At 40.4% G+C, this 121896-nt stretch overlaps 1 protein-coding gene and 1 pseudogene across 2 annotated transcripts; one reads left to right on the top strand and one right to left on the bottom strand.

Annotated features, from left to right (window-relative positions):
• Nucleotides 1–2696: 2696 nt before the first annotated feature.
• RRP15 (ribosomal RNA processing 15 homolog) lies at nt 2697–55890 on the bottom strand. Of its 2 annotated transcripts, XM_070767954.1 has the most exons (6): nt 55528–55890; nt 42879–43153; nt 40329–40426; nt 37790–37991; nt 9237–9493; nt 3065–3192 (listed from the first exon to the last, which is right to left on the bottom strand). In XM_070767954.1, the coding sequence occupies exons 1-5, from the start codon at nt 55730–55732 to the stop codon at nt 9251–9253; spliced, it is 1023 nt and encodes a 340-aa protein (XP_070624055.1). In that variant the 5' UTR covers nt 55733–55890; the 3' UTR covers nt 3065–3192; nt 9237–9250. The 2 variants fall into 2 exon arrangements, with proteins under 2 accessions (XP_019832212.2, XP_070624055.1); XM_019976653.2 differs by lacking the exon at nt 9237–9493 and having other exon boundaries at nt 2697–3192; nt 55528–55854.
• Nucleotides 55891–82466: 26576 nt separating this feature from the next.
• Nucleotides 82467–90323, top strand: LOC109570120 (heat shock cognate 71 kDa protein pseudogene; annotated as a pseudogene).
• Nucleotides 90324–121896: the final 31573 nt, after the last annotated feature.

Raw genomic sequence — 121896 nt, 5'->3', positions numbered from 1 at the left:
TTCACCCCTCAGCAACACCGTTTGTCTTCAGTTTGTCCATGCTCCTGCTCACACGTCAACCTCAGGACTTCTCTGCTGTTGTATGTTTGACAGGGGCATCTTTGGGTGTCTATAAACTGTAATTAGATGGCCTCATGGTTCAGTTCTTCATGGCCCTCAAGACCAGCATGGGCGGCTACAGACTAGGTTAGTTGGTAGCCGCTGAATAGTAAGTATGTTCACATGTGCAAAAACACAGTGACTGAAAAGTCCTAAGCGGTTTTCCACAATTTAAACATTCCCTCCACCCACTTATTATAGAAGGACTGGACTTTCCCGTCAACCAATATTCTGCAACTTCCTGCAGAGCCATTTCAGGTTATAAGTACTGACAGTGAGCCTTCAGACTAGTCCATCCAACGTATTTCCCAGATATATTTTTGTAATGAGTAGAATAATACCTGATCTAGTCGAAGTCTAAGTAACTTAAAAAATTCAGTATTTTAAAGTACTAAACTACTGTAATGATTCTAAGTTACTGTCAGTCTATAACTTCATGAGATTGCAAAGCCTAAAAACAAAAAAACAAGTAATTCTAAACTATGCTAATACTGAGAATATTCTCCCTAGCTATCTGAACATCCAGATAAGGGAATATGATAATACCTAGTAATTGCTTTCTTGCTTACTATTTTCCATTGTGCTTTCTAAACAAAAATAAAATCTATTTATTACTATTACCCTAAACAGTTAACCAAAACATATGCCCAAATATTGTTATATTTTAGGTGTCAGAAGAATTTAAATGTGGTAGGGTAAAATATTTAGGGTAGAGATGAGAGATTACTTAAAACATTCACCTAAAGATACACACTTAGTTTCTAAAATAATATGCTAATCCTTAGATTCATGTATGGTGGTATTTTGCTCAATTATTTGATAGTCAATATGCAGAAATACTAATACACAAAAAACATTCCATCTTTTATAATAAAAATTATTTCACATAATTTAAATATGCTTTATAGCCTTTTAGCATAAGTGATACATTTTTTTCCTTATAACAGCACTTCAATTTTATTTTGGAGTAAAACAGCTTCTGAGAGAAGAAAATCTACAAATATTCTCTTACTATCAGTTTGAAGTTAAACCAAGGACTATACAAAAACAACTTTTTTTTTTTTAACTAAATGAGAAGTTATTTACCCATTTCTATCACCTGATGTTAGTACAGGAGAATTTTTGCAAAGCTTTAATGATTCAGAAACAAATAGCAAAAAAAAAAAATTAAAATCTTTGATTCTGAAAAGGTAAATTTTTAGGTGCTGCAAATTTCTCAAAATTATCTACGTATTAGGTTGCACTGAAATATTTATGTGTGTTAAGTTATATTGAGATATTTAGATGCTCGTGTTACTACTGAGGAATATCTGTTCACATTTATTTATATTACATTGACAAAATAGCAGTCCTATAATTCAAGAAAACACTAAATTTCAAAAGTTTGGATAAATATAAAAATGCATTTTGAGCTCTGCTGGTTTAAGCATTTGATATCTGAGATGTATACCTTCCTTTTAGGATAACAAATACCAGGCCATGGACTAATTTGACTCTGGTTACATAATACTTGTAACACTCAAATGGGTTTGCAAATATAAACATCTCTGCTCTAGCATAGTTCTGAGGGGAGGATTATCCTTCCATATATAACACACGCAAACAAGTGCAACTGGGTAGTAGGAGGCAACTATTTTTATTATGGAAAGATGGCGAAAGAGATGAACTCTTTTATAAAAAAGAACAGATGACTTTTATTAAATAATTCCCCTACAAACTTTGCAGCTTAGGCCCAGTGTCACAGAAATTTTAGAATGGTATTTAAATAGTCCTGCTTTCTTATCTCTTTCTGTTTAACATCTAGACTTTAAAAGTCACCCAATTTAGTAATCTTTAAGGCAACTATAAGGAATCAAGTGTCAACTCAGATGCAGCTTTCTGATGCAGACTATCTGTTGTCTGGGCTTCCCTGCTAGCTCAGTGGTAAAGAACCTGCCTGCAAGTCAGGAGCTGCAGAAGATGCTGGTTCGATCCCTGGGTGGGAAAGATCCCCTGGAGGAGGGCATGGCAACCCACTCCAGTATTCTTGCCTGGAGAATGCCATGCACAGAGGAACATGGTGGGCTACAGTCCATAGGGTCGCAAAGAGTCAGACACGGCTGAAGTGACTAAGCACACACCTACGCATCTATTGTCTACCATTTCACTGGTCAGTCCGTCCATAAAAGAGTATTTAAGCTAACTCAAATATAGGAGGAAAAACTCAAAAATAGGGAAAATAAGAGAAACTAGAACATGTCAAATATGCTTCCTAAGAAATTATGCCTCACTGTGTAAGTTAAATATGAGAATTTCCACCTCAGTAAATCTCTCATACAAAAATAAACAACATTTAAAATAAATCTAAGTCATTATTTATATACATTACTTAGCATATAAAAGGCAACATATAAGTAGAAATTTTATACTTCTTAAATCATTATTTGCCAGAGTATCTATAAATAAAATCATTACCCCAAATCAGAAATGCTATGATTTAAAAATTTTGTTATTAATACATAGGTTTTCTCAATACCTCACAAAAACCACCACCCACCCTTTCCCACAAAAAATATACATATTCAGGCCTGTAAGTTAGAGGCTTAAAAACACTAACATCAAGGAGTTCATTTTAATTATAAATTGATGTTGCATTTCCACAAACACCGGTGATAGCTGAAATACCAATATCCAAGAGCAATATGTAAACCTATAGTGAACCTAGCAAAATGCACCTCTCAAGTAGAAATATTTCTTTTTACAAATGTTCTAAGGAACAATGCTTAAAATCATATAAGGTTTGAAATGTAATTTTAACAAAGTTTACATGAAAAAAGGAAACACCAAAGTTGGTAATAATGAAAGTCTTTTGGCTTTCTTACAAATGCAACCTTTATAATTTCCCAACCTTCAGAGTATGAACTATTTTTCCAGGAAAAACAAAATGTAAACTGTGTTTCTTATACAGCGTTATGTGTCAGAGTCACTTCCACACCCCAGTCTGCTGCCATCTGGTCCATCGCTTTCTTTGTCCCAGTCTTTCATGGACGCTCCCATCATGAAATCATCACGCAAGATCGTCCATCCTGGGCCCTCTTCTGATTTCGCTTCAGTCTAAGGGAAAGTACATGATCAAAATATTCAAAAGTCAATTTCACCATAAGGAAATTTTAAAATTCTAGGCTACAAAACAAACCTGTCAACACTTTGTTTTATAATAGGAGTAAAACCAAGACAAACGATAGATTAACTGTATGCATTATGATCATATACACACAAATATGTAGTACTGTGTTAAAAAATGTGAGCCTCATACAAGATGTTCAAGCTGGTTTTAGAAAAAGCAGAGGAACCAGAAATCAAATTGCCAACAGCCGCTGGATCATCGAAAAAGCAAGAGAGTTCCAGAAAAACATCTTTCTTGACTATGCCAAAGCCTTTGACTGTGTGGATCACAAGAAACTGTGGAAAATTCTGAAAGAGATGGGAATACCAGACCACCTGATCTGCCTCTTGAGAAATTTGTATGCAGGTCAGGAAGCAACAGTTAGAACTGGACATGGAACAACAGACTGGTTCCAAATAGGAAAAGGAGTACGTCAAGGCTGTATATTGTCACCCTGCTTATTTAACTTATATGCAGAGTACATCATGAGAAACGCTGGACTGGAAGATACACAAGCTGGAATCAAGACTGCCGGGAGAAATATCGATAACCTCAGATATGCAGATGACACCACCCTTATGGCAGAAAGTGAAGAGGAACTCAAAAGCCTCTCGATGAAGGTGAAAGTGGAGAGTGAAAAAGTTGGCTTAAAGCTCAACATTCAGAAAACGAAGATCATGGCATCCGGTCCTATCACTTCATAGGAAATAGATGGGGAAAGAGTGGAAACAGTGTCAGACTTTATTTTTCTGGGCTCCAAAATCACTACAGATGGTGACTGCAGCCATGAAATTAAAAGACGCTTACTCCTTGGAAGGAAAGTTATGACCAACCTAGATAGCATATTCAAAAGCAGAGACATTACTTTGCCAACAAAGGTCCGTCTAGTCAAGGCTATGGTTTTTCCTGTGGTCATGTATGGATGCAAGAGTTGGACTGTGAAGAAAGCTGAGTGCCGAAGAATTGATGCTTTTGAACTGTGGTGTTGGAGAAGACTCTTGAGAGTCCCTTGGACTGCAAGGAGATCCAACCAGTCCATTCTAAGGGAGATCAGCCCTGGGATTTCTTTGGAAGGAACGATGCTAAAGCTGAAACTCCAGTACTTTGGCCACCTCATGTGAAGAGTTGACTCATTGGAAAAGACTCTGATGCTGGGAGGGACTGGGGGCAAAAGGAGAAGGGGACGACAGAGGATGAGATGGCTGGATGGCATTACTGACTCGATGGACGTGAGTCTGAATGAACTCCGGGAGTTGGTGATGGACAGGGAGGCCTGGCGTGCTGCGATTCATGGGGTCGCAAAGAGTTGGACACGACTGAGCGACTGATCTGATCTGATCATACAAGAACCATGGAGGCAGAATTATATTTTTTATCTGCAGTGTTGGGGGGGGGTGGGGGGGGCGCATTGTTTGTGGTGATATAGTATAATCTAGGTTTGGGATCACTTTTTTAAGTCTTCTAACAATCAAAACAGACTTACAAAATATTTCACATTCAGTGATAACCTATTAGAAAACATTTGGCAAATTATTTTAACACACAGAAATTTTTAACATGGTATTTTAACCCAAAATTAATTGAAAGAGTGAAAAATGAAACTAACCTGATACTGTGCTAGGTGTTTATAGATGCTCTCACATTTAAAATTTGATAAAAATCTGGACCAAATGTTATATAAGTTATGATCTCACTGCCTCCCCAAATCATGGACTCAAAAGACTAGTCACACGCTAAAACCGTAAATAACCGAACCAGGCAATAAACATAATGGTAGTCAATTCATTTTGTTTATTCATAGGATTTATATAAAACCATGCAAGAGAGTCTGAGAATTACAGCCTTTTATTTCATGGTACAACAGTACCACCTTGTGGCATTAATTAAGTAGTGCAGGAGGCTGAACTAGTTTCTTCATTCCACAAATATTCACTGAGAACTGCCTATCAAACACTGTCCCGAGTGTGAGAGAGATGAACAAAACAAAGTCCCTGTCTTCATGGAGCTAACAGTCTGTGCTTTTCTACTTACTCCATGCACAGAAATACACAATGTGGGGGAAATATCTAAATATATAAGAACCCATTTGGTTAGAGAAAACCGTTACTTTATGGGAGCCTATTAACCTATAAAAAGCAATTATTAGGAGAAAAGATGTTAAAAACACTTACAGGGTTAAGAGATTACTTATCTAATTCTGAAGCCATTTTTTTTTAATTTAAAAAAATATAGCCCTGAAACAATAATACCATTTTTTTTTTTAAAAAGGATGCTATCACAAACAGGAAAAAATGTCCTTCTGGCTTATTCGTCAAAGCTTTTTCCTAAATAGACCCGGAAGACTGGAGAGCATATAAATGTGAAAAAGTTTTCAGAACTGACTTAGTGAATCAAACAGTACACTTTGTACTATAATTTAACCAGCATGAAGAAACGAGAGACATCTGTGTTGGTTAAACCCATCAGTTCCAATGCTTTCTGTGCCGCCACTGACAGAGGGCGACGAAGCAGAAAGGCAGTGCATAACGCTGCTCCTGGAGGACGCCCACAGGCCTCCATTCCTCATCTCTACAGGACCACACCCGCGTTCCTAAACTTCTGCTTCTGTGAGATTCAGTTACCTAACTGAATAAAAGGCCATTTTCCCTGAGTCAGCTCAAGTTTTCTCTGCCAATCTCACCTTACTTAAATAAGCCAGAGCTGTTCCCAATGAACAGAGATCCACTTTGAACCATTAACTGTAACACCTCTGCCAAGTTAATTACTCAAGTTTAGTCACTAGCAAAGTGAAAGTCACGCAGTCATATCTGACCCTTTGGGACTCCATGGACTATATATAGTCCATGGAATTCTCCGGCCCGTTGGACACTCTGCGATCCCATGGAGTGTAACCCGCCAGGCTCCTCTGTCCATGGGATTTCCCAGAGGCAAGAGTACTGGAGTGGGTTGCCATTTCCTTCTCCAGGGGATCTTCCTGACCCAGGGATCAAACCTGCGTCTCCTGCATTAGCAGGTGGATTTTGTACCACTGTGCCACCTGGGAAGCTCAATCCATGAGGACAAGATCCAAAGAGAAAACAGCAACACGATTTTAGAAGGTAGAAGCAGATGGATCATGTCTTGGCAAAGCCAAGGAAGGTGAATCCTGCAACTCCAACTGTCAGTCTGACAACTAATCCAACTCACCCTGCAGACTTTTCAGGGGAAAAAAAACAAAACCTAGGAATGGGCAGTTCTGGTACTTTTGCAAGTAAGGATAGAACGGAGGAATCAAGATAAAGAGAACTGGGTGAAAGTTAGATTGAGAAACAAGGAATCAAGATAAAGAGAACTGGGTGAAAGTTAGATTGAGAAACAATCAGATTGTTTCCCCTGGATTCCCCTCCCCACTCTCCTGGCGGAAGACTAGAGGTTTAACCTCTGGAGGGGTAATGGGCTAGCCCAGATGAAAGCATGGGGCGGTACCAAAACCAGGGGATTCAGTTCCACACAAGCACATACACGTCACCTCCAATAAGGAGTCCCGCCAGTCCCATGGTGGACTCCCAAAATGCTGGCAGCCAGACCTTTTTCCTCCAGGGAGGAGATCAGGAACACTCTATAGAAAATCTAACCAGTGACTACTAAATAACACACTAAGAGAAGGCTACATTAAAGCTCACGTCATGTGGACAAACTCCACATATTCAGAGCATCCAATCAACTTTTCTAGGAGTATTTGTTCTAATCATGAACAAATAAGATTTATCAAAAAGAAGAGGAAGAATAATATAAACAAACATTTAAAAAGCAACTTCTAAGAAAAAGAAAGTATTCAAATAAAAAAAACAACTTAAGGGAAAATACCATTAATATCCCTGAAGAGTTAGGAGATTATATTGTATCTACAAAATAAGAACAGTTGCTATTTTAAAAAAGAAACATTAAGAGACTAACAAAAAGCTTAGAAATAGAAGCATGATGGCTGAAAAAAAAAAGTGTAAAGGTGAGAAGACAAAGCTAAGGAAATCATGCAGAAAATAGAGCAGAAAGAAAAAAGTAATGGAAAATATTACAAAAAGATAACTGGACAAACAGTCTGGGAGACTCCAGCACAGTGCCTACAGTCAGGCAGCGAGGAAAGCCTGGAACAGTGACCTCAAGGAAGCCAAAACCCCCGGGGGTGCTGCTGTTGTTCAGTCACTAAGTCGTGTCCAACTCTTTGTGACCCCATGGCCTGAAGCCCACCCCATCCCCTGCTCATGGAGTTTCGTATGCTTTACCAAAATAGTGGGAGTATCAATTTACATTCCCACCAGCTATGCAAGAAGGTTCCCTTTTCTCCACACCCTCTCCAGCATTTGACTTTTACCAGCAACACAAGAGGGTTCCCTTTTCCCCGCACCCTCTCCAGAATTTATTGTTTGTAGACTTTTTTTGATGGTGGTCATTCTGACTGATGTGTGGTGGTATCTCATTGTAGTTTTAATTTGCATTTCTCTCATGAGTGATGTTGAGCATCTTTTCATGTGTTTGTTAGCCACTTGTATGTCTTCTTTGGAGAAATGTCTGTTCAGGTCTTTTTTCCCACTTTTTGATGGGGCAGTTTGTTTTTCCAGTATTGAGTTGTATGAGCTGCTTGTATATTTTGTAAATTACTTCTCTGTCAGTTGGTTCCCTTGCTATTACTTCCTCCCATTCTGAGGGTTTCCTTTTCACCTTGTTTGTAATTTCTTTTGCTGTGCAAAAGCCTTCAAGTTTAATTATATCCCACTTGTTTATTTTTGTTTTTATTTCCATTATTCTAGGAGAAGGGTCACAGAAGATCTTGCTTTGATTTATGTCATCGAGGATGCTGCCTATGTTTTCCTCTGTTTTATAGTTTCCGGTCTTACACTTAGGTCTTTAATCCATTTTGAGTTTATCTTTGTGTATGGCATTAGGAAGTGTTTTAATTTCATTCTTTTCAACCGAGCTGTCCAGTTTTTCCAGCACCACTTACACGGGGCACTATGGAAGATGATGAAAGTTGCTCAGTCATGTCCAACTCTTTGTGACCCCATGTACTATACAGTCCATGGAATTCTCCAGGCCAGAATACTGGAGTGGGTAGCTGTTTCCTTCACCAGGGGATCTTCGCAATGCAGGGATCAAACCCAGGTCTCCAGCATTGCAGGTGGATTCTCAACCAGCTGAGCAGCACATGGGTGCCATCTCAAAAACAACAGAATGATTTCTGTTCATTTCCAAGGCAAACCATTCAGTATCACAGTAATCCAAGTCTATGCCCCAACCACTAATGCTGAAGAAGCTGAAGTTGAACATATACCCCAACCACTAATGCCAAAGAAGCTGAAGTTGAACAGTTCTATGATGACTTACAAGACCTTCTAGAACTAACATCAAAAAAAGATGTCCTTTTCATCATAGGGGACTGGAATGCAAAAGTAGGACATCAAGAAATACCTGGAGTAACAGGCAAATTTGGCTTTGGAATACAGAATGAAGCAGGGCAAAGGTTAATAGAATTTTGCCAAGAGAGCACACCGGTCATAGCAAACACCCTCTTCCAAAAACACAGTGTCTACACATGGACATTACCAGGTGGTCAATACCAAAATCAGATTGATTACATTCCTTGCAACTGAAGATGGAGAAGCTCTATACAGTCAGCAAATATAAGACGAAGAGCTGATTGTGGCTCAGATCATGAATTCCTTACTGCAAAATTCAGACTTCAATTGAAAAGTAGGGAAAACCACTCGACCATTCAGGTATGACCTAAATCAAATCCCTTACGATTATACAGTGGAAGTGACAAAAAGATTCAAGGGATTAGATCTGACAGAGTGCCTGAAGAACTATGGGAGGTTCGTGACACTGTACAGGAGGCAGTGATCAACACCACAGCCAAGAAAAAGAAATGCAAAAAGGCAAAACGGTTGTCTGAGGAGGTCTTACAAATAGCTGTGAAAAGAAGAGAAGCTAAAGACAAAGGAGAAAAGGAACCAACCATCTCATACTCTGTCATCCCCTTCTCCTCCTGCCTTCAGTCTTTCCCAGCATCAGGGTCTTTTCAAATGAGTCAGCTCTTCGCATCAGGTGGCCAAAGTACTGGAGTTTCAGCTTCAACATCAGTCCTTCCAATGAACATTCAGGACTGATTTCCTTTAGGATGGACTGGTTGGATCTCCTTGCATAAGGGACTCTCAAGAGTCTTCTCCAACACCACACATGAACACAATATACTACTAAATCATCTGTTATAACCTAAAAATTACACAGTAGAATGAGTACTAAAATACACTGAGAACTGAAGCACACTTTAAGTTAATTTCTATCAAAGTCAGAAGTTGGGCAAATTATCTCACACAACAGATACACATAATTGCAACTTACTGAATCTTTTCCATAAAGATGGCTTTCCATTAAGTATAAAACTTCCTTTAAAAAATGGAGCACCCACAAAGAAAAGATGGATCAGAGATTAAGAGAAAGAGAAAAAGTGTGAGGCAAATTCCAAATGTGTCATTCATTGGTAAAATTTGCCTAAGGTGATCGCTAGATACTGTTGTTGTTCAATCACTGAGTCGTGTCTGACTCTGTGTGACCCCCATGGACTATAGCTCATCAGGCTCCTCTGTCCATGGGATTTCCCAGAGACAAGAGTACTGGAGTGGGTTGCCATTTCCTTCTCCAAAGGATCTTCCTGATCCAGGGATCGAACTTTCATCTCCTGCATCAGCAGGCAGATTCTTTACCACTGAGCCACCAGGGAAGTCCAATCCCTAGAGAGATTTCATTAACTTTTGAGACATCATGAGAATTAAAAGTTTTTGTTTTGTTTCTAAAACAGAAGCAATGGCAAACTGATGTATTACAATTACAATAGGAATAAAAAACCCAGAGAGTTCTGGATTTGAATTACTAGTTTACTGCTGACTACAACAACACTACAAATGAGAAAGTTTAGATAGAGGTCTAGGATTGGAAAGAAACTAAATATACTTCCCATTCTTCACCTTGATATAAATATAATGTTAAGAGACAAGGCTCCAAACTGTATACATGAGACTCAGATATTTACCTCTGTCAGATGAAGTTGTGTTGACTGATCAAAATTTACCAGCTTATGAAGTCTGTCAGATTTACTGCAAGGCAACAATGACTCAATGACCTAAAGCAACCTACAGGACAACTCTCTGTGCCTACATCAACTGAAAAATAAAACTGACTTAAATGCAAAAACTTAATGAAAACCATATGACACATGGAAACAAAATAGGCCCCACCCTCACTGGCCTGGCTCTGTGCAAACATTTAATCAAGATCACACAGAAACAGTCAGTGTTGATTTTGAAGATGAAGACAACCCTTCAAAATGTTAATCAGCTTCCATTTCAAGGATCAAACACAGACACTGGCAGCTACTGAAAAGGAAAACGGAAAACAGAACTTTGGAATGATTCTTTAATCTAATACCAAATAATTAAGAACCTGAACTCATTTCAGTTTTGAAGGGGGAAAAATTAAGTCAAATCCTAAAAAAATAAACATGATAATCATATCTATATTTAAAAGCAACAGCTGATTTCATTGCTTCCCCTAAGAAGACCGTTATGTTTTCATTTTAATTTATTTTCACCTAAACTAAAACAGGTTCACACCACTGGCTAAATTCATCTTAATACCTTTGCTGCTGTAATTTTTTTTATGCAATTTACAACTGTAGTTAGTAAATCTCCCCTACATGTGTGAAAGACAATCAAAATGGAATCAGTAGTGTGCTAAGAGAGCCCTCTAAAACGGAGCCAAGAAGCCATTAGAGAAGTATGACTCATGTATACCTCTGCCTGGATGGAATCTGACCTTCTGATCAGAAGAAGCCATTCAGGACACTTGCCAGAAACTCATGACAGCAGAGTCTTATCTACTTGTTGGACCTCCTACCCTGAAACAACTCATGATTCCTTAAGGACAAATCCCTGACTTGAGTCAGTCGATCACAATTCTCGGCGGGTGACTTTTGTTAAGTCCCTGTCTCTTTCTCTTCCAGGATTATCCAAATCTGCCTCCCTCAAATTGTAGTTCTTAAGATCCAACAAATAAACTCTTATTTGCAGCCTCCTGCACTGAGATGTGGTAGTGGTGATGACAGATCCTATCTTAAAGTTCTGCCTATGAAATTAAGAGCATACGAAAAACCCCTTCATATTAAAAAAATGTATTCTGGTAGAAATCAACAGAAGTAAAATATAGCCCCAAATCTTTAGAATTTGAGTAAGAACATCAATGATTTTCTAACTGTGTAAGACACTGTGACATCCCACCAAAGAACTGAAAGTTGAATCATAAGAATTGAATATTTTCAATCTTGAATATAAGAGAATTTCAATGAAGAACCTACTGATTCAAGATTATATGGAAGATCCCATGTCTAAGCAAACTTTTCTTTAACTCTCAAAGAATTCTTAATAAGCAATTCCCAAGTGAAGAGCAACTAAAGAGCCTCCTGATGAAAGTGAAAGAGAGAGTGAAAAAGCTGGCTTAAAACTAACATTCAAAAACCAATAAAATGGCATCTGGTCCCATCACTTCATGGTAAATAGACAGGGAAAAAGTATAAACAGTGGCAGATTTTATTTTCTTGGGCTCCAAAATCACTGCAGATGGTGACTGCAGCCATGAAATTAAAAGAAGCTTGCTCCCTGGAAGAAAAGCTATGACAAACCTAGACAGTGCATTAAAAAGCAGAGACATCACTTTGCCAACAAAATAACATCTAGTGAAAGCTATGTTTTTCCAGTAGTCATGTACGGATGTGAGAGCTGGACCATAAACAAGGCTGAGCACCACAGAATTGATGTTTTCAAACTGTGGCGCTGGAAGACTCTTCAGAGTCCCTTGGACAGCAAGAACAAACCAGTGAATCCTAAAGGAAATCAATCCTGAATATTCATTGGAAGCACTGATGCTGAAGCTGAAGCTCCAAGCCTTTGGCCACCTGATGTGAAGAACCAACTCACTGGAAAAGACCCTGATGCTGGGAAAGATTGAGGGCAGGAGAAGGGGACAACAGAGGATGAGATGGTTGTATGGCATCACCGACTCAATAGACATGAGTTTGAGCAAATTCCGAGAGATAGGGAAGGACAGGGAAGCCTGGTGTGCTGTAGTCCACAGGTTCACAGTTGGACACAACTAATCAACTGAACAACTGTCTTGATCAATTTCTGCCTTCTCCTTCCTTTACAGGTCTTTTTTTTTTTTTTTTTTAGTTCTTTTAACTGTCTTACTATGATGGTATTCTGGGAACAAGCCCACTTGAGCTTCATTTTTGTTAACTTTTTGTTTAATTTCCTGATTCTCTGCTGCTGCTACTGCTAAGTCACTTCAGTCGTGTCCGACTCTGTGTGACCCCATAGACGGCAGCCCACCAGGCTCTGCCATCCCTGGGATTCTCCAGGCAAGAACACTGGAGTGGGTTGCCATTTCCTTCTCCAAAGCATGAAAGTGAAAAGTGAAAGTGAAGTCACTCAGTCGTGCCCGACTCTTAGCGACCCCACAGACTGCAGCCTACCAGGCTCCTCTGTCCATGGGATTTTCCAGGCTAGAGTACTGGAGTGGGGTGCCATTGCCTTCTCCATCCAGATTCTCATATAGATTACAAATTCAGATGGATAATTTCTAAGATCCTAGTAAACTAGAAAAAAGCATTTAGTAGTATATCCTAGGTGAAAAAAGATCAAGATGCTGAAACCACATCACCTTTAATTATAGCCTAAGCATATATTAAATGTACAGAGCTCTCTAAGAAAAACAAATTCTGCCTGGCTTTCCAAGAATTCAGGCCTCATACTCCTGGAAAACACGCTTCTTCGATGCATTTTTTCATCCACATACTGTCTTTTGTTTATTTTTTAATTCCATTTGCTGCCCTTGACTTAACTATGGACTTAATTAACACTTGCTGCTAAGTCACTTCAGTCGTGTCCGACTCAGTCTGACCCCATAGACGGCAGCCCACCAGGCTCCCCCATCCCTGGGATTCTTCAGGCAAGAACACTGGAGTGGGTTGCCATTTCCTTCTCCAGTGCATGAAAGTGAAAAGTGTAAGTGAAGTCGTTCAGTAGTGTCTGACTCTTAGCGACCTCATGGACTGAAGCCCACCAGGCTCCTCCGTCCATGGGATTTTCCAGGCAAGAGTACTGGAGTGGGGTGCCATTGCCTTATGTCCTTGCTCAATGAAGACTCTGGTTTCTTCTATTCTAACTTGTATCCATTCAGCTCCACAGAATTAAATTTTAGGAAACATTCCTGAAACTCCAATTTTCTTCATTGTTTATAATCTCTGAAGGACTGCTAATAAGTAGACAAAACTGCCTAAAAGGACAAAAGTAACATCTCAAGGAGTCTTTGACACAAGTCCTCTATTCATTTTCATACTTAATTAGGAATGTGAGATATTCAGAATGCACTCCACCAGTCTCTTAAAGTACATCATTATTTTTTATCTGCTACATTACACAGTACACATCAATGAGAATTCAGATTTGTAACAAATGAGCAGAGCTGTGAATTTATCTAGAAAATAGATACCAATGTTTTAGTATCACAAACTGTTAAAACCTTCAATGACACAAACATACATAAGCCTCTCACATGCAAGCCTCTCTTCTGTGTGAGAACAGAGCAAGAAGGCACCTCTAATGATAAAGGAACCATGTCCTCTCCAGACACCAAATCTCCCAGTGCCGATCTTGGACTCCCAGCCCCCAGCACAGTGAGAAATGAATGTCTGTTGTTTTTAAGCCACCCAGTCTGTGATAACCTGGTGTAGCAGTCTGAATGGGCTAAAACAGTACGTGACCTGACAGTTCTCTCTTCTGAAATGTGAAGGATGATAATAAATACCCCCTCTCTCACATATTACATGCACAGCCAGCCATATGGGTCACTGATTATAAAAACATGGCTGCTTTTACCACCAAACAGACTCCTTGTCAGTCTTTTAAATGTAATACATGATGATTCTCCCTCCATTCTTCTCTTTAACTTGTTGAAGAAGAGCAACCATCAAGGCCCTTGCAGCAACCGAATGCAGAGAATTCTTGCTAGTCCAGCACTGCAGTTAATGAGACAAGGTATCAACAAACAAAAAATTTAAAAAAAATTTTTTTAAGTTCTTTGTAAGACCATGAAAAGCTATACAAATGAAATGAAGTTTTATCTGGTAGATAATATGCGTAATATCAATCTACTGAAGTCAAGAAAAGACTTAAAAATAAATGTATTGTCTCACTAGAGTTCCCTGTACAAATAGGTGATTCCAAATCTGGGATACAGGAAGTTCAAGGTTCAGTCTGGGACATCTTGCTGTCCCAGAAAGCAAGAAAGCACTCAAAGAAAAATGAGGTCATGTCATAAGGCCATGAGGGTTAGTATGCACTGGTTCCCATTACCTCATTTGTGAATTTAAGTGTCAAAAAGCACAATGATTGTAAAGGACTGAACAATAATAACTCCTGTGTCCATGATATTAAAAAAAAAAAAAAAAAAAACCCAAAAGGGGAGGGAAAGAAGGTTCACTCGCCACAACTGGAGATGACTGTTAAACCAACTTCTCACTCCAAAAAGCAATAATTAAAGGGAAAGGAATCTTAGCCCCCACCTTCAGGAACTTAAATTCAGTCGTAGAAAAACAAACAAAAACTAAAGGAGAAAGTCATCATTCTATAAATGACACTAACTGTTTTAGGCAAGAATAATCAACTGACGCTAAAAGGCAAAGATATACAGGCAAAGGTAAACTAGATACTAGCTCCTTTCAAAGTACACACCCCAGAAATGACTTTATAACTGTAGGGGGGACATGCACCCTTAATAAGGGACTATTCATTACCACTGTAACCAAATGAAAAACCACCATCACTAATATGAGATGTGATGCAACATGAAGTACAGAGCATTTAAGTCTCACACCTATGAAACAGGCCGAGCTGCTGCTGCTACTGCTAAGTCACTTCAGTCGTGTCTGACTCTATGCGACCCCATAGACTGCAACCCACCAGGCTCCCCCATCCCTGGGATTCTCCAGGCAAGAACAGCGGAGTGGGTTGCCACTTCCTTCTCCCAATGCATGAAAGTGAAAAGTGAAAGTGAAGTCACTCAGTCGTGTCTGACTCTAAGCAACCCCACAGACTGCAGCCTACCAGGCTCCTCTGCCCATGGGATTTTCCAGGCAAGAGTACTGGCGTTGGGTGCCATTGCCTTCTCCAGAAATAGGCCAAGAGTCCACCCTAAACCCTAACCTTTAGCCCTAACTTCAGGGTTACATAAAAAGGACACAGAGGAACAAGTTAGTAGAAGACATTATGACAAAATCATCAGACAAATTCAGAATCTGGATTCATCTTCAAGACAACTGGTTTCTCTCTGTATAGGGTCTCCTTAAAGGGGGAGGGGGCACGCGTGGGATGAGGAGGACTGGTCAGGAAGAAGAGGGAGGAAACAAGATTAACACAACCAAACGTAAGGCATGAACCCTGACTAGATTTTGGGTCTCAAAGTTTCAAAAGCATTCTTTGAATTTTGCAGTATGTGATTCATATCTCAATAAAGCTCTTTCTTAAAAAAAGAGTCTCTGAGACAGTATAGACAGTACCTTCAAGTAGTCACCCCAAACAAACAAAAACCAGATGGAGAGAGAATAGGCAGACAGCTATATAAAATAAACACATGGACAACTGCTAACAATTTTAGCAACTAGGTGAGAGAAATAGTGGTCCTTCATACTTTTTTCCATTTAAAAATCTTCTATAAAATAACTGAGGGAAAAAAAAAGGATTCTAAAATTTCTATTAGGCAAACAATTAAATGATATCCAATAACTTTACAAAATTCCCTGATAAATGAATGGAAGTCAATTCCAACAGTAAACTCATAAAGAATTTTCTCTTCTTTGGCCACAGTGCATGGCTAGCTAGATCTCAGTTTCCTGACCAGGAAGTGAACCCAGGCCCACTGCAGTAAAAGCGCAGCGTCTTAAGCCCTGGATGATGAGGGAATTCCCTAAAGAATTTGCCAAATGAGTTTAATGGATTTCATTATTCTGAAGTGTTTCACTATGATAATATTTTATCTTGCTTCCTTCTTAGCAGTTTTGAGGAATAAGATTTTAAAATGAGTTATTTCCAAGTGCTACCATGCAACCAGCGAAGGGGAGCTGAGACTCGGGAGAACTGAGCAGGCTGCTTGGCTCACCGCCTGGCCCAGTCTGGGCAGGTGACACTGTGGCTCGCCAGTCTGGGCAGGTGACACTGTGGCTCGCCAGGCAGCCCCCTTCTTTCCAGCTTATCTAGGTGAGAGGACGGAGACAGTCTTCTGCTCTGCTTCTAAAAAAGTACCTCACTACTCTAAGCACACAGGCACTGACGGCTAAAAGATGGTTCTGAAGCAACATAGCCTGGGTTTTGATCCAGAGTCTGTCCATTATTATCAGTGGGACCTGGGGCAGGTCATTTAACCTCATTTTGGGTTTCTCTAAAATGGAAGTTCTGGTATTTCTTAAAGTGATAATTACAGAGAAACACCTTCCATAGTACCTGGCGCAAACAATAAGACGACCCCTCCCAGCCCCGCTACCACAATTCCTACCTAGAAATGCCTTGAGTCGTCATGTACACACACAACTCCCAAATCAGGACATCTGTGATATTCTGATGATGCTCTGTGCTTTGCTCACAATGATGAGAATGCTCAAATAGTAGGAAAGCACACACTTAGAAATCAAAGTCTCCCTGGTAAAAAAAATCTTTTAAGTAACACATTTCAACCACAGCTTGAAGTGAGGAGTAAGAAAAAGTGGACACATTTCTAGGTCCTCAAATCTAGCTTTATTATTTTGTTAAGAATTACGCGTTAGTAAACCAGATACACCTAAAACGAGAGGTGTCGTTGCTTTGTTGTTTAAGTCGTGTCTGACTCTTTGCAACCCCAAGGACTGCAGCCCACCAGGCTCCTCTGTCCATGGGATCTCTCAGTCAGTACTGGAGTGGGTTGCCATTGCCTTCTCCAGGTGATCTTCCCGACCCAGGGAACGAACCCGTGTCCCCTGCACTGCCAGGTGGGTTCTTTACCACTGAGCCTCCAGGGAAGTGCAAAATGAGAGACAATTTTGCAAACACAATTTTTATTCAATTATTGGATAATTTTTGGACTACCTTGTAATTCAGCAGAAGTAACAACAGTTTCCCTTCAAAATAGCTTTCAACTTTAGATTCATCTTTGACTATTCGTTAGGAAAAAAATAAGAACTGAATATAAGAAACTCATTCTAATAATGACATGCAGTTGCAAACGTTTATATAGCGCTAACCAGATACTAAGCATTGTTCTAATTCTAAGCACTTTACAAATACTAATTCACTTGACCCTCACAGTTATCTCTGTGAGGTGATGATAACCCCTAGAATGACTGTCTCAAACAGAGGAAAAAACGCGAGGTTTGGTGAGGCTAAGCAACCTCTCTTCACTAAGTGGTAGACCAAGTATTTGGAAGCCGTTGGTCTGGCTCTGGAGTCTGGCGTCTCTGCCACTATGTATAATACACCATCCGTCTCCATACACATACTCAACTGCCGACAACACAGAAACGATGAGTTTTAGCGAGATACAATAAAATATTCTTTTGATTTTTAAAAATGCACCATAAGTGCAAACACATGCTACAAGACATACCTTATGCAGGACATTTAAATTAAAAAAAAAAGCCTCAATCTCCTTGATGAAAATTTTATGTAGGCAGCCACTTCAGCAACTTCAAACAGAACATTTTTTCAAAGAGGGCCAGAATATGTATGGCACCATTATTAATTTTTATTTTAACAGTAACTAAAGATTTCCACAGCAGCTCCATAATTATATTCTTCACTTATACCCGTATTTTCCCCACGTCAATGCTCCACGTTACCACACTGCCAAACCTAAGTTCACTGTGATTACAACTGCTGTTCACATTAGAAACCGGCCTACATCAAATTTTCTTTTTCCTACATCAAAATTAAACAGCATATTTTAAAAGTGAGTACAAAGAGAAACTGGCTTTCAAGTGTTCCCATCAACAGCAGTGTGCACAATCACGTGCATTCTCATTTCAAACTCCAAGTCCCTCTTTTGTCTAAGCTCCAATCTATTTAGGCATTTTCAGTAAACAAACATTAAGCTGAATTATTTACAAAGTTAGCATTCCACACATTCCTGTTAGAGCAGCTTTTATGTGAGAGTAAAATACTGTTGCCTTGCAATGTAGGGGCAACTTAAGGACAGCATCTTTCTCTACTTCCCCACCCCCAACTCCTTTTCAAACCTGAGGCCTGAAAACTGCTGGGGGACCACTGGGGAACGTGTGTGAGGAGTCCTTCCGTTCCACTCCCAAGGCGTTCTCCTTTGGGAGTAGGCATTCAAGAGGTCTAGGAACCAGCATGAATGCACGATTAAAAGTACACAGCAATTAAGAGTCTAGGTCTAAGTTACCAAGACACCAAAGAAGCAGGTATTGCAAAAGTACTCCCACCACTAAATATCTAGCTGTGAAGAAGTTACATGGCTGCCATTTACGAGAAACAGAGTTCCCTAACTTATCTCTGTGTTTGACACATATCTGTGTTTGTGCTCCTATCACAAAATCAGAAAAAAAGTAAATACCTTATCTCTTCTAGTAACTTCTGCCCTTGATTTTGATGGAAATTTGCTGCCCTGCAATCACTAGGGAAGCTACTTTCTAACAGAAACTAGCTGGCACTTACTACAAGATTATCATTGTAGTTTCATTATCACAAAAGCCAAAATGGACATACTGGCAATTTCAAATAGATGAAAACCTTGCAGAAAGTCTGTAACTCAAGAGTGCTAAGTAACAGTTAGTCAATGATCTCCTAACAGCAGCCAATATATTCTCCTTAAGAGACTTACAGATTTAAATTGCATCACGCTTGCTTCAATGCCACCTTTAAGGAAACAGGCACTTAAATGCCAAGAAATCTGACTGAATTTCAGTCAACTTTTCAAGAAAGGAGCAAAAGGAAAAATCACAACTTTAAAGGTATGGAAAAACATGAGCAACTCTAATTACCAAAATCTTGGGTTATTCAACATACTGGGAAAACAGATCACTCTAGACGGGTACATGTTCTGAAATGAGGATAAGAAGGTACTATTTCCTTAAGGCGTAAAACAAATCTTTCTTACACAAAATGTAAGTTTTTGTTGCTTCCTTAAACAGAGTGTCCTAAATACAATTTAATCTTTGTTTAAAAAAAAATTCACTCAAAGTTAACATCAAGGAAGCAGCTAGTGTGCCCTGCCATATGTTGGTATGTGGCTGGTACAGGGCTTCATTTATTTGGTCCAATAGAGGGATTTATAGATTCTAGATTAAAGAATTCCCTCCAAATAGGTGACAATTACTTATTTGAACCTAAAAATGTTAACATTTCTAAAATATACTACTGACATTCCCCGACTGTGTAAACTGGCTAATTGTTCTCCGGGTGCTTGGGACCCTACAGAGACAGAAAAATTGGCCCACACACACACATGCACACATATCACACACACACACACACACACACACACACACACACACATGGCTATCCAGGCTGCCTGCTTCTTTGTGTCATGTTTCCTGCACTAACCCAGGGCCTCTCCCCACAGTTGATGTTTTTAACCTGATCATTGCTTCTTGTCATCCATGTCATTTCCAATTACAACCTGGAGCAGGCACTGCCTCCATAAGTCTTGACCTCTCAGACACATTCCACTTTTTACAGTCTCCATTTGGTGAAAGCTCTCACCATCTGAATCTCCCAAGCTGTCACCCTCACAGTCCCTCCCCCTCCTTCATCCTTCTAAATCCTGTCAGTCCCAGACTCACTCAACCTCCAAACTGCCTTTCAAGCCTGCTTCCTCTTTTCTATTCACCCCCCGACCCACCCCATCTTATACAACCTTAGTTCTCCCCTCTTCTCTGATTACTGCAAGAGCCTCCCACTTATTGGTCTTCTAATACAGGTTTTACATCCTTCAGCCTTCCTTTCCTTAAAAATAATCAACTCTGATCACATCACTTACTTGATGAAAAATTACAACTGGCACCCAAATGCCAAAAGGATAAAGTCCAGATTCCTTAACTAAAGGCACAAGACTAAAAAATCTGGTCCCAACTTCCCCAGAATCCCCTTTTCCAGCTCCCCATTGCAAAGAATCGGACACAACTGAGCGACTTGCACTTTCAACTATCAGTAAACACCCTATATCCCAACCTCTATGGAGGAAGAAAAGAGGAAAAAAAAAATTATAAAGAATGTGAAAAACTGGAAAACTGTTAGGCTTTTCCGCCTTCGAGTAGTACAGTGATTGGCAATTCATTTTTCCCTAACCAATGAAGTAAAAACTAGATGCACTAGCTCCTTTTCCTTGAATTAATAGTAGGGAAAACGTCTACTGATTATGGCATCATTCTCTGATGCTTACTTCTAAGTGTTTTCAAAGACTGTCTCAATATAGGCTGGTTTCAGCAACACTGAAAACTTGGTCTTTGTGACCGTAACTTTTCCAACATTTAAGACTCTAATTTCATAAGCAAGTATCTGTACTACCTAGAACACATACTACATCAACTTTCCAAATGGTTTCTCTTCTTGTTTCTATATGAACTATTTGGTGGACTGATTCATTCAAAGAAGCAAACCTCCATCTACTGAATTTGATATTCAATACTTTATCCAAAATTTCTATTTTTTCAGGTAAGAATCACTCCTTTCTTAGGCTTTCTCACTTTCACTAATGATGCTCCTTTTCATAGCCCTATCTCACAAAAAATTAATAAAGAATAAAAATAAAGTAAGTCTGCCGTATTTAATAAGATTTGCTGTATCACAATGTGATAGGGAATAGAGAAAACAAGGGGCATTACTGAGAAGTGAATACTGTGTAGCAAACTCACCAGTAAGTGATATATTTCTGCACATAAGCTTTACAATATTAGGAACTTTTAATACATCCTCTGTACAAAGGACCTGGCTTAACATGATGAAAGAGATACAAAATTATTAAGAAAACAAAAATAAGCCATACATATTTAACTGAAGAAACAGCTCATTTTTAAGAGATGAAAAATACTCAGAATAATAACTGCCCCAAGCACAAATGAAGGCTTTTTTGATTTATAAACATTAACTGTTATCTCTTCTGAAATGAGCCCATCAAGTACCTTTTTGCTTTACTTCGCAGTACCCCAGCTTACCTCCAAGGAGTATAGTAATTAATTACTCACATGTAATTTAATATATCTGTGTGACATGTTTTAAAATACTTAAAAACCATTTCAAAATCTCTTTCCCTAAAAATGATCTTGGAAGAGCAGTTATACCTCTTCTGCCCTAAGGAAGGCTTTCTAACACGAGTTCCCAAGTACTCTTCTGCAGAATAATGACTACACGTGAAATAATTGGGGCGGGGGCAGGGGTGACTCTAAGAGCAATAATATTATCCAACTCAGCAGGATCAGAGGATGAAAAATGTCCTGATGAACAGCTAATGATATCAATGGCAGTCTTTAGAACGTATCAAAAAGTACTCCAATCTATGTACCAAAAGCCTTAAAGAAGATCATGGTTTTAAATGAAATAAGCAGAGTTTAAATAGCTAGGCTGTAGCTCACAAAAACAGTAAATATGAAAACATGAGATAAGTCAACTGTAGATGTACATAGTGCATAAACAGACTTATAAATCAGATATGTGACTTATAAAGAAATGAATTCATAATTCTATTTTTCAGACTAGATAACAAAAATGATCGGACTAGTCAAAATTTTTAAAACACATACACTCTTTCCTTCTTTATTTTCTAAGAAATAATGCTAAACACACATGTGCCAGAGCATGAATCTAAATATCTAAAGATTTTCAAAAGAACAGAGATAATCACAAAGATTGTTTCCAAAGAAGAAAAAAACCCAGAGAAAGGAGGTATATACACCTGCTTTCTGTGGGCATCCCTTCTTTATATGGCTAAAATTTTAGGAAGTATTTTTTTTTAATTAATTCACTTCACTTAAAATGTCCATTATCAAAATTTCAAGGCTTACTATTTGTGAAATACCTTATAATCAACTTAAGACTACCAACAATTCTATTAATATGATAAGATCAACCTTTTTGCTGTCAAGATAAAAAGGAAGTCTTTCAATTAAACATCAGCCATGCATTTTATCTCCAATTTTTATGGAGAACTTTAATTAAAATAAAGGTATAAAGTTATAAACATACAAGGAAACAACACAGAAGAGAAAATAAGAGTAAACACAATAAGCCAATTAATTTGGAGGGGGAATGAAAACTAGATAGAGTAGCAGCAACCAATTAACAGAAAAATAAATTGACATTTAAGTGAAAACCAGTGGATCCATGCTCAGAAACTGGAAGAAACGGGCAGAGGTGGGGAGCAAAGCATGTGATAAAAACAGAAGACTGGCTGACAGTCCGTGTAAGAAGCAGCTATTAAACCTCTAGGTCCCCTCTCCAGCCTATGGAGGCAGTGACTGACTCTAACATAGACAGTAGTTTACTCCCTGAAGATAGTTAAATCAGAGAGGTCTTGGACTCCAGAACATTGGTTAACACAAACAGCTTATACTGAATAAAGTCTTCATACTGAATGCTGGAGCCCCAAAGACTATTCTTATATCCTGTTCCAAGAATACTGGCAGTAGTAAGTTCTTAACCCATACATAGGCAGCAGATTGCTAAGAGTCTTCTCTAGAAAAGATAAGTTCCCAGAAGAAAGTCCTACAGAAAACTGATATTTGGACATTCCCCAATGAAAGAACCAACGCTCTTAACTCTTCCACAGCTGAGCTCACCAACCAGTAAACTCTGGGCTCATCCGGGAATGTGCAATCCATCCTCTTTACTCTTAAATACGAATGGACAGTGAGGATCACCATGTACTAAGGAAGGCCTCCAACTGCTGAGTGAGGCCAAGACAAACAGCATGAATGAACTCAAAAGAGATTAAAACAAGGCAGAAAAAAGAAAAATTTAAGATGGCTATAATTAATTCCCCACAGAGAACAGACAGTGCATTTGTGAAATAACAGGGTCCCAAGAACAAAAACAAAACAACAAAAAAAGAGTTCTTCAAAAATAAAAAATATGAAGTCATGTATTTTTAAAATTCAACGTAAGGGCTAGAAATCAAAGAACTTCCCCAGAAGGTGTCAGAGAGAGAATTAGAGGGGAAAACGTGAGACTAAGAGGATCAATCCAGAAGATCTAACAACCAATTAGCAGAAGCTCCAGAAAGGGAACACAGAAAAAAAGGGACAAAAATAATCAAAGATATTAATTCAAACAAACCAAACAATGTGTAGAGAAGGGAGGAACGTGAATTTCTCACTGGGTAGACAAAGTCGCCACGGTGCAGCACAAGGAGTGAGCAAGCTGCACAGGGCACTTCACTGCCAAGCTGTGGACCAGCAGAGATAAAGAGACGACCTGAAAGGTTTCAAGGAGTACAGAACCAGAAACCAGAGAAGCACCAGACCGCTAACCAGCAAAAAAAAAAACAACAAGAAAATGAAACAGTAACTTCAAAGTTCTGAGGGAAAATTTTTTCTAACACACACATCTATATGGTATTAGTTTCCCATGGCTGCTATATGATTACCACCAACTGGGTGGCTTCAAACAACAGCAATATATCCTCCCACAGTTCAGAATCTGGCGAGGCCTCCCTTCCTGGGGACTGTGGGCACCCTTTGGCTCATGGCTATCATTCCAGCCTCCGCCTTGGCTGTCACCTTACCAGCCTCCTGAGAAACCTGTATGCAAGTCAAGAAGCAACAGTTAGAACCAAACATGGAACAACAGACTGGTTCAAAACTGGGAAAGGAGTACGGCAAGGCTGTATATAGGCGCCCTGTTTATTTAACTTATATGCAGAGTATATCACGTGAAATGCTGGGCTGAATGAATCACAAGCTGGAATCAAGATTGCTGGGAGAAATATCAACAACCTCAGATATGCAGATGATACCACTTTAATGACAGAAAATAAAGAGGAACTAAACAGCCTCTGGATGAAGGTGAAAGAAGAGAGTGAAAAAGATGGCTTAAAACTCAACATTCAAAAAACAAAGATCGGAGGAGAACAAGATGGTGGAGGAATAGGTGGTCGTGGAGTACATCTCTCTTCACAGAACATCAGAAATACACCTTCAAACACAGAACTACATGCAGAACACCAGCTGAGAGTAGACAGGAGTACCTGACCAGCGGAAAAGAGTGTATAGAACCACCCAAAACTCGGTAGGATGAAGGAACTAGGGGGCAAAACAGGAGTGTTAGGAGGACTGGACCTGCCCTCAGTTGGGGGAAGAACTGAAGCAGGGGTCCAATCCCCACATCAGGGCAACTGTCTGAGTCAGAGGAGGAACATTTAAGGCTGAGAGTGAAACAGCTGACCTGTGGCAGCCTAAATGGAATGAGAATCAGACAGTCCTTGCCGCAGCCATACGTTACCCAGACAGGGACGCAGGTCCGCTGGAAGGTGCAGTGGCTGGGAGCTGGAGTTTAGGGATTGTGGAGCAACCCCAGGCGAGGGCTGCTGTTGACTGTGGAGAGACTGGATCTGGGGGATGTGAGGGAGGAGATTGTGGTGGGAAAGGCCTGTGGAGAAAGCCAGACAGGCAGCCATGGAAGCCAGGCAATACTGCTGAGTCACGCAAGGGGGTGGAGCCATCACCATAGCCTCTCACCCCACACACAACAGCATCAGCAGCTGAACAACAGAGGCCGGCCCATCAAATGCCTGAGGCACCGAACTACAAAGCAGGACCGCACCCAGGGCGCTCCTTTATGTGACTGACATGCAGATCTACAGAGCAGGACCCTGACCTGCCGAACAACAGGGAAGGACCACTAAGTGCCTGAACGGGTGGAGCTACGGAGAAAGACTGGCCAAAGGGGCCTTCTGATCATTAGCCACAAGAAGCTTGAAAAAAGACCCTGACAGGGCCATAACTCCTGCACCGGAAGCAGTCCATGTGCCTGCACACTTGGCGCCGCCAGGGTCCTCACAAGCCAAGAAACCATGCCACCTTCACACTCAACTCTCACTGGGAGAGAGCTGCTACAGGTGCAAAGTCTTCGTCTATGCGTGCAGTGTCATTTTGGTCATGAACAACTCTTTGCGACCCTGTAGACCCTGGGCTGCCAGGCTTCTCTGTCAGGGAGGGGGTTCTCCAGGCAAGAATACTGGAACTTACTGGCCAATACTGGTCGCCATACCCTTCTAAAGCACTATACTTCCTGCTGCCCTAGCTGCCAACTCCCCTGAGCACCTGGTGCTGCCAGAACCCCTGGGACCCAAGCAGCTGCACCACCTCCACACCTGGCCCTCACAGGGGCAAACCCAAGTCCTCCAGGGCAGCCTCAGGAGCAAACCCCAGTGAACAACCCACATGCAGAGGTGGAAATAAAACCACAGTTGAAACCCAGGGGCAGTGTGACTAAGGAAGAAGACCCAAAACCTTCCCACCAGCTCTACAAGCTGCAGATTAAATCCACGCTATCAATTAGGCAGACTCTGTGTCTATGGAATATTCAAAATGACACTGAGAGCTCCCACAAAAGAAAACGCACTGGTTCTGATAGTTGTGGACACTGGAGGAAAGAACACACAGTAGGACCAGATGAGGATCTGAGATGCCCCCACAGCAGGTCCAGAGACCAGCACAGTGTTGGAGGGCATCCCAGGGAGGTAAGGTGGACTGCGACGCCCAGCAAGGGAAAGGACTCTGACAGCAGTGACTCAAGATAAACATTTGTTTTTCTTATGTTTTGACTTATTCTGTATACTCTTTTGGATTTTATCTTTTTTTCCCTCCCTTTCCCCACCCTGCTCTGTTGTAGTTATTGATTTTATTGGCACTATGAAATCTAATTAAGATTTTGAGCTTTTTTTTTTTTCTCAGTCACATTTTTTATTGTTGTTATATACCTCTGCCTCTACATTGGGCTCTGGCAGTTCTGCGGAGTTTTTCTTCTTTTTTCTTCCTTTGTTTTTTTCATTTTTTAATTTTAACTTAAACCTATTATTTCTTCTACATCTGTTTCTTTGCTTTTCCTACTGCTCTTTTCCCCTTGCAATTAATCTTTAATGTATACAAATCTTTTTTATCTACCTCTATTTAACTTTGCATATCTTTCTTTTCTTTCTTTCCTTTCCTCTCAACAGATTTGTTAGTTTTATTTTCCTTGCTTTATTTCCCAGTTGGCACCATGCTTTAGTTTTGTTTTCCAGTCTGTGCGTTAGTTTTGCTCTTAACTAGTAGATATAATTTTTGGTTTCCTTTGTTCATCAGATCAATCTTTTACAGTTTATTTTTTGTTCTTTTTTTTTCTTCTTTCTCTTAAACCTATTACTTTTTTCTGCATTTATTCCTTTGTTTGCTTTTCCTACTGTTCTTTTCCCCCAGCAGTTAATCTTTAATGGATATAAAACTTCTTCATCTACCTCTATTTAACTTTGAATATCTATTCTTTCTTTTCTTTCCTTTCCTCTCAACATATTTGTTAGTTTTGTTTTCATTGCTTTATTCCCTACTTGGCACCTTGCTTTAGGTTTTCCAGTTGTGCTTTAATTAGTTTTATTCTTAACTGGTAAATATAATTTTTTATTTACTTTGTTTGCCAGGTCAATCTGTACTTTATTTTTGTTGGACTATTTTGACTTTGTTTATGGGTGTGTGTATATTTATATACATGTGTGTATGTGTGTATACTCCATTATTTTAATGATTATTTTCCTGATTTTGTAACTGCCATTTGTCTGGGGTTCATCATGGTTTCTCGTTTCTGGGTATTTGTTTTAATCTCACTTAATGTCATAACAAACCACTTGTGGAATCTCTGTTCCTGATCAGAGATCAAGCACTGAGCCTTTGGAGTGGGAGCACTGATTCCTACACCCTAGTCCCTAGACTACCAGAGAACTAAACGTAGGGAGTATTAAATAGTGAGAACTCACAAAGGAAACCATCTGAATACAAGACTCAGCATCACCCAACCACCAGTAGCACCTTGTGCAGGACGCCTCATCTAAACAACAAACAAAGCAAAAACACAAACCCAATAGTCAGCAGACAGGATTACCACCTCACTCAGCCTTGCCTTCAGAGGAAAAACAAAGAAACAAACAAAAAAGTCAGTGGAAATTTCACCCTATATGAACCTTACACAAACCACTGGTCCAACCTCAGGAGGGCAGAAACCAAAAGGAACAAAGAATTCAACTCTGAAGCCTGTGAAAAGACCTCAAACATAGTAAGCTAAAAAAAAAATAATAATGAAAAGGCAGAGAAATACTACACAAATGAAGGAACAAACTAGAAACACAGAAGTCCAAATATATGAAGAGGAAATAGGCAAACTACCTAAAAATAATTCAGAATAATGACGGTAAAGATGATCAAAAACCTTGAAAACAAAATGGAGAAAATGCAAGAATCAATTAACAAAGACCTAGAAGAATTAAAGAATAAACAGACAAACAACACAATTACTGGAATTAAAAATACTCTAGAAGGAATCAGTAGCAGAATATCTGAAGCAGAACAAAAAATCAGTGAGATGGAAGATTAAGTGGTAGAAATAACTTCTGAAGAGCAGAATAAAGCAAAAAGAATGAAAAGGACTGAAGACAGTCTCAGAGACCTCTGGGATAATATCAAACACACCAACATTCGAATTACAGGGGTCCCAGAAGAACAGATAAAGAGTACGAGAAAATGTTTGAAAAAATTATAGTTGAAAATTTCCCCAACATGGTAAAGGAAATAGTCAATCAAGTTCAAGAGGTGCAAAGTGTGCCATAGAGGATAAACCCAAGGAGAAACACGCCAAGACACATACTAACCAAACTAACAAAGACTAAACACAAAGAATATTAAAAGCAGCGAGGAAGAAGCAACAAGTAATATACAAGGGAAACCCATATGCTTAACAGCTGATCTTTCAGCAGAAACTCTGCAGGCCAGAAGGGAATGGCAGGATATATTTAAAGTATTGAAAGGGAAAAATTTACAACCAAGATTATGGTATCCAGCAAGGATCTCATTCAAAATGGATCAAAAATAAAAAGCTTTTCAGATGGGGAAAAGTTAAGAGAATTCAGTACCACCAAACCAGCTTTACAACAAATATTAAAGGAACTTACATAGACAAGAAATACAAGAGAAGGAAAAAGATCTGCAAAATCAACCCCAAACAATTAAGAAAATGGCAATAGAAACATATATATCAGTAATTACTTTAAATGTAAATGGATTAAATGCTCCAACCAAAAGACAGACTGGCTAAATGGATACAAAAACAAAGCCCATATATATGCTGTCTACAAGAAACCCACTTCAGACCTAAAGACACATACAGACTGAAAGTGAGCGGATGGAAAAATATATTCCATGCAAATGGGAAGCAAAAGAAAGCTGGAGTAGCAATCCTCATATCGGACAAAACAGACCTTAAAGTAAAGACGATTACAAGAGATAAAGATGGACTCTACTAATGATCAACAGATCAATCCAAGAGGAAGACACAACAATTGTAAATATCTACACACCCAACACAGCACCTCAATATGTAAGACAAACACTAACAGGCATAAAAAGAGAAACGGACAGTAACACAATCATAGTAGGAGACTTTAACACCCCACTTACACCAATGGACAGATCATCAAAACAGAAAATTAATAAGGAAACACAAGTCTTAAATGATACATTAGATGAAATGGATCTCACTGATATCTTCAGAACATTCCATCCAAATGCAGAAGAATATATGTTTTTCTCAAGTGCACATGGAACATTCTCCAGAATAGACCACATCTTGGGTCACAAATCAAACCTCAGTAATTTTAAGAAAACTGAAATCATATCAAGCATCTTCTCCAACCACAACGCTATGAGACTGGATATCAATTACAAGAAAAAAACCATAAGAAATATAAACACATAGAGATTAAATAATAAATTTCTAAATAACCAATAGGTTATTGGAGAAATCAAAAAGGAAATCAAAATATTTCTAGAAACAAATGACAATGAAAACACAACAACTCAAAACCTATGGGATGCAACAAAAGCAGCTCTAAGAGGGAATTAAATAGCAATACAAACCAACCTCAAGAAACAAGAAAAACATCAAACAAAGTAACTTTACACATAAAACTGGAAAAAAGAACAACAACGACAAAAAAAAAAAATTAGAAGGAAAGAAATCATAAAGATTCAAGCAGAAATAAATGAAAAAGAAATGAAAGAAACAATAGTAAAGATTAATAAAACTAAAAGCTGGTTCTTTGAGATAAAAACTGACAAATCTTTAGCCAGACTCATCAAGAAAAAAAGAAGAATCAAATCAACAAAATCAGAAATGAAAAAGGAGGTTACAACAAACAATGCAGGAATACAAAGGATTCTAAGAGACCATTATGTACAACTATATGGCAATAAAATGGATAACCTGGAAGAAATGAATAGATTCTTAGAAAAGTTTATTTTTCCAAGACTGAACCAGGAAGAAATAGAAATTATGAACAACCCAATTACAAGCACTGAAATTAAAGTTGTGATCAAAAACCTGCCAAAAAACAAAAGCCCAGGATTAGACGGCTTCACATGAGATATTCTATCAAACATTTAGAAATGAGCTAATGCCTATCCTCCTAAAACTCTTTCAAAAAGTTGCAGAAGAAGGAACATAGCCAAACTCATTCTATGAGGCCACGGTCACACTGATCCCAAAACCAGACAAAGACAATACAAAAAAACTACGGGCCAATATCACTGATGAACACAGATGCAAAAATCCTCAACAAAATTTTAGCAAACAGAAATCAACGACACATGAAAAAGCTCATACACCATGATCAAGTTGGGTTTATTCCAGGGATGCAAGGATTCTTCAATATATACTAATCAATCAATGCGATATACCATATTAACAAATTAAAGATAAAAATCATATGACAATCAAAGGAGATACAGAAAAAGCCTTTGATGAAATTCAGCATCCATTTATGATTACAACTCTTCAAAAGTGGGCACAGAATGAACCTACCTCAACATAGTAAAGGCCATATATGATAAGCCTACAGCAAACATTACTGTCAACAGTGAAAAACTGAAAACATTCCCCCTAAGATCAGGAACAAGAAAGGGTTCACCACCTTCACCACTATTATTCAACATAGTTCTGGAAGTCCTAGCTACAGCAATCAGAGAAGAAAAAGAAATAAAAGGAATCTAGATTGGAAAAGAAGTAAAGCTTTCACTGTGCACAGTGATGTGCAGTGAGTATGACATGATACTGTACATAGAAAACCCTAAAGATAGTATTAGAAAATTACTAGAGCTAATCAGTGAATTTAGCACAGTTGCAGGATACAAAATTCACAGAAATCACTTGCATTTGTATATACTAACAATGAAAAATCAGAAAGAGAAAATAAGGAATCAATCTCATTCACCACTGCAACAAAAAGAATTAATTATCTAGGAATAAACTTATCTAAGGAGACAAAAGAACTGTACACTGAAAATTATAAGACACTGATAAAAGAAATCAAAGATGACATAAACAGATGGAGAGATTATCCATGTTCCTGGGTAGGAAGAATAAATATTGTGAAAATGACTATACTACCAAATGCAATCTACAGATTCAACGTGATCCCTAGCAAATTACCAATGACATTTTTCACAGAACTAGAATAAAAAATTTCACAATTCATATGGAAACACAAAAGACCCTGAATAGCCAAAGCAGTCCTGAGAAAGAAGAATGGAGCTGGAGGAAACAACCTTCCTGACTTCAGATTACACTACAAAGTTACAGTCATCAAGACAGTATGGTACTGGCACAAAAACAGAAATAGAGACCAATGGAACAAGATAGAAAGCCCAGAAATAAACCCATGCACCTATGGGTGCCTTATTTTTGACAAAGGAGACAAGAATGTACAATGGGGCAAAGACAGCCTCTTCAATAAATGGTGCTGGGAAGACTGGACGGCTACATGTAAAAAAATGAAATTAGAACACTTCCTAACACCATACACAAAGATAAACTCAAAATGGATTAAAGACCTAAATGTAAGATCAGAAACTATAAAACTCTTAGAGGAAAACATAGGCAGAACACTCGATGACATAAATCAAAGCAAGATCCTCTATGACCCACCTCCTAGAGTAATGGAAATAAAAACACAAGTAAACAAATAGGACCTGATTAAATTTAAAAGCTTTTGTACAGCAAAGGAAACTATAAGCAAGGTGAAAAGACAACCCTTAGAATGGGAGAAAATAATAGAAAATGAAACAACTGACAAAGGATTAATTTCTAAAATATACAAGCAGCTCATACAACTCAATAGCAGAAAAACAAACACCCAATCAAAAAGTGGGAAAAAGGCTTGAACAGACATTTCTCCAAAGAAGACATACAGATGGCTAACAAACACTTGCAAAGATGCTCAATACCGCTCATTATTAGAGAAATGCAAATCAAAACCACAACGAGATATCACCTCACCCCAGTCAGAATGGCCATCATCAAAAAGCCTACAAACAATAAATGCTGAAGAGGGTGTGGAGAAAAGGGACAGCTCTTGCACTGTTGGTGGGAATGTAAATTGATACAGCCACTATGGAAGACAGTATGGAGATTCCTTTAAAAACTAGGACTAAAATCACCATATGACCCAGCAATCCCATACACCCTGAGGAACCATGGTTGAAAAAGACACATGTATCCCATTGTTCATCGCAGCACTATTTACAATAGCTAGAACATGGAAGCAACCTAGATGCCCAATGACAGATGAATAGATAAAGAAGTTTTGATACATATACACAATGGAATATTACTCAGCCATAAAAAGGAACACATTTGCGTCCATTCTGATGAGGCAGATGAACCCAGAACCTATTATATAGAGTGAAGTGAGTCAGAAAGAGAAAGATAAACATCGTATTCTAACATACATATACAGAATCTAGAAAAATGGTACTGAAGGATTTATTTACAGGGCAGCAACGGAGAAACAGATATAGAGGATAGAGTTACAGACATGGGGAGAGGGGAGGAGAGGATGAGATGTATGGGAAGAGTAATAAGGAAACTTACATTACTATGTGTAAAATAGATAGCCAAAGGGAATTTGCTGTATGGCTCAGGAAACTCAAACAGGGGCTCTGTATCAACCTAGAGGGGTAGGATGAGGAGGTAGACAGGAGGGAGGTTCAAAAGGGAGGGGATATATGTATACTTATGGCTGATTCATGTCGAGGTTTGACAGAAAACAACAAAACTCTGTAAAGCAATTATCCTTCAATAAAAAAATAAATTAATTTTAAAAAATAGAAATAAAAAGAAAAAAGAGACAGATGTCTCCTGGCAGAACAGACTGTACATGGAGTGAGGGCCCTCTAGAATTGCCAGAGGGCTGGAGAAGGGGACTCTGGAGTGGTCAATTAAGGGCAAGTCGGGGCACTGGTCCTCTAGGGGAGCCACTACCTGGGCCTGGAGGGGACTAGGAGGCCACCAGTGGAGCTGCTAAATTAAAACATGCACTGTCAGTGCATCAGAAAAATAAGGAATAGTTGCATCTATGTATGGTGGACATGTGATAAACCAAAAATAACACGTCAGCAGTGGGAGGATCTGGGTGGTGTCTTTATGGATATTCACTCTACAATACTTTCAACTCTTACGTATCCTTGAAAAGGCTCATAATTAACCAAACAAAATAACATACTTGTAGCATCTGTCTATAGCTGCTATTACTCTAACTGGCCCTTTAGATGGCTGCAGGGTGACTGGACACTGGAAGGGTGAGTCTGGCCCCTGCACGGGCACATCTGCTGTGGCCGTGAAGCTGGAGCTGTGGGAGATCAACTTTCTTACCTATCATCACCACATCTGCCGTCAGCAATGTCCCAAGTAGCAGGAAGATGGCCCCCACCTTGCCCCTCCTTGCTATCTTTCCTGCAATTCTTGCAAGAGTGCTTTAATTTGAAGAAAATTAGTCTGACTCCTTAATTCAAGGAAATCTGAGAATCACGGTTCTTAGCTTCGTAGTGTCTGCAGTTTAGGGATATACAGAAGGAAATTATATGGAGTGAAGTTAAGTGGGACAGAGAAAGACAGTTGTATGATTTCACTTACATGTATAATGTAAAAAAAAAGTCACAAATGAACTTATATACAAAACAGAAACAGAGTCACAGATGTAGAAAACAAAGGTTTTACCTGAGGGGAAAGGGGAAGGAAGGATACATTGGGAGATTAGCACTGACATATACACACTGCTATATATAAAATGGATAACTGATAAGGACCTGCTGTATAGCACAGAAACGTCTATTTGATACTCTGTAATGACCTATAGGGGAAAAGAATCTGACTATACTTCAATAAAAATTTTAAAATATATATACTTTAAAAAAAAAGATTGTGGCATCTGGTCTTATCACTTCATGGCAAACAGATGGGGAAAATATGGAAACAATGTCAGATTTCATTTTCGTGGGCTCCAAAACTACTGTGGACAATGACTGCAGCCATGAAATTAAAAAATGCTTGCTCTTTGCAAGAAATGCAACGACAAACCTAGACAGCATATTAAAAAGCAGAAACATCACTTTGCCAACAAAGGTCCATCCAGTCAAAAGCTATGGTTTTTCCAGTAGTCATGCACGGATGTGAGAGTTGGACCATAAAAGAAGGCTGAGCACTGAAGAACTGATGCTTTCGAACCGTGGTGCTGAAGACTCTTGAGAGCCCCCTGGACAGCAAGGTGGTCAAACCAGTCAATCCTAAAGGAAATCAACCCTGAATAGTCATGAGAAGGACTGATGCTCAAGTATACTCCAATACTTTGGCCACCTGATGTGAAGAGCCAACTCATTGGGAAAGACCCTGATGCTGGGAAAGACTGAAAGCAGGAGGAGAAGGAGGTGACAGAGGATGAGATGGTTGGATAGCATCACCAACTCAATGGACATGAGTTTGAGCAAACTCCGGGAGATAGTGAAGGACAGGCAAGCCTGGTGTGCTGCAGTCCATGGCGATGCAAAGAGTCGGACACAACTGAATGAGTGAACAACCACCATTCAACCCACTGCATGTACCCAATCAATACATCAATTTAAAAAATGAGGATACCTAAACCCTTTCCCAGAAAGCTGCTGGTAAATGTAACTGTCAAAATGAGAGAGAAAGCCAAGAGAAAAGAAGACATTTAGTCCCAGAAACAGAGGTTACTGCACAGGAAAGAGACAAAGGGAATTCCCAGGACAGTGATAAAGCAGAGCTGAAAACAGACAGTGCATACCAGGTAAAAAACAACCAGTCTGGATTGTAGCAGGATGACCATGAAGAAAGTAGTACTGAGAAGGGTTTAAGAATTTTTTTTGCAGAGTGTAGGAAGGCTTTGGTGCATAAACTAAGCAAATGAGAAGAGGCGGCCATTAATTCCAGGAAAACAAAAACTATAAGGAAATAAGTTAAAGAAAGAAAATAATATTACTGAGCATTACTTTGCACAGCAAAGAACAATGTTTACATTGAATATTGATTTAGCCAAAATATGAATATATCATACTAGAAAGACCAAGTATTAGATATATGGGGGTGAAGGAATGTTAAGAGTGCCAATTCTTTATCTTCCATTAAATATAATAATATTGAGAGTGAGATAGTATAAATATTATTTAATATACAGAGGTAAATACTAGTAGAAAGATCTATTACTTTGGGGTGAGGGAATGAAACAAGGAGTAGAGGCAGATGTGGAAGGATACTGGCTATTTTATTTTGTAACTGTGTTCCTATTGCTTTGAAAACAAAATTAAACAAAACTACATGATGCAGGAAAAAAGAAAAGGTTCTGAGAAAAGGATTTGTTCAGGGCCATGACACAGTTAAGAAATATGTCACAATGTCTCAAAGTTTCTAATAGCTTGCAGGAGTATGGAAATTCTTGAAACAGGGTTCTTCAAAAAAAATAGTAAGTTTCCAAAGGCATAAGTCTGCCTAAGGAGTCAAAAACAATCAAACCACACACACCACCACCAGCACTCCTGAAATATGCTGACTAACAGATCCACCCTCTGTTACATTATTATAACTCTACCCAGCTTTGCTTAATGTAACACTGCTGGCTCCTTTTCATTTTTTAACTTTATAACTCACAACCATAAGTAACTGGTGGAACCAGGTAAAGGAGTTGAAGATATAATCCAGACTGGGATTATCTGGGAAGATACCTGCCAGTGAATCCAGTCTGTATGTGAATGGACTCTAAAGACTGCACAGTATTAGGAGGATGAGATTAAAAGCCTGTGTTCTGAATACACCCAGAGAGGGACAATGAGCAGCTTCCATAAAAGCTCTTCTGTCAAGCTTGTATGAGGAGAGGAGGAGAGGCTATTAGGGAAATGTGTGGCAGCAAGGGTGCTAGGACAAGGTGAAACAGGAAAGGGAAATCTTACTCTCTACTTAATCAATGTCCTCCTTTATCCAGTTCATTAATGTCTGACTCACTGGCACACCAAATCTATTTCCACTTTGGCCTTCCCTCCTCTTCAGTTGCCTTGAAAGTCCACCTACTTCCACTAGACACAGACTAAACTGCTCTTATGTCCTAAATGAATATTGGCTACTTTGAAATTCTCCCCACAAATACGGACAGCCACTTAATTACAGCTGTTATACTCAGTGTAACTGACAATAACAAACAGTCTAAATGGACCAGTTTAGAATCTCTATGTTGTCATGCTAATCTTATTTACTTATTTTCTTGAGGTCATGTGTCTACCTGAATTGTAAACCTTTAAAAGATACAAGGATAGCACCAGGTACAAATAGGTATTTAATGTTTTCCTATAAATGTATGAGAACAAATATTTTTAAAAGAAAATGTGTCAGGGTAATTAATCACTGGTGTGAGGTAGGTAGCTCTAGAAATAAGTTTTTAAAGCCAAGCCATTTTGGTTAACATCTCAAGCAGTTTTTTGACCTTGTCACAGATTACTACCACACCTGTGATCACTGTAGTAGGAAAAGTCGAAGGTCAAGAGCAAAAAAGCAAATGGTAACAAAGAAAATACAATGATGCCACTGAAAAGAACCCTTCATATATTTTCATAACTCATGAAAAAATTAATCCCAAAGCAAAAACAAATGCTTCTATTAAAAGTTATTTTGAAACCAACAAGGAAAAGGGGAAAAAAAAAAAACCTTTTTTGATGGAAAACATCAGCTCTTTCTCACCCAATGCTGCTTGATCTTTCTCCAATTCTTACAATAAAACACTCTTATCATAAGTGAGGACAGTCTGTTAAGACTTTTTAACTTACAAGTGTAAATGCCCAATCATAGCATTCATGTCTTCATAATTACTTCTGACAAACTTTAAAACGCAGCACTAGTGAGCACACTTACATAAATATGCAAAATGTGAGTCCTTTTGATATTCAGAAGGAATATATATCAAAATATTGACATTTTGATATTCAGATCAAATTCAAACAGCTTAGAAAACTTTTGTCAAAATTAGATAAAATGGCAATTTAATCAAGAAACTTGAAGAATACTTCAACTCTAGAAGAGCATGAAATTCCTAAATGCTCTTCTTGCCAGAGTTTCTTTTGTTTTCCCAAAATACAAACAAAAACTTATGACAGAAACTCTAGTTTCCTGATTGAAGTTCTCTTTGTTGGCAACAGAAAGCAAGCCTTAAAATACAACTATGTACTTTGCTTTAATTTAAAAAGTAAATAAGCCCTTTTGAGAGTAAAGCACATTTCAGAACCTTTCACCTGGTATAGTAAAAAGAAAGCTATTGGGATTCATAGGTCAGAGGGCTGGAGAAGAGGAGTTGCATGCCAAAGATCATGAAAAGCATTTACGTTCTTTATCTCCCAACCAGTCGAGTATCATCAAAGCTGCCTCAGCACAAGGATGAGTTTTCATCATACTTCCTAAAGCTCCAATTCTTCATTTTAGAAATTATGCACCATGTCAATTATCACTGTGGGTTAACAGTCTCAATTGAAGATGTATCCCTCACTTGGCCTTCTATTCTACAAAATGCAGGATTTCAAATAGGAGACCGTCCTATCTCTAAAAAATTTACCTAAATCTACCAGTTCCTGAGTTTTAACAGCAAGGCCCTGGCATATGCAACTGGCAACTTCCATATTGAATAAGTCACCATGAAACATAAGAATACAGAGTTAAAGTAGGCTGTGGGCATGTGGAAATCTTAATAACATCTGAAAAGAAAAAATATTAATTCTATAGTATGCGTTTTTTTTTTAATTTGGCTGCTTCAGGTCTTGGTTGTGGCACACACGTATAGTATGCTGTTCAACCTCCAAACTCTAAGAGCTGACATATATCTGATGTGCTGAATCCTGTGTAAAAGTCTTACCTGTTTGGCTTTCGAGTTCTTCCCAGCAGAATTTTTCTCACTTGCACTTCCGTCCATCCCTCTCAGAACACTGATGAAGTCCTTCTTGGAAACCGAGGATATCAACTTAGCTCGTTTTCTAATAGAGCCTCCAGCTTCTTTAACCTTTTCATCTACATTCTTTTGATGCTTTTGAACAGCATTAAATAACTGCACCACACCCCTATGGAACACAAATGACCAGAATAATTTCACTAAATAACAATTACACTAGAACACAAGCTCTTGAGGACGGGCGCAATCTATTTTCACTGCTCAGAAACGAGGCAATCATCTAATACGCGCTCAAGTGAAAAGCACAGAATAAATCTGAAAAGTGAACATACATTTCAATGAAACTGAATAGAAGTATCTGAATAGAGAATAAACACATGTGAGTTGATTTGTAGTTTTTCTCAGCTTCACTCTTTCTAAATCAACTTCTGAACAGATACTTCTCAAAATCTAATCATATAATGGCTGAAGACTTTAAGTGTCAATGGGATGAGCACAGGCTTTACAGTTAGCTATCTGATTATGTGACGCTAGAAAGATCTCCTGGATCTTGATTTCACCTGTAAATGGCAAAAATAATACTCAAGAAGCTTAGAAAGTATTCAGCTACCTTATCTGCAAGTCTTATGATATAAAACTATTTTTTTTAAGTCTATTTGAAGTACTTTATTCTGAAGTTAAACTCATTGAAATTCTGAAGATTAAGACTTGTAGTGTCCATTACAGTAGTCACAGGTTACATGTAACGAGTGAACACAGGACATACGGCCAGAACAATGTTGCAGTGTGCTCCAAGTTTAAAATACACACTAGACTTTAAAGACAGTATGAGAAAAAGATTTTAAATTTCATTAATACTTGTTTCTTATTACATGTTGAAATAATTTGAATATATTGAGTTAAACAAAATTTATCATTGACTTTAATTTCACTTCTTTGTTTTTACTTTTTTCAAGGAGGCGCTCAGAAAATTTTAAGTTGCATGTGTGGCTCACACTGGATTTCTAGTCGATTTCTACTGGCCAGCACTGCTTTACACCATTGACACCCCTTCCAGCTCTAAGCTTCTATCATCTATTCATGTTCCTGCTATAACCATCATCAGTGCAGACGATCCGCCACAGGTGCTGAGCATCCCTGCACGTTCCTGCTGGGTTCTGAAGAGCACAACGCCTGCTCTTTACCAGGCCGTTTCTCAGGGTTGTGTCTGCAGTACGCAACCTTGAGAGATGAGGTAATGTCTCCCCCCAGACAAAGAGCAGGCTTGTTACCGTTCCCCATAAAAGCAATGGATCCCCAGATGCAGAGTTCCTCTCCTGTAACACAACCCACTGCACGCACAGGCATCTGTCGAGGGCACCTGCGCCACCCCCGGGGACACGGGGAACCGGTGGGAACGTGAAGCTCTGGCTACGGCTTCAGCTGTGAGTAACAGTCCTTTGTCTCTGACCTACAAGCGTCTTGTCTTCTGCCAGAATCCAAGAAACCTTACCAACCTAGCTTATTTGTTTATAAGTTGGGTAAAATTCCATACACTCCACAGCAGGGCTGGGACCAAGGTGCCGAGACGGAGGTGCCCAGGGTATAAAATGTAAGGGGCACTTACTCTCTGGCACCAATCCTGTACTCTTCTCAGCTCTGCGTGGGTATTAATTCATTTAATTCTCAGAGAAATCCTATAGCATAGGTATAACGTTCTCGCTTGTTTCCACAGATAAATAAACTGAGACAGAAGGAAATTAAGTAACTGCCCAGGGACACCCAGCAGCCTGGCCCTGCTCTCACTCCCTCAGCCATCCAGCCTCACTGGCTCACCATCCAACACCCAGATGGATTGCTGTAGGCAGCTAGGAAGTTAAAAGGGATTTCACTGAATGTAACTGTTGTATTCTTTAAATGGTAATCCAACTGCTACCTCCTTCATGGAGCCGTCCTCAACTCCATACACAATCTCCCATTAGATGTTCCCAACACGCAGGACACACCTTTACTCCCAAAGAGACTAGAACCCCCACATATAAGTGGGCAAGGACCATGCAGTAGCCACCAGATTCTATTCATCTCTGGGCACAGATGGCATCAACTAAATGTTGGTGCCAATATTAAAAAAAAAATGCTGAGTGGAAGGACAACACGAAGCTGCTATAATGTGTAATTTGTTAGGTCATAAGTATAGTGCAAGATAACAAAAATGATCACCTCGTGCCATAAATTTAGATAAGCATCCTAAGAGAAACACAGGCAGAGGTCTGATTATAATGTTCTCGTGACCATAAAACACAAGATGATCCAAAACAGGTTCATACCACATACACACTTAGCCCATTAGACTCTTGCCTCACGAGACCTCCAAAATCTGTGGCTGAATCCAGTATCAGGTAGGCAGGCTGAGATATAAATCACTTGGCTCTGACCAGGCAGAGCTTAAGAACCAAACCTCGTCAGAAATGGATCACTATAAAGCTTTAGTGCACTTAGTTTTTAAAGGGCAACAACACTGTCTTACCTCGTAGCAATTCTCTGAAGATTTCTCTCCGTTTCTTTGTCTTTGACAACATCTGGCTTTACTCTGCACATCATTTCCCATTCCCGCTTCTTATCAAGCTGTGTTATAAATAGTGTTATGTGAAAGAATATTAGGCATTTTTGAAAGTGCAGCACACTTTGATATGATACTCTGTGAAAGGACAAAGGTAATAAATCATTCGAGCTTTAGTTTGTCGTAGGGCCTTTCAGAAACCCACCCTTTCGGGGGTCCGGCTCCGGGAGCCTGCGGTTAGTGCTCAGCGTGTCATGCGAGAGGCACCAAGTAAGCAGCCGGCAGGCTCTCCGACAGCAGGGGCCTGGAGCACTGCCAGCGTGCGGAGCCAGGAGGGCCAGGCTGGGGGTGAGGGAGCCCCGTGCCCAACCTGCCATCGCCAGAAGCCTCAGAGGGCAGCATCAGCAAGACGCCAAACCACCCTCTTCCGTAACCATGAGTTTAAGCACCGCTTCTCTTTATTTTTAGAACCTGACTTCCCCAGCGGCCGGAATTATTAAGAACTTGTATCAGCTTTTAAAAGAACAGCATGGTGTCCTACTAGCACTGTAACAGATAGAGACTATTTAAACAGTGACTGTTCTTCTTTCCTCTTATGGCACATCTGACCACTGTCCTTGCCGTATATGGCTTATCAGTCACAAACTACAGCAAGCTGACTCTCTGCGATAATGCAGACATAGAAACGGATTAGGAAATAAGAATATCCCACAGACAACATCATCTCATTCAAAACTGTTCTCAGGGGACTTCGTGACCTCAGGTCCTTGATTCGATACACTTGCTTCTCCAGGTCCCCTGCTCAGGTCAACATATCACCAAACATCAAATATACTGAATATGATAAACTAATTATCAAGAAGCTGGTAGTAAGCATCAAAATCAGGAAGAACCAGTGGGGAAAAGTCTCCTTTTATCTTTTCCTTTTCTTCATTCATCTGATCTCTCACTTTGTATTAATGAAAACATCTGTTTACGGTAAAACCAAATCTTTGCTCTTGCTATACTCTGGAGCCTTTTTAAAGAAACAGATTCTTCCCCAAATCAGGTATTTTAACTATAATGAAATTCATTGTCAGATTATACCCGAAATAAAAAACCTTACTTTTAAGTGTAAAACAGTCAATCCTTAATTATCTCTTGTACGGAGGGGATAACAGGCATGCATGATCCCCAGGTATTTTTTAACTCTGAAATGTATTTCTTTACCTATAATTAGAAACAGGTAGCCAATATTCTGGAAACCAATAATACTTAACGTTAAGAAACAAACACATTTACGCAGACTCTACCCGGAAGTATATACTGAAGAGCATCTGTGGCTGCTGTGTCGTGTTCCCGGGATCAACACACGTGCTCTCATGCATTATGTGGACAGCATCAGCTCTAGCACTCAAAGCTCTGGTCTAGAGCAGAGTCAGGAATTTCTTTATGTTGGCTTTAAAACATTGTTCTCTTACTGGAACACTGGGACTAGGGGTAATTAAGGATTCTGATATTTTTAAAGCCTCCTCTAGTTTTTGCCAGATTAAAAAAAAAAAAAGGTTCGAATTTTAAGTTGAAAAGCTATCAGTAAGACTCAGAGACAAAGTTGATCTTAAATAAAGTACAATGAGAATACTGAATTAGTAATAGAGTACGTTCTGTTTTGAAGGGCAGCACTTGAAAAGTTCCATCTTTATACAGCCTCCAACAGAGGGCACCCAGTATTAGGAACAAAGGAAACATTCATCTTGAAACAAGATAAGGGGATGGTGAACTTAAAAGGAAACAAATGCCAACTGAAACTTAAGTTTTCTCTCCTTTTTACATATAAAGTATCTCTTGGAAATGAGCACTTCTATATTGTCAGTATGACCGTAGAAAGTTATTTTTCTTTCATTAAAAAATAATATCTATTTCAGCAGCCAAATAGTTTAGACATATTCTTGTTCTACTGTTCATTTATCTTTGCGATACACAACAGCAAACTTAAAGTCCAACTTCTGGCCTTTCATTAGCAGACAGCACCAGTCTAGCTTCTTCCATCAGTGGTTTAACAAAAGATAGAATGAACTCAAGTTTATCCATCAGTAAAATAGTTTGTTTCAGAACTGCAACCAACCCTGTCAATGACATCATCACAGGTTTATATCATAAAATAGCCTTTAAGCTAAAAGTAACTAACATGATTCTATTAGTTCAGAGTTAACTTTATTAATAAAGTTAGCATCTGAACAGGTAAGTTGAATAAGATATTCAAACCCAGGAGTCACTGGCACAGGTATAAGTACTTGACTTTTAAAAGGATACATTTCCTTGGAGTTCACATTTTTATTATTTTGCTTAGATGAATAAAAAACATGCTCAAGAGAATGATTCAGACTAGGTTTCTGAACACAACCTTGGTTATCCACTCACAGATAAAACACAAGTTACGCACTGGAATGCTAACTGGACAAACACTGAACGAAGCAATGTGGTGCCAACGAGAACTAGCCTTGACACCCAAGGTACAGAACAACTGGCAGGACACACCTGTTTTCTTTTCTCTAGTCTCTCTTGCTTTAGCTTCTCCTTTTCCTTTTCCAGCTCTTTGTTTCTGACCAGGATGGTGGGTTTGCTTTCAGGAATCTTCTTGCTCAGGATCCTAGCCATGGCATCTGCCCAGCCCGCGTTAGCCCCCGCAGTAGCTTCTGCAGCACTGTCGTTGTCATCCTCGCGGGGCTCAGCTTCATCTTCGTTGTCAGCTTCTACTGCTTCATCACCAGAGGAAAAGTGATCTTTTTCCAATCCACAGCTTCCTAGAGAACCTAAAGTAGAAACAAACTAAACTTTAATATTGGAGGCAGAGTTTGGCAAGGCCATGGTGAGACCCCCCAGGGGCCTTCCTAAGGCTAATGGCTCTCCATCTGTCTCCATTCTCATTTCCGAGTCCCACAGCTGCCCTAATAGTGGAGAATGGCAGGACCCTCCATCCTACCGTCGCCCACCCGCAAAGACCTGGCCCGGCCATGTGGACAGGGGAGGCCGCCACAGCGTCAGCGCCCAGGGCCCAGTGAGTGGAAGTCAGCCCACCAGCCTCAGGGCATCCTGTGGTCCGTGGTGACAGATGCTGCCATGGGGCTGCTGCAGGGTGTGCTCAAACCCACAGGCTTTTAATTGTGTTATTAAACTACTTGAAGAGACTAACAAATATTATTTTAAAAACAAGTAACAACAAAAAACTAATCTGTCAAGAAAATGGAATAGTGTTTCCACGGCACAGAGAAGTCAGAGTAAGTTCTCTGAGGGCTTTGGCCCAGATGTTTAAAATCCTGAATCCTGGTACGGGAAAATCTAAAGACTTGTTTCCTTTTATAGAATCTGCCTATAACATTAATAAACTGGGTGTTGCAACATTTTTGAAAAAATAATCTAATGAAGTGATATGTGCCCAAAATTTGACTGCACTGCTGGATGGCCGCATGAAAATATCAAGTTTTGAGTGAAGGATACAGATTTGTACACTATAGAGTTGTATCATGCAGAACCACTGAGAACCACCCCAAGCATACACATGGAACTATGTCATCTGTAAGATTCAAACGGCTGAGATCAGAGGAGTGGCCAAAACATGATCCAGTTGGTGGCCTCGCTTGAAAACCAACTTGCCGAGAACCCCTGGGTACTTTAAGTTTTGCAGTCTGTCTCAAATTCTGAAACTCATTGTAGTTTAACAACAAGAGCACAAAGTGCCAGCGAAATCTGTGTGCAACTATATGATCCAGAGCCTTCTGAAGAGCTTCTGCTTTGCTCTTCAAAAACCTGTGGAGCTAAATTAGGAAATACTTCAAAAGTAGTTTTATATTAGCTCATGGCTACAATCAAAGGGAATGGAACTGACTGTACAGTCAGCTCTTCCACTCTGAGTGATCCTCCCTAACCTCTTGACTTGAAGTCATGAATTAAGACAGAACTGTTGAAAAGACTTGACTTAGCTAGTCATCACTACACTTGCTTTTTGGTATTACGTTTGCCGAATATCTTTGTTTTTTTGCTTGCTGAGAACTCATGAAACAAAAGGATGGAAAACTAAGTATTTAATACATTTCAAACAAAAATTTGCAGGATATTAGAAAATGGCAAATAAAAATATACTAAAAAAATCAGTTTATATATATATAAAATGAGTCTCAAGCATAGGAGTAAAAATGAAGTATCTTCAAAAAGTAACAGAACAATACATTTAAACACAGACAGCAAAATAATACTTTACAAAAGCATGATCTTACATAAAGTATGTTAATGGTATCAAAAAAATTAAAGGACATGATAAAGAAGCAAGAATCATTAATAATTCTACTGCCCTAATGTGTTGTGTATTTCTTAATAAAGAAAAAAAAATTTGAAAGAGAACTTAATTTGACACATAATTTGAAGCCTCTACTGTATCCTGTATGCCTGGCAAATTTACGAAATCTGAGAACGTGACAAGGATGTGACATGCAGATTTGGGTGACATAAAAATGCTCACTGCCTGCAATGGAAGAAAAAGTATACAAATTTCGCCAAAAGCTGAAAGCACTACCATTCAATGAAAATCTGCGTGTCTACTATACACCAGATTCCAGAGCCCAGAAGTATCTCCTAGGACCAGTGTTCCCTGGAAAGTACATTGAGAAACAGAGTTTGGAGAACGTAGTTAAGTGAAAAACATGTATGTTAATACAGAATATGTTTATTCCTCAGAGTCAGCAGCACTGGACAGGTACTAACAACAAAATAAACAATTCTTTGAAAAGTACTTCTTCTAGGTACGCATTCATCTAAATGTAAGGAGGCACAATGGTTTACGTCAATGAAGAATCTCAGAGTGATCAGAAGCAGAGGTCTTTACTAGTTTCTGGTAAAAAATGTCAAACTCCAACACTGACACCTAGTGTTTTGTCCTAAGGAAGTCACACACAAACTGCAGTGAATTTCACATTCACCTACACTGTGAAGGCAGCCAAAGACTCTCTGTCTAAGCCACTTCTCCATTTCTAAACCTGGGCTACTTTTCTTTAGTGTGTTTCTTACCCAGCTTGACTACCACAACGTGCATGCTACGGACACAATGAATCCATGACGTTTTATAACACCATTTCATACAACCTGCACTTACTCCACCAATTCAAAAAAAAAAAAAGTCCAGAAGAATTTGCTGCAGTCATGGCTTTTTATTTTATTATATTTTTAAGAGGCCCTAACTCAGAAGTTTTCCGTCATGCATTCATAGCCAATGGAAATGATGGTAAGTTCTAGAAATAAATTTAAATATGTCAATGTTATGAGGTCAGCTAGCATATTACAAAACAAAGTTTTCTTCTGGAATACCAAAGCGAATCACTACACAAGTCAGAAAATAGAACTGGCCCTTAAAAATTTACTGTGGCCAATGAAGACGAGATTTTTTTGAATTTACCACAAACTGATACTCAACAGAAGTGGATGTAACCCAGGGATCTAAGGGCCCCAGATAAGTAAAAAATTCCTTTGAAGTCCTGTGTGTTATTTTAAATATTAACTCTAATTTTGCATTCTATTTCAAAAACCTGGAAATTAAGGAAGGGTAATAAAGAATGCTTACTGGAAGTAATAACCAATGGTTCCAACAGAACCTTCTGTGCTTATGGAAATGTTCTCTTATCAGAGCTGCCCACCAACCACAAGAGCCCAGTGGGTCCTTCACATGAGGCTAGTACAATGAAGTCACTGAGTTTTTTTTTTAACTTGACGAAGTTTTAATTCCTTCAGCGTGACTAGTGGCCACCACACTGCGCAGGGCAAGGTTAGACTTCTGAGGTAACCACATAGGCAGAGGCGTCTCTCCGTCTCTTGCTGCACTTTCCCCAAACTTCCACCAGTCTTTCAAACTTGCCATCTGTCTCTCATCCCAGATATGGTGAGCTGCTGGCAGAAAAGTGAGTTATTTTCCTTAGCTTTTGGAACTGGGATAAAGTTTTTCAAAAAACTCACAGTCCTTCAATATTTACCAAGTGCTCGTGAATGAAGATGAAGGAAGGAGAAAATGAAAAATCTAGATTTTCCCCTTGAGGAAGTAAAATATTTAGTAAGATACATAAATCAGTTAACACCAATAGAAAATTTTGGTTTAAAATTTATAAGCATTCTTCTAATAGAAAAATAACGAAGAAAAAGGTTTAGGGGTATCTTTTACATAAGATGATTTCAAGTTATTTCTTAAAGGTAAAGTAAGAGCTGGAATGACAAGAAAAGGAAAAAGCCAAAGAAGTAAGATTCTACAATAAGGCCAACCAAAAGAGGCATGGGCAAGACCACTGAATTGAGAACCAAAACTTTATAGATTTGAGTCAATGCTCTGTATTAAAGTTAAAATTACTATTGTAATCATCACTACAACACTCCAGGCAGAAGAAACCAGCATGTCCAAAATGCTTGGGGATGTTGAAGAAGGTAAGTGAAGTGAAGTCGCTCAGTCGTGTCCAACTCTTTGCAACCCCATGGACTGTAGCCTACCGAGCTCCTCTGTCCATGGGATTTTCCAGGCAATAGTACTAGAGTGCATTGCCATTTCCGTCTCCAGGGGATCTTCCCAACCCAGGGATTGAACCCGGGTCTCCCACATTGTAGACAGACGCTTTACCGTCTGAGCCACCAGACACATCTATAAAATATAAAGAAGTTCACATAGGCTGAAACTGGAGATGTGGGGATTGAACAATAAGAACAGGGTGTGAAAAGCTGGTTAGTTTATATAAATAAGCCAATCTGATTTATCATCCAAGAAAAAATACATACATCAAGCCCCAGGTTCTGCACTATACGTGTGTACTTCCAGTAAGTGGCCAAACTGCTACTGCTATTTTCACCTCCCACTTACCTCAGATCCCTCCTTTTAAGAAAGTTTCTCTACTGGATTAAGAAGGTTGTTCTTTTAAAATACAATTATCATCTGGGAGCACTAAGGATATTGCTTAACCTTGATCTTCAGTTCAGTTTAGTTCAGTTCAGTCGCTCAGTCATGTGCGACTCTTTGCGACCCATGAATTGCAGCATGCCAGGCCTCCCTGTCCATCACCAACTCCCGGAGTTCATTCAAACTCACGTCCATCAAGTCAGTGATGCCATCCAGCCATCTCATCCTCTGCTGTCCCCTTCTCCTCCTGCCCCCAATCCCTCCCAGTATCAGGGTCTTTTCCAGTGACTCAACTCTTCGCATGAGGTGGCCAAAGTACTGGAGTTTCAGCTTTAGCATCATTCCTTCCAAAGAAATCCCAGGGTTGATCTCCTTCAGAATGGGCTGATTGGATCTCCTTGTAGTCCAAGGGACTCTCAAAAGTCTTCTCCAACACCACAGTTCAAAAGCATCAATTCTTCAGTGCTCGGCTTTCTTCACCGTCCAACTCTCACATCCATACATGACCACAGGAAAAACCATAGCCTTGACTAGACGGACCTTTGTTGGCAAAGAAATGTCTCTGCTTTTGAATATGCTACCTAGGTTGGTCACTTTCCTTCCAAGGAGTAAGCGTCTTTTAATTTCATGGCTGCAATCACCATCTGCAGTGATTTTGGAGCCCCAAAAAATAAAGTCTGACATTGTTTCCCCATCTATTTCACACCTTTAGAGTTTACTGTAAATCAAACAGAACTTATAAAAACTTGAGATCAGTTAGTAGTGGTTAAAGAGTAAAGACACAGAATTCAGGCTGCTTGATTCAATCTTAACTCCAGACACAAACCTACGTGACTTTTCTGAAGGTTTTTACCTTCTCAATCTTAGTTTCCTTGTCTGTAAAAATGGCAATAAAACAGTACCTTCTTCATGAGGTTTTATGATAATTAACTCAGTTTCTTAAAGGAGTGTCTAGCCCATAAGAAACGTTTACATGTCAATTGCACCCCTCCCCGGCCCCCACCCCCATACCCCTCAAGACACACATAATGTGGCTGCAGAGAAGACAGGAACAAAGAACAAACAGCGCTGGTGGCTGGAATCTGGAGGACATGTGCGGTGCTGAATGGGAAGCTTTCGATGACCTGTTACAGCACAGGGGTTAAGCACTAAGAATATAAAATGAGCAGATGTGGAGCTACGCCCCACTTCCATTCCTTCCCACAAGCATAATCTTGGGCAAGTTACCTAACCCCTCTGTGTCTCAGTAAACTGGGAACAAAAACAGTACCTACCACAGGAAAAGCACTTAGCACAGCTCTGGCACACAGTAGGCATTAAATAGATGACAATAATCAGAAGACAAACAAGGAGACTAAGAACCTGGGAGCCAGAGCAGGGAGGCATCCCAAAAGTCCTAAAAAGGATTGACAAAAGACAGGGGGAGGGGGAATAAATTCTCCTTCCACTATAATTCCACCCAGTCTTGGCTCTCCTCTAACCCATACACAAGGGGTTCATGGTGAGCAAGACACCTTTGATTCTGTTTCAGAAGCGGTCGATATCTCTGTCCTATAGCTTCCCAAGCACTCTAAAACAATGATGAATATTAACTAACCAACAAGTGTTTAGGGCTAGGTACTATTTAAAGTGCTTTTTATGCATTATCACTTAATCCTCACAACACGCGTTGAGATGCTATTATTATTCTATTTACAAGGAGAATGCTTCTGAAGCTTAGAAAGGTTTTAAAAATGTCCAGAGTCACAAAGTGAACAGGTGGGGTGACAGGGTGCTGATTTTTAAGGCACTACAAAGCTCTGAATCCACCATTCAACTCAGACTAAGGTAACTGAACTACTGCAGAGAGGAGCCACAATACATCGGGTTGGCCAAAAAGTTCATTTGGGTTTATCCTACCAAAAACCTGAACAAACTTTCTGGCCAACTCAATAGCTTAATAAAGCTTGAATTAAAGAGGAATTTCTCTCTAAGCCATAGCTAACCAGAATGGCCAGCACTCACATCCCATTCTCATTTCGCCCCTAGTCATTCAGAGCTCTAGGAAACCACTGCTCCCCAGTCCAGGTATTAAAACATCTGTTCTATCTCGCCATGTGCTCTTTCCTGCCCTTCACTACTTAATTTAGAATATTCAAAATTGATACTTGAGAACTTTTTAAAAAAGCATTTACCTCTAAAAAAAAAAAAAAATGAAGTTACTCAGGTTTCCATAAAAATAACCAAAACTAAAATGAAAGTTTCACCATGGGACAAACTGTCGGATGTGATTACTATGTGCTATCTGGGCAAGCCAGACAGAGCCCGGAAGTAGTCTGTTTCCTGAGCCTGTTCTATAAATTGCTACTCCAGTAGGACTATGACATACTTCATTTCTTAGGCATGTTCCTTTGCTATTTTAAGTAACTTAAATGATGCAGAAGCTTATAAGTTACAGTTTGATAAAAAGTTTATTTATCTGCTAGGTTATTACATCTTAAATACTACTTTGTAGTTTATCAAAAAAGGAAGGGATTCCTCCTAGGACCTTCTAAACTGGATTGTTATCAAGTCTTGTTTTAGAAGTATATGGCCATTATTCAAATATGTGACCAGAATAATTCAGAAAAAATGAAATTAGCATTCCTCCTTCTAGTTTATAGACATATGGGCACATGCTATGAGGGAGCAGTCAATCACTTGATGGCATGGGACCAAGGCTTTTTTTACATGGGTTGATTTACCGACTACAGAGCTTTTTTTTTTTAAATAAAGATTACAATCTTAAGCAAGTAGGCAGTGCATATAAACCTCCAACAGTGCATAAATTCTGTAGGTCTGAGTAATTCAGTAACTCAGAGGTAGAGGTCATCATTATTGTTGTTTAGTCACTAAGTCACATTTTGCAAGCTTGTGAACTGTAGCCCACTGGGCTCCTATGTCCATAGGATTTCCCAAGCAAGAATACTGAAACGGGTTGCCATTACTGCTCTTTATAATACTTGATATCATCACCACTGTTTTCATTTTTTTCACCTGAATTGATCTACTGAATGGGAAGGCTGTGTTTTTTATTTAGACTACAAACATAAGAGCCAAGCATACACGGTATCTAAACCACCAACAAGGTATTAATTCAATAAATCTGAGTAGCTCCAGGTTAACTCATGTAGGGGTGTCATCCTCTCCTTTATAATGCTTGGCATTTATGTATTACTCTAATGCTGACTAAGGCATCTTACCTTACACATATTTCTGATTTGGGATCATTCGTAATTTTACTGTGACCAAAGTTCAAACCCTACTGAAGAGTAAGTATTACAATTTATCAAAACTTACAGTCTGAATCATTTTGCTATCATTCAAGTTTATATCACATATAACTTCTGCTAATCTGTAACCTCAGTGATATCTGGTACATGAGAAGAGAGTGTAAAAATCACATTAAGAGAAGTTTCCAATTTTATAATAAATGGATATCGAGTACTACATCATGTATCAGGATTCATGCCAAGTTCTGAAACACAGCTTTTACCAAAGCTTTAAGGTAAGGGAACTAGGAAACTTCTGCAACGTCTGACAAACAATATCCAAGAGTTTTACACTCATGAAAGCACCATTTTCTACCTTTCTTACACAACATGTCAAAAGAAATTAAAGCCAAAAGATAAAAAATAAAAGTGCAAACAACACATGAGCTATACTTGTGTGTTTTTCTAGGAAACATAAGTAGCATCTCGCTGAAGGAAGCTGCTTTCAAATGTTGATATAAGGCACATCCTTATCAATTTTTATGAACCAATTAAAATTCAAACATAAGTGTCTAACTCAACTCCCTGATAAAATGAGCTGTACACTTCAGTAACAAGCCTGTAATGTGCACGCTGATTCCTCATGTGTCTGAAGGCCACTTCAATTGCCTGCCTTTATAGTCTTTCAGAATCCAGTCTCTGTGAACTTTTTATAACAATATAGTTCTGCCAAGGCCACACGTACACAAATATCTGAACAAAAAAGCTATTTCTGGGGACTTTCCTGGTGGTCCAGTGGTTAAGAAATCTGCTTTCCAATGCAGGGGACACAGGTTCAATCCCTGGCAGGGAGCTAAGATCCTGCATATTGTGGGGCAGTTAAACCCGCTTGCTGCAATTAATACTCGAAGCAGCCAAATAAATAAATTAAAATTTAAAAAAAGAGAAAGCTGTTTTTATGTATCATCTTTCCAGAAATACCTGATTTCACAGGAGGAAAAAAAAATCCATTTCTTATATTAAATAGAAAATTCTGAGTTAAATCAAAGGAAAACATCTCCATCCAAAGGGCCTGCTGCTGCTGCTAAGCAGCTTCAGTTGTGTCCGACTCTGTGCGACCCCATAGACAGCAGCCCACCAGGCTCCCCCGTCCCTGGGATTCTCCAGGCAAGAACACTGGAGTGGGTTGCCATTACCTTTTCCAATGCATGAAAGTGAAAAGTGAAAGTGAAGTAGCTCAGTCATGTCTGACTCTTCGAGACCCCATGGACTGCAGCCTACCAGGCTCCTCGGTCCATGGGAGTTTCCAGGCAAAAGAGTACTGGAGTGGGGTGCCATTGCCTTCTCCGAAAGGACCTACATTACTGAATTTATTACATAAAAGGTCTTTTATTATTTGTCTTTTATTGAAGAGACACATTCTAAATCCTGAAAGAAAAGGCAGAGGGAGACAACTAAGTAGAAATCTAGACAAGCTGGTCAAGAGAAAGTGAAGGGAAAAAGAGAGTACCTAGTGGGCCAGCACAAGCATGGCGAGGAGGGCGGAGAGGAACTGTGTTCAAGAGATGAGGAGCTCAGATACCGTGTCACCAGCAAGCCAAGGGGCAGCAAGATGTGTGCCCGGAGGAGTAAACAGCCGTCAGGTCACATGCAGATCACCAGTGCACAGTGACACAGGCCATCCTCCTCATCCACTGGGTTCTGTTTTGAAGATGAAATCATGAATTCAGCCTGGCAAATATTAAGTGCACGCTATCCACAGAACAACTAGACAGAGACAATCCATGGTTGTCAAAATCACTATCCCTAAAAAATAAATAGAACCACTATTCATGCCTAATTTTACCACGAAAACATGACTGAATGGTTAATTACAGAGTAAGAAGGACAGAATTAAGAGAGAACACCTGGCATCTATGGACGGACAGTTTTCCACTGAGAGGCTTTCTACTATAATGGAAAACGGTATCTCCAAGCCTGTTTCCTCATCTGTAAAACAGAAAGGCCATCAGCTCCCTTGTAGGGTTACCTGAGGAAATTTTAACCTCTTTTCTGGAGAAAGCTCCACCGCTGTTATCAAAGGCTGGAAGGCTTATTGGGTGGCTGAGAGATGGGACTAGAAGTTTTGTTAGATCAGAAAAGATGTCACGATCATGACTCCAAATATTTATGAGTAGGCTGTTGTTGTTTAGTCGCTAAATAGTGCCTGACTCTTTGCGAAACTATGGACTGTTGCTCACCAGGGTCCTCTGTCCATAGGATTTCCCAAGCAAGAATACTGGAGTAGGCTGTCATTTTCTTCTCCAGGGGATCTTCCCAACCCAGGGATCGAACCCTCATCTCCTGCACTGGCAGGCAGATTCTTTACCATTGAGCCGCAATGGTATGGTATTTATTTTATGGTTGCCATGTGCCAACCATTAAATTAAATGCTTTACATACATGAGCCCATTGAATCTTCACAACAATCCTGAGGAGACACTATTACCACATCCATTTTATGGATGAGGGAACTGAGGCAAGTTCCCTACTAAGAAGCCCAAAATCCCTCTGAAAGGCAGTACAAACACAGATGCCTCTTATACAACTGAGAAAAGAGTGATCATTTATTTCTGGAGATAATACACAGATTTTAGGAGAAAAGAAAGGATGGAAGAAGAGAGGAAGGAAGGAAGACTACAGTTATAAACGGGAGAAAGACTGCTATAAAATCTGACCACAAAAACACCCCTTAGTGATCAAACCTTAGAGAGTGGAACAAAAACCTGTCTCAATACCATGGTCTGCTCATAACCAATTCTTGCTTTAGATTCTGTGGCCCTGGTCTTTTACTTTCCAGAAAGTTTTGTTTTGTTTGATCATTTCTGTACTCCTGGTTCCTCAACCTTATCAGGGAACTGTAGTGTTGGAGAAGACTCTTGAGAGTCCCTTGGACTGCAAGGAAATCCAACCAGTCCATTCTGAAGGAGATCAGTCCTGGGATTTCTTTGGAAGGAATGACGCTAAAGCTGAAACTCCAGTACTTTGGCCACCTCATGGGAAGAGTTGACTCATTGGAAAAGACTCTGATGCTGGGAGGGATTGGGGGCAGGAGGAGAAGGGGACGACAGAGGATGAGATGGCTGGATGGCATCACCGACTCGATGGACTTGAGTCTGAGTGAACTCCGGGAGTTGGTGATGGACAGAGAGGCCTGGCGTGCTGTGATTCATGGGGTGGCAAAGAGTCGGCACGACTGAGCGACTGATCTGATCAGATCTGATCTGAGGGGTCAGAGAAAAAGCTCCAGAGCAAGCTCCAGTGCTGGTTGTGTCCTCTATCAACTTATCAGCTTGTGCACTGCGGGAGCAAGATATAAACTCTCTACATCTCAGTTTCTTACAAGTAAAATGAGGATAATATTAACAATAACCCTGTCTTACAGGATTGTTATGATAATTAAAGTGACACAGTACCTAAACTATTATTATTACTACCTAATTCCTCTAACAGAAATATACCCAAAATCTATGGTGCTACAAATTTATTTGGAAGTTGGTTGTCTAGAAAATTGAATGCTTTCCTTCTGAAAAACATTTCAAGTGGGGACCCTCTCTCTTCACTGTACAGTCTTCACTGTACTTTCCTAGTGAAATCCCTAGTGGAGCTTTGCAACTCTGCCTAACTGTTCTGGCACTCTATGGCAGTCACCATACAGTTAGCAGTGATACTTATAAAGAAGTGGCATTCTCTTGCTTAAAATGTCTCAAGAGCTCCATATTGCCTACTAATAGAGAATCCAATCTTCTTCATATGGCACACAGGGCCCTCTACAATCTGGCTTTATCCTGTTCCTAGTCTCAATAACACCTCTGAATAGCTAGAGCCACAGCCAATAATTCATTTCAACCTAACTAGCCATGTGTTTCAGGAGACTACATGCCGCTGTGTGTGCTTTCCCTGTGTCTGAGAAAACTGCGCTGTCTACCCCCAGACTTAGAAAATTAAGGCCCTGATGAAATGATTCCTTATTTATATTCAGCAAGAAAACTTACTTAGTACCAAAATGTATAAGGGAGGCCCCATGAGAATAAAGATAAAGAAGACATGTTCCAGCACTTAAACGACTTGTATCCATAAGGAGAAAGACACGTTAAAATAAAAATAATCATACAGTATGAAGTTTCTGTATAAGACAGAAGGAAGCAATGCCTCGACTGGGTTCTACAGGACATGGATTTCTCTGTCTCCATCCTTATTGTTAACTGGACCAGGATCATGAGAACTACCTTTGTAACCACCTCTCAATATATTAAGGAGCAATCTCTGAGCAGAAGATCAGGGGTCGTCTGCGATCCCATGTAACCTGAGAAGCCAGTGCCAAGAACGATGGGAAAGAGTGGCAGCATGGGCATATCATAGTCGAAAGCCTCAAAATACATTTCCTTCCTTTCAGTATAAACGTCTCTGAAAAAACATCTTTATCAACCGCTACTTTTATTTATTCTACTTTAACCACCTACGGTTTCCTCACTAGTATCCCATCCCTAATTCCCCAACATACGCACGCACCTACTGCACAAGAAAATTCAAGTATACCGGCCGTCTTCGTCTCTCCGCCTTTCCATCCTTGCTCCTTATAAGCCTCTCTCGGACTTTCCCTCCTTGCTCCCTAGGAGACCCAACTCATTCTTGTAATTTTAAATATCGCCCTTCCTTTCGCCCCTTGCTACCGTAAGCCTCCTTTTTTTTTTTCTTTTTTTTCCGCTGCTGCTATAAAAAAAGCAACAGACTCATCTTGCTTACAAGAAGTTAATTACAGTGACAATGAAAATGTCTAATAAACTAAGTTGGAGGCTTTAACACGCGAGAGCGACCTTCCTTCCCCTGAACACCACTTTCTCAAACCTTCTCACACGGAGCCAAACTCGCCCCTTTGCCGTCCTGGGGAGATGAAATTCGGGCTGCCAGAGGGAAATTCACTCGCACCCCCTGCTCCCGCAAACTCAGCCCGGCCTTTTCTCTGAGTAGCCAAAGCTCAGCCCAAGTAGGTTACCTTCATTATCGGAAGCGTCTTTGTCCTTATCTTCCAGCTCCGATGCTACAGACGCGACTACCATTTTCATCCTCTTCTTCCTTAGTGAAATTTTCAGCTTTTTCCCCGCACTCACACGTGAGTCTCCAACGGCCGCTGCCATGATTCCTAACCGGAAGCGTTCAGTTACATTTGCGTCCGGCAGTAACACAGGGAACTTCGGCATCTAGTTCTGACGAAACAAGGTTCCAGTAAAGCAAAGTTCCGGTGAAACAAGGTTCCGGGGCGGGGCCATCTAACGGGAGTTCTCTGGCTGGAGCTTCAGAATTCGGGGGAAGAGGACTTGTTAGTTGTCTTCCCGAGCTACCGGCTCCAGTAAAAAATAATAATAATGAAAAAAAAAAAAAAAAATCAGTGAGTGTAAGTTCTCCTCCGAGTCTGCCAGCTCGCCCTGGTCCTGGCCCGCCGCCCCACTCTGACCCCAACCCGACCCTGCTGCTGCTGCTGCTGCTAAGTCGCGTCAGTCGTGTCCGATTCTGTGCGACCCCATAGACGGCAGGCCAGCAGGCTCCGCCGTCCATGAGATTTTCCAGGCAATAGTACTGGCGTGGGCTGCCATTGCCTTCTCCGGATTAACCCCTGAGTGGCTTCCAATTGCACACCGACAAGAATCTGGATTTCTTCCCCGGGGTCCTGGGTGTGAAGCACTCCAGCCCCATCCTCCTGCCTCGGACCTAGCTCCGCCCGGTAGGCTTGCGGCGCCCTCCCGCGCGGTGTAGACCGAGGCTGGAACAGCTCTGCCCTTGGCAAGATGCCCCTGCCTCCCTCCCGAGGCCGGCTTCTCCCTGAGGTCAGCCTTTGTCACCTGTTTTCCCAGCCCCGCTTTCCCCAAAGCTGCTACCACAATCCGCCGCTATTCCTTTTCCCTGACTTGTCGGCTCCTTCTCAGTAAGGACCACATTTCATTCACCATCCTGCCCCCAAGCCAGCAATGGGACCTGGCCCAAGGTAGGAACTCAGACATACATTATTAGAAGCGATAAATGAATGAACGACAAATACCATTCACAAAGTTAATAAGTCGAAAGGATAATGTAGCATATTCTTACATTGTGTTCTATAGGCCGGGCATAGTCTAAAGGCTTTCTGTAAGCTTAGCATTTTCTTGGAAGAGCATTCTTGGTTTTTTTAATACCCAAAATTTCTAAAGGGGGAGGGAGCACACTTTTTCTTTGGGTGCTGTATCTCTCTACTTCTTTTAACTGCTATTACTATATTCTTTAGAGTTCTCTTCACTTATTAGCGCAGTCCCTTGCTATTACGATCCTCTGTGGAATCACGGGATCTTCCCAACTCAGGGACTGAACCCAGGTCTCCTACATTGCAGGCGGATTCTTTACTGTCTGAGCCGCGGGGCTCAAACTTATATTAAAATGTATAATCAAATTCCTAAGTGGTATCCATCTCCTGATTGGCCTTGACTGATACAAAGTTAGAATGGGTGTTGTGATGGAAATATTATCAGTACCCAACTACTGTCCCTGCCAGCCTACAGCACTGTTAAATGTTCCACTAAAGGTTATTCATTTTTGGAATAGTGGGAGGTATTAAGGGGGCTTCCCAGGTGGCAGTGATTGCCTGCCAATGCAGGAGATGCAAGAGACTCCAGTTGGATCCTTGGATCAGGAAGATTCCCTGGAGTAGGAAATGGGAACCCACTCCCATATTCTTGCCAGGGGAAATCCCATAAACAGAGGATCCTGGTGGAGATACAGTCCTTGGGGTTGCAAAAGAGTCCTCTCACAGGACTGACTAACACTTTCACACCATGTTCATGGATCAGAAGATGCAACATTATTATCACTTCTTCCCAAAGTGGTCAATACATTCACTGAAATCTCAGTCAAAATTCCAACAGACTTTTTGTGGAAATTGACAAACTGATTATAAAATCCTTATGAAAATTCAAAAAATCTAAAACAAAAAAAAAAATGAAAAAGAAGAACAAAGTTCAAGAGTTAGCACTATATAATTTCAAAGCATTATAAAACTACAGCTACCAATACAGTGTAGTATTACCATCAAGTAGACAAACAGATCAACAGAACAAAATAGAAAGTCAGAAAATAAATAAATACATATATATATATATGGAAAATTGATTTTTGACAAAAGTGCAAAGTCACATCAACAGAGAAAGGACAGTATCTCCCACCAGTGTTGTCGGAACAATTGGATATCCAGATGAGAAAAGATGCACTTCAATTCATACCTTGTACAACACATAAAAAAATTGATTCAAAATGGAGTAGGCCTACCTAAACATACAACTATAAATTTTTAAAAAGAAACCAGAGGAGAAATCCATTGTGCCCTTGAGTTAGGCAAAATTTTCTATAAGAAACCATAGGAGAAAACCATTGTGTCCTTGAGTTAGGCCAAGTCTTTGGTACAGCACCAAAAACATGATCCACAAGGGAACAAATTGAAAAATTAGACCTTATCAAAGTTAAAAACCTGCTCTTTGAAAGACACTAGAGAATGAAAAGAAAAGTCACATCAAAAGAAAGCAGGAGTAGCTGTATTAATTTCACACCAGCAGAATTCAAAGCAAGAAAAGTTATCAAGGATAAAGAAGGGCATTATATAATCCCAAAAGAATAATTCTCTAAGAAGACATAACAACTGTTAAGTGTGTTTACCTAACACCAGTTGTCAAACTATGTAAGACAAAAGCTGTTAGAATTGCAAAGAGAAGTGGATGAATTCACCAATCATAGCTGGAGATGTCAACACACCTCCATCAGAAACGGAGAGATTCAGGAGGCAGATAATCAGGAAGAACACAGTTGAATTCAGAACACCATCAACCAAAAGGATATAATTGCTATGTATAGACTCCATCCAACAATAGCAGAATTCTTCTCAAGATCACATGGAACATTCACCATGATAGACCACATTCTCAGCCATAATACACAACTTAATAAATTAGCACTGTAGCCTGCCAGGCTCCTCTGTCCATAGGGATTCTCCAGGCAAGAATATGGAATGGATTGCTGTATCCTCCTCCAGGGGATCTTTCCAATCCAAGGATCGAACCCAGGTCTCCCACATTGCAGGCGGATTTTTTACTGTCTGAGCCACCAGGGAAGCCCTGATAGACTTAAAGAAATAGAAATAATGCCATGTCTGTTCCTGGATCACAAAGGAATTAAACTAGAAATCAATGGCAGAAAGATAAATGAAAAATCTGAAAACATGTAAAGATTAAACAGCAAGCTTCTAAATAACATATGAACTAAAGAAAAAATCTTGAGAGAAAAATTAAAATATTTTGAACTAAATTAAAAACAACATCAAAATTTGTGGGATACGGAAAAAAGTAGTGCTTAGAAGAAAATTTATAGCATCAAATGCATACATTTATAAGCATATAAAAGAAGAAAGCTCTAAAATCAATCATCTAAGTTTCCACCTTAGGAAACTAGAAAGAGAAAAGCAAATTAAATCCAAATGGAAGAAAAGAAATAATAAGCATTACAGCAGGAATCATTAAAATTGAAACAAGCATCTCAAACAAGAAAATTGATGAAACCAAAAGCTGCTTCTTTGGATAAGTCTCTAGCCAGGCTAAGAAAAAAATAAGTTCAACAATTACTAATATTAGAAACAAAAGAGAGGACATCACTAGATACTATGAATGTAAAAAAGATGATGAAAGAATACAGTGAACAACTATATGCCCACAAATTTGATGACCTAGATTAAATGGACCAATTTCTTAAAAAGTGTTTTCTCCAGATTCACACAAGACTAGACAGTCCAAATAGGCCTCTCTCTATTAAATAAATGGAGTGAATACCCGACCTGTCTCTTGAGAAACCTGTATGCAGGTCAGGAAGCAACAGTTAGAACTGGACATGGAACAGCACACTGATTCCAAATAGGAAAAGGAGTACATCAAGGCTGTATATTGTCATCCTGCTTATTTAACTTATATGCAAAGTACATCATGCAAAATGCCAGACTGGATGAAGCACAAGCCGGAATCAAGATTTCTGGGAGAAATATCAATAACCTCAGATACATAGATGATACCACCCTTAAGGCAGAAAGTGAAGAACTAAAGAACCTCTTGATGAAAGTAAAAGAGGAGAGTGAAAAAGTTGACTTAAAACTCAACATTCATAAAACTATTACGGCATCTGGTCCCATCACTTCATGGCAAATAGATGGGGAAACAATGGAAACAGTGACAGACTATTTTCTTGGGCTCCAAAATCACTGCAGATGGTGACTGCAGCCATGAAATTAAAAGATGCTTGCTCCTCGGAAGAAAAGCTATCACAAACCTAGACAGTATATTAAAAAGCAGAAACATTACTTTGCCAACGAAGGCCCATCTAGTCAAAGCTATGCTTTTTCCAATGGTCATGTATGGATGTGAGAGTTGGACTATAAAGAAAGCTAAGCACGGAAGAATTGATGCTTTTGAACTTGGATGTTGGAGAAGACTCTTGAGAGTCCCTTGGACTGCAAGGAGATCCAACCAGTCCATCCTAAAGGAGACCAGTCCTGGGTGTTCATTGGAGGGACTGATGTTGAAGCTGAAGCTCCAATACTTTGGCCACCTGATGCGAAAGGCTGACTCACTGGAAAAGACTCTGATGCTGGGAGGGATTGGGAGCAGGAGGAGAAGGGGACGACAGAGGATGAGATGGTTGGATGGCATCACCGACTTGACGGACATGGGTTTGGGTAGACTCCGAGAGTTGGTAATGGACAGGGAGGCCTGGCGTGCTGTGTTTCATGGGGTCGCAAAGAGTCGGACACAACTGAGCAACTGAACTGAACTGAACTGAACTAAATAGAAAACACTAGGCCCAGTTGTATTCACTGTTATGGATTGAATTGGGTTCCCAAAGTTCATAAGTTGAAACTGTAACTGCCAATGTGACTATATTTAGAGATAGAGCCTTCAAAGAAATTATTAAATTTAAATCAGGGCCTATGAGTGGGCCTCTTTGAGCAAACTCCAGGAGATAGGAAAGAACAGACAAGCCTGGCATGCTGCAGCCAATGTTTGGTAGCAAGAGTCAAACATGACATAATAGCTGAACAACAATGAATGATTGGGCCTCAACCCAATAGGACTGGTGTCCTTAAAAGAAGAGGAGAAAACAGCAGTGATGTGTATACAGAGAAGGTGGCTACTTAGAAGCCAAAGAGACTGGCTTCAGAAGAAACCACCCCTGCTGGCACCTCAAAACCTCTTCAGTTCAGTTCAGTTCAGTTCTTCAGTCGTGTCCAACTCTTCTTGACCCCATGGGCTGCAGCACGCCAGGCTTCCCTGTCCATCACCAGCTCCCATCGCTTACTCAAGCTCATGTCCATTGAGTCAGTGATGCCATCCAACCATCTAACTTTGAGAATATAAACGTGTGTTATTTAAACCACTGAGTCTATGGTATTTTGTTACGACAGCCCAAGAGAACTAATTTTGCTGTTGCTGTTGTTTAGTCAGTAAGTCGTATCCGATTCTTTGTGGCCCCGTGGATGGTAGCCCACCAGGGTCCTCTCTCCATGGGTTTTCCAGGCAACAATGGGAAGTGGGTTGCTATTTCCTTCTCCAGGGGGTCTTCCCTACCTAGGGATCAGACCCACATCTCCTGCATTGGCAGGTGGATTCTTTACTACTGAGCCACTTACTCTCACCCTGTATCTATCCTTCCTTTTAGTGAGATAAATGCAATCATTATTTAGGTCAGTTTGTAATAAGTCAAGTTTTCTGTTCTTTGCATCCAAAAACCATTGCAGTGGATACACTACATGATCTTGGTCAAGCTGCTTTACTTTCAAAGAGGTAAATGTGTTTCAATTTCCTCATGTTAAAAATAGGGGAGCTGGACTAAATAAACTCTGAAAAGTTTTTCAACTTACATTTCTATGCTATTGTAGAATATACTTCCAGGAAGTCTTTGTTTTCCCAAACCATCCCCCCTTCATCCAAAATCTATGATTCAATACTGATATGCAAAGTTACTTGATAACTTTTCCAAAGTTATTTGATGGCAGTAATCTAAAATTAATAGTAATAATAATAGTTTGGGGTTCTGAACTCTGGGTGTTTATTAGAGTATAGCAGAGTAGAAAGAATATAAAGATGAACATAAATTCTTCTGTGTAGAAAGACTCTGAACACAGCAAAGGAGTCTTCCTTTGTGGGAAAAGAGGACTCATGGCATTTAGATGCCTCTGGAGATTGGCGCTAAGGACAGAAGAAATTACTTGTAATGATCTTTCATGTGCGTCACCTTAAGGCTTTTGAAATCCACTAAGGAGCAGCTAACTAGAACACCATTTCCTCTCAAACCAGGTAACTTTGATTTGTAAAGAAAAAATGTAACTCCTCACAAAGCCCACGTATTCCAAACTCCTGTTCTTATGGCTGTTTCTGAATCTTAACATCTTTATTTTAAGGGTGTCCCTGGTGGCTCAGTGGTAAAGAATCCACTGGCCAATGCGTTCAATTCAATGAATGAATGAAATTATTTTTAAATGGACACATGCCTCTGAATCCTTCGGAGCATCTTAAGAGGAGGATAGCTTTCCCTCTGTCTTTCTTCTCCTCTAGCACTGCACTTCTGCCAGTGATAGAATTAAGACCCAAGCAGTGGCTTCATTATTCGTAATCAGACTGAGGCATTGTTAGATTGCCTCTTTAGAAACACCCCTGTAAACAAGAAAAGGACAGATTATATCATCCGGTTGGTGTTAAACAACGAAGCAGGGGAGTACTGGCAAGACTAACAGGCATTATTTCATTTGAACAAATTACTCTTGGACTCCTGGTCTCAGAGCCCGCATTAGTAAGATGGCTACTATCATGCATCAAGAAGACGTATTCCACCTTGCATAAAGCCTTTCCATTAAACACTCACCTCCCTGTGGGAGCTAACAGTCTCTTAGGCAGTATTCATCAGCCATGACAAGATTTGCCCTGGATTTCTGAATGATCAAGCAACCGTAAGATAAAAGTGGGCTTCCTCGATCCTTCTAGACTTTCAGATTCTCACTGGTGCTAGTATAAAGTGCATCCTGAATTATACAAGGAACTGCTGCTTCCTTTCCACGGTGACAGTGGAACTCAATCTGTGCATCCTTAATAGACCAGAGATACAGATGAAAGAGGCCTTAAGAGCTTGGCCTTCTTATTTCATCCTTCGGAAGTTGAATGGTTTCATCATCCAAGACAAGTGATTGTTTGTCCAGTGGTAAGGTCCCAGGCTCTAGCTTTCCCAGACATGACATCTGTTCATTCATTTATTCATCAAATATTTAATGAATGCTTACTATGTACCAGGTTCTGTTTGAGGCACCAGGGATTCCTTAAAAAAAAAAAAAAAAAAAAAAACAGCCAAAGTCCTTGTTCTTATTGACGCTTACATTCTATGTGAGAGAAACACCAACAAATAAGTAAATAAAAAAATAAATAGCTACAGATAATAGTGTCAGGAAGATAGTAAAACAGGGTCATGTAATACAGACTGATTTGGTGATAGGGTGATGGCTGGAGTGGAGTACCTTAGATAGAGGTCAGAGCACTCCCAGGGATGACATTTGAGCTGGGATGTGAATGGTGTGACTGAGACAGTCATGTGGCAATCTGGGGAAAAATTTTCAGGAGAAAGCAAGTTCTTTTGAGGAACAGAAGCATAGTGAGAAAGGGAGATGCAGGACATGCTGAGATAAGAGGGTTAAGAAGAGGCTAGATGAAATTTGTCCTTATAGGTCATGGCAAAGACATTCAACTTTATGTCAAGAGAAGTGGGGAGCCATGGTACTGTTTTAAACAGGGCAATAACAGGATCAGAACTCACTTCTCAAAGCAGCTTTAAGTTCCTTTGGAAAATATGGGGATCAGAGTGCCAATGCATAGACCAGTTAGGAGGCAACTCTAAAATTCTTTATGAGAAATAATGGTCATTTAGACTGGGGTGGAGATAAATGACAATTGACATAGTAAGGGTATATTTCAAGTATGGAAACAGCTGTTGATGGTTTGGATATAGGAAGTGAGGGACAATAAATTAGAAATTAGGCCTAGATTTTTCTGTTTAATAGCTAAGTGGATGATGGTGTCATTTGCTAATAAGAAGAAGGCTGGGAGGAACAGCTTTATGGGAAAAGTCAATTGTTTCTACTTGGACTTTTCAGGTTTAAGATCTTGACAGCTAAGTCTAAATGTTGAATAAGTAGTTGAATCTCAAGAGAGGCAAGGGTTAGACATATGGGGTCTAAAATTTGATAACAAAAGGCCACCTGTTGGTGGGTTTTAACATCCTGGGATGGTGGAGCTTTTCCAGGCGGAAGAGAGAAATGGAGGCTACAGCCCAGGTGGCAGGAACTCCAGTACCAGGAGATCTGGAGTCAATGCATGAAAATGTATAGCCAGAAAGTAGGAAGAATTTGCAAATTAAGAAAGCAAAGGAGGAAAGTGTTTCAAAAAGGAAGCAAGCATCATCTTTGTTAAATGTGAATTCAGGATAGATGGGAACAAGACTATGTTCATAAGGTATTTTCAAAGTAGAAATCTCTACTCATCTCATCCATCTCAAAGAGATGGTGGGAATGCCACACAGGGGAATATTTTCATCATCTCATTCAGGCTGAGAGGAAGGGACCGTGTCCCTTCCACAGAGAAGAACCAATGCCGAGGTGCAGGGAGACTCAGCCACATAGAGACCACGGTCCTCACCCCATCCCCACTGCCTTTTCCCTGGGGTTCCCAGCACTTGCTGAGACCCGCCTACTCCCTGAGGGCACTGGGTAGGGAAGGCTGTACCAGGAGCCTGCCCTGAGTCTGGCCAGCACTAGTCGTCTGTCATCCTTCCTGTTTGCAGACTGAGGCTCTCCTGCTGGCCTATTGGGCAGACATGGTGATCTTTGAAGTCTACACCGACATAACCAGAGGCTTTGCTACCAAGACCAACAGCCAGCTGGGAACCTGTATCTCCTTTGGGATGTGAAGAGTGCTCTCTTTTCTCAGCCATGCCAGGAACTTGAAACTCAACTTTGCAGAGCCCATGCAGCCCTTGGCTGGAACAGCCCTGAGTTCTCTGAGCTGAAGCCTGAATCCTGACGTGCTTTATGGCGTGAGGAGAGACTTCCTTTGAGTAAAACAGGTCAGGTGATCTGAACCATTTTGTAAGGCTTCTCACATGGCCATGGGAAGCTAAGATTTCCAGTGCTCTATTTACTAAGCCCTTGTACCAGGCAGGTACAAGGTGTTTAATAACCCCATTTTACAGATAAGGATTGTTGCTGTTGTTCAGTTGCTCAGTAGTGTCCAACTCTTTGCAACCCATGAACTGCAGCACGCCAGGCCTCCCTGTCCCTCACCATCTCCAGCAGCTTGTCCAAGTTCATGTCCATTGCATCAGTGATGCCATCCAGCCATCTCATCCTCTGACAAATAAGGATATAGTGGCTCAAACATAATCTGTGAGGTACCCAGAATCAAGATTTTAGCTCTAGCAATTATTGCTTCAGGTATTTTGAGTCTCTGTTACTTGATAAACACAAATTTAGGATTGTTAATGTCTTCCTGGTGGATTAATCCTTTATCATTATGTAATGTCTGTCTCTAGTGATTTCTTTGCTCTGAAGTCCACTTTACCTGATATTAATATAGTCTCTCTTCTTCTGTCTTCCATTGTATCCATTCTACTATTGAACAAATCCAGCCGGCTTTTTATTTTCACTATTGTATTGGATTGGTCAAAAAGTTCATTTGAGTTTTTCTGTAACAGTTTTTAAAAACCCAAATGACCTTTCTGGCCAACCCAATGTTTTTCAGTTTTATAATTTCCATTTTTCCTTTTAAAAAGTAACTTACAGTTATTTCTCGAGATTTTCTATTTTTTTATTTGTTTAAAAAAATCATAGTTATTGTTGAGGCATTTTATGATGACTGTTTTTATTTATTTTTAAAATTTATTTTTTTTATTTACTTTTGGCCATGCTGTGCAACCTGTGGGACTTTAGTTTCCCAACCAGGGATTGAACCTGTGCCCCCTGCCTTGCAAGTGCAGAATCTTAAATGCCGGACTGCAAGGGAAGTCCCGATGACTATTCCTAAAATCTTTGTCATACTTCTAAGATCTGAGTAATCACCATCTCGGAGTCTACTGATTGCTTTTCTCACTCAAGGTGTAAATGTTCCTGGTTGTTATTATAATGAATAATTTTTTAAAATTGTATTTTGGACAGTTAAGGTATAATATTATAAGACTCCAGACCCGATTGAATATTTGGAATATTATAAGACTGGATCCTGTTTACTCTTCTTTATTTAGCTGACTGTGCCCCTGTTGAGGTGTGACATAGGGCCACCTAGGCATGTGTGTTGCTTTCTGCTGAATCCTCTGATCTCATCCCAGCAAGAGTAGAACTCATTCATGTTGCTTAGTTGTTTCTAAATGGAGGTGTCAGCCCAGCTCCCTGCTGGGCGCTGCTGACATCAGCCACAAGCTCTGTGGCTGCTGGGCCCTCCGGACACTAGGCCTGCCCTCCTCCCAGCTCCCTGTGCCTTGTCCCACCTCCTTGCTGCCAGATGGGAGTGGAGGTGCTGCTGTCTCCCGGGCTCTGCTGCACTATCCTGATGAGGCAACCAGAGCACCGCCTGGCAGAGTGGGGGACAGAAGGCAGCTCCTCACGTAGCCTTTGACACCATTGGCAGGCCTCGAAGTACTGCCTACTTCCATCAGGCACTGGAAGGAGAATCAGCTCCCTGTTCCTTACACACCACCTAGACAGCGTATTAAAAAGCAGAGACATTACTTTGCCAACAATAGTCAAGGCTACAGTTTTTCCAGTACTCACGTATGGATGTGAGAGTTGGACTATAAAGAAAGCTGAGCGCCAAAGAATTGATGCTTTTGAACTGTGGTGTTGGAGAAGACTCGAGAATCCCTTGGACTGCATGGAGATCCAACCAGTCCATCCTAAAGGAGATCAGTCCTGGGTGTTCACTGGAAGGACTGATATTGAAGCTGAAACTCCAATACTTTGGCCACCTGATGCGAAGGGCTGACTCATTGGAAAAGACCCTGATGCTGGGAAAGATTGAGGGCAGGAGGAGAAGGGGACAACAGAAGATGAACTGGTTGGATGGCATCACCGACTCAATGGACATGAGTTTGGGTAAACTCTAGGAGTTAGTGATGGACAGGGAGGCCTAGTGTGCTGTAGTCCATGGGGTCACAAAGAGTTGGACACGACTGAGCACCTGAACTGAACTGAACTGGACGGGAAGACTGGTGCACTACAGCCTTTGATGGGACAGATAGGAGTGGACTGAAGTGGGAGATCCTCTTCCTCCTGAGAGATAAGTCCTATTCCAGGATCACTAAACCCACACCTCTGGGGAGAGGGCACCAGCCCTGGTGTTTTCAGGAAGCATTTCGGTTCATTCTGATGTTCAGTGAGGGTGAGAGCCATGAGTCTATGCAGCTGCTGAAGTCACCAATGATGGTAAGAGGTGCTAAAATCCATGATGAATGAGGTGCTGAGACTGAAGGATGACAAAGCAAGGTGAATGGGAGCAAATGTTTCGGGAAGGTGTGGTTCTAAATGTTTATCGTTTACTTCTGGTTGCTCTGGGTCTTCGTTGCTTTCTCTACTTGTGGTGAGAGGGCTTCTCACTGCGGTGGCTTCCCTCGTGGTGGAAGCCGGGCTCTAGGTGTGCAGGCTTTGGTATTTGCAGCACATGGGCTTTGATTGCTCCCTGGCATGTGGAATCTTCCCAGACCAGGAATTGAACTTGTGTCCCCTACCTTTGCAGGCAGATCCTTATCAACTGTACCACCAGGGAAGTCCCAGGAAGACGCGTTTTTTTAAAAAGGAGATGCAGGTTTGGCAAAGAGGAGCAGGAAAAATACTTTGGCCACGTCAGGCATGACAGGGAGAAAAAAACAAAAGCAGCCTCCCTATGAGAGGTTTCTAAGGTCAGTCAAATTTCAGATGAAGAGGATGTAAAAGGAATCCTGAGGGAAGAAGTTGAGACATAGAAAATTTGCTGATGGCAGGATTTGGCTGATGTAGGGCACAGGAGGAGGGTTTGAGACGGTGGCAGAAGAGAGAGTGCATCAGATCAGAGATTTTCCGAGCAGCATGGGACAAGTGTCTGGGTGAAAATGGATGATCTAGAGATCTCAGGGGGTAGGTAACTGGGGGAAAGAGGGAGGTGCAGTCATGGTGGAGCTCATCCGATCACCAGCTAGTGAAAGGAGCAAAATTCAGATACAGCTCAAGAGTCTGTTTTTGGTAGACATGGGCTCACTGAGCAACTATGAAATCCTGTGGCAATCTAGGCGAGGGGCCATCTCACCTGGGAAACGTGGTCTGCTGGCTTGAAGGTGATACTTTCTCATACAGTCACAGCATGCCCTTGTTGCTATCTTAGGGTAACTCCCTGTTTCCAGTCCACAGGATATTTCTCTTCTCTCCTTTGTCACTGAAAGGTATTCCCCTCTCTTCCCAGCAACTTGCTTATCGTGCTGTAAGTCTTAGGATCAGTAAAATACAAAGACCTAGTTACCTGCTTGCAACTAAAAAGAGGGGAGGCTGGGACTTCCTGGCAGTCCAATGTTTACAACTCTGAGCTTAAACTGCAGGGGGTTCGAATTCCATCCCTGACTGGGGACTAAGATCCAGAATGCCACACAATGCCTCTAAAGTAAATTAATAAATAATTTTCAAACATAAAAAGAAGGGAAGAGTCTAGAAAGAAGAACACAAATTAATGACTCAAAATTATCTGGACTCACCATACAGAAAATACTTTGTTCAGCCAAATTTAATTGAAAATTTAAGTGAAAGTGTTAGTTGCTCAGTCATGTCCCACTCTTTGCTACCCCATGGACTGCAGTGCGCCAGGCTCCTCTGTCCATGGGATTCTCCATTTAAGAATACTGAAGTGGGTTGCCATTTCCTTCTCCAGGGGATCTTTCTGACCCAGGGATCGATCCAGGTTCTCCTGCAGTACAAGCAGATTCTTTACCATTTGAGCCACCAGGGAAGCCCAAATAAATAATTCTTAAAAAATAAAGAGAAGGAGGAGTCTAGAGAGAAAAACATAAATTAATATCTCAAAATTATTATCTGGACTCACCATACAGAAAATACTTTGTTCAGGCAAATTTAATTGAAAATCTTCCTTATAAAGAACCTTATAGTGCTTACTCAGAGAAGGCAATGGCAACCCACTCCAGTCCTCTTGCCTGGAAAATCCCATGGGCGGAGGAGCCTGGTAGGCTACAGTCCATAGGGTCGGGAAGAGTCGAACACGACTAAGCGACTTCCCTTTCCCTTTTCACTTTCATGCATTGGAGAAGGCCATGGCAACCCACTCCAGTGTTCTTGCCTGGAGAATCCCAGGGACGGGGGAGCCTGGTGGGCTGCCGTCTATGGGGTCACACAGAGTCAGACACAACTGAAGCGACTTAGCAGTAGCAGTAGCAGTAGTGCTTACTGGAATCTAAAATTATCTTAAGTATTTATTGATTTGATTCAATCAAAAATATTTGGGGGATACTTTTTATATGCCAGATGCTCTCCCAAGTGCTTAAGATACGGCTAAGGCTAAGAATGGGGCTTCCCTGATAGCTCAGTTGGTAAAAAAATCTGCCTGCAATGTAGGAGACCCCAGTTTGATTCCTGGACCGGGAAGATCCTCTGGAGAAGAGACAGGCTACCCACTCCATTATTCTTGGGCTTCCCTTGTGGCTCAACTGGTAAAGAATCTGCCTGTAATAAGGGAGACCTGGGTTCAATCACTGGGTTGGAAAGATCCCCTGGAGAACGCAAAGGCTACTCATTCCAGTATTCTCGCCTGGAGAAGTCCATGGAATGCATAGTCCATGGGGTCGCAAAGAGTCAGACACGACTGAGTGCCTTTCACTTCAAGGCTAAGAACAAGACAAGCTAGGACATTCTTCTTATGGAGATTATATTCTTATGGGACTGAGTGAACAAAATCCCAGCAACCATCAAGAATATAAACAAGGAAGATGCCAGTTAATGAACCTCTTCACGTTGACTTTTCACTTTCATGCATTGGAGAAGGAAATGGCAACCACTCCAGTATTCTTGCCTGGAAAACCCCAGGGACGGGGGAGCCTGGTGGGCTGCCATCTATGGGGTCGCACAGAGTCGGATACAACTGAAGTGACTTAGCAGCAGCAGATCGTTCATGAAATCTTTACCATGTACGGTAAGTGCTGCCACTTGTCCTCTCCCCAGAACTTAGGGTCTTGCCTCAAAAGCCTAAATAGGTTTAGGCGAATCTTGTCCATTTCCTCCTCAATTATGCTTATTAAGGTATTATTTACATGCACTAAAACTAACCAATTTAAAAAGTACAGTAATGAGTGCTTGAATAGAATCATGTCAGCACAATAATTAAGATACTACCCTAATTCTCGTGTTCCTTTGAATTAGATCCCCTCAATCTGCCACCAGGCCCTAAAAACAGCCGAACTCCATTTAGACACCCTAGTTTTGCCTTTTCTACAATTTCATATAAATAGAAGTGTGTAGCACATAGGCTTCCCAGATGGCACAGTGGTAACGAATCTGCCTGCAAAGCACGCAACAGGGGTTCGATCCCTAGATTGGAAAGATCTCCTGGAGGAGGAAACGGCAATGTACTTCTAATATTCTTGCCTGGAAAATCCCACGGAGAGAGGATCCTGGAAGGCTACAGTTCATGGGATCACAAAGAGTTGGACACGGCTGAGCAACCGAGCACACAGTACATAGTCTTTTGTATTTAAGTTCTATTTTTATTGAATCTGTAATTATAATTTCCTTAACACCATCCCATTGATTCAGTAAAGATGACCACAGTCAGCTTTATCTGCAAAGATATAATGTTTTTAAACTAGTTATTTTAAAGCCACCTGCCTCACTTTTATAAATTGCACAATAAAGTACTGTAGGCAAATATTCATATAATGCCAAGTGCCATGACACTAAAGACAGGGATTTTGTGGTTCTTATTCCTAATCTTCTCATTTGCCCCATGATGTCACACACATATACACACACACACACGTAAAAGAGCATTTAAGTGCTGTAATATAACATCCACCTTTCCTATGCTTAGCAAAAAACATGTAAATTTTTGGCACAACAAGTCAAAGTCATTAATATATGCATAACATTTGAAAAAATAAAAATTAAAACTGGAGTGACTTCTCGGCTTGCATAGATTTGCTTACTATTTCTATGTTTTCAAAATGGAATTTGTTGTCTTTTTACAACAAAATAAAATTTCACTATAATAATTTTGGAAAGGATGCATATAAAGAAAAATTTATGTTTATAATTAAATATAATTTGGAGCATAGTTGTATTTATTACTTCTCTACAAAATGTCATATTATAAGGATTTTGTCTTCAGATTCTCTGCCATTTCACTGCATCATTTCAACACTGAACGTGTTTTCCTCTTTGTACCTGGAAGGGGTGCCCAGCACAGAGGACTGATGCTATTACCCTACAGAGTTTTTCAGTGTTTATTTCTTATTGAATTTATGGGGATTGCTAGCACTTGCTGGGTTCAAAATATGGACTCAGCATGTAGCATAATTCACCACTCAGTCCTCAGACTTCTTTGTCGTAGAAAACCAGGATTCTGTTTTCTGAATCTCTGATTCACAGATGGGTCATAACAACAATCTTGACGTTTAGACAATGGAGAAATTTGTCTAGTCTTTCAGTCTTGTTCTGAATACTTGCTGCCTGGTGGTGTGAGAAAAACATGCCTATTTTCAGAATGATCCCAGGCCTGTGCAGAAAAGGACGCTAATATGCAGTGTCTGGAGACTGAGTTCTCTAGTTGAGAGAGAGATTAGGGGACAAATCACCAAAAGCCAACCTCTCGTTTCTCAGCAAGGGGATTTGTTTCTCTTTTCCCTCTTATGGTCATATGCAGCCATGGAGGATTAAAAGAAGCATGTAGTCTTGTGAATTCTTTTTCTGTTAATTTTTAAATTTTTTCTGGCCACATGGCTCTGTGTGATCTTAGTTCCCCAACTAGGGATCAAACCTGTGCCCCTGACAGTGGAAACATGGGGTCCTAACCACTGGACCACCAAGGAAGTCCCTGATCATAGAATTTTAATGCCTGACAAAGCCTTAGATGTATGAGACTTGAGTGGGCTGATACTGACTATGACCAAGACCACGAAGGGAGAGGAACTGTCCAGCACTCGTAGGCCTGACTCCCAGCTCTGTATACTTTCTTGAGCACAAGTTGCCTCTCCATGGCTAAGAAGGTTGTCCTTTTCAGGCTCTACTGAAATATTAACTTCCCAGTTTTTTGGACTCCACTGCTTTGAGTGGGCTTCCCATGTGGCGCTAGTGGTTAAAAAAACAAAAAACAAAAACCCTCCTGCAATGTAGGAGACACAAGTGAAATTGGAAGTCACTCAGTCGTGTCCAGCTCTTTGCAACCCCTTGGACTCTACAGTCCACGGAATTCTCCAGGCCAGAATACTGGAGTGAGTAGCCATTCCCTTCTCCAGGGGATCTTCCCACCCCAGGGATTGAACCCAGGTCTCCCACATCACGGGTGGATTCTTTACCAGCTGAGCCACAAGGGAAACCCAAGAGATGCAGATTCTGTCCCTGGGTTGGGAAGATCTCCTGGAGAAGAATATGGCAACCCACTCCAGTACTTTTGCCTGGAGAATTCCAAGGACAGAAGAGCCTGGTGGACTACAGTCCATAGGGTTGTAAAAAGTAGGACACGAATGAAGCAACTTAGCACATATGCAGCTTGAGAAGTAGTGACAGATTTTATTTTATTTTTTTGAGCTCCAAAATCACTATAGCCATGAAATGAAGAGACACATGCTTCTTGGAAGGAAAGCTATGACAAACTTAGACAGTGTGTTAAAAAACAAATACATCACTTTGCTGACAAAGGCCCATATAGTCAAAGCTATGGATTTTCCAGTAGTCATGTATGGATGTGAGAGTTGGACCATAAAGAAGGCTGAGCACCAAAGAATTGATGCTTTCAAACTATAGTGCTGGAGAAGACTCTTAAGAGTCTCTTGGACTGCAGAGAGATCAAACCAGTCAATCCTAAAGGAAATTAACCCTGAATATTCATTGGAATGACTGATGCTAAAGCTGAAGCTCCAATCCTTTGGCCAGCTGATTGAAAGAGCCGAATCACTGGAAAATATCTTGATGCTGGGAAAGATTGAAGGCCAAAGGAGAAGAGGGTGGCAGACGATGAGATAGTTAGATAACATCACTGACTCAGTGGCAAGAATTTGAGCAAACTCCAGGAGATAGTGAAGGACAGGGAAGCCTGGTATGCTGCAGTTCATGAGGTTGAAAAGAGTTGGAGATGACTTGGCAACTGAACAACAGCCTTGAGAAGCTGTTGTGGTATTAAATAGACATAACTTTCCTTAAAAAAAAAATAGGGATAGTCCTTTTTTTGATCAAGTCTAATTTTAGTCATTGTCACAAACAAATAAAAAATGACCATTATCACCACAAACATTTCTTGAGGTAAGATAGAGCACATCGCCTACTTGCTTTTCTAATTTTATTTCAAACTTGGTTCATTTTGTGATTTCCAATAGACTCATTCATATGAAAATAGAAAACTTGAAATTTAAGTTTTTTAAGATGGAAACTGGGCAACATTTGGCAACAACAACAGTATTGAACTCAGTGCCCTTAGGTCTTGATTTTGCACAGAAGATGAGGAATGGGTGGAGAATGTGGGAGCTTGCAAAAGAATTCATAGCTAGCTTCACCACCAAAGAAGAAGGTGTCTCCACGAAGCTAGTGGTTCTCTAGTGACTTGAGATCAGGTTTCCAGGTCCTAATCTAGTCGTGTTCATACAGCTCTAGGTTGAAGTAAGTACCATGGCTTTGTCTCTGTGTATATTTACACATGGATCTTCCCAACCCAGAGACTGAACCCTGGATCGGAAAGATCCCCTGGAGGAGGGCATGGCAGCCCACTCCAGTATTCTTGCCTGGAGAATCCCAAGGACAGAGGAGCCTGGTGAGCTACAGTCCATGGGGTCGCAAAGAGTCAGACACAACTGAGCGACTAAGCACAGCACAGCACATATTTACCCACAGATTATTTTGGAAGGAGTGCTATTAAATTGCTCCTGGAATATGGTTGGCTTTAAGGAAATCTTGGTGCCTTTACTGAAGAGTTTTCCTCTCAGTGTTAGTATTTTTTCCTGAACTTGCCATTGAATAGGGTTCACCATGGTAAGACTAGATATTTACAATGGCTTTGGATCAGAAGTAGGTCCCAAATGGTGACTTGTCCATTCAGTTTCTTTAATGTGAGGCATAGTAATAGCATCCTGGAGCTGGAATCTCACATTTAGAAAACCCATCATTAATAGTCTTGCTGTGCCTTGAATATCCATTGATGATCTGTGTCTCACTGATAGAAAAACCAACAAAAATGGAATTGTGTATTTTTTATTTTGTAATGGGATTAGGTAATGGCCCAATTATGTTCAGCCTCACCGAGTAAAGGGTCTCTCTCTCTAATTAGTGGGTGGACATTGCAGGATAGCTCTGACCTTTTGTTCCTCCTTATACTAATGGAAAGGACCTTATACTGTGTGAGGGGGGTCATAATGAGATTGTTGCTGAAATCCACTAAATAGGGTAATAAATATAGTCTGACTACTGTTGATTTTTCTGTGACATAACCAGAAGGCAATTCTGTTGACTTCAGCAAGTGCTCAGACTGTGGTAGACTCACCAATGGTAATTATTTTTTCCCTTTAAAAAGTTGGGATTTCTCCCTGAGTTTCCTTGTAAAATGGGGATCAATGGAAAGATGGGAACTGCTTCGACAAGCTTCTGCTAATTCTGCCTCCAGGAAAGACAGGTAGATAATCAAAAGGGGCATGTATGTCCTCAGCTTCACTTCAAAAGAAAATGCACACAGTCTTTCACAGTTAGGAATTATAGCAATAAGTAATAAGCAAGGAGGGCTCCTGAGTCAGAAAAAGGACCTAACCAGTTGAAATCAGACAGGTATTAACAAGAAGACTTCCTCTGCTGATTCTTCCTCAAGCATGAGTAGAGTCCAATAGAACAGTGAAAATGATCAGAAAAAAAGATGCAGGCAAGATTATTAATACTACTTGCATTCTACTCCCTAACATCCCTTGAATCTACCAGTTTTAGTCCATCTGACTGCCACCACCTTAGTCAAAACCTCCATCGCCCTCGAGTGGACTCCTTACCGTGGCCTCCCAGTTGGTCTCTCTGCATGGATCCAGCAGATAGTAATTTCTTCAAAATGCAAGTCAGGTCACAGTGATCTCCTACACTTCCTTGTGTGACCTGCAAGACGCTGCCACGACCTAGGGCCCAGTGCTTCTCAGCCTCAGAAGTTTGTCTCTTAAGGGGCCTTTTGGTGGTATCTGGAGATGGCTGTGGTCATCCCACTGGGGCAGACCGTTGGCATCTAGTGCTTGTGCTGCTAACCATCTGTTCATGCCAATTCATATGCCTAACACGCAGTGAGGCCAAGCAAGCTGAAACATTGGAGTTTGGAGCAGAAAAAGGTTTATTGCAGGGCTTTGCAAGGAGATAAGGTGGCTCGCACCCTAAGAAGTCATCAGGGTACGTGTGTGTGCTCAGTCAGGTCCCACTTTTTGCAACCCCATGGACTGTAACCTGCCAGGCTCCTCTGTCCATGGGATTCTCTAGGCAAGAATACTGGAGTGGGTTGACATTTCGTACTCCATGGGATCTTCCAGATCCAGAGACCGAACCCACGTCTCTTACATCTCCTGCATTAGCAGGTGGATTCTTTAGCCCTGTGCCACCTGGGATGCTCCGTCCTACCCCCCAGGCAAAAACATCCTTGAGTTCCACACAAACTCCCCTTCCCCCACCAAGAGTTTCAACAAAGCACTTTTAAAAGCCAGATGAGACAGGAATGTCACCGGGTCACAGATCAGATCCTACACAATTGTCTGACTGGCTGATGGTGAGAAAGTAGTGTGGAGTCTCAGGGGTATCAGTCCTTAGGCTCCAGGAGGCCTGGGGCCATGTGCTCAGGTCATCAAGTAGTTAACATCTTTAGCTTGGTTCCAGGGTTTTCACATTTGCAAAACAACTCAGGAAATGTATACCAAATACTGTTATCTAGGTACCACAGAGAGGAGCAAAAGCAGAGGATCAGAGGGGAGAGGTGTCCTGGGGACACCCAGAGGGTCCTGCTCAATTACACATCCACAGGGCACAGGACCCTGAATATTTATTGGAAAGACTGATGCTGAAACTGAAGCTCTGATATTTTGGCCATCTCATGCAAACAGCCTACCCACTGGAAAAGACCCTGATGCTAGCAAAGAATAAGGGCAAGAGAAGGGGGCAACGATGGATAAGATGGTTGGATGGCATTATGTACTCAATGGACGTGAGTTTGAATGAACCCTGAGAGACAGTGAAGGAGAGAGAAACCTGGTATGCCACAGTCCATGGGGTCGCAAAGAGTCAGACACGACTTGGTGACTGAACAGAAAGCAAAGGCGCAGGATGGAACTCCACATCAGAGAGTTTTCTGGCCTCAAATGTCAAGCACAGAAATTGCCAACCCAGCCTAGCCCTGCCCACCTCTTACCCTCATCTTGAACTACTCTCCTCCTGACTTACTCTTCAAGCATGCTGGATTTGTTCCACAAATTTTCCATCTTTCCCATTTTCAGTCCTGTGTGTCTGTTATTTTCTCTGAAGGCTATACTCTCTCCCCTAAAATTCCCCTCACACATCATCTGAATGTCTCTTTAGGAGTTCTTTTCACAGGGAAACCTTGACCAATGTCCACCCAATCTCTTATATGCTAACAGACGTGGTTAGGGTCATTTTCTGGAGAATGCAATGGCACCCCACTCCAGTACTCTTGCCTGGAAAATCCTGTGGACGGAGGAGCCTGGTAGGCTGCAGTCCATGGGGTCGCTAGGAGTCGGGCACGACTGAGCGACTTCACTTTCACTTTTCATTTTCATGCATTGCAGAAGGAAATGGCAACCGACTCCAGTGTTCTTGCCTGGAGAATCCCAGGGACCGGGGAGCCTAGTGGGCTGCCGTCTATGGGGTTGCACAGAGTCGGACACGACTGAAGTGACTTAGCAGCAGTAGCAGGGTCATTTTCAAATCTAAGTAGGGCTGATTGTAAAATCTTTACATAATGGGAGAACTAAGATCCCATATGCTATGTGGTGCGGCCAAAAAAAAAAAGAAAGTGGAAGCTAAAATCTACAGTATTGGTAACTGGCCAGTGGAGAGGGCTGTGGTGCATGCAGGTTGTAGGGGGCTTGAAGCAGACATGGCTGAGTGCTGATCCTCCCCCCTCCCCGCTTAAGTTTTTTATTTGAAATGATTATTAACTGATAGACATTTTTCTCAAATAAATTCCAAGCCCCCGCTATGCTCCAGTGACTATGCCAGGTAAGGAAGGGTGAGGGGAATACTAAGATGAACATAACACGCTCTCACCTGGTGTACTTTTCAAAGTGCTGTCTCATTTGTGCAGAGCAGAAGAGGAAGTGAGTAACTTGATCTCTCTTGGTGTTCATAATCATACAATCATTTTTTTCACTAAGTATCTACTAAATGCCAAGCATTGTGCAAGGTGCAGGGGATACCAAAGTAAATAGCAAATACTTTTTACTCTTAAAGAACTTCCTATTCAGAGGAAATAATAGCTAACTTTACTGGGCTTCATAATTCCTTCACACAGATTGTATCTCATCCATTCCCTCCTACTTTCTCCATGAATTAGGTGTTATTATTACACTGAATTAACAGAGGAGGAAGCTGAGCTTTGGAGAAGACAGTTCAGTTCAGTTGAGTTCAGTCACTCAGTCATGTCCAACGCTTTGCGACCCCATAGACTGTAGCATACCAGGCTTCCCTGTCCATCACCGACTCCCAGAGCTTGCTCAAACTCATGTCCATCCAGTCGGTGATGCCCTCCAACCATCTCATCCTCTGTTATCCCCTTCTCCTCCTGCCTTCAATCTTTCCCAGCATCAGGGTCTTTTCCAATGAAGACAGTTAAATAGAGTGAAATCTTTTGAGTGAAGGGCCCATACCTGACTTTTTTATTGTCATAACTCCAGTGGTCAGCTGAGAGTGGGTGGTCATTGTATATTTGTTGAATGAATGAATAAACTTCTTTGCCAAAGGTCACAGCTTACAAAGTGATGTGCTAGGATTTCCAGCCTTCCAAGTTCACACTCATTCTTTCATATCACAGCCTTCAGTGGTTTCATGCTTGCCTTCACTTAATGTCTGTTTGTCTACCAGGTGGCTAATCTATGAGGTATAAGAAGGAGGTTTATAAGAGGAAAGGAGAGGCACTTCCTTGGTGGTCCAGCCTATAAGAATCTGCCCTCCAATGCAGGGGATGTAGGTTTGATCCCCGGTCAGAGAACTAAGGTCCCACACGCCCTGGGGCAACTAACCCCCCAAGCCACAACTAGAGAAGCCTGAACGCCACAAGGAAAACCCAACACAGACTATAAAGAAAAAGTAGAGGGAAAGAGCCACGTAGGCGAAGCAAAAGGAATGCTCATGGTTCTGTTTCTCTCTCTCCCTTCGGCTAGTTAGAAGCCCCTGTAATAACAGGCTGTTCTTTAATGAATCGCTGTGCACCCCCTGTTAATGGCAAAGAGTATTCAATTTTACACAGAAGTTATCTAACAGAGGAAAACTTACACAGCAGAAGGAGACCTTTAAACCTATGTTTCATTTTCACAACCATAGACCTAAATTTAAGTAAATGAGACCTCCCTTGTTAGTTGTGAAGGGTTTGATGATTTTATAAGTTCCACGAAATGCTTTGGCTGTTAACTATAGTTGACTTTCAGAAGCAGAGTCAGGAAAGTTAGTAAAGTGGAAATTATACAACAAAGTATTTTGTTCCCCTTAAATGGTTGAAAAGAGTTCTTTAAGAAGCAAAAACACTAATTCAAACATATACATATATCCCAATGTTCATAGCAGTAAGATTTACACTTGCCAAGATATGGGAGCAACCTAAGTGTTCATCACGAGATGAATGGATAAAGAAGAAGCACACACATCTTCAATGGAATACTATCTGGCCATGAAAAAGAACAACATTTTGCCATTTTTAGCAACATGGTTGGACTTGGAGGGCGTTATACTAAGTGAAGTAAGTCAGAGAGAGAAAGACAACTACTGTATGATATAACTTATGTGTGAACCCTTAAAAATACAACAAACTAGTGAATAAAACAAAAAAAGAAGCAGATTCACAGATATAGGGAACAAACTAGAGGTGACCAGTGTCGGGGTAGAGGGGAAGGCATAAATTATTGGGTGTACGATAGGATCAAGGATGTATTATACAACGTGGGGAATATAGCCAATATTTTGTAATAACTGTAAATGAAAGTAACTTTTAAAATCATGTAAAAAATAAACAACAATTTTAAAGAATTCTTTGGGTAAAAAGATATTATAAGACTTATGTATACAGTATATGACGTGAGTTTGAGTGAACTCCTAGAGTTGGTGATGGACAGGGAGGCCTGGGTGCTGCGATTCGTGGGGTCACAGAGAGTCGGACATGACTGAGCGACTGAACTGAACTGAACTGATACAGTATATGAGTAATTATACTGGTGCCAAGTAGATATAAACATGTATATATGCTGTGTCATTAATGACTTAGTTTGAATAATTATATACTGGGGATAACAATTAGTCCCACTATTCATGTCATGTCAATCCAACCCTGGACTAATCATGAGCATTAGAAACCTAATATGAAGGGGTCTGCCACTCATAATTCCAAACCCTGTTCTTCTGGAGTCATTAATTGTAATTTGTGGATGTTACAGATAGTGGCAATTGCACATGTTGCCAAAACTGACATGCTTATGATTATCTAAGCTTAAACTGAGTGCTACTGCCAGGGAGTCTTGTCTGAAAAGCTCTTAGGCATCAGCCCTGCAGGAGACAATGACGCAGTGTCTGGGGTTAGGCTAACAGAAACTGCCAGATTCATTTTCCCTTCAACTCCATCAAAAGTGTCTAAGCTCCAAACCTAAGCTCTAAATGTAATCAAACAGTTACATTTGCCTTTTCCTACCAACCATAAAGAGTATGATATTTGGTAAACTTTTAGAAGATGAGTGGGAAGTGGGCCTAAGCCAGCCAAGGACTGTTTTTAGAGAAAGAAATGGGAGAAACAGGAGAAAAGCTAAGAACTTCTTTTTAATTTGGGGATAGAAAGAAAAATTAATAGAAGTTCAAAATCAATTCTAAGACACTAGAACAAAATCAAATCTCAGTGGCCTCACTGACTGAAAGGCAGGTCCGGTTTGAGAAAGGACCTCGAGACTTCTGAGTGGTGATTCTTGCATTTAGTGTCATCAGTGCCAGACCTCCTGAGAGGTCTGTTCAGGAAGGTACAAAAGATACCAGAACAAATTCTGGCCCAGTGGACTGCTGGGAAGAACTGGGAGAAAAGAAAGAGGTCAAGTCCCTACCTGTAATAGTTTGATGCTTTCGAACTGTTGTGCTGGAGAAGACTCCTGAGAGTCCGTTGGACAGCAAGGAGATCCAACCAGTTCATCCTAAAGGAAATCAGTCCTGAATATTCATTGAAAGGACTGATGCTGAAGCTGAAGCTCCCGTCTCTCAGCCACCTGATGTGAAGAACTGACTCATTGGAAAAGACCCTGATGCTGGGAAAGATTGAGGGCAGGAGGAGAAGGGGGAGACAGAAGATGTGATGGTTGGATGGCATCACAGACTCAATGGATATGAGTTTGAGCAAACTCTGGGAGACAGTGAAGGACAGGCAAGCCTGGTGTGCTGCAGTCCATGGAGTTGTAAAGAGTCAGACATGACTGAGCTACTGAACAACAACAATTCATTTCCTAGGGCTGACACAAAGTACCACATACTAGATGGCTTAAAATAACAGACATGTATTCTCTCCTCATACTGGAGACTAGACGTTTGAAATCGAGGAGTCAGCAGGGTTGGTTTCTTCGTATGCTCTGAGGGAGGCAGCTGTTCTACGTCCCTCTCCTAACTTCTGGTGGGTGGTTGTCATCCTTGGAGTTCCCTGGCTTGAACACATGTCACCAAATTCCCTGCCTCCATCATCACGTGACATTATCTCTGTCTCTCTGAATCTCTCTCTCTTGATAAGAACTCTAGCTATTGGATTCAGGGCACACTCGAATCCAGTGCAACCTCACCATTTTATTATTATTATCTTTCATTTTATTAAAGCTTCTTATTTTGTATTGGAGTGTAACCGATTGACAGTGCTATGATGGTTCCAGGTGCACAGCAAAGGGACTCAGCCATACTCACACATGTATCCATTCCCCCCATTCCGCTCCCATCCAGGCTGCCACATGACGTCGGGCAGGGTTCCCCGTGCTGTACAGTAGGGCCTTGATGAGTCCTTCTTCTCAACTTGACTTCATCTGCCTAGACCCTATCTCTGAATAAGCTCACGCCACTGAGACCAAAGATGAGGACTTGAACGGACCTTTCTGGGAGAGACACTTCAACTCACGACAACCTCTTTCCTTCTCTTAGGCTAGCATGCCTTCCACCATTCTTCACCTAGCCGCCATTCATTCCTGATGTTTCACCACCCTAGCTGTCCCATGACCTGAGTATCCCCTTGAGCTGAGTATCCCCTTGAGCTGAGTATCCCCTTGAGCTGAGTATCTCCTTGAGTATCCCTTTGTCTCTCCCATTATGGACACTGTTCGGATTAGTGCTGGCCTGTAGCAGGTTGTATTTGTGATTTGGACTGCTGACTCTTCTTTGCTCAACAGGTGGAAGTGGGTGGGGTGAGGGAGTGGGGAGAGCAGGGTCACACTTCTCTCATCATTCCCAGCCCCACACCCCCCTGCTCCCAGGTAGCATCAGTTGCATCTGGCATCTGGGTGGTGTCTGTCATCAGCAGTGAGGCCTCAGCTTGCCTCTGAGCAATGACTATGCCATTTATGAACAGTGTGCAGTCATGCCACATCCTCCTTTTCACATCGTTCTTCACTCTCTGTTATTCTCAAATTCAGACAAAATAGAGGACCATAATAGGGACTCATGACTAAGTCCCAGAATCACCACTCAGAAACTGAGTGGTGATTGAAATCTTGAAATCTTTGCAATTTCCTGTATAAAACATTTTTCTCTGTCACTAATCTCTTTCAGGACCGTGTGATTCTGAAGGGAGGAAGAGAGGTTTTGCTGTTGATTGCTATATAGCTTGAAACCATCCTTATTCTTTATAGTACAGAAGTGATAATCTCTCATATTTTAACACACAATGCCAGGAGGGGAGGGGATCCAAGGGGACCATATATTGGGATTCTACTGTTTTCAGATTTCCAATATAATTGAAGAAGGGGATTCTCCCATAATAGAAGCTGTAGACCTGAGTTACTATACCAGTCCCACAAATTCAATCCTCTTTTGAATTAATTTAATTAAGCCATGATTTACAGATCTCTTTGTAATCTTGAGGCAGGAGGTAGATACTCCCCTCCCCGCCGCGGGCCCCCCCCCCCCCAAGAGTAAAGCAATTGGAGTTTCATTCCCTATGGACTGAAATTCCAAGACAGAATAGCAGGACAATTGAGAGAGGAGGCTGGACCCTGCTGAGACCACATATTTCTCAATCTCAAGTCAGGAGACCTCCCCATCCACACATGCGCAGAAAGGCTCTGTGGAGGTCGAAAGGGAAGTGATGTTAAGAGATGCTTGGCCCATATGCCCCTTCTGTAGAACCCATCTTGGCTAAGAGATGCACGTGCACGCATGGGAGGATCCTGAGATATACTAAACATGGACTCAGAACCAAGCAAATCAAAATGATCGGCAAAGGAAACCCAGAAGAAATGCCCCATGTAGGTGTCGTGAGAGCACAACTCAGCAACTCTCTCTCTCTGAGTCTGTCCATGTGTCCACATCTCCTGTACTTTTTTTCCTCCTAATAAATACTATACTTGTTTCTCTACTTTCCATCTTTGAGGAAATTCATTTCTGCAGAGCTGAAGGGCCGGGGCCTTGACCTTTGATCTAGTGTCTGGAATTCGGTGCTCTCACCGCTATGACCCAGCCTCCATCTTTGACCTGGAGCCCAAGCCTTGCTCTGAGCCACTGAAGGCTGAAGCCACCTGAGGTCAATCTGAACTTAATGTTTTTATTTTAGAATAATAAAGTACAGAATTTGAAGGAAAAAATTCTTTTCTGCTGAGATGGGAACAATAAGAACTAAAAGAGAAGAAAATTATGCCCCTCCTAAAGCCATCTCATCCTCTGTTGTCCCCTTCTCCTCCTGCCCCCAATCCCTCCCAGCATCAGGGTGATGCTGGATGGCATCACTGACTCGATGGACATGTGTCTGAGTGAACTCCGGGAGTTGGTGATGGACAGCGAGGCCTGGCATGCTGCGATTCATGGGGTCGCAAAGCGTCGGACACGACTGAGCGACTGAACTCAACTGAAATCACGTCTAAATAGCAAGAAGCAGATAAAAAGCTTTCTGCTCTGCTAGTATCCTCTTATTGTTACTATAGATAAAATATTTTAAAAGATAGAGTTATTGATACAAAAATTTTTAAACACAAAATAAATTTCCAGTCATCGGAAAGGCTTTTCTTCCACTCTCTTTTCTAAAACAGAAATCCCTGGAGTAAAAAGAAAAACGACGACAACAGGAAAGTCACATGAAAATGGACATGGAAACCACCAGACTCCCTGAAAATACTCCCGTCTTGCCTGCTTCCTTGTTTGCACTATGCTACATTTACTGCAGGACAATCTTGTTATTGTTTCAATGTACAGACATGCAGATTTATTTATCTGGCCAAGTGCAAATACTAATGCCACTGAGAAGACAGCAGTGGTTGCTTCCAAATTCAGGACTTAACAATTTCCTGTCCCTGAAGACTTTTCCAGAGCACCATTAAATGCACAGCCATGTCTGAAATCTGAAAAAGAGTTCTGTGTCCCCCCTGGTCAGCTCTGCTTTGGAAAGAGGTCTTTCCCCCATCTCTTGGGAGGGGGAGGGGGTGCATTCTTGGCCTCACTCTAGCGTTCTTTATTTGCATGTGCTAGCTTTTTTTATTGCAAATAGGGCTTTAAATCTTACTTTAGAAATGGATATTGCACTGAATGTGGGTGCCTGCAAGGGAGAAGCTATCAATAATGTTAGTTATGAAAACCTGATCATAAGTGTTTTTAGTCCATTAGCCATTTCGCTTTATTTATGTCCCCTTTCAGGCAGGATTTGAAGCCAATATTCAAAAGATGAAGTTTGGATGAAGAGCAACACAAGAGGATATAAAACACTGTCACGTATTTTCATGCTAGAAAATATTTCTTCCTTATATGATTTTTTTTTTAAACAGCTCCTAAAAATCAGTAACCTCTGGGCAAATGAGGAATGCACAAAAGAGGAGCTGGGTCAAGCATAGATATTATTTAACATTTATCTATCTATCTATTCCTTTTCTACCGTTGGATCTAATTACTTTAACCAAAGGTAAATTACAAAATTTTTAAAATTACTTATCACACCCCTCATAAACATACCCACAGGCAATTTGGACACGTTTTTTTCCTCCATTTCAGCTCCTGACAGAAATTCAGCTCATGATTTATTAATAAAGTCCCGTTTGCTCTCATTTGCTGCTTTATCTTCCAAAGAGCCTGCAGTCTGAACAGTTAAACGTACAAGGAGAGAACACTTCTGGGCCTTTTCCTGGTGGACAGTGGCTGTCCAATATTGAGATTGTGTGGTTACCAATTTAATGCATCCCCGAAGCGACTGCCTGATCCTGATGCACAGAGAAGCACGTGGAAATGTCAGCCCAGGGACTTTGCTCCAAGCTTCACCCCAGCGTAGAGAGCAGAGCCATATTGAGCATGTCCAGTGATTCGCTTCCATTTCACAAAAATAATGCTCAAGGAGAGTAGGAGAAGAAACCAGACTGGTGAGGAAAAGGACATCTTGAAGGATCTAACTTTCTACTGTATTAAAACCCATCATAATATAAATGCAAAGATGAATGCGTTTTTTTTTCCAGGTTAATAGACATTTGGGGGTCTTTTAAGAAAATATCAAATGTTTCAGTTGAATGTCTCACACCAGTGAGCAATGTTGTTTCTCAGTGTTGGGCTCTGTGCTTCATCTGAGCTCTGCACCCTTAATGGTAAGGCCCTGACTTTCATGTTAATTTCCATGAATGACAAGGCAGAGATGAGGTTTTAAGTCCTCCTGCACACCCAAATGAAGGCGAACCCTAGCAACTTGAGTCACCTAGTCCTTTTCTGTGGACTTATTTCTAATTGAATGTTAAGATCAAAGTTTAAGTTTATAAGAAAGAAAAACAAGTGCCTATAAATAGTTATTATCTGACATCCTTATGAAAATTCATGACCTGCCGTTTTATCAGAGACCTTCGAAGAATTCTAATTGTGAAGTCTGCAGAGCTATTAAATGGCTAGTACACTTCAGTCTCTTGATAAGAAGTGAGTTAAATAATTGTCCTGTTTAACTTGTGCTTGTTAACCTTTAAGGTCAACTAGTTTGAACATACGTTTAATGAAATCCTGGAGCCAGAATTTATGATACTGCTGCTGAATGTTAAATTGGACAATTTACATAAGCAGGACATTAACCTTCTGAGCACTAAATAGCATTTTAGCACTTAGCCGCTGGGGACAATAAGGAACATGTTCTATATATTTGTGATTAGCTTGCCTGGAAACTCTCATGATGACCAATTGGCCTACCAAGTTTAGCAGCATAATTAAATGAATGGACTCGGCCTAAGTAAATTATCAGTGCTGTGTACAGTATATCATTATAGTCTGAAGGAAAAAAAGATATGAATAATTTAATAATACATTACTAATTTATCAATGCTAAGTGACTTCGAGGAGGCTCTTTGTAGTTCATTGTTTTCAATTTGATATTTGATTGACTGCTCATATGATTAAAATTGAACCTATTTCATTTGTTACCAGGAATATATAGAAGCAGAAGATTTTATGTATTTTTTTTTTTTTTTTTTTGAGCTGAGCGGTGTGGTGTTTTCTGCCTTGAGGAGATTACAAGATAGCTACTACTGGGCGCTGATTAGCAGGTAAGGTAGGCATTTGTCACAATCAGATGTGTGCAGTCCCTACTTCTTGGTTGCTTTCCTGAGGGGAAGGTGCTAACCCTTGCTTTGTTCATAAGCCCAGCTTGCAACACAGCAGCAATTATCATTATGGCTTGGAAGGGTCAAGCTTGAGGGAAAGCAATTTGCACTTCACCTAGAAATGTTCCTGCTGATTGTGGACAATCAATCCACTGGGCGGGCTGTCCAGGAGTTGCATTCTATAACCTCAGTCCAACACTTGGGTGTATTGATAGCCAAGCACATATTTGGGGAAATAGTAGCTTACCCTGAAGTGTGCTGTCTTCAAAGACAATACCAGGATCTTGTAGCTCTTCCCTGTGATATTCTATTTTGTATGAATTTGTATGTCTATCTTTTGATATCGACTTGGTAACATACTGGTCATGCTAGTCAGATCTTTGATTTTTCACATAACTATATGTCTTGGTGTGGAGAAGGCAATGGCAACCCACTCCAGTACTCTTGCCTGAAAAATCCCATGGACGGAGGAGCTTGGTAGGCTGCAGTCCATGGGGTCGCTAAGAGTCAGACATGGCTGAGCGATTTCACTTTCACTTTTCACTTTCATGCATTGGAGAAGGAAATGGCAACCCACTTCTGTGTTCTTGCCTGGAGAATCCCAGGGACGGGGGAACCTGGTGGGCTGCAGTCTATGGGGTCGCACAGAGTCGGACACGACTGAAGCGACTTAGCAGCAGCAGTAGCATATGTCTTGGTGACTGATCTCTTAGCACACACTAATATGTTTAATTTCTTTTAAGGTTGCATAGTACTTTCTTGTATGTATTTGTCATAATTTATTTATTCTTCTGGCTCCATCAAATTTTTTGTCTTTTCCTGTTACACACAATTTTAAAATCTTTGTAATACATTTTTATGTTTGAATTCAAGTATATCCAGAAGATTAATTTCTTATTTGAAAAGAATCACTCTGATACAATTCCTGGTCATGCACTGGTTACTCAGATTGGCACCAAACTTCCTCATTATAGAAAGCAGGCTTTCCTATTAGCATGTATTCCATTTTGCTCTCAGCTGATTTAACTTAATTCTATCTTTCCAAAGTAAGCTGTCTTTGGGTTTGATAACCAGCATTAGGAATATAGCAGAACATTAGGAAGTTAACTGAGACAGAGGATCTGGCTAAGTTTGAGTCAAGTGGGCATAGTAAAAGGTTTAGACTCTGGAACACTACAGCCCCGGATTCAAGTGGTAGCTCAGCTGATTAGTAGCTGTATAGTGTGGACAAGTTACCTAGGCACTCAGTCTGTTTTTTACATCTTTTTTGTGTAGCTAGTAACAGTATTGGCATTCATGTAATTGTACAGGAATGAAAGTATGTAAATGCACAGTTTCTGGCTCACACTAAGCAGTCAAAAAACTTAACTATCATTAACTATTAATATTATTTAAATTTTATAGAATGACTAGATCACTGAGTCAATCACAGACAAAATTTGATTGCTCACTTTTAAGTAATTTAAATTTAAAACCGTTTCCATCAAGCTATTGCTTGACTATTTTTACCTGGTCAGAATAACAGCCAGACAATTCTTTTGACCTAACACTGTTTAGAACTGTCTTATAACTAGATACGGTTCAAGCTTTAGCAACTACTGTATATACCTTTGGCACCCCACTCCAGTCCTCTTGCCTGGAAAATCCCATGGACAGAGGAGCCTGGTGGGCTGCAGTCCATGGGGTCTCGAAGAGTTGGACATGACTGAGCGACTTCACTTTCACTTTTCACTTTCATGCATTGGAGAAGGAAATGGCAACCCACTCCAGTGTTCTTGCCTGGAGAATCCCAGGGACAGGAAGCCTGGTGGGCTGCCGTCTATGGGGTCGCACAGAGTCGGACACGACTGAAGCGACTGAGCAGCAGCAGCAGCATATATACCTTGTTAGGTGAGAAAAGTATTACTAGTCAGATAAGCATTTTCAACTGAGACCTTATAGTAAAATATTTTGTAGGTGTGAAATCATTTTCTTTCACTGTTGCTGTTAACTTTATATTAATCTATAATGCGAAAGGACTCATGTATTGGATTAACCAACACATACTACCATATAGAAAAGATTAACAAAAAGGATTTTACTGTATAGCACAGGAAACTATATTCAATATCTTGTAATAAACTATAATGGAAAAGAATAGAAAAAAGAATATATATAAAACCAAATCACTTTGCTATACACCGGAAACTGACACAGTGTTATAAATCAACCACACTTCAATTCAAAAAATAAAAGAAATTCCAAGGAAAGCATTTTAACTATATGTCAGAGATTAAATGTGCATATCTTTGAACCCAGTGATTCTACCTTAGAAATTTATATAACAGATATTTGGAAAAATCTATAGATACTCATGTTTTTGTTCTATTGCTTCTACCGATAAAAAAGTAATAGAGTGAGGGAAAAAAAGAACTCAGAATGTTTGGCCTTCACTACTTTGGAAGCCTCCAGGCCTATGGTTTTTACATAGTGAAGAGAAAAGTAAAGGAACGAATCAAGTTAGTTGTCTCCCTCTGCCTAATCTGACTGTGGAAGGCCGGAATCCTTCCTCTTGAATTCTCTAGGAGGACCACTCAGATCAAAGCCCTTTGGGATATTCAGTTTCCACTTGGAATGTACCAGCCCACCTCAAAACCTGCACCTTTGCTTCTAGATGTTCCATGACATTTCAACTCAGTGGGGGCGGGGGTTGGGGGGGGGCAGTACTAGGATCTGGAGTCCCAGGGCTTGAGTTTGTGGCTTATTCAGTTGCTTTGCATTCTGGGGAGCGGCCGAAGTCAGCTTCTTCATCTGTCAGGTTCTATAAAAGTACTGACCCTACCTACCTCACAGAAGCAAATGAACTGGTAAGAGTCTTTGTAAATAACAGAACTTGGGGAAGAGTTTAGCAATTATTGTTATTATGATTTTCTTAGAGACTGGAAACAATGTTGAGTCGGAGGTAGTATCTGAGGCCAGCAAAAGAAGTCATCCCTGGAATTAACTGGCCCTTTTGTTAGACTTCCGATTCTGTCCAGTAAACCCTTTGTCAGTATGTGCAGACCAACTGAGAGCTTTTCTATGGGCAGAATTTAAGTCTTACTCCAGGGTTCAGCTTGAAATTATAGATGTATATGTGTGTGTTGACAATACCACTGAATGATTTTCTCACCTTTGCTAACACTCAGGTCAATACTTGGAGCTGACAGCTGATACTATGAAAATTCAGTGTCTTTTTAAATTTCTTTTTAGATGATCTCCTTTTTCTTTTTCCATGATCTTCCTCCTGGGCTTCCCAGGTGGTGCTAGTGATAAAGAAGCTGCCTGCCAATGCTGGAGACATAAAAGATGTGGGTTCTATCCCTGGGTCAGGAAGATCCCCTGGAAGAGGGCACACAACCCACTCCAGTATTCTTGCCTGGAGAATCTCCCATGGACAGAGGAGCCTGGAGGGCTACAGCCCAACAGATCAAAAAGAGTCAGAAACGATTGAAGCGACTAAGCACGCACACATGGTCTTCCTCCTAGCCTGTCTTGCAAGTCAGTCAGACAGTTCAGTTACTCAGTCATAGCCAGATCTTCGCCATTCCATGGACTGCAGCACACCAGTCTTCTCTGTCCATCACCATCTCCCAGGAACTTACTCAAAATCATGTCCATTGAGTCAGTGATGCCATCAACCATCTCATCCTCTGTCATCCCCCTTCTCCTCCAACTTTCAATCTTTCCAAGCATCGGGGTCTTTTCCAGTGATTTGGCTCTTCGCATCAGATGGCCAAAGTATTGGAGCTTCTTCAACATCAGTCCTTTAGTGAATATTCAGGGTTGATTTCCTTTAGGATTGACTGGTTTCATCTCCCTGCAGTCCAAGGGACTCTCAAGAGTCTTCTCCAACACCACAGTTCAAAAGCATCAATTCTTCAGCGCTCAGCTTTCTTTATAGTCCAACTCTCACATCCATACATGCCTACTAGAAAAACCATAGCTTTGACTAGACGGACCTTTGTCAGCAAAACAATGTCTCTGCTTTTTAATATGCTGTCTAGGTTGGTCATTAGTGATGTCATTAGTGATTAGACTATCACTAATGACAAAGGCCGCTTGAGCAAGGAAGACATTGAATGCATGGTTCAAGAAGCAGAGAAGTACAAAGCTGAAGATGAGCAGCAGCGGGATAAGGTGTCTTCAAAGAATTCACTTGAATCCTATGCCTTCAACATGAAAGCTACTGTTGAGGATGAGAAACTTCAGGGCAAGATTAATGATGAAGACAAACAGAAGATTATTGACAAGCGTAATGAAACTATCAACTGGCTGGAGAAGAACCAGACTGCAGAGAAGGAAGAATTTGAACATCAGCAGAAGGAGCTGGAAAAGTCTGCAACCCCATCATTACCAAGCTGTACCAGAGCGCAGGAGGCATGCCTGGGGGACTGCCAGGAGGAAGGCCTGGGGGCTTCCCTGGTGGTGGAGCTCCTCCATCAGGTGGTGTCTCCTCTGGGTCCACCATTGAAGAGGTTGATTAAGCCAGCCTAGTATAGATTTTGGGGCTTCCCTTGTAGCTCACTTGGTAAAGAATCTGCCTGCAGTGCAGGAAACCTGGATTCGATCCCTGGGTTGGGAAGATCCCCTGGAGAAGGAAATGGCAACCCACTCCAGTATATTTGCCTGGAAAATCTCATGGACAGAGGAGCCTGGTGGGCTGCAGTCCACGGGGTCGCAAAAAGTCAGACACAACTGAGTGACTAACACAACAAGGTTGGTCATAGCTTTTCTTCCAAAAAGCTCTTCTTTTCATTTCATGGTGGCAGTCACCATCTGCAGTGATTTTGGAGTCCAAGAAAATAAAGTCTGTCATTGTTTCCATTGTTTCCCCATCTATTTGTCATGAAGTGATGGGACCAGATGCCATGATCTTAGTTTCTTGAATGTTGAGTTTTAAGCCAGCTTTTTCACTCTCCTCTTTTACTTTCATCGAGAGGGTCTTCAGTTCCTCTTTGCTTTCTACACTAAGAGTAGTGTCATCTGTAAATCTGAGGTTATTGATATTTCTCCCAGCAATTCCAGCTTGTACTTCATCCATCCTGGTATTTCGCATGATGTACTCTGCACAGAGTGATGTACTCTGCACTTTCCAGCAGCGGCCACAGGACTGGAAAAGGTCAGTTTTCATTCCAATCCCAAAGAAAGGCAATGCCAAAGAATGCTCAAACTACCACACAATTGCACTCATCTCACACGCTAGTAAAGTAATGCTCAAAGTTCTCCAAGCCAGGCTTCAGCAATATGTGAACCGTGAACTTCCACATGTTCAAGCTGGTTTTAGAAAAGGCAGAGGAACCAGAGATCAAATTGCCAACATCCGCTGGATCATGGAAAAAGCAAGAGAGTTCCAGAAAAACATCTATTCCTGCTTTCTTGACTATGCCAAAGCCTTTGACTGTGTGGATCACAATAAACTGTGGAAAATTCTGAAAGAGATGGGCATACCAGACCACCTGACCTGCCTCTTAAGAAACCCAAATGCAGGCCAGGAAGCAACAGTTAGAACTGGACATGGAACAACAGACTGGTTCCAAATAGGAAAAGGAATACTTCAAGGCTGTATATTGTCACCCTGCTTATTTAACTTATATGCAGAGTACATCATGAGACATGCTGGGCTGGAAGAAGCACAAGCTGGAATCAAGATTGCCAGGAGAAATATCAATAACCTCAGATATGCAGGTGACACCACCCTTATGGCATAAAGTGAAGAGGAAGTAAAAAGCCTCTTGATGCAAGTGAAAGTGGAGAGTGGAAAAGTTGGCTTAAAGCTCAGCATTCAGAAAACGAAGATCATGGCATCTGGTCCCATCACTTCATGGGAAATAGATGGGGAAACAGTGGAAACAGTGTCAGACTTTATTTTTGGGGGCTCCAAAATCACTGCAGATGGTGACTGCAGCCATGAAATTAAAAGACACTTGCTCCTTGGAAGAAAAGTTATGACCAACCTAGACAGCTTATTAAAAAGCAGAGATATTACTTTGCCAAAAAAGGTCCGTCTAGTCAAGGCTATGGTTTTTCCAGTAGTCATGTACAGATGTGAGAGTTGGACTGTGAAGAAAGCTGAGCACCGAAGAATTGATGCTTCTGAACTGTGGTGTTGGAGAAGACTCTTGAGAGTCCCTTGGACTGCAAGGAGATCCAACCAGTCCATTCTAAAGGAGATCAGCCCTGGATGTTCTTTGGAAGAAATGATGCTAAAGCTGAAACTCCAGTACTTTGGCCACCTCATGCAAAGAGTCGACTCATTGGAAAAGACTCTGATGCTGGGAGGGATTGGGGGCAGGAGGAAAAGGGGACAACAGAGAATGAGATGGCTGGATGGCATCACTGACTCAATGGACATAAGTTTGAGTGAACTCCAGGAGTTGGTGATGGACAGGGAGGCCTGGTGTGCTGTGATTCATGGGGTTGCAAAGAGTTGGACAGGACTGAGCAAATGAACTGAACTGAGCTGAACTCTGCACATTAGTAAATAAGCAGGGTGACAATATACAGCCTTGACATACTTCTTTCCCAATTTGGAACCAGTCTGTTGTTCCATTTCTGGTTCCAATTGTTGCTTCTTGACCTGCATACAGATTTCTCAGAAGGCAGGTAAGGTAGTCTGGTATTCCCATCTCTTGAAGAATTTTCCATGGTTTGTTGTGATCCACACAGTCAAAGGCTTTGGCATAGTCAATGAAGCAGAAGTAGATGTTTTTCTGTAACTCTATTGGTTTTTCTATGATCCAACAGATGTTGGCTATTTGATCTCTGGTTTCTCTGCCTTTTCTAAATCCAGCTTGAACATCTGGAATTTCTCAATTCATGTACTGTTGGAGCCTGGCTTGAAGAATTTTGAGCATTACTTTACTAGCTTTGAGATGAGTGCAATTATGCTGTAGTTTGAACATTCTCTGGCATTGCCTTTCTTTGGGATTGGAATGAAGCTGACATTTTCCAGTCCTATGGCCACGGCTGAGTTTTCCAAATTTGCTGGCATATTGACTGCAGCACTTTCACAGCATCATCTTTTAGGATTTGAAATAGCTCAGCTGGAATTCCATCACCTCCACTAGCTTTGTTCATAGTGATGCTTCCTAAGGTTCACTAGACTTCACATTCCAGGATGTCTGGCTCTAGATGTGGGATCACACCATCATGGTTACCTTGGTCATTAAGATCTTTTTTTTGTATAGTTCTTTATATTTTTGCCACCTCTTCTTAATAGCTTCTGCTTCTGTTATGTCCATATCATTTCTGTCCTTTATTGTGCCCATCTTTGCATGAAATGTTCCCTTGGTGTCTCTCATTTTTTGAAGAGATCTCTAGTCCTTCCCATTCTATTGTTTTCTTCTATTTCTTCACGTTAATCACTGAGGAAGGCTTTCTTATTTCTCCTTGCTCTTCTTTGGAACTCTGCATTCAGATGGGTATATCTTTCCATTTCTCCTTTGCCTTTCACTTCTCTTCTTTTTTCAGCTGTTTGTAGGCCTCCTCACTTTGCCTTTTAACATTTATTTTTCTTGGGGATTGTCTTGCATGGGCCTCTGACAAATGACTGTGTATGCTGAAATGCAAAATCACTAGAATATTTGTCATATCAAGATGAAATGAGAATCATAACTTGCTATGAAGAATCCCAATAAACTTCATTCTTCTCTCAAAGCTAAACAGATGTGGTTTATGGTTTAGCTGATAGTTTGGGTTAGCTAAACTGGCAATCCTCTCTAATGTGTTTGATACTCGAGTTAGAGACTTCCCTAGTGGTCCAGTGGTTAAGACTTCACCTTCCAATGCAGGGGGTACAGGGTCAGTCTCTGGTGGGTGAGCTAAAAATCCCACATGCCTTGGGGTCAAAAGACCAAAACATAAAACAGAAGCAATATTGTAACAGATTCATAAAGACTTTTAAAATGGCCCACCTCCAGAAAAAAAAAAAAAAAAAGGTAAAGGTGTCGTGGCTTCTTTTTTCCTCCTAATTCTTATGATTTACTCAGTGGTTTCAAGTTTTCCGGCCAAGAGGTGTAGTAAGAAAATGTTTCCATCTTTGCTTCTGCATCTCCTTTTTGGCACAGCTTCCCTTGAGGCTATATCGCTACATTAATGTTACTAGGATGATTTAAGTATGGAGAAAACTATTTTTTATTTATTTTTAAAATTTTTATTGAAATATAGCTGATTTACAAGTTGTGTTAGCATTAGGCCTACAGCAAAGTGATTGAGTTATACATACACCTACATATTGATTGTTTTTTAGATTCTTTTCTATTATAGGTTATTATAAGATGCTAATATGGTTCCCTGTACTAGATAGTAGGTCCTTGCCAATTATCAATTTTATATATAGTACTGTGTATATGTTAATCCCAAATTCCTAATTTATCCTGCCTGACTTTTCCCTTTTGGTCACCATAAGTGCCTGTTCTTTGTCTCTGAGGCTACTGAAATTGGTAGACTTGGGACATAAGTACCTATTTTGGAATCTGTAGCGCCCCCTAATGGTTGCTATGTTTACCCATTTAGACAGTTTACTTTTTCTCTTTAAACATATTGCTTGTCAGACACCTCAAGAACATTAGTTTCAGGACAATTTTCAAAGAATGCAAATGATTTCATGGCCTTCTAATCTTAACTAGAGCTTGGTTTCAATAAACATTTGATGCCTTGTAAGCATATTTTCTTGTCTCCTGTTTACTGCTCTTCCATGTTTCCTATGTTTTCTTTCTTTTCTGGAATAAATTACTTAGTTGCACAAGGATAACCTTACATTATTCCCAATCAACACCAGGCTAGAAATACATACAAATTTTTTTCATCTATAAGGACAAACTCAAAGCATTTGATGGAGACGGAAATGGCACCCCACTCCAGTACTCTTGCCTGGAAAATCCCATGGACGGAGGAGCCTGGTAAGCTGCAGTCAATGGGGTCGCTAGGAGTCAGACAGGACTGAGCGACTTCACTTTCACTTTTCACTGTCCTGCATTGGAGAAGGAAATGGCAACTCACTCCAGTGTTCTTGCCTGGAGAATCCCAGGGATGGGGGAGCCTGCTGGGCTGCCATCTATGGGGTTGCACAGAGTCGGACATGACTGAAGCGACTTAGCAGCAGCAACAGCAGCAAAGCATCTGAAAAATGAAAAGTGTTCTTGTAGCCATCTGAAAAGATTTGAAACATTCTTTTCAACTTTAGTGCAACCATTCTCCTGCTTTGCAAAGAACATGCTTCCTGTTAACTGGAAGGAAAAGAAATTTCCCTGACATTTTTCCCACTCAGCCCTCTTCAAGGTAATTCCTTTCATTACTTTGGGAAGTCAATCACACTAACAGGTACCAGCAATTCTATGCCTGCCTTGGGCTAAATAGAGCAGGTGACAAAAACGCTTTCAGGTTGTCAGGTATTAATGTAAAATATCCCTAGACCTCACTGCTTATTCATCTTCATCTAGTTGACTAATGGTTTTCCCATGTTCTTACATGTTGGTAAATTAAAGAAACCTTCCAGACAGTTCTGTCAACAGTTTACTGAAACTTACCTCATTAGTGAAGTTGAGCTGTCACATGAGTGTAATTTAATTCCATTGAATTATCACTCAAAAATGCCGAGATGCTTGGTTTTTATACACCAGATAGAACGTAAGGTGCTAACACTGTCATGTTTCCAGTTGATGAGAGAGGAAACAAGCAAAAAATATGCAGGCCCCTGTCTCCACCTGCCCCCCTTCCCCAGTATAATGATGCTAATGTCAACTCCTGAGCACAATATTATGTTTCACTGTAGATCAAAAACATCCCCACGGATCATTTTCTTTTCAAATCTACAAAGGAAAGCATGAATGCTGACTGCTATCTTTATTTCCTTGTCCACCAACAGAAGAACTCATTGATACACAGACCAATCTGAAGGAGGAGGTTGGTTTGCAGAGTCTAGGTAGCATTTATTACATGTTAGTGAAATTTCTTATTGTGAAATATTATTTCTGACCTGCTGTAAGTAATATCATGTTTCATCAAACAGTACATGACATTAATTATTTTGCTTTAGTTCTACCTTTATTGTGATTTTTACATTATTCCGAGGTGAGCTGTGTCAAGAGAAGGACAAGAACTGATTACAAGGAAACGATGCATACTTCGCATTTTGTTAAGCTCTCCTTTGCAGAACACATTTGCAATTGTTTCCTTGGTTATTCCAGTAATAGTCATGATAAGATCAAGGTGTGAATTTTTTCAGTGTTGTGATCTGCCAAGTTAATCAGCCTAACCTATAGAAATTGAGGATAGTGTCTTTAATAAGTAAAGTATATTGTGTGTTAGTCGCTCAATTGTGTCCAACTTTTTGTGACCCCGTGGACTGCAGTCCACCAGGCTCCTCTGTCCAGGGAATTCTCCAGGCAAGAATACTGGAGCAGGTAGCCATTCCCTTCTCCAAGGGATCTTTCTAACCCAGATATCGAACCCAGATCTGCATTGCTTCAGATTCTTTACCATCTGAGGCACCAGGGAAGCCCACAACAGGTAAAGACAAAGCCAAATAACTGTATGTGCTGCTGTGCTTAGTCACTTATTCACGTCTGACTCTTTGCGACCCCATGGACTATAGACCGTCAAGCTCCTCTCTCCATGAGATTCTCCAAGCAAGAATACTAGAGTGGGTTGCCACGCCCTCTTCCAGGGGATCTTTCCAATCCAGGGATTGAACCCAGGTCTCCCACATTGCAGGCAGATTCTTTACCATCTGAGCCACCAGGAAAGCCCATAATAGGTAAAGACAACCAAAAAACTATATAAGCAGGTCTAAGTAAATCAGCCTGATGTATCACAGACTGGTGAGCTACCTGTCATAATCATAAAAGCTTCCTGTGGAACGTATTCTGTATCGTACATGGATTAGTGTTTTCTTTTAACAGCCCTGAGTGCTTGTCTTTATTCTGGTCACCATCCTGTAGTTAAGGAAAATGCAACTTATTGAAGCAGAAGTCAAAGTTATCCAGCTCACAAATGGGAGAATCAACATGTGAACCCCAAACCCATGCCCTGAACATCTAGGCAGGACTAAGGTCACAATCACACAGTCACAGAGTCAGAGCCCAATCATAAGTTCCGGATGCCCTCATCGGTCACGAAGGTTCTCCAAAGCGATGTAGTTCAGTCGCTTGCAATTGGCCTCCTGGTTATCGGGCAGGGAAGCGGCAGAGTTCTGCAGTTGTTGTCCTGTTCTGTCAGAGTAGTTTAGCTCTGGCCCTAGAGCGGGCCTTCTGTGCGCTGCGATGCAGGTCACAGGATAATGAGATAAAACTCTGTGGTTTGTGGAGGCCTGGCTAGCCCCCGTAACAGCGCCCTCGACCTTACCTGCTTGCTGTGCTCTTATGGTCCTGAAGACTGTAAATTAGACGGCTGCTTTCTTAGCCCTCTTACCTTCCTCCAACCTCTCTCTACCGACCCTCCGTGTACCTGTCAGGCTTCACCAAAGATGCACTAAATCCTAACTGGTGGAAAACTGACTCTGCATAACGGCGGGTGAAAAAGGCCAGGGGGCCTTATATTCCTATTCAGATGGCAGCCCACTTTACCTGAGAAATAAAGAGGGAAACACCTGGGAGAAAAATCTCAGAAAGAACACGTTTTCATACTCATTTTTTTTTTCTTCTAAAAGTGGAGCAAAGAGATCAAAATCAAACTAATGCATGTGTATTTTTTTCTGTAATTTCTACCGATGGAATAAAATCCATAAGCAACCTCTGAGATCGCTATAGACACAGAACTTAATGATTTCCACTATTCCTTAATTATTTCCGCTGTAGCTATTTTACATGGGCGACGCAAAGGCAGGGTGCCAGTGAGGGATTGTACCAGATATGGGAAACCTTATCTGAGAAGCAGAGAAGACGGTGGACAGAAGTTGGTTTTGGAGTATCAAGCTCAAGTTCTACCACTATTGACTTGTGTTACATAATATTTGGGAGATTAAATAAGAAGATCTCAGAATTCCCTTTCAATTCTAAAATTTTAAGTCAGCCCTACCATCATATGATTCTTGAGGAGTAAATATAAGCTCACCTGCCACCACTGACACCGTATTTTAGTCTTCTCAAAGTGTGGTTCCCAGACCGGGAGAATCAGCGTCACTCGTTAAAAATGCAAAGGCTTGGTAGCGTCACCCTGTTACCAAGTCCAAACATGATATGACAGGTTAGTAAATCGACAGAAGGGATACTGGGGCAACGCATGGTGACTTTATTTAGAAAGGCAGCAGATTGAGAAGGTGGTGAACTAGTGTCCTGAAGAATCATCTTCCCCTTGTTGGAATTCAGGCTTCTTTTATACTAAAAGAGAAGGGGAGTGAAGTCCTGGTTCCACCCACGCTCTTTAGAGGATGTGTTAATTTCTTTCTTCCTGTAGCCATTCACAGGTCAGGATGTTTCCTGTGAGCTATACAAGGTATTTTTCCTTAACCCTCATTACTTGGGAGGCAGGATTTCTGGAGGTAGACCATTATGTAGAATTTAAGCTTATAGGAAGTGATTAACTTGTAATAGAATATAGAAGTTTTTCCTTATTACAACCTAACACCTACTGTATTAGCGGTTCTGGTGGTGGGGCCCCAGTAATATGTGAATTAACACAGCATCCAGGTGATTCTCATGCATGGCCAAATTTGAGACCCTGCTGCGATTCATGGGGTCGCAAAGAGTCGGACATGACTAAGCGACTGAACTGAACTGAACTGACTAATACTTGCATGATGGTCTGTTTACACATATGATTCTCCATGTATTCTATGATAAACTTCTTGGAGTGGAAACTGCATTGGTTTTGCTCTAACTTTAGCTCATAGATTATGAGTGAGGCATGGCCTTTGCTTTCCCAGAGATTATGATCACGTAAGGAACATAAAACTAACAACTCTCAAGGTATGAAAGAGACAGGCTCTTCTTATCATTCTGAGAATTACAAGTGTGGGAGTGACACTTGAAATCATATGTGGTAATTTTTGATAATAAAGTATAAAATGCAACTTAAAATTCATATCTACTGATAAACTGGCAGAGAAACATATTTGATTCTCTACAAAATGATCAGCGTGCCGATATCGCTTTCTTGGACATGTCAGCAAATGGTTTGATACAGGGAAAAAAACTGAATACGATACACCAAGCCTTTTGAAAAAGTCATCACAAAACTTGCCAAGTGAGGACAAAATTCCTAACCTTCCTCAGAAAGAAGAGTCTCCAGTAAATGAAAGGATGTTTCATTGTTGTTCCTTGCTTCAAACCACATTCAGCCAAGCCATGATTAGTTTGGAAATGGTTGCAATTTTCAGATTTTACCTTCTCCTCACCATGGAAAATCCCATGGATGGAAGAGCCTGGTGGGTTACAGTCCACGGGGTTTCGAAGAGTCAGACACGACTGAGCAACTTCACTTTCACTTTTCACTTTCATGCACTGGAGAAGGAAATGGCAACCCACTCCAGTGTTCTTGCCTGGAGAATCCCAGGGAAGGAGGAGCCTGGTGAGCTGCTATCTCTGGGGTCGCACAGAGTCGGACACAACTGAAGCAACTTAGCATCATCAGCAGCACCCTTTTAATAAAAGTGAGCCTACCCTTTCTATGAACTTGTTAAAAAAAGAACTAATGACAACATGTGGTTTAGGTGACTTAAGAGTTAGTGCATCAATGTGCTTTCCTTCAGCATTTCTTCTTTGTCTTATTTTTCTTAATAAACTACACACACATAAATTACATGCACACAGCTTTTCATTCATTCATTCATTTATGGAGTGGTCATGCCTATTTCCCATTCCAAACCTTTTTACCCTATCGTGCCTGGTCAAACTCTTTTACCTGTCTTCCCACCTGTCTCTCCATCTTCCAGTCTCTACCGCTGCTTTTCTAATTCCATTTTTCTTATCCTCAGGATCCTTCACGTTTATTGCATTAGAAGGTGGAGGATGTAATAGCCCTATTTACATGGGTGAGAAATGTTGGGAGAGACTAGAAGGTGGGTAGAAAGGATAATGTGGACTTGGTGTATTTGAGGTGCCCATGGAACAAACATGTGGACATTCTTTCCAATATGTGCAGATCCAGGGCTCAGAGGGACAATGTGTGATGAATTAATGATGCACATGGTAGTTTCAAGTCCACATATAGATGAGATCATTGCAGAAATTAAGTAAAAGGAAATGAGCTCTGAACTTAGAGTAGCTTCCCAGTAAATGTTTGTTGTTTGTGGCATCTTTACTTGGATATTTACTACCAGTATGTACGTCATTGCGTCTTCCCCAATGGCTCAGCAGTAAAGAATCTGCTTGCAATGCAGGAACGGAATTTTGATCCCTGGGTTAAGAAGATCCCCTGGAAGAGGAAATAGCAACTTATTCCAGTATTCTTGCCTGGAAAATTCCAAGGACAGAGGAGCCTGGTGGGCTACAGTCTATGGGGTCGCAAAGAATTGGATGCAACTGAGCAGTCAGGCATGCACGTCATGATCCTTTTAGGCGGTCATGACCTGCGCCTTGGCGGTTGTTAAACTTGCTCATCCCCTATGTTCATTATGGATTCTAACTCTCAAAAGTCACTTTAAGAGAGAAATTCCTAGAAAGTTTTGGATAATCAAACGGCAGCTCAGTGGATGGAACACTTCCAAGATAAATACTGAAAATAGGTTTTAACTCTCAGCCATTTTGAGGATAAGAAAAGAAATATTTTGTAGAAGAAAAATCCAACAGAAGCTATAATCAGAGAAGAAATACTGGCAGGGACCTTGGAGACTGAAGCTGAAGCACTTACTTCCTATGAGAAGACACTGAGGCAAAGAAAAGTTCAGAAGCTGAAGCAAGGGCTCCTGCTTAAAATTAGCAGAAATCTCAAGCCATGTCAACTGAGTAACAGATTTAAAGACAGAATATTTACTCTAAGTTCTGATAATGCTGAGAGTGCTCCCTGGAACTTAAAGGGTCAAAATAATGGCCTGTTACCTAATTTCAAATTAAAGCTTTAAAATTTCAATTATATTTTTACTTAATTAAAAAAGGAAGGCAAGTTCTGTTATTAGTGAACTTTTAAAAGTGTTTTTTAAAATATAATAACAACAATAATTATAAGTATTATAATAAATAATAAATATAACATAATTATTATAATAAATCTAATACTAATTTTTATAATTGTTACTATCCTGGCAGCACTGTGCTGCATGCAGGATCTTAGTTCCCCAACCAGGGATTGACGTCATGCACCCTGCAGTACAAGGGTGGAGTCTTAACCACAGGACCAATAGGGAAGTCCCTAAGCTGACTTCTTGATTTAAGTTTCATTGTTTTTTTTTTCTTCAACCTTTGTTTTTAAGAGGGGAATGTGGATTGGAATAGGTAGTATCAGGTAACTTTTAGCTCCAAAGGGATGTGCCTTGAAACAGATAACATTAGGACACTTTTAGCTTCAAAAATGTGAGACATCCTATGATTTTTAAAAATCACTATATACTTGTGTGAGGAAGGATGAGAATGCCAGTAAATCAAATACTAACATTCATGCTGACATTTTATAATTATAAAAAGATTCAAAATTCTTGACCAACACAATCAGTTGTAAAGTGAAGATTTTGCTTACTTTGTTCTATTTTGACAATCTGTATATATAGCTCTTCAAAACACTTTTTGAATCATCATAGATATGGATGCCTTCTACAGTTTATAGAGCCATACTATAACATTCAAAGGAAAACTTCAGACTACTTTTATTTTAGAACAAGCAAAAGTAACAGTTCCATCATTCTTTATACCCTATGTTTTTTCCTCCAAGTTAATGAATTTTAAGTGTGAAAGCCCAAACTTCCCAAGTACCTAATGTTCCTTTAAAAAGAACAGACACTGCCTTTTCTCTGACTTTCCACCGCATAAATTGGTAGTGGTGGGGGGATGGGAGGAGTGAGTTTTAGTTATAAAAGAAATGATCATCTCTAATATTCTCTTCCAGTTCTACAAGTGAGTCACTATAGCTAATACCTATAAAACATCTTTTATGTGCAGCCAGAATTCAAGAACATGCCAATTATTTATTCATCTGATGTTAATTTTTTATTTATTATTCATTCAACAGACACTATTCAGCCTTGACTTGTGAGCTAGGTGATCAGGTTAAAAAAAAAATCTGATGTAACACCCAGCAGTTGCTTTCACTGAACTGTGGGAGGAAACTCTTCTATTAGGCAGAACTTTTCAAAGACAACTTAGAGCATGATATGGAGTAATTATGGAGGTGATCACTAAAAGAAAAAGAGATAACACAATTCCTTCATCATTGCCCTTGTCAAATCAACTTGTAAAATCATTAGGAATCGCTAAATCTTTTGACAGATTCACAAATAGGCAAACAGAATCACGATGATAAGATGAAAGTTTTACTGTTCAATATGAACATCGAACAATAGTTTTATGAATTGCAGAGATTTATTTCAGAGTTTCTTCTCTTTCCCCCATACCTGTGTGCTCAGTCAGTCGTTCAGTCCTGTCCAACTCTTTATGACCCTACGGACTGTAGCCCACCAGACTCCACAGTCTGTGGGATTCTCCAGACTAGAATACTGAAGTGGGTTGCCATTTCCTATTCCAGGGGATCTTCCTGACCTAGGAATCAAGCCTTAAGTCTCCTGCATTGGCAGGCAGATCCTTTACCACTGAGCTACCTGGGAAACCCTTTTCCCCATAAAACACATACAAAATACTTCTGAAAATCAGCAAACAACCAAAGTCACTCAAAGGTTTTGATTTCTTGGCTAGCCATCCAAAAATGATCAGCAGGTTGTAACAAAATAAAACCATAGGATTAGGGTATATTTTTGGATTTGACGTAATCATGAAAAAGTTTCCATCTTCATTTTGTCATATAATCATTCTGGACATTGTTTTCTTTTTTGACTGTGTTCCCAGCTTGCCTCCACCATCCATGGAACAGTTCATCCTTTCTGTCTCACTCTAGTCATTGTACTTTGACCACATTTCTCATTTTGCTCATGTACATTTTTGATTACTCTTTCATATTCAGGGTTGATTATTTATTTACACAAGAGTAAGGCATTGTTTTATTACTCTTTGCATTTCTACAAAGTGTCTAGTGCAATGCAAACACATCATAAGCCTCCCAATAAATGAGGATTCAATGAATAAAGACTGACTCACATTCAACCAAATTATGATATAAGCACTGTTAATTCCCAAAGAGTGATTTGTTTACACATTCATATCAGTGCTGCCTTGGTTCTTTCTGTTTAATGTTTAAAACATAATGAACATATCACAGCTGAAATTTATCTGTAAATAGTACCAGATGTTATAGTAGATCTAAGCTTTATAGCTACAAGAAGGATTCTAAGAAATATTGTTGAGTTTGTATCTATTTTGAACCCTTAAAGTCTCTGCATAGGATACAACCTTGTATCTTTGATAAGTATGAAATGACATGAAGTTAAGCAAAATCTTAATTATAAATAAAGGAAGCCCCCACATCCATGCAGTTCACTTATTCAATAGTTGCCTATCAAATGGCACTGGACTAAAAATTCCTTGCCAAATATTGAATTTACAGCATTCTATGAAAATAAGGGATCATGCTATATCAATATGACTTTTAAATAAATGTCATTAATTAAAACTGAGAAAATATTTCAGGCTTGCCTTCAATCCAACAAATGTTTACAGAATACCTATTAGGTGTTAGATGCTATTCTAGGTACTCAGCACATAGCAGTGACCACACTTTTTGTCCTTAAAACTCACACACAGTCTGAATTCATTTGCAACTGGAGTCATGTGGAGAAGATAGTAGCTTACTTCTTAAGCAAGTTAATAAATATGTTGTTTGCATTTTCTGACATTTAATTACTTGATGATTCAGATTTCATATGAAAGAATTAACATAGTAAGGAAAGAAGGCATTAATTCTTTCTGTATCCTTTCCAAACATTTGAGACTATTTAAAAACTGTTACTTAGAATGCTTCAATAAAGATTTGGTGGATTCCCAATTAGGATGATTTTCTAGTTTACTTTCTAATTTACTGTTTTACTTATGTGTAATTATTATTCCTTGCCTTGTAGAAATATAGTTACAAGTAGCTATCTGGCTACATATTTAGGCAATAGGTTCAAATTTAATGTTTTACTTTAAAAGAAACACAGAATTTGTCTGAGGATAGGGAAAAATAAGCAGGAAAAAAAAAAAACAACGTACCTCTGGTCATTAGTATAAATCCAGTTGCCTGTACTTTATAGGGAATTAGTCGCTTTTTAGAAAGAGCTTTTAATTGCTTAATCTAAGTAATGTGGGCAATGGCATACGTGTTTTATTTTAGAGTCTATCTAGCCCACTCAGAAAATGTAATGGACCTAATTTTCATTTAGTATAGGTCTGTGCAGTTCCTAAAACATCCAAATGGCTATTAATTTAATCAGGTAATTTAACTATAGCTCGAGAAAAGGCCACCCGCTAGTTGTCACGCAATGATTACGAGGATGACATTTCTATCCCATGATGCCAGAGGCAGACTTTGATACATCATTTTCTTTTTGAAGGTTAAACTCAGATAACCTGCCTTTGGCATTTAATTAGCTACATATTAAACACTCTTTTAATAATAAAATGATTAAAAATTTTATTGCTTCTCAAATGAGGCCCTTTTAGATAGATTTAATGACTTGGTTAGAGCTCTATAGTTTGTGAACCAAACCTTACTTAGGCCAGTATGTAGTAATGATATGCTTTACAGCTTATGAAATCTGTATTTTATTCAAATGATGGCCATAATCATTTTGGATAAAACTTATAATGCTTTCTTCTGTATTTTTAAGTCTAACGGTTAAATGTCATTGGAAAGTAACCAAAACCCCCTCAATTCAAAATTTCCAGAGATTATCAAATTCAAGATGAATAAAGAGACCATGAAATGTGTGTAATGTGCTGAATCTTATATACTAATTGTTTACCCTTTGAAAAATCACTCATCCCCATTGAATACCTGCCAAAAATTCATAAAATGATTGCAGAAATGACGGAGAAGTGTGAGTGGACTGCAAATCCTCATCTATATTTTCACTTAATACCAGCTCTTCAGTGAAAACGGTCATCAGGAGACTCTTCATTGTTCATCCTGAGCATGAACTGGGAGGGAGGCAGGGAGTTAAAATACCTGTACCTGTAAAATAGGTTGAAGAGACCAGAAGCCATCACACAAGCACATGTAGTAACTACAGTCTGAATAAAAGTGATCACTGCCCTCTTACTCTTTCTTAAAATTTTAATTTCAAACTTATTTTATTATTTGTATATGCACACATTTTAAGTGCTCAGTCCAATGACATTTGATGAACATTTCCAACAATATAACCACCGGCTCAGCTGATCTATGGAACAATTCAGATATCACTCACCCTTCCTCATGCCTCCTTCTAGACAGCTGCCCATGGCTATCCAGCGGTTTTGAATCCACCCTGTCATTATAACTTGGTATGCTTGTGGTAGAATATTACATAGACGTTAGCATGTAGGATGCACACTTCTTCTGCTCAACACATTATTTTTGAGCTATACTTGATTTTGCTCCTATCACTGGCTTGTTCCTTTTTTTAAAAAAATATTTATTTATTTATTTGGCTGCCTGAGCTCTTACTTGTGACATGGATTCCTGACATCCATGAATCTATAAGGGTATTTTTTCTCCAAACAACTGACTTATTAGCATTTTAGTTATTCCAGCTAAATTTTGTGCTGGTTTCCTCCTTGATAAGATGTACATTTGGGTTCCTTGGGTCAAAGAAGGAACCCAAGTATACAATCGGTTTCTTTGTTAATTCTCTTTCTAAAAAGATAATAGAGAATATATCTATATATTTTTTAAATTAATGATTTTGTTTTATCAAATAACAGATATTGGAGAAAAATTTAAATGCAAATATGCAAATAGGAAAGGGAGTACATCAAGGCTGTATATTGTCACCCTGCTTATTTAATTGATATGCAGAGTACATCATGAGAAATACTGGACTGGAAGAAGCACAAGCTGGAATCAAGATTGCCGGGAGAAATATCAATAACCTCAGATATGCAGATGACACCACCCTTTTGGCAGAAAGGGAAGAGGAACTCAAAAGCCTCTTGATGAAAGTGAAAGAGGAGAGTGAAAAAGTTGGCTTAAAGCTCAACATTCAGAAAACGAAGATCATGGCATCCGGTCCCATCACTTCATAGGAAATAGATGGGGAAACAGTGGAAACAGTGTCAGACTTTGTTTTTGGGGGTTCCAAAATCACTGCAGATGGTGATTGCAGCCATGAAATTAAAAGACGCTTACTCCTTGGAAGGAAAGTTATGACCAACCTAGATAGCATATTCAAAAGCAGAGACATTACTTTGCCAACAAAGGTTCGTCTAGTCAAGGCTATGGTTTTTCCTGTGGTCATGTATGGATGTGAGAGTTGGACTGTGAAGAAAGCTGAGCACTGAAGAACTGATGCTTTTGAACTGTGGTGTTGGAGAAGACTCTTGAGAGTCCCTTGGACTGCAAGGAGATCCAAACAGTCCATTCTGAAGGAGATCAGCCCTGGGATTTCTTTGGAAAGAATGATGCTAAAGCTGAAACTCCATTACTTTGGCCACCTCATGTGAAGAGTTGAGTCATTGGAAAAGACTCTGATGCTGGGAGGGATTGGGGGCAGGAGGAGAAGGGGACGACAGAGGATGAGATGGCTGGATGGCATCACTGACTCGATGGACATGAGTCTGAGTGAACTCCGGGAGTTGGTGATGGACAGGGAGGCCTGGTGTGCTGTGATTCATGGGGTCGCAAAGAGTCGGACAGGTCTGAGCGACTGAACTGAACTGAACTGAACTGAATGCAAAAAGGAAAAACTAGTGGTAATTCTATGACACAGAGTCCCTAACATCACGCACATATTCTGTCAGTTTTTTATGTTTTTATATATATACTGTTGTTGTTATTCAGTCACCCAGTTGTGTCCAGCTCTTTGCAACATGATGAACTACAGCATGCCATCGCCTTCACAGATCACTGCCTTGTTGTGGTGAAGGGGCTTGCATAACTCAATGAAGCTATGAGCCGTGCCGTGTAGGGCCACCCAAGATGGACAGGTCATAGTGGTTGAGTTCTGACAAAACGTGATCCGCTGGAGGAGGGAATGGCAAACCACCCCAGTATGTTTGCCATGAGAACATCATAAACTGTATATATGTGTATACTTAAAAAAAAAAGTAACCAATTTCATTCATCAAACAAAATACAGAAATACCTTGTCAATACATATTATCCACAAAATAATTTTGAATATTTGAATCATAGTCTATTGTATCACAGTTTATGTAATCATTCTCATATTGCTGGACATTTACATTGTCTACAATTTTATTTTCTTATACACAGTGGTGAAGTAAATATTTTTGTAGACAAAGAATTTAATACATACATTTAAATTTCTTTCCTTAGGATAAATTTCTATAAGTAGAATTGCACAATTACTAGATATCCATAGTAAAGATTCTTATTTGGCAAATTATTTTTGCCTGAAGACCAATCAAACATAGCTCAGTTCAGTTCAGTCGCTCAGTTGTGTTCGACTCTTTGCGACCCCATGAATCACAGCACACCAGGCCTCCCTGTCCATCACCATCTCCCGGAGTTCACTCAGACTCATGTCCATCAAGTCAGTGATGCCATCCAGCCATCTCATGCTCTGTCATCCCCTTCTCCTCCTGCCCCCAATCCCTCCCAGCATCAGAGTCTTTTCCAATGAGTCAACTCTTCGCATGAGGTGGCCAAAGTAATGGAGTTTCAGCTTTAGCATCAGTCCCTCCAAAGAAATCCCAGGGCTGATCTCCTTCAGAATGGACTGGTTGGATCTCCTTGCAGTCCAAGGGACTCTCAAGAGTCTTCTCCAACACCACAGTTCAAAAGCATCAATTCTTCAGTGCTCAGCTTTCTTCACCGTCCAACTCTCACATCCATACATGACCACAGGAAAAACCATAGCCTTGACTAGATGGACCTTTGTTGGCAAAGAAATGTCTCTGCTTTTGAATAGTCCATCTAGGTTGGTCATAACTTTCCTTCCAAGGAGTAAGCGTCTTTTAATTTCATGGCTGCAGTCACCATCTGCAGTGATTTTGGAGCCCAGAAAAATAAAGTCTGACACTGTTTCCACTGTTTCCCCATCTATTTCCCATGAAGTGATGGGACCGGATGCCATGATTTTCGTTTTCTGAATGTTGAGCTCTAAGCCAACTTTTTCACTCTCCTCTTTCACTTTCATCAAGAGGCTTTTTAGTTCCTCTTCCCTTTCTGCCATAAGGGTGGTGTCATCTGCATATCTGAGGTTATTGATATTTCTCCCGGCAATCTTGATTCCAGCTTGTGCTTCTTCCAGCCCAGTGTTTCTCACTTTACTACTAATCCATGTTACTCACTTTTAACTTTTTATGGAACATTTTGTTAACTATAATACAAAATCTTGAGAACACTTGTGAACCATAGAAATATCCTTGAACTTTGATCTTACAAAAAGAAATTCATTATAGCTTGACTTTATCAGCTGAGAATAGATTCCTGTTTACATAGAACCTTAATTTTTAGGGTAATAGTATATACAATTAAGGTAGAAACTAAACAATAATGAGTCAAATAAAACTGGACTAGAGGTAACTTTACTTAATGATTTTTAGCCTCCTTTTGATGATCGAGAGCAGAGAGGTCCCTGACCTCTAGGATCTAATGCCTGATGATCTGGGTTGGAGGTGATATAATAACAATAATAGAAATAAAGTGCACAGTAAGTGTTATGTGCTTGAATCATCCCCAAATCATCCCTCCTCCACCAGGTCCATGGAAAAATTGTCTTCCATATAGCCAGTCCTGGTGCCAAAAAGGTTGGGGACAGCTGATGTAAAGCTTCATTTCCCAGTAAAGTAGCCACTGGCCACATGTGGCTCTTGAGCACTTGAAATACAGCTAGTCAGAATAGAGACTTAGCACCAAAGATATAAAATACCTCATTAATGATTTGTATATTGATCGCATATTGGAATGAGAATACTTGGGATATATGGGTTCAATAAAATATGATATTAAAATGAATTTCACATGTTTCATTTTACTCTTTTCGAATGGCTATTGGAAAACTTTAATTTACACATGTGGCTCTTATTTTATTTCCACTGGACAGAATTCATCTAGATGTATATTCTACTGCTATAGAATATGTACAAGGATCGCTACATACTAACTATATTTTTTAGGCTTATGAACTGAGAGTGGTTTCAATGCTGCTGCTGCTGCTGCTGCTGCTGCTAAGTCGCTTCAGTCATGTCTGACTCTGTGCGACCCCATAGACGGCAGCCCACCAGGCTCCACTATCCCTGGGATTCTCCAGGCAAGAACACTGGAGTGGGTTGCCATTTCCTTCTCCAATGCATGAAAGTGAAAAGTGAAAGTGAAGTCGCTCAGTCGTGTCCTACCCTCAGCGACCCCATGGACTGCAGCCTTCCAGGCTCCTCCATCCATGGGATCTTTCCAGGCAAGACTACTGGAGTGGGGTGCCATTGCCTTCTCCGGTGGTTTCAATAGTGGTTTCAATAACTGATCCACAAAATTTCCCTAAATTGTACTCTGATGAGTGAGTAAGTGACTGACAAGAGAAATCTTAGTTTGCTCAGAGTACCTAAGCCCTATAGATGGCAGAAGAAGAATTCTCCCTGGCAGCTTAGTAGACTTTCTCCCTACTGAAGTTCCAAATTGTTGAAAAGCATTTACACCAGTTTTCATGAGGATGAATTGAGGGTGAACGGATAAAGTGAATGGCATTCTGTTCTAGATCCACTTTTCTCATGTCAAGCTTTTTTAAAATATATATATATATATATATTTTATCTTTGGCTGCGTTGGGTCGTCATTGTGCACAGGCTTTCTCTCGTTGCAGCAGGTGAGGGCTACTCTCTAGCTGCAGTGTGCAGGCTTCTCCTTGCAGTGGCCTCTCTTGCTGTGGAGCACAGGCTTTAGGGCGTTCGGGCTTCAGTAGCTGCGGCACGTGGCCTCTGCAGTTGCGGCTCCCAGGGTCTAGAGCACAGGCTCAGTAGCTGTGGCATGTGGGCTTAGTTGCTCCGTGGCATGTGTGATCTTTTCGGATCAGGGATCAAACCCGTTCTCCTGCATTGGCAGGCAGATTCTTTACTACTGAGCCACAGGGGAAGCCCCTCAAACTTTGCTGATCACCATTTGGCCTATGTATTGTTTGCATTTATCCTCATGCAGTTTCAACACAGGCAAAAAGGATGAACTCAAGTGAAGAACTAACTTACCCTGAAGCAACTCGAGACTTAAAGTTTGAAAGTAAAACTCCATGTGAATTTTTGTTCATGTCCTGTACATATATTTAGAATGCAGTAGAGAATTGAAGCATAGATCCTTCCCACATAAACAATAAACAACAAAAAATTGTAGACAAATGATTTAATGATCCAAACTATGCATTTGATTTGGGGCGTTCATAGAACTTCCTCTTGTGTGTATAGATGCTGCTGAAAAAACCAGACTATATGGGACAATGGAAATATGAGTGTTTGGTGAGAGAGCAAGGAAGGTTCTCTGACTTCTAGGAAACTTCTTATCTGCCTTGGGAGTACTGTGTTTGGGGCATGCTCTGATAACTTCTAAAAGTGAGCCTATAGCAGGTATAATTGCAAGAGTTATGAAAAAGGAAAGAAAACAATTTCACACTATTGATAAAAGCACTAGAGCCTTAATTTGCTCACCTGTGTATAGGATGTTGTATAAAAGTTGGAAATTTACCTGCCACTTCTCTAAGTTTATTTAGAGAAATTTCTGCTTGCTTAGACTTTCTTTGGGAAATGTAATACTTGCTGAAAAGGTCAAATTGAGATTTAGACTACCTATACATATTTCCCCCACCAAACAGAAGGTATCTGTGCCTCTCCAAACAAGCTCTATCAATGCCTTCGAATCATGTTATGGCTTCATACACCAAACGATTCACTGATGTGTGAAAAGACCCGTAAATCAACAAGTTGCTTGCTCTGTGTAAACCCAGCCAGCTGATGTGCTTGAGTTATTGGACTGGGCAGTGCAACGGTTTGGTGCCATGAATTTCTAGTCCTTGGTGAGACAGAGGTTCAGCAACTGTTATTTCTCACTGAGGAAATGCTCATGAATGTGACAACCAAATTTCTAGACAGTGCCATCCAGAACTCATTGAATATCCTCATCAGTTATAGTTTATACAAACAGCCATTGAATTGTCAGAGACTTAGGCTGTCTCTTTAATTATAAAAGGGCACTATGGTGTGGCATTTAAGAGCAAAGATGCTGGAGTCAAACTGGGCTCTGCTCCCTGCAAGTTGTGTGACCCTAGGTACTCACCATTGTGAAGAAGAGAAAAGAGCCCTCTCTTTATCATGCAAGGATAGAGCAATAAGTCTGCAAGCCAAGAAGAAAATACTGACCTAACACTGAACCTGCCTGCGCTCTGACCTTGAACTTGCCAGCCTCCAAAACTGTGAGAAATATATGTTGGTTGTTTAAGCCACTGTCTATGGTATTTTGTTATAGCAACCCAAAGTAGGTGGCGCTAGTGGTAAAGAATCCGCCTGCCAACGCAGGAGACACAAGAGACATGGGTTCGATCCCTGGGTCAGGAAGATCCCCTGGAGAAGGAAATGGAAACGTATTCCAGTATCCTTGCCTGGGAAATCCCTTGGACAGAGAAGCCTGGTGGGCTACAGTCCATGGGGTCGCAAAGAGTTAGACATGGCTGAGCACAGCACAGCACTTGTCTATGGTATTTTGTTATAGCAACCCAAAGTGACTATGACAACAGCTAACATTTGTTGAGCATTTATTCTGTGCCAGACGCTGTTCTTAACATTCTTATATTAATTAATCTTCATAACGTCATGAAATATGTATTATTATTATGTCATTACCCTATGTTGAAGATGGATACCAAGGCACAGAGAAGTTATATGCCCAAGATCACCCAGCTAGACAATGATCACACTAATATTAAAACACAAGCAGTGTGTTTTGGGCTCCATAAGCATTTTACTAGATTGAGAGAATTCTTTTTCTCAAAAGATGGTCTCTTGGGGAAGACTCAAATTCCTTTCTCCTCTGAATTTCTAAAATGCTGCAATTCTTAAGAAGAAAACTAGACATCCTATACTGTGTACAAGCGTAAAACTTTGTCATCAGAAGGATGTGGTTTCATACCTTGGTTTATTCACCTACTGGGTATGTAAATTTGGACAAGATAATGCATTCTTTACAGGCAACTCCCCATAGCATCTCTGTTCTTCATCTGAAAAATAGGGATAAAATACCAGTTCCATAGGGGGTTTTGTAAAGGATGAAAGGAAGCAATTCATATCAATTCCTTAGCATGGACCTTATATATAGTAAGAGCTCAATAAATGATAACAAGTATTATTGTTCCTGACAATTTGTCTTTAATGTTCCTGTTGGTGACAGACTACCTGAATAGTTTCAGCTAAGTGTAACACTTCTTGTTCCAATGATTTTGCAGTTTTGAAACTGATAAGAAAACCATGATGATTTATTATGGATGTAATATAACCTCTTCCCTTGTGCTTGAAAACTTCATTAAAGTTGAATTCTGTACACAGTTGGAAGGTAGCTAATAGTACACTACAAAATAATTAAATTAATAATAATGAAATTTTATTTTCATTAAATAAATAATTAAAATAACTTTTTATTTATTAAGCTCCCATTGTGAACCAAGGACTATTCCAGGTATTTCATGTACAACACTCTTAGAAATAAAACTACCATATAACCCAGCAATCCCTCTATGGGACATATACCCAGAAAAAACTATAATTCAAAAAGACACATGTACCCAAGTGTTCATTGCAGCACTATTTAAATATCCAGGACATGGAAGCAACCTAGATGTCCATTGACAGGTGAATGGATAAAGAAATTGTGTTATATATATGCAATGGAATATTATTCAGCCATGTAAAGAAACAAAATTGGGTCACTGGTAGAGACATAAGTAGACCTAGAGACTGTCATAAAGAGTAAAGTAAGTCAGAAAGAAAAAAAACACAAATACTGTATAATAACACATGTGGAATCTGAAAATGGTATAGATGATCTTATTTCCAAAACAGAAATAGAGACACTGCTACTGCTACTGCTAAGTCACTTCAGTCGTGTCCGACTCTGTGCAACCCCATGGACGGCAGCCCACCGTCCCTGGGATTCTCCAGGCAAGAACACTGGAGTGGGTTGCCATTGCCTTCTCCAATGCATGAAAGTGAAAAGTGAAAGGGAAGTCGCTCAGTCGTGTCCGACTCTTCGAGACCCCATGGACTTCAGCCCACCAGGCTCCTCCGCCCATGGGATTTTCCAGGCAAGAGGACTGGAGTGGGTGCCATTGCCTTCTCCGGCACAGATGTAGCCAACAAACATATGGCCACCAAGGGGGGAAGGGGGGGTGGGATGAATTGGGAGATTGGGATCGACATAAATACACTATTGATACTATGTGTAAAATAGATAACTTATGAGAACCTACTGTGTAGCTCAGGGAGCCCTACTCAGTGCTCTCAGCTTAGTTCAGTTCAGTCACTCAGTCATGTCTGACTCTTTGTGACCCCATGAACTGCAGCATGCCAGGCTTCTCTGTCCATCAACTGCCAGAGTTTACCCAGACTCATGTGCATCAAGTCGGTGATACCATCCAACCTTCTCATCCTCTGTCATCCCCTTCTCCTCCTGCCCTCAGTCTTTCCCAGCATCAGGGTCTTTTCAAATAAGTCAGCTCTTTGCATTAGGTGGCCAAAGTATTAGAATTTCAGCTTCAACATCAGTCCCTCTAATGAACACCCAGGACTGATATCCTTCAGAATGGACTGGTTGGATCTCCTTGCAGTCCAAGGGACTCTCAAGAGTCTTCTCCAACACCACAGTTCAAAAGCATCAATTCTGCACTCCGCTTTCTTCACAGTCCAACTCTCACATCCATACATGACGACTGGAAAAACTATTGCCTTGACTAGACGGACCTTTTTTGACAAAATAATGTCTCTGCTTTTGAATATGCTGTCTAGGTTGGTTATAACTTTCCTTCCAAGGAGTAAGAATCTTTTAATTTCATGGCTGCAATTACTATCTGCAGTGATTTTGGAACCCCTCAAAATAAAGTCTGTCACTGTTTCCATTGTTTCTCCACCTATTTGTCATGAAGTGATGGGACCAGATGCCATGATCTTTGTTTTTGAATGTTGAGCTTTAAGCCAGCTTTTTCACTCTCCTCTTTCACTTTCATCAAGAGGCTTTTTAGTTCTTCTTTGCTTTCTCCCATAAAAGTGGTGTCATCTGCATATCTGAGGTTATTGATATTTCTCCTGGCAATCTTGATTCCAGCTTGTGCTTCATCCAGCCTGGCATTTCTCATGATGTACTCTGCATAGAAGTTAAATAAGCAGGGTGACAATATATAGCCTTGACATACTCCTTTCCCAATTTGGAACCAGTCTGTTGTTTCGTTGTCTGGTTCTAATTGTTGCTTCCTGACCTCCATACAGATTTCTCAGGAGGCAGATAAGGTGATCTGGTATTCCCACCTCTTTAAGACTTTTCCACAGTTTGCTGTGATCCACACAAAGGCTTTGGCATAGTCAATAAAGCAGAAATAGATGCTTTTCTGGAACTCTCTTGCTTTTTCTATGATCCAACAGATGTTGACAATTTGATCTCTAGTTCCTTTGCCTTTCCTAAATCCAGCTTGAACATCTGGAAGTTCACATTTCATGTACTGATGAAGCCTGGCTTGGAGAATTTTGAGCACTACTTTGCTAACATGTGAGATGAGTGCAATCGTGCAGTACTTTGAACATTCTGAGACCTGGCTTCGATCCCTGGGTTGGGAAGATCCCCTGGAAAAGGAAAAGGTTACCCACTCCAATATTCTGGCCTGGAGAATTCCACTTAATGCTCTATGGTGACCTAAATGGAAAGGAAATCCAAAAAAGAGGAGACATATGTATAGTTGATTCACTTTGCTGTACAGTAGAAACTAATACAACACTGTAAAGCAACTACACTCTTTTAAAAATTAATGAAAAAACACTATTAGAAATTTGCTCTTATTTTTATTTTAAAGAAACTGAAGCTTGAAGCTTTTATTTTTGAAGAAAGTTAAGCTTGAAGAGTATGCTTGCCCACAGCTGGCTTATAAAAAGAGCTAGTATTCTAACCTTCTGCTGTCTGAGTGAGATATAGACTTGATAAATCTAGTAAAGGATAGGAATCCTACATTAATTATTATTTTTGTCTCCTCAAGTTTCATTGTGAGAATGAGAGAATAAGAGAATGAATGAATGAATAATAACAAAGATAACAGGGTAAAAAATGTTCAGGACATGAGCAAGGAGATTCCTAACCTTTTATTAAATTAAAAACAAAAACACACACAAAAACGTTTCCAAACAAGTTGGTGATCTTCAAAAGGAACAGGAGGGATCATTTGGAATTGTTCAATTTTGAAACTGATATCACTAAGAGATTTTCTTTTATCCTTTCTCTCAAATAGGCATGCTTTTCTAAGGCCTTGCTTATTCTTGCAGCTAATTGGTCAGCATTATTAATGACTGAACAACCAATATCCAATCATATCATTAATGTCTTAATGGGGAAGCTTTGGGTGTTTAGGAAGGACACAATCTTTATCATGTCATGGTGGTGAGGAGATTGTCCCTTCCGGTAATTTTCTACTTGGACTCTTTTATCTCTAGGCTTTTGGGTGAGTCATTATATTTGTCTGAGGAGGCAACTGTTATTTATTTGTAACCCTACTTTGCCAGCGAACTTTATCCTCAACTTCTTGAATTCAGCTCTAGCGTCTTCCTGTTTTGCTTGCCTCTGGCTGTTTCATTTATTCTCTCCTCATCTAATAAGATTTATTTGGGTTGAATATTCACATTACTGTTGCTTAAACCAACTTTCTTCTCTCCTTTTTTGCTTCTCTGCTGTGGAGGCATTCGATTCATGCCAGTTTTATGACTTGGGAGAGAAGTTTTACTTCTTTTTACTCTCTATACACTCTGAGAGTCTCTGGAGGGTAGAGCAAGAAACTCGTGAGGCTGGCTGTTTATCTCAGTTGGAGCTAGGAGCCAGGGATGGGGTCAGAGGGGAGATTTTCTACTTGCCTGATTTCACAGGACCCATTTCTGTGATTTGCCAAATGGGAAGGAAGCCTCTATCAGATTGGACAGATACACATTCTTTTTTTTTTTATAAGACCAAAATCATCACTAGAGAGGAGTGATCTGCTAGCAAAAGACATCCCCAAACACGAAGCTGTCATGCTGGCATCGTCCTGCCAGTGGTTGCTTTCCTTCCCAGCGTCTCCCAGTGCCCCCAGCCCTGAAGCAAAGGGCCCCTCTGCACAAAGGTGGAGATTGCTTCCCAGCTGCGGCTGTAACAGGGGCATCTATCCTCATCTGTTCCCCATCGCTGAGTTCTCCACTGCGCTTTAGAAACAAGCAGTGCAACCTCCGCCACCAGCGACCCCGGCGGGATCTGGCTTTTAGAAGTAAGATTGAACGGCTATTAGCAGGGGTGAAGGCTATAACCCAACACTGTACAGAGAGACCGCGGTAATGAAGTGACACAGGGCTGTGGAATGGCGAGACCTGGAAGGCTCTTTAGACATCTCACTGGCCAGCTTCTTCCCCTTACAGGTGAAGAAACCCAGGTCCAAAGAGGTTAATTGACTTACCCAAGGTCATATTGTGAATTCTTGTCCTTTGGTTGTTCAGGTCTCCCTTAAACAAAAAAAATTTTTTTCCCCCAAGACCTCTAAGAATTCTGAATTCATAGCCCATTGGCTTTAATAGTTTAAATGCTTCTCTTTAGAACGCGTTCATTGGTGGTGTATCACGGGAACTTATCACAAGCATACCCCATATGTTGTTGGTGATTAAAAATGGGGAAAGAGGTTTCTGAACCTAATATCTTAACAGTTTAATTGGAGACTTCAGAAATAGAAATAACAAGAGGAAAAATGAAATGCTTGATGTATGCCTCCATGTAAATGCTGTATATAAAGAGAGTTCTGTGGAGCAGGTGTTATGCTTTATCTTAAAGAAACTGAAGAATATATATTTGTGTTAACATATAAAGGGCAATTAAATTATTATTGGGACTATCAAACAAAAACGATAAATAACAATTTATACTTTGTGTTCTATAGTATGAACTTTCCATGTATGGAGTTTCCTGGGTATTTCAGCAGTCACCCACATAACTGAAAATATGCCTTCAGCCCACAAAAAAAAAATTCCATCTAAATCTTGGCTCCTTGAAACATAGCTTCCTCTTTTTAAAAAATATTATTATTATTATATTATTCCCATTTCACAAACATGGAAGCTGACCACTATGTAATGAATGCTAAGTGCTAGGTCATTTTTATTTATTTATTTATTTGGCCATGCCACAGGGCTAGTGGGAACTTAATCCCTGACCGATGATCGAACCCGTGCCCCCTGTGGTGGTGTCATGGAGCTCTACCCACTGGACCACCAAGGAGTTCCCCATAGCTTCCTCTCTTGATTCTTATTTCCTCTTTTTTTTTTTTTTAACACAAAGTGGTCACAATAGATGATCTTTAAAGTTCTTGCAAATTCCCACTTTCCCTTGATTAGTGAGTGGCCAAAAACAAAAAGCAAATTCCTCCAGATCTTCTAGTAGGTTTACATTTGGATCTGAGAAAAAATCCTAAAGCACCTCAGTACTTTTAAATTATATTTTGAGTGGTGAAATACTCCTGAGGATTTTCTGTGATGTTCTCCAAGTAGCAGAGCTGGTTTTAGAGTTGTACCCTGTCGATCTTATAGTTCCTGGACAGATTTGGGATAATTATCATGATTTCCATGGGATAGAACAATATTTTAGGATCTTAATAATGAAACTCAAATTGTACAGGCATGACAGTTTGACAAATGTAACACATATTGGACAATTCTTATTGAATTGATGAGTCCCTTTTGTCTATCCATCAAAACAAATGTGAGAGGTAAATAAGCATTCATTTCCATGTGAACGTTTCTGTATTGCTGTTGGAAAACTGTTTCTAAGGGTACAGTAGCAATAGATGCCACTGAAAGGCTCAAGCCCAGAATGATCATTTGAATAGTTCTTGTGAATGGTACAACTCATATTTATAGGTTCCAGGTACCACTGTCTCAGATACATTGAAACAACTTTGCCAATGCAGCATTAGCCAGTAAGAAGAGGCAATACTTCCTGCTGCTGCTGCTGCTAAGTCGCTTCAGTCGTGTCCGACTCTGTGCGACCCCATAGACGGCAGCCCACCAGGCTCCCCCGCCCCTGGGATTCTCCAGGCAAGAACACTGGAGTGGGTTGCCATTTCCTTCTCCAATGCATGAAAGTGAAAAGTGACAGTGAAGTCGCTCAGTCGTGTCTGACCCTCAGCGACCCCATGGACTGCAGCCTACCAGGCTCTTCCGTCCATGGGATTTTCCAGGCAAGAGTACTGGAGTGGGGTGCCATTGCCTTCTAGTACTGTCCAACTCTTTGTGACCCCAATGGACTGCTGCCCGCCAGGCTCCTCTGTCCATGGATTTTCCAGGCAAGAATCCTGGAGTGGGTTGCCAAGCCCTTCTCCAGGGGATCTTCCCAACCCAGGGGTCAAATCCACATCTCTTACACCTGCATTGGCAGGTGGGTTCTTTACCACTAGTGCCATCTGGGAAGGCCACCTATGACCAGGAACTATACTAAATGTCTTGCATATATTATCTTATTTAATACTCCCAATGATCTGGAGAAGCAGGTACTGTTATTATCTGCATTATAATATTAGAATAATAATAGTAATAATAGAATAATAATCACTGAATATTAGAAGGTTAAACAGTTTGCCTAAAACACATGTAAAAAACAACAAAGCTGAGGCTTGAAATCAATTATGTTGACCTCACTGGGCATAGGCTATTCACTATACAGTATTAGCTCCTGGCTTGCAATATTCTAGAAGACAGATGACTTTTAAGTTGCTTTGATAAATATCCTTTATCTAGGAAAATGATGACCGTGAGGACTGAGTAGCTTTGTGACGGTGGTGGGGGTTGAGGGTATGGGGCAGCGTTCATTTTTATTGATTTTAGTTAGTTGTATTAAATTCTGATCTTTCCATGATTTTGGCTAGCTGCACTTTGTACCCACATGGATCTGCAGTATCACTGGGTACCAGGCTTGGCAGGCTTCCTTCCTACTAAGAACCTTCACCTGTAGACACGAGCATGCATCATCCAGCCCGGGTCAGAACAGCGGGGTCAGAGGCCATTTCATTATTTAAATTTCTTATCTGCAGTGTTATATGAAATACTGTTAAGAACCCCATGCTTTCGGATCTGTGGAATATCAACATATTTTGCAGCCTAAATCTAAAGCAATGGTGCTTAATAATTTATATGACTGCATTTCCCCCTTCTGCATGTGGTTAAAAATAATGAAATAGAGAACCATGCTCTCTGAGAATGTTACAGGCCAATTTATGATTCTAATTCTCTGTTTGGTCATCTGAAATATACGATTTTAGCAGCTTTCTAGCTTTAACAGGTATTTCTTGAAAGCAATTCCTACTTGCATTACTGCTCTGTAAATGTTTCGGCTTGAAAGGAAAAAAAAAAATGTGTCCTTCAAACAAGTGTGTTTCTTTCAGGACTACTTCTGTATGTGAATTTCTCTGTGGTGACTTCCCAGTGTTTTCTGTTATCATCTTCTCAGTGTTCAATTCATTACCCCTGTTCATTATTCAATTTGTTGGGCTTTGAGCACCTGAATAATTGAAAGCTATGCAAGTATTATAAATTATAGTGTCCACGTTCATAATTCCCATTTTAGAGTTTATAGCTTCATTGTAAAAATTCACTGTGTTGGAACCTCACATACAAGGTCTTATATTGAAAACAAATTAATTTATAAATATATTTTTCTTCTTCCCTAAACTCAATATTCATCAAATCTTACATTTTTTTTTCTAGTAATGACTTTTAGGACTTTTACTGCGGCAGAAAGACCAATGAAAAAGAATGTTTTACATGTTCAATATTCATTCTTTTTTGCAACAAATATTTATGGAGTGACTATTCCTTTGACAGTGGAAGGATGGGGTAGGTCAATCTGTTCTCTTTGAGAAGACTGAGAGGCTTTGCAACCCTCTAAATTATGGCCTCCACCTCCCTCTGACATTCTGAAACCAAAAGGAACAAAAACACCCACAAACCAAATCCTCAGCAGTCCTGCCTCTGTAGTCTCTGCTCTTAAGTACTTTCCGGTCCACCTAGAGCCCTGAGCACTGAAAGACCCTGCAGCTTCCTGGAGACAGGTAGCCTAGCTCTTTGCTCTGCAAATACATGCGGAAACAATTCTTTTTCCCAATGAGAGTAAGAATGAAAAGAGCCTGGGTGAGGTTTAAGAGACTGATACCCTAGTCAGTAAGTGCCTGAGCTAGAAGACAGGCTGCAGACTCAAGTCTTGTGAATGCAAGATCAGCAGCATTTTAAATTTCATCTGCACTGCCTCTGCATTGCTAGACTGATCAATTGATTGATTGGCCTTATCATAATAAAAATAGCTTTACTGGTTTTTTTTTCCTATAATTATACCAGCAATACCCACCCTTCTCCTTGTGAAAGCTGAAACAGTGGATGAAAGTAGAAAGCAGAAAGTGAAAACTCATCTGGAAACAAATTTGTGTGGCCCTAGCTCAACAAGCATTTCACACATATTCTGTACCATTTGGTCCTGAGTAACTAATGCAACTGTGATTCCTGCCCTTAGCGTCAAATTGGTGAAAGACACAACAACTAGGCAAGAAAGTAAATGAATATATATTATATTTTTATGAAAGCTAAGAACAGAGAATCATGATGGCAGATCAACAGAGGAGGTACTCCTTACATCAAGCTATTAGAAATAATCTCTTCTGGGAAGTAACATTGTAGGGGAGAGCCTCCCAAACTGTATTCTGTGGCCCTGTTTATACATTTTTACTTTTTACAAAAACAAGATCATATGCACATATTGTTTTGCAGCTTGCCTTTTCAATGTAACTGTGTTAATCTTCCATGTAAATAAGTATAGATTGAGTGCATTATATTGCAAGAATATATCATAATTTAAGAAAATCAATCCTTTATTGATGAATATTGATTTCTTTTTTTTTTTTTTTTGCTTTCATATGCATTGCAAGGATGAACTTCCTTTGAAATATCCCTTGAGAGCGTATTTACCATTATTTCTTAGCACAAATATATATAGGAATAGAATTTCTGAGACTAAGAGTATATACATTAAAGTTTTGATACTATATTACTTGGATAATGACTTAGGTATTCACCCACTTTATAGAAAGAATTTGAGCAACTTTTTGAGGTAGCTGACAGGAAGTGTTTGATGGCTTCCTGGCCATTATGTTTATATATTTTGATGTTGTTTAGTTGCTAAGTCATGTCCAACTCTTGCAACCTCATGGCTCCTCTGTGCATGAAATTCTCCAGGCAAGAATCCTGGAGTGGGTTGCCATTCCCTTTTCCAGGGAATCTTCTCAACCAAGGTATTGAACCCATGTCTCCTGCATTGGCAGGTGGATTCTTTACTGCTGAGCCACTGGGGAAGCCTAGTGAGTGGTTGAAGAGAGTATGTTTTCTTTGCTTCTTAAGGTTTCATATCTTTTCTTGTTGGCTCTGGGGTTCATGTCCCTTTGTCATGCTTGATTTAAATGGTGCCTCATGTCAACCTATCATTTCTATTCAGAACAGTATTTTCCTTAAAAATTCTGAGATGGCAAAAAGAAAAAGAATCTAATTAGGATATTTGTCCCATGGTAGATTATTGCCTTATAATGTTATTTTCCTATTCTTTTAAAAAGTATTTCAGATTTATGGAAAGGTGAAGAGAATGACAATAATAAAAAATCTCATGTTATCAACATCCA

The sequence above is a fragment of the Bos indicus genome, chromosome 16 (genome assembly GCF_029378745.1).
Source record: "Bos indicus isolate NIAB-ARS_2022 breed Sahiwal x Tharparkar chromosome 16, NIAB-ARS_B.indTharparkar_mat_pri_1.0, whole genome shotgun sequence".
In the NCBI taxonomy this organism is placed as follows: Eukaryota; Metazoa; Chordata; class Mammalia; order Artiodactyla; family Bovidae; genus Bos; species Bos indicus.
This window is presented reverse-complemented; position numbering and strand designations above follow the sequence as displayed.

Excerpts from the sequence above, each read along its gene's own strand:
- RRP15 (XM_070767954.1), bottom strand. The coding sequence starts at position 55,732 with ATGCCGAAGTTCCCTGTGTTACTGCCGGACGCAAATGTAACTGAACGC. Across the intron at positions 43,154-55,527 it reads AGACGCTTCCGATAATGAAG|GTTCTCTAGGAAGCTGTGGA; the intron begins GTAACCTACTTG and ends TTTCTACTTTAG. Across the intron at positions 40,427-42,878 it reads GACTAGAGAAAAGAAAACAG|CTTGATAAGAAGCGGGAATG; the intron begins GTGTGTCCTGCC and ends TTTATAACACAG.